The sequence below is a fragment of the Panthera leo genome, chromosome A1 (assembly GCF_018350215.1).
Source record: "Panthera leo isolate Ple1 chromosome A1, P.leo_Ple1_pat1.1, whole genome shotgun sequence".
Classification (NCBI taxonomy): domain Eukaryota; kingdom Metazoa; phylum Chordata; class Mammalia; order Carnivora; family Felidae; genus Panthera; species Panthera leo.
In genome coordinates, this window is record NC_056679.1 from 174282304 (window position 1) to 174426068 (window position 143765).

Below are 143765 nucleotides of genomic sequence, written 5' to 3' on the forward strand. Positions count from 1 at the left end.
GAGCCCGGCCTTTGGGTTTCAGTCCCAGCCGTGCCGGTGGTTTGCAGGGTGGTTTTGTGCAATTATCTACCTGTCTGGGTCTCATTTTGCTCATCCGTCAAATGGTGCCAGAAGCAGCTTTATCTCAAGGCTGTGGGGAGGATAAAAAATGTTAAATCCACAGGGAAGCTCCTTGTTAACAGCATCCTATAGAGGGAGACCTACAATTTATTGTCAAAACCAGATGTTACGTGTTGATTTGTTATGATTCCAGATCCACTTGTTCATGGCTTAAGTGGAGTTGTTTTGTTCGGGGGGTGAATTTGTTTACCCTGGGGAAGCGGCGTCATCAAAACGGTTGTGCCCCTGAGCGTTTATCCGTAGGAACATACGGGGTTGACATTAGGACTAACGGACAGTGAAACCTTAAGTACCGGGAATCTGTGAGGACGTACCGAGAGCCATCAAGTCCGGGCAAACCTACTCTTTGCTGATCTAAATAGCTCTTCGAAGACCTTGGGACATCAGTTCCTGCCATGGCAAGGCCACTCTTTGCCAGTGGTGGTGAAAACCATACAGTGGCCCCCGTGAAGGAGATCATCTTGCTTGCCAACACTGGGGTCTTTGTTCCACTAAAGCCTTGTGCCCCAGCAACAGCCGGCTTTCAATTCACGCTGGCAGCTGGACGTCAGCTGTTGGTTGGCTAAGCCAGCTCTTCCAAGAACTACGTCTTAGAAAGCTATACCTCGACCACACCTGGGCTTTCTTTCTTTCATCTCCCCTTTGCCTGGGAAAATGGTGTAATTAACCTATCAGGGGAATATGGTATTTCTCCATTGGTTTATTAAGAGACATTATCCCGTATGCTATTGATTGTGAAATAGTATCATACATTATAATTCCCACAGTGAACCCGTGTTAAGTAAATTATTGGCAAAGATGCTCTCAGTCTCTGAGCATGATTTGGACAAAATACCAGGGAGACTGGGACCGGGAGGGGGTGTTATGCAAAATGACACCTCGTCAACCCAAATGAGGGGTCACCCTCCTTCCCAGTGTGCAAACTGTGACTTCGGCTTCCCCAAGAACAGAAGAGCAATGCTTCAGGAGAAGGAGCCTGGAAGTGTTTCATCAGGTCACTAACTTAGCCTTCTTGGCACCTGACTTTGAGTACCCGGCTCTGTCTCATCCGCTCACCGGTCTCAGGGGGCACTGCATAAAATCATACTGTTTTAGGTGTGTGTGTGTGTGTGTGTGTGTGTGTGTGTGTGTGTGTTTTGCATGCTGTTTCAGTGCAATTGAGCAGAGATCGAGATGATGGACGCCAGGAGTCTTATTGTGTGTTGGAGTCCCATTTCTGCCTCTTACAGGCTGTGTGATCTTGGGTACGATACGTAACCTCTCTATGCCTCAGTTTTGTTCCCCGCAAAATGGGGATGTTAATCCCCACGCTTATGAGTTGTGTGAGGATTGGGTGCTGAGCACAGCCCCCTAGCACCCAGAAGCCCTTGATAACTGGCAGTTCCCCTCCTTCCCTTTGCGTGAACCGGGGGGCGGGTGTGAGTGCTGGAAATTGACAGTGAAATTGGATTGCGTGGCTGTGTCAGAATATGTGACCAGGACAGAAGCAACGGGCACTCTGCTCCACATGCCCATGGCCCCCCCAGCGGGAGCCCACTCAGAACAATACCTTGCACTGGCCTTTCTGCCTTCACTTTCCCCAGTCTCCACTGTACCTCCTGGCCTCACCTATAAATAAACCACCACCCCAAGACCTGTTCTTTAAAGAACCCAAAGCGAGAAGGTAGCTGGTACCTGTTATAGTCTGCATGCTTATGGGCCCTCCAAATTCATACGCTGAAATCCTAACTCCCAAGGTGATGGTACTAGGAGGCGGGGCCTTTGGGAAGTGATTCTGTCCTAAGAGTGCAGCCCTCATGATCGGGATAATGTCCCTCATGAAGGAGACTTCAGAGAGAGTCCCTTGCCCCTTCCACTGTGTGTGGATACGATGTGAGGATGGCTACGAAGGACAAAGCACGCTCTCTCTAGACACCAAAGCTACCCGCACCTTGATCTTGGGGTCCAGAACAATGAGAAATAAATTTCTATTGTTTATAAGCCACCCAGTCGACAATATTGTTATAACGGCTCCAACAGACTGAGACAATAGCTAACATACACTAAGTGCTGGCTGTGTGCCCAGCGCTGTGCTGAGCACTTTGCAGGCACCCTTTTGTGCAATCCTTGTAAAAATGTTACGAGATAAGTATTATTATTACGCCCCTTTTACAGATGAGAAAACTGAGGCGCAAAGAGGTGAGTGATTTCCCCAGGTTCTTACGGTGACTTAGTAATTTTCCAAGACAACGTACCTGGGCCAGAAGCCAGGTTTGCACTGGTTGATTTAGAGGGGTGGAAAAAATGTTTCCCTCTTCCCTTCTAGGTTCTTTGGCTGATCTAATAATTAAATTGACATAAGACAGATTAACGGGAGAAAAGCAAATTTAATGTGTACATACAGGAGCCCCATAAAAATGTGAGACCCAGAGGCAATCAGGCAACGGAGGCTTATATACCTTGTGCGTGTGTGTGTGTGTGTGTGTGTGTGTGTGTGTGACAGGGCGGGAGGATTTGCTGGCAGCAGAGGAAGGACAAGGAGGTCGACAGAAGTGGTACAAGGTACCAAGGGCAGCAGAGAGGGCATTCCTGCGGCTCAGGCCTCCCCACCCATCTGGGGGTGCTTCTGCCACAGCTGTTTGTCCAAGGTGGCACCTAGGCCAAAAGACATGCCGCGGTGGCGACACTCAGAGCGGGAGCTGCCCAGCCCCAGACTGTGCATGCGGTGGTGGTATAGAGCTCACTGCTCCGGGCGCAGGCGTAGGATCAGAGCTCGCGTGTGCGAGCACCAGCACACTGTCAGGTTGCTGCTGTTGGTAAAATGCTTCCCATACAACTCACAGACGCCCCCAGGCCTGCAGCTCTTGCCCCCTGGCTCTGGCATCTTCTTGGGGGGACATCTGGCTCTTTGCAGGTTCATTTCTCTGTTCCACGGTGGTAGCTCCCCAGTTGGTCCCCCTGGGGCCTACCTGAGCCCCACCATCAGGAGGAGCCCCAGGTTCCTGGACCCCCGCTGTGATCGAGGCTCCAGTGCCTCCCCCCACCCCCACCTGCTGCATGGGAGTGTGCTGGCTTCAGAGGGGCAGTGGCAGAGGCCTGTTCCAAGGTGGCCCTGCAGGGCTCTGAGTCTGCAGCTGCCCGTGGGTCTTGGGCAGTTGAGCTTGGTGCTTCTTGGTACAAATATGGGGACATCAATCACAGGCGTAGGGCCACTCGTAGGGCCTGTATGCAATCACATGTGCACTTGAGGGAGCTGAGGGTCTTTGCATAGATGGGGCAGGTGGGGTTCTGCTCACTCGGGGGCCTGTGACCTCAGCTTCTGACTTCACCTTTGCCAAGACAGCGGTGGCCACCTCTGCCAGGCCCGGCAGCCGGGCCTCCGGGGCCTCAGGTCCTGTCTGGTGGAAGGACAATCCTTGGTCCCACAGGGCACATGCAGCAGCTTCCAGGCCCCTGTGAACTGTCTCTGGCAGCTGAGGCAGCTCAAGGCTTTGGGATTTTTGCATTCTAAGTCCTGGCAGGGGTCGGACGTCTACGAAGCTGACAGTCCGGCTTCTTGTGTTCCGTGAAAGCAGTGATGGTCTCCAAAGGAAAGGCCAACAGGCGGCGGCTGAGGTCAACAGATCTAGGTGTTTGTCAGTCCAGGGCTGGTGGTGGCGAGGGCGGTGGATCAGTGGCATCGACAGCACCCGCTCATTCTGCGCGCTGAGGTCACCTGTGCACCCAATGGAGTGGCAGGGTTCGCTCCGGGACCGTCCTGGTGCAGGCACTTCCTTTCCGGCAGAAGCCTCCAGCCCTGGCGCCTGTAGGGGAGGCGCATCTGGCCTGGGCTTCACTGGATGACAAGGCCCGGCCTTTGCATCTCAACGTCTGTGCTGGAGGCTGGCGGCTGGGGCCCGGTCTTCTTGGCAGGGCGTGCAACTGGCCTTGTGGCGGGAGGGACATAGGGAGAGGGCCAGGCGGGCTGGCCGCTGGAGGTGTCCTGGGCCAGGTGCCCTCAGACCGAGGGGTTCAGGTGAGTTAGCAGCTTGGGGCTTCCAAGGGGAGAAGAACAACTCACAGGGAGATAAGCGCAGATGTATGGTAATCAAACGTTTGCCCTGCCATACAGATAAGTCTTTCAGATAAAAAGGTTTCTTTGGCAATAACTCTCCTTCTGACACAGGACCTTTATCTAAATTCTTTCAGGCACTAGGGAGAGGTAAAAGTTTCCCTGAGTCGGGTGGGTCCTGATTGCCTTCGGCTCAAAATAATCCCTGTGTCAAAGTGGCACATTTCAGGGTGGCCTGCTCTGCTCCCTTTCGATTCTGTTCCGCTATGTCTGTTTCATTCGTTTGATGTGAGCGATCCCTGCAGGGAGTTTGAAGGATTCCTCCTCGTGGGCGGTAGTGGGCGGATATCTAGGAGGATATCTAGGCAACACAGATGTATGGGTCAGGCGTTACGGATGGAATGAGGATTCCGACCAGTAGAAGAGTTTAGCGGACCCTTAGCGGGAGGCTGTCAATGTGTTCTGATGGTACTACTAGAGGGGTACAGGAGTTGGTTCCCCACCAGAGGCGTTCTCGGTCCTCTTGACTCATGGTGAGGGGCTGGTCCTCCCTGGGGCAGGGAACTCTGTGCTTCTGTGGTGAGGCAGGCGCCGTGCGGGGACCCCCCCCGCCCCGCCATGTCATTCACTGGGTGCATTTCTGGTGCGAGGGGTCAACAGACCTCGGCCTTCCTCGAACCTGCAGCCTCCATCCAGCTCAGGTCTTTTGGCTTGTGAGGCCCTGCCGAAGCTGGGGAAGCTGAGCCTTGCTCATGCTCCACACGCACGGGGTGCCTTCCTTCTGACTCAAGTCAGACTCAAGTCTCCGTGGGGGCCATTCTGACACAGGCACGCTGAGGAGAAGCCTTTAATTTTAGCTCCTGCTGATGAATGTCTGACCCGAGTCCCAGGAAACTTCATTCCAAAATTAGATTCCAAGAACTGAAGTGTGGTGTTTTCAGTTTGGAGGAAATGAAAGTTTAGAAAACCTGAGGCTGGGAGGCCATAGAAATGAGACTGCCCAGTCGTGGCCCAGGGACCTGCCCTCCAGAGGCGCAGACTCAAACACCCGGCCTGGCCTCGTACTGGCTGAAGGCCTCCGGGCCAGCTGTATAATCTCTCTGCTCCTCAGTTTCCTCACCCAGAGAATGGGGATCATATCAGCCCCTGCTTCATACATTGCCGTGGGTACTAAACGGCAACGCGCACAGATCACTTAGCACGGTGCCTGGGGCATAATAAATGCTCAATAATCATAGCAGAGCAGAGGGCTCAGGGGGCATAAGGCCCATGAAAGATGAGGGCAAGGGGACGACTCAGGGAGACCCTCAGACGGTGGTACAGCTCTGACATTTGGCCAGGGCAGCATGCAGTTGTAGAGCAAAGATTGTTCTTAGAAGACTCGCACTGGACAGAAATGGCCGGGCCCGAGTGCCCCTGCCACGCCCAGCCACTGGCGGGTACTTCCCAGAAAGAGCGTGGCCTCAGCTAGAGCTGGTCCTGAGCGCTGTCTCCCAGCAAGAGGCTGGCGGCCAGACGCACGTCTTGGAACTAAAAGGCAACTTTCCTGAAGGAAAATGGGAGCATCTCTCTTGCTGCCACTGGCAATCTCCTCATAAACACAACCGGCTCCTCACTGAGCTCTGGTGTGCAGGCTCCTGAGAAAGACTGTCATTCTTCGGGCCTCTCTCCAGCTTTTGGAAACCACTCCCCCTTCCATGGGGACTGACTTCTCCTCAGGACCCACCTTCCTTCCCCACCGCAGTGGCTTTCCTCAAGTCCTATCCTGTTTAGCACCAAGGCTCGGAGAGCCTGGGGACTAGGGGACAGCCAGGGGTGGTCTTGGGGCTCCAGCTCCCCTAGTGCAGGCCCAAGTGTGGGTGTCATCCACATCTGCTCCCTTTTTTTTTAAATTTTTTTTTAATGTTTATTTATTTTTGAGACAGAGAGAGACAGAGCATGAACAGGGGAGGGTCAGAGAGAGAGGGAGACACAGAATCCGAAGCAGGCTCCAGGCTCCGAGATGTCAGCACAGAGCCCGACGCAGGGCTCAAACTCACGGACCGTGAGATCATGACCTGAGCCGAAGTCAGACGCTTAACCGACTGAGCCACCCAGGCTCCCCCACATCTGCTCCCTTTGACATCTCCCCACCTATGGGTGGACACACCCATCTATGATCTCGCTGGTCCAGCAGCTAAGTGGGGATCCAGCTTTGTCTCCTCTGCCACTGCTCCGATCGAGGGGCAGGGGCCAAGCCTCCTCCCCAGCTGACGCTACTCTTGGCCAGGTGACCTGCTTTGATCAATGGGATACCAGTAAACACTGGGTAAACAGAGGCTTCGTAAGTGCTTGGGGGACGGGGACCTTTTCCTCTTGGAGCGCCGTCCTGAGGCCCATGCAAGGAAGCCAGTCTAGCCTATTGGAAGATGAGAGGCCGTAAGGAGGGGCACCAAGGTGTTCCAGCCATCAGCCAGCCTAAACTACCAGGCAGGGGCCATCTTAGACCTTCCGGCAACCAACGCAGCTACATGAGGGAGGCCAGGTGAACCAGCCGAAGATCACCCAGCCAACCCACAGAATCAGGCAAAGTAACAAACCCTCACTGTTTTAAGACACCGCTTGGAATGTTTATTACGTAGCAATAGATAGCTGATACACAGGTACCCATATAAACACCGCCCGAGGAGAGAAGCGAATTCTCTGAAACCTTACAAGTCCCCAGGAAGGAGACACGTGGTCCCTAGCCGCCTAATTTGTAGAGGTTGCCCCTCACACCTAGGGTCACGCGAGGGATCAGAGGGGGCAGAATTTGCTCCCAGACTGTGCCTTCCGCATTTGGGAATGGGACATGGGCCCATCCCTGAGTCACATAGATAATGTCTGCTCTCTTAGACAGCAAAGACTCAGAGGAGCCCTGAAATTGTCACACATCAGGGCTTGCTGGAGGATCATGCCCCTCTCTAGTTTCTGTGGCAGGGGAGCCGAGGGGGGAGACTTCTTTTGAATGCATGAGGGGCTTATGCTTTCAAAGTCAGCCAAGGTGTGTGTGAGGGTGTGCTTGACTTGTTAATTAATCAGTGCATTCAGCAGCCACTTATTGAGGTTCAACTATATGCCATCCACTCTGAAAATTTTCTCAGAAGGAAAAGACACCTACTTTGACCCCAATATAAACCAAAAAGCACAGACTAAAACGTTTCAGCTGAGACGTGTTTGAAAATTAAAGTTATTTTATTTTTTCTACTTATGAAAGTAATGTTTACTCGTTGCAAAATATTTAGAAAAAAAGCATATAACAGAAATAAATATCACTTGTGAGTCTCTGTCACAGGTAACATTTTGGTATTCTTGGTTTCACCTGGATTTTAAGAGGGGCCATTTTGGTTGGGCTCTGAAGGATGAGTAGGAGTTTTCTGGGCCTATCAAAGATGGAAAGGCCATTCCAGAGATAATGGCATGTCCATGTGGAAGTACGTGGACGTGGTTTGTGAAAGCTGATGGGAAAGGGACAGGAAGGCCAGAGGGAAAATGCCGACTTGGACAGGCTGGCAGGGCCTCAACAGTCAGATCCAGGAACCAGAACTTTGTCAAAGGGCTTCAGGAGAGGGTGAGCCTGTTCAGACAGTGTGAAGGATGAACTGGAAGGGGGAACCCCGGCAGCAGGTGCCCATGAAGGCTCTGGTCCAAGTGGAAGAGACGATGGTCTGAAACAGGGTTGTAGTGATGGGGACTGCAGAAGATTCGCAACCTCAAGGAGTAAGAAACAAACCCAAAGACAGGTACCTTTTGATTGTTTCTTTGCACAAAGACCATTACTTCCTCTGTTGGGGAAGATGTGAAGAAAGGGGTCCTGTTGCTACAGTGGAAATTGGCATCACCTTTTTGGAGGACGGTCTGTTTACTGGCCATGTGATTTGGGGCAAGGGAGCCAACCTCTGTAGGCCTCAAGGTCACTGCCTGAGAAATGAGGACAATAAGAGGATCTGTCTTATGGACTTGATAAAAGCCTTCAATGAAATAGTGAGTAAAATGTGCTTATAATGCCTGGCACTTCAAAGTCAATGCTAAATGTAGTCAGTTTCTATCCTTATCGTCACCGCCATCACCATCAAAATTTGAAAAGGTCACAGCCTACGACCCAGCTAATCTCACTTCTAGGAACTTCTCTTAAAGAGACAACAGTGTTTGGGGAATAGAAAACTACATACAGGAATATTCACCACAGCATTTTTTTAAAATAGAAAAACCACGGAAATAATGGCACTGTCGATTGATTGGGGAAGGGTAAGTAAATTCTAGGAATTATTATTTCGAACTTCTGTAAAACTCCTAACAAGAATGAGGAAGATCTACCTTTGTCACCTGGAAAGATGTCTATAGTGGGGGCACCTGGCTGGCTCAGTCAGAAGACCAGGTGATTCTTTTTGGTCTTTGGGTTGTGAGTTTGAGCCCAATATTGGGTGTAGAGATTACTTAAAGAAAGAAAAAAATTTTTAAAAGTAAGAAAAATACCCACGGTATATTTTTAAGGGGAAAGAATGAGGTTGCATGTAATTTAATATGTATACTAAGATTTCTTTGATTTTTATTTTTAAGTTTTGAGAGAAGAGAGAGCACGACCAGAGGAGGGGCAGAGGGAGAGAGAGAGGATCCCAAGCAGTCTCCACGCGCAGCACAAAGCCCGACCCAGGGCTCAATCCCATGACCCTGGGATCATGACCTGAGCCAACCAGGCGCCCTCTAAAATTTCATTTTTATAGACAAAGCCAAACCACACCCATTACAGGTGAGCGTGCATGTTTGCATCCGCACATACGCGGTCTGGATAAACACAGACCACGTTATTCTGCAGCTTTCCCTCGGAGATGCAGTGTTGGGAGCTGGGACTGGGAAACGAGAAGAGGGAAGCTCTCACTTGATCCATTTCCGTGTTCTCTTAGTCTGTTCTTCTAAGCATGTATTATTTTTGCCGTGCAACTTAAAGAGCTCTTTAGGCCGGAGAGGTTGAGGCTCGACGGAAGGCAGGGGGAGGGGGAGGAGAGCAACGTGGAGCCAGGGCGGTTGCTGGGATGGGAATGAACAGAGAAGCAGGTGCGTGCCCAGAACTGAGCACCTGCAGGGCTCCAGAAGCTTCATTTTTTTTTTTTTCGAAAGGCGAGCTCCATTCCTACTAGAGTCTCTTCAGAGACGTGCTGTCCACAACCCACACATTGCCGTCTTGGGGCCATCTACTGTTTGCATGCAACGCTCTTCTGGGGTCCTTTGCACAGGCTGTTCCGAACCGAGTCTTAGTGGTGGGGTTTGGGGTCAGAGGCTGGCTCCGTCCCCTCCTTCGGGTGGCAGGCAGGCTGAGGGGAGGGCGGGCCCGGGCAGGACATGAGGGGCACCTGCTGTACTGGCTCAGTTCTGCCTCTGCCACGTATTAGCTGGCAGCTGTTGGGCCGGGGCCTGAAATGTCACACTTGCATCTGTGAAGTGGTTATTTCACAGCGTGTCCTGAGATTCAGTGAGGTGGTGAAAAGGCAAAATAATTGTGCAGTGAACGTTAGCCATCTCTGTACATGGGGGCTCACTGGTGTTTGGGTGGATTTAAAGGATAACACACGTCCGTCTGCAGCGTTAGCTCAGCGGAGGACATTCATACACTGCGGTGCCTTAAAAGCCCCACTGAGCACCCCCAAAGTCATTAAATTATTTGCAAGTAATGGGGTGCCTGGGTGACTCAGTTAAGCATCTGACCTCGGCTCAGGTCATGATCTCACGATTTGTGAGTTAGAGTCCCGCATCGGGCTCTGCACTGACAGTGTGGAGCCTGCTTGGGATTCTCTCTCTCTCTCTCTCTCTCTCTCTGCCTCTCCTCAACTGTCTCTCTCTCAAAATAAGTAAACTTAAAAAAAATATTTGAAAGTACCCTCGATCTCCAGAACAGTGGTTCTCAACCCTGGCATGACCTGGGGAGCCTAAAATGCCAGTCCCCAGGCCACCCCCAGATACTGATGCAATTGGTTTGGATAACACCTGAGGCATGGGAACTGGGGAATGTTCCTCAGGTGGTTTTGGAAACCGGGCGTGAGAAACCCTACTCAGATGGGGCGCCCTCTTAATACCCAGCTGACTTTTACGGATGCATCTCCCCATGGCTGCCTCTCTCTGTGCCCAAACCCTCTCTTTCCTACTCTCAACTCGCCGACTTAGAGCTGTGGTCCACCCTTCTCTGTCCTCTGCCTCTCCTTCCTCCCTCCACTTTATTTATTTATTTATTTATTAAAAAAAATTTTTTTTTTAATGTTTATTTATTTTTGAGACAGAGAGAGACAGAGCCTGAACGGGGGAGGGTCAGAGAGAGAGGGAGACACAGAATCAGAAGCAGGCTCCAGGCTCTGAGCGGTCAGCACAGAGCCCGATGCGGGGCTCGAACTCACGGACCGTGAGATCATGACCTGAGCCGAAGTCGGACGCTAAACCGACTGATCCACCCAGGCGCCCCCCTCCCTCCACTTTATATTGTCAGCCTCTACCTGCAGCTTGGGATTCCTTCGTGTTTTTCCTCCACTGTCCAGATTTTGCCCTTGCAAAATGGGCACTCATTCTTCTGGCCAGAGGGAAACATCTGCTGTGTTCCTGTGCTTCCTGCATCTGTCCCCACCTGCACCCACCCCAGACAGCGCCAGCTGATGGGACTCTGCCCGGGAATGGGATCCCGGCACCACCCCACCCCTTGCATTCTGAACCAACATTATTATTCGATCTGTGCCAGGAGGTTGCATCCTTTAGCATTTCAATACAGTAGCCGGTTTAGCCTCTATTTTTAGCTTTTTATTATGTTTTTTTTTTTTTTAAAGAAAAACTGTTCTCTGTGTTACCATCTTTCCTGGAGATTGCACATGATTAAAATACATTTCATTATAAACGGGAATTAGAGGGCAGAACGTGTTCTTGATTGCAATCACACACGATGAAATGATTTCCTGGCCACTGGAAGCTAGCTGGGATGACCCCCCTGGACTACTAATGTTTGCCAAGCTGACACCGTGGCCATACTGGAAATGGCATTTGTCTGGTTTTTCCATTCGAATGCTATTGCAGAAAAAATAAAAAGACCAGGGAAGAAAAGTCATGATTTGGGGTTCTCCGTTTACCTCTTTTTTAAAAAAATTTTTTTAACATTTATTTATTTTTGAGAAAGAGAGAGACAGGAGTATAAGCAGGAGAGGGGGAGAGAGAGAGAGGGAGAGAGAGAGAGACACACACACAGAATTGGAAGCAGGATCCAGGCTCTGAGCTGTCAGCACAGAGCCCAACATGGGGCTCTAACCCATGAACTGTGAGATCATGACCTGAGCCGAAGTCAGAGGCTTATCCAACTTAGCCACCCAGGCGCGCCAAGCGTTTACCTCTTTTAAGCTTTGCAAGACCAAAGAGTGGGTTTTACTGTCTCCATTTTACAGATGAGAAAACTAAGGCTCCGAGAGGGGAACTGGCTTTTCCCATATCATGAAAATAGCAAGTGCCAGAGCTAGGATTTGACTACTGTTTCTCCCCTGCACAAAACCCCTCAGAATGAGCCCAGGCTTTCAGGATGAACATGATGCTCCTTCTCTGGGCACTGAAGGGATCTCACCACTCTACCCACCCCCCATCCCCCACCCAGGAGCTGGCATCTTCCTGAGAGCACTGGCCCTTGCACAGGGTATTTAGCCACCCTTTCTCCGCTCTCCAGGTCCTCCCATTGACTGTTCCCTCCAACCAGAAGCCCCCATTTTCTTCATCTCCCCTTTCTCTTCCCCATCAGTAATTCCTCCTCATCCTTCTGATGTCAGATGATGTACCATTCCCTAAAGTCCCCGCCCCCCATTCCCAGCTCCCCTCCCGGAGCTTTCAGGGTTCATGCTCCTGGTGTCACTGGCCTGTGTCACAGCGCCGATGGCCCTGAGGGTACGCCCTGGGTCGGTCTACCATTGTTCTGTGTTCTGCCCCACCCCCACCCGCATCAGGTGCTTCAACGGATAGATCCTTCCCTGCCTGTCCTACACCAAACCTGGCCATCTTTCCAGCTTGCCGCAGCTGGAGAGATCGTCTTTCTCAAAGCGTCCTCTCCTCTCTTCCCGAGTTGGCCTCGGAAATTCAGAGGTGCAAGTTCTCCTGCCACCACAGTCCCTTGCCTTGGGACACCTGCGGTCAGCTGCGGGGAGCGTGGGGGGGGGGGGGGGGGGGGGGGGCTCAGCCGCGCGATCTCGCAGGCAATGCTGCGCCCTAGCGGCGCCTCTTAGCGCTGCAGCTCCCTCCCACCGGAGCTCGGAAACCAGGGGAGCCCGCTTGGGACTGGCAATGATCCTATGAGGCAGATAAAGCCAAGGCATTATTCAGCAGCCTGAACTTGGCGTTCTTCTGCTTATAAAAGGAATACAGATGCATTCCAGAAAGTATGTGACACGGAAAACTATAAAGAAAACAAAGATTGCCTGTAAACCCAGAGACACCAACTGTTCACCATTTTGGTGTATATGCTTCTAATACGTCTTTTATACATATCCGTGCATTTATTATTAGAAAATTGGGGTTATCCTACACAGAGGTTTTAAAAAATAGTATTTAATGTGTCCTGAATTCCGGAGCAGAAGTCTGAAAACTCAGAAGAGCATAAAGGAGAAAATTTAAAAATCACTTATAATCCCATCATCCAGAGATTGACTTTCTTCTCGACTTATTTATATTAGCGACAATGGACTGTTATTAATCCATTTATCTATCTATCTTGCAAGAATTCCAATCAGAAAATTTTTTTAAAAAGTTCCCAAGGGAGGGGCACCTGGGTGGCTCAGGCGGTTCAACGTCGGACTTCGGCTCTGGTCATGATCTGAGTTCGAGCCTCACATCACATTGGGCTGGCTGCTGTCAGCGAGGAACGGGTTTCAGATCTTCTGTCCCCTTCTCTCTGCCCCTCCTGTACTTGTGCTCTCTCAAAAATAAATGAAACCTTAAAAAAAAAAATGAAAATTTCCCAAGGGAAAACGTATTCTTATATTTTAGATTACCCCACAGTAGAGTAACTTTCTTTTTTTTCCTGCCTAGTAATTTCTCTGGAAATACCCCTCAACCTCCCCCTTCCTCCAACCTCCGCCTGACCTTGCGTCCATATGGCTCCTGTGGGAGTAGGCGGGCCTTCCAAGAACCTGAGTGTGCTCATCTGTGGGATTAATTCTTAGAAGAGGAATTGCTTAAAACAGGGCATGTGCTTTTGTAAGTTTTCATAGATACCGCGAACTGTCTTGCAGGGAAATCATAGCAGGTTGCACACCCACTGGCGGTCATGGGAGTGCCTGTTTCTCAGCAGGATCCCCCACAGAGTGTTGTCAAACTTTCAGCCCCTGTGATCTGCACTTGAAGCTTAGCTACAAAGTGCTGAGGGCGTGCGCCCCGCGCCAGGCACCCGGCTAGTGTTGTCTCTTTATTAACACTCCCCGAATTCTCACAAGTAGCCCGTGAGGGAAGCGGTGTTATTTTCTTGCTACAGAGGACACTGAGGTTCAGATTGCTTAGCCTGCCTCAAATCACGGAACGGGGCTGAATTCGACCTCAGCCTTTCATCCTAACAACCCCGCGGTGGTTCATTAACGTTGGATGCATCAGAATCACATGGGGGAGGCTTGTTCAAAGCTGGCTGTGCCCCACCTTCAGAGTTTCTGATTCAGTACTTATGGAAAGGGCCTGAGAACACGCATTTCTAGTTCCCAGTGTTGCCGCTGCTGGTCCAGGGAATGCATTTTAAGAACCGTCGCTCCCGATTCTTATTTTAATCTGGGACTTTATCTGGAAATGACCTCGCAGACCTACATGTTCCACAAACCTTGTGTGTGTGTGTGTGTGTGTGTGTGTGTGTGTATGTCTATGGGAATGTGAATAATCTTTCATAGTTCTTTGAATGAACCAAGTTAGGTTTGTGGCCAGTCATCCCACTTCTCCAAGTCTGTTTTCCCACCTTTGAATGGAGATGAAAGCTTTGGGGGAATTATAAGGAGTGATATACGCAAAAAAAAAAAAAAAAAAAAAAAAAAGGCACAACCACTTGGAATATCATAAAATGCTATTCCAAAGTCCGTTATAATTATTCCTATTAATGGAGAAGCTGTGAAATACAGTGGGAACTACTTGAGTTTGACAGGCCTGGATTGAGATGGTGGTTGGGCCACTGTGACACTAGACAAGTTAGTGCACTTTGCTGAGCCTCAAATTCTGTTTTCTTAAAAAGTTTATTTTGAGAGAGAGAGCACGCGCGCATGTGTGCATGAGCGGGAAAGGGGCAGAGAGAGAGGGAGAGAGAATCCCAAACAGGCTCTATTCTGTCAGCACAGTGCATGGGGCTTGATCCCACGACCCCGAGTTCATGACCTGAGCCCAAATCAAGAGTCGGACGCTTACCCGGCTGAGCCACTCAGGTACTCCTTCTCTTTAAAGAGATGGGGATATGATGGGCTCCTTGAGGGTTAAATGTGCATCGTCCCAAGTGTTCTTTCTGCTCCAGAGGCTTTAGGGGCAGTGATGTCCTCAGTGACAAAGGAATGCTCCTGTAACAGTGGTTGCAGCTTGGTTGCTGACAGCCATTTCCCCTCTCAATTTCCAGGGACGGTGTTTGTTTCAGGCTCTAGCCCCAGAAAATCGTACTCCACTCCTGACACATCCTGGTGATGACACAAAATGGATTCTTTTCTGCAAGGAAATGGGAGGCCGCTTTTTCAGATTCCTGGAAAGAGTCCAGTTTGAACCCAATGATCACACGGATCCTTGCCTGGTACCGTTGTTCTAGGTGCTGGAGATATGGCAGTGGACAAAACAGAAATCCCTGCCCTCATAAGCTTATTGATATTGGTTTCCTAAGTACGTCAACACTGAGCCTTGAACTTTCTTGGAATCTGGTGGGGGGCAAAATATGCCAATTCATGGAAAATTGTAGGTTGATCTGAAATTGACGCAAGGACACTCAGATCTCCGGGAACACCAAGAGGTTCGGCTACAGCCAGAACTTGTCAAGCTGTCCCTGGGGCTCCTGTTATCCTGCAGGTTCTGGTTTGGGAGGTCTGGAGTGGGACCTGAGAAGTTTCCTTCCTTCCTTCCTTCCTTCCTTCCTTCCTTCCTTCCTTCCTTCCTCTCTCCCTCCCTTCCTAATGTTTATTTTTGAGAAAGCGAGAGAGAGAGAGAGAGAGAATGTGTGTGTGGGGGGGGGGGGAGAGGAAGAGAGAAAGGGAGGAGGCACAAAATCCAAAGCAGGGTCCAGGCTCCGAGTTGGTAGCACAGAGCCCGACGTGGGGATTGAACTCGTGAACCAAGGGGTCATAACCTGAGAAGTCAGACGCTTAACCGAGCCACCCAGGCGCCCCGAGAACTTGCATTTCTAACACACTTGGATATTCTGGTCTATGGACCACACTTTGAATATCTACATTTTAAGTGACATCTTATATTTATCACAACAAACATGACCTTATTTTTCTTCAGCTTTCAGTAAAATTCTGCATATGCAAAAAACAAAAACAAAAACAAACCTAATTTTGAGTATTCCAGTGGTTTACTTTTTCAGACAGGGCTGGAAGTCTGGGTGTCTGATCTTGGCTGCCACCGCAGTTTTCTAGTGACCAGGAGCAGCCCTGGGCATGCGTTTCGCCATTGGAAGCCCCGCTTTTCTCATCTGCGAGCACAGACTTTTCCTACCTTGGTCTCGTTTAGGCAAAACCTTGTTAGACATTTTACAGGACGGATCCAAGTGTCTCCGTTTGACCATTTTAACCTGGGAATTGTAGTCAGGCTGTGGGTTATCTCTGGGAAGGTTGCTGGGGTTCTAAAATCTTACCATTAATACCGAGGAACTGGTATTCTCTGTATCTCTAGAACTCATAAATGTACCACGGGCAGCCATTCACTGAATGTTTACGAGGTGCCCGGCGATATGTGAATTGCCGTACAGGGATGGTCTTGCTCATGTTTACAACTCTATGAAGTAGCTTCAATTATTTTCTCCACATAACCAAAGCGAACAAAGAAAACTGAAGGTCACAGAGAACGTCAGCTGCCCAAACACATCGATTGCCACCGTGGGTACAACCAAGATTCTACCAGCTGTGACTTCTGCACCCACGTTCTTGAGTATGATTAATCTAAGTGATGGACAGAGGGATGGTAGCAAAACAGATGCAGAGACGTGAACGACAAGGTTACAATGCGCAATCTTTTATTAAGTCTGTTAATAAGGCACTCCCCAATCTTGGGTTAACTTAGGTTTTCTCTCTGAAGGACAGAAAATGCTAGTCCCACATTAGCAGCTGACAAACAGTATGAAAGCAAATTCACCTCACCAACCATGTGCAGTGGGACATCCCCCCCCCACCCCCCCGTGCTCATAACAGACGTTCCTGGAATGACACCACGGGGCGGGGGGCAGAGGGTGGGTGCCCGGGGCACATGGTGTTCGAGAAGGTGGAAGACTGGTAGCCCCAAACAGGAAAACGTTTCCTGCCAAAGGCACCACAGAAAACTGTTTCCTCATTAGGAGTTCCTGATGGTAACCAGATGTTAAGTCTGAACGAAAGTACCATCGACTGTTAACACAAAAACTGCATCACCCTTCACATACAAAAAAGAGAGAGAATTTATTTTCATTCTGAGTTTATTTAACATTTCATCCAGTTGAACGGAAATAATACATTGACTCCAACACTGGCAAAGACACCGTGCTAATACTGAAGTAATAAGATCTGCCAGTCAGTAACACGTACAATCATAATTATCACGTGACTAGAAATATGAACAACTATTTACCTTTATAAGCTCATTGCACTTCATGTGGACTTTTCTCCAGAAAAGATATTTCTAAGAGATCAGCGAAATTGCCAATCTTGGTTCATTTGTTCCTTTTTACAAACCATGATTAAATGATACAGTTAATATTTCTATATAAAAGCATCAGGGGTTGGAAGCCTCAGTAAGTGTTTAAAAAGACACATCTCCATGTTCATGATCCCTTCTACAACAGTGCTTTGGTCCTACCTTCTGGTGTGTATAAAATTTTGGTTAGTTCATCAAGCGTCAAGCCAGCTGCTAGCTGATTTCTCAATGAAGGTTAGGATTCTGAAAGGGACCTAACAGTTAATGGGGGAGGGGGCGGTGAGAATTCTGAGATTAGCTGGGGCAGGTGGGGTGGGCGTCAAGCGCTTAGTTAGGTTAAAAACCACCCTTTCAGCACCTCATGGAGATCTGCCTTCAATTTCAGGCTCTTACCGCTATTTAAAGAGAAGCATCTACAGCAACAAAATACATCAGAATGTCATGGGGAACCAATTTGCCTCAAATGGTTTAAGACAGAAAATCTCAAAGAGAAAATTCTGGTGGCACAAAGGAAGGCTCGAGGTGCCCCCAAGCTTCAGATCCATAATCCTTTCAGAGAAAAAGAGAAACACGGACACAAGGCACACCATTTTTTCTTTATGAGGAAATACAGACTGGTCACATCGTCGGGAAAAACCTGTCGAAACTAGCTTCTACATTTTTCCCCCCACTTACAAGTCTCTGAATTACAAGTGAACTGAGTGGTCTTCACTCAACAGAACAACCACCTAGCATATGCCTGGAGCATCTACAGACGTGAAACATAACCTGTTACGTTAAAAATAGGTGAAGCTACTACAGATGATGTAAACAGTGGTCCATGGATTCGTTATTTTCAAACAGGGTAGAATGCAATAGACAAATTCAAGGAAAATTCATTTAGTCACTGATTCACATACACAACATTTCTGCATCTTTCTGAAAGCCAAGGAGATCTAGATGAATGACCAACACATGTAGCTAGCTGGAGCTGGGCTCTCACTTCTAAAGAATCAAACGAACCAGATCCAACCCAGTCACACAGCACTGGTATTGAATATACTTCCAAAATCCGACACGTGTAACATTTCTGTGATTTGATTACTTGGTGTAAATAACCGAATCTAAGGTCAACAAGTGCGAGGTAAGATGAACTTCGTAAGAATGTAAAACAGAATAAATTTAGAAGTCAACCAAAGAAATCCCCCAGCAATGTGAATGCATATAATCGTGGCTGGCAGGAACAGCTCACGACACTTGTCTATTACCGTGCCTTTTGGGAAGTACATGGGGGAGCTTTCAATCCTACAAATCCAAAAGACATGTCACTTAGTTGGGGTTGCCCACTGCCCAAACTGGAAGTAAACTTCCCATAATGTTTATGAGTCCAGTTTTTTCCAGCTTAGCCTCAGAGCTTTGTTTTCCCAAATCACTGCTGAGTGATTTGAAACAACAACAGGATAAACATTCAGTATTTCAAACAGATTTCCTTTTCGCTCACTGATAATCAGTAAGTATTTATTGAGTATATACTGAACATCTACTCTATGCCTAACAGTGCTTTTTAAAACTCTGGGGGAGGGCTGGTATATTGTCTTTGAAAAACAATTACTATAAAAGCCACAGGAAGGGTATTTTTGCAAATTACACCGTGATTCAAATGTAAGGGAGCCAACGGGTGTCGGGTGCCAGGCCCACACCAGGTGCTGTGCTGTAGGTGGCAGCTTGACTCTAAAAGGCTAATGTGGATCTTTAAAAGGTTTCTGCCACTGGGAGAAACCAGGTTGAACAGGCTTCTCCTCACCAGGTCTGCAGTAGGCGGGACAAGCTGTAGAGTTTCTTCCCCTATTTTATAATCCCTTGTTAAAGTACACGCGCCGTAATTCAGGATAGGTCTCTCGGATCTTGGCTTGCAGCTCAGCCTCCAAGCTCGTCACAGACATGGAACTGGGATAACGGAGAAATGACAGGATTATTACACGGGCAGAGCAGGGAACTAGAATCTGCAGACGGCAGAGAAGGGACCTTTCCGTGCCACCCCTCACCCCCCCACCCCGCCATGACTGGTATTGTAAAACAGGGTTCTGTTTGAAAAATGCTTCCTGGGCCCTGAAAGTGAGTGTCCAGTTCCTTTTAGACAATTAGTTGTTGCTAAAAATCCAAGAAATACACTTAAGAACCCAACAATTCTTAGTTTTTTTAATGTTTATTTATGTTTTGAGAGAGAGAGAGGGAGAGAGTGAGTCCTGGAGGGGCAGAGAGAGAAAGAGAGAGAGACAGAGACAGAGAGAGAGAGAGAGACAGAGAAAGAGAGAGAGAGAGAGAGAGAGAGAGAGAGAGAGAGAGAGAGAGAATCCCAAGAAGACTCCATGCCTTCAGCGTAGAGCCCAATGTGGGGCTAGATCCCATGAACCATGAGATCAATACCTGAGCCAAAATCAAGAGTCAGATGCCTAACTGACTGAGCCACACAGGAGCCCTAAGAACCCAACAATCATTAAAGCTTACAAACTTCTTCGCTGGGAAAAATAAGCAACACCACTTCCAGACCCTGCTGATATTGGGAAACGTGGTAATATGCCACTGCCCAAAAAGAACAATCTAATGTTCACCATTAATAAAAAAGACATGTATTTAGTGGATTTTTTTTAATGTTTATTTATTTTTGAGAGACAGAGAGCATGATCAGGGGAAAAGCAGAGAGAGAGGGAGACACAGAATCTGAAGCAGACTCCAGGCTCTGAGCTGTCAGCACAGAGCGAGATGCAGGGCTCGAACTCACGAACCGTGAGGTCATGACCTGAGCTGAAGTCGGACGCTTCATGGACTGAGCCACCCAGGCGTCCCGATTTAGTGGAATTTGTAACACTAACAATTCACTGGCACTAATATGCTTTTGTCCATTGTATAATAACACATGCTTATTGCAAAACTTTTAGAAAACACTAAAATGGGGGCGACTGGGTGGCTCAGTCAGTTGAACATTCGACTTCAGCTCAGGACATGATCTCAGTTCGTGAGTTCGAGCCCTGAATCAGGTTCGCTGCTGTTAGTATAGAGCCTGCTTTGGATCCTCTGTCCCCCTTCTCTCTCTGCCCCTTCCCTGCTCATGTTCTTTCTCTCAAAAATAAATAAACATTACAAAAAAAGAAAATACTAAAAATTGCAAGAGAAAAACATCACTCACAGTCACACACCACTGAGAGATGACCTCTGTTAGTCTTTGATGAATTTTAAAAAAGTACTTGAATGTATTATATGCATATATATATATTAAAGCTTTTTTTTGTTATAAATGCGTATTTATTATACAAAAGTACGAAGAAAAACTGTCCAGAATACTTACTACAGAAAACCTGGTAATATTTTGATATGTAATTAATCTTTTACCTTTAAATGTTTATTTCTTTATTTTGAGAGAGAGAAAGAGAAAGCATGCGCTGGTGAGGTACAGAGAGAGGGAGAGAGAGTCCCAAGCAGGTTCCGAGCTGTCAGAGCAGAGCCTGACCCGGGACTCGATCTCACGAACTGTAACCGAGCTGAAATCAAGAGTCAACGTTTAACCAACTGAGCCACCCAGTCGCAAAAATAAATAAACATTTATAAATAAATAATAAATAAATAAATAAATACTGGAGTAATATGTTTCTTGGCAGCTGAGTAAACTCCACCTATAAAACCACCTGGTTCTTGTGTTTACTTTGTAGGAAGAAGTTTAAATAATCCTTCTGCTTCCTTAATGGTGACATGCCAATTCAGACTTTCTAATGTTTTAGCATTGTTAACATTTTCTAGGAACCTGCCCGTGTGCCTGTTTCCAAATCTACTGGTGTAATGATGTCGATAATATTCATTTACCTTTTTAGACTCTGCGAGGTCTCTAGTTATACCTCTTTTTCGTTCACAACACGATTTGTTCCGACTGGCGTCACAAGATGACCATCCATTACTATTTCCAAAGAACCAACTTTTGACCTTTTGTTTCTGGGCCTACCTCCTTCCTTTCTCTTTCCCCGGAGTTTATTCTTTTTGTTCCTTTTTGAACTTCAGTTGGACATTTAGCGCATTGATTTTCAGGCATTCTTCCTTTCTAATATAAACATTTAAAGCCAATCATTTCTCTCAGAGCAACGTTTTTGCTGCTTCCCACAAATTTTGATACGGAGGGTTTTTATTACTTCTCATTTATATAGTAGAATGGGTAACTGTGACATATTTATACAACGGACTATTATATAGCAGTCAGGTAAATGAACTCAGCTACATGCAATAATGCGGAGGAATCTTAGCTGTAGGACATTGAATAAAAAAAGAACGAACACCAAAAGACTATACATAGTAATGACACCCTTGTCTAAAAAGTTCCCAAAGAGGCAAAACTAAACATTAGTAATACATATATGTGTGTGTATATATATTATATATATAAAGTAAAAAATTTTAAGGGGCGCCTGGGTGGCTCAGTCAGTTGAGCAGCCGATTTCGGCTCAGGTCATGATCTCATGGTTCATGGGTCCACAGGCCCCGCGTCAGGCTCTGTGCTGACAGCTCGGAGCCTGGAGCCCGCTTTGGATTCTGTGTCTCCCTCTCTCTCTGCCCCTCCCCTGCTTGTGCTCGGTCTCTAAGATAAACATTAAAAAAAATTATTTTTTTTAAATAAATAAAAAATAAAAAATTTTAAATGCAATTGTATGATAACTATGAAGTTCTGCATAATGGTTAAATCTGCAGAGGAGGCAGGGAAGAACCTACAAAAAGATGTAACTGACCGGTGATCTTTTTATTCATGAGTGGGCAGTGGGTGCACGGATGTTCATTGTATCATTAAAGTAAACAAAATAAAATAGGGTCATGCTGGGACCAATAAGAACAGTGTGTAAAGAACCAAGGAATAGGAGTAATCCTATTCTATGGAACTTATGAGCAAGAAACAAAAAGAAAAATAAGCAAATGTAGAAGCAAAAAAAACCCAGAGTGATAAGCTTCATTTTTAGATAGGGGAACACAAAAGAGTGCCCTTGGTCTCCCAAATGTGGAAACCACGTACTCTCCAAGGACAGGTGACCTCATGGCACCAGTAGTTACAGAAAAACTTTGAAGGTCCATACCTAGAATTTAAATCAATCATAACAACAAATGTTAGAACAAATACAGTGTTTTTTCTCATAACACTTAAACAAAACCAAGGTCTATGTAAGGAGCTCCTTTATGGATTTTCAAATCCTTTGATCTCACAATTACAAAAGCTATATTTATTAAGGGTTTACTTTGTATCAGGTGCTCTCCTCAGCATTTGACATACACTATTTCTGAGTCACCGAGTACAAGGTCAACTGTTGGGACACTGGTATATACTAGAGAAATAAATTTTTCTTGCGTTAAGCCCTGAGATTCTGGGGTTTGCACAAGTAAATAGGTATGATTAGCCCTCTTAGGAGATGGAAAAAAAATGCATCTGCCCTGGGCTTAGAGAAGAGGTTCTAAAGGTCTTGCCCTCTCCCAGGGGAGGGCAGGGCTCTAGGCATCAAAGTGGTACAAGGCCCCCTCTCCTGGAGATTTAGTGCCCTATTTAGTACTAGTAGGAGCCAAAGACAGAAATGAAAGAGCAGGTGAAAAGTGGAGTTCTCTCTCAGGTGGAGGGGACCTGATACAGTTAGTTCCAGAACACTTCATCATGCTTTGAAAGCCTAGGGCACTAAAGACCGTACGTTTGAAGCCTGTCGGCCCGTGAAGGTGCCACGAAGGCAGCAGCAGCCTGGTAATCCTCAGACAAAAGCCAAACAACAAAACGCTGCTCTCTGTGCTTTCATGTTAGACCAGGAGGAGGCTGAAGACCTAGATTTATCCGATGCCGATTTAATGCCCGTCAGTCCCGTTCTTACATCAAAAGCAGGACTGAAGGGTGGCCTGGGATGAAGGCACACGATAAGGCATTTGAGGCGAAAAGCCAAGTAGGAAGAAGGGAAGCCAATATACCAATCACTGAGACTAAGTGTGTGTAGCTGCTGTCCCTGGGGCGGATCTCAAATTCTAGTGCGTCTGTGTTCCAGCTGCATTTGCTAACGGACTGGGCGGCCAGGAGCCATATCTAAAGTTTTCTAAAAGCACACTTGTACCAGGAGTTAACGTGATTCTTACAAAAGAATAAAGCATTTTCAAATGTGGTGGTAGAGCTGGATCAAGAGTTTTGAAATTAAGCAGATGTGTATTTGATTTCTGCCTCTGTCTTGTCCTTTGAGGGACGTGGCTTCATTCATCTTTGTGAATCTCAACGTCCATACAAATGAAATGGGACAGCAGCACCTGCGTCTTCAAATGGTTTTTAGGATTAAAGCTGGTGATCACTCCGAAGAAAAGCAAATACATACCTTTTCTGAGGAAACAGAGCACAACACAGCGGCGTAGCAAACACCAAACTTAGAAAAACGGAAAAGAAAAAGACAAGTCAGAGCCTTTCCAATGGCAACTTTCAGATCCTTTGTCTGTCTCACTTTTATAACGATCCTTCAAATATTACATTTCCTCCCCAAAAATACGTCCTGTTTGTGTAATTTTATCACCAGGGACTGTCAAAATAAGTTTCAAAAAAATCAGAGAAATATCCAGAACTTAAAAAAGAATCACACAGAGTCCCAAATGTTGTAGGTTTCCCTTTGCTTCTATCCAATTGTTGGGACCATAAGTTCCCTAAGTTCCGGGATCTGTTCTGGGTCTCACTTTCAAAACCTGTGTCTCACATTATCTACCCATTGCTTTGCCTTTCTTATGCTGTATATTTACCTCCATAAAGGAAATTAAGTATGTAAAAGTGATTCCACTCACCAAAAGCCAACTAATCCAACTTGAATAGGCGCACTCATCCACGGGAACCTCTGTGTGGAGAAATAAATTACTTTGAATGCTTTTTATACAGGCTCTTCGAGACAATTTCTCCTGATTAGCGGGAAGGAAACTCTCCACACTACAAGACCCAGATTAGTGAAATGTGGGGGGAACAATGCAGCAGGCACGTTAGTTCTCACTTCCTGCAGCCTCCTTGATCTGTCAGTAAATGCCCATGCAGAGATCAAGTGGCTTCTCATTTTTTTCTCTTGCACATATAATCTGAGAGATGCGTGGCTCTAAACAGGTGGAGAAATCATTACCATTTAATTGTAATTCACCTCTTGGCTGGGGAGGCTATACAGCCTGGTGTCAAGGTTGGAAGACAAACTAACCTGTACTCAAACCTCTGCCCTGCCAGTTCGCTCCTGACAGTGGGGGAAAGACAGGCAGAGCCCAAGCGCTCCAAGCTTCTGGTTTTCTCGTCTGCAAAACGAGGATCACAGCGGGCTTCCCAACAGTGAATGAGAGAAGATATGTCAGGTATTGGTCATAAGGCACCTAGAACGGTGCCTGGAACGTAGCAGAAACCCAACATTTCCCTCCTCCCCTGCATCTTCCCTTTCTTGCTTTTAGTTGCTGTCAATATGGTTAAAACTATTGCTGGCACAGAAAACTTGTGCTTTTCTCTTTTTTTTTTTTTAAATGGAAACGAAGGAGTTGGTTGGTCTTTCAGAGAATAAGCAGTTAGCTTTTTAGTTTTCAAAAAGGAGTGGTACCAAAAAACACAATATAAAGAACGGTGGGGTATATGGTTATAGAAACAAGGCCACTGAAACGTCTGCAACCAAGTTGTGAACTGGTCGTTATGAAATCAGCCAACTTAGTGAAGAGTCAACACAAGCTGTTAAAAAAATCATGACCCCCAAGATGCTTGCAGGAGAGGCATACCCTCGTCCCCGAGAAGACTCCTCTGGAGAACAGGTACATCACGCAGGGTAGTGCGGGGGGGAGAGAGGCATGGACTAGAGAGGAAGGGAGAAATGTCATCAAGAGAGGACACACCCACCCCTCCAAGGACAGTAAGAAAAGGACACACGGTATCTTGGGCAACTGGCTTGGAGTGATGATGGATTTTCATCAGGAGATGTAAATCCTCGCCCTGGCACTGCCCAGACTTGTGACGTCTGCGCTGGGTGACAGGAAGGCAAGCTCAGCAAGGAGATTTTGTGAAGGATGAACTTGAGCCCCTGAGAGCGGCCTTCTTATTTCAAGTGGACTCTTGTCTGAAGGGAAGGGGGCTAACCTGTTAAACCAGGGAGCAGCTGCAAGTAATCTCCAAGGACGTGTGCAAGTGAGAGGCCGACTGTGCCTCATGCCAATGGTTTCCATGGAAAGGCTCTCAGTAGTGACAAGGATCCGGGAGAACTCTGACTTCATCCAACCTGGATGTCATCCTCTCTCCTGACTCCTCTCCAGCAGCCTGTCCGCTCAACTCATCCCCACTTTTTAAACAGCACTTAGCCTGAGACTCAGGGAGCTGTGGATGTTTGGTCTTCCCTCATATGCTCCCACACCTCGAACTGTGCCAACAGAGGCTATCTTAAATAATAGTTTCAATGAATTAGAGACACTACCCATCAATTTAAAAGGTATATATTCATGAGGCCAATGTGCAAAAAGTTAATATGACTCTAAAATCTTCCCTCCGCCAGGATCGTGATCTTTTCCCCAACAGCTTTACTGACTTATGGTAAAACGCACAGATTTGATGTGTAAAGTTTTGATACATGTATTTGGCTGAGAAGCCATCACGACGATCAAGATAATGAACATATCCTTCCATACCTAATGCTTTCCTTGTGCCTTGTGCCCTTGGCAATTTCTCTTTCTGAAACCCCGCACCCCATTCCCTGGCAACTTCTGATCTCTTGTCACTATATGTATCAGTTTATATTTTCCAGCATTTTATGCACAGAATATATTCTTTTGTGTAATCATTTTGAGGTTCATTCAGGTTGTTGCACGTTATCAATAGTTCATTACGTTTGCTTGCTGAGTTAGGTATTCTATTGCATGGATACAGCACAACTTGATAATCTATTCTCTTGCTGATGACCATCTGGGTTGTTTCTGGTTTTTGGAGATTGCAAATAAAAATAAAGCTGCTGTGACTTTTATAGACACATGCTTTCATTTCTCCGAGGTAAACACCTAGGAGTGACATGGCTGGGTCAGGTGGTAAACATCTGTTTCACTTTTTAAGAAACTACCAAACTATTTTCCAAAGTGGTTGTACTGTTTTTCATTCCCACTAGCAGGATATGAGAGTTCCAGTTTCTCCACATTGCCACCGACATTGGCTATGGTCAGTCTTTTTGACTTTAGCCACTCCTGGAGGTGTTTAGTGGTAGCTCATGTAGTTTTTACGTGAATTTCCCCAGTAACTAAAGATACCGAGCATGTATATGTATATAAACACATATATACATGTATAAATATGTATATATGTATATATTTGGGGAAATGTCTGTTCAAACCTTTTGCTCATTTTTTTAAATTGGGTTGTTTTCTTGAACGAGTGTTGAAGGCTCTTTATATCTTCTGTATAGAAGTCCTTTATCAGATACAAGCTTGCATAGATTTTCTCCCAGTCTGTTTGCCTTTTCAAAACTATAAAGTTTTCAAAAAACAGAACTTTATCATTTTGATGAAGTCCAGTTTATCAATTTGTCTTTTATGGACTGTGCCTTTGCTGCTGTGTCTAAGAAATCTTGGCCAAACCCTCAGTCTCAAAGATGGCCTCTTCTATATTTTGCCAGAAATTTTACAGTTGTAGATTTTTACGTTTAGAGTCTATGAACCATGGGGAGTTAATTTTTATATATGGTACAGTCAATTCCCTATACATAGCCCACAACCTGGCCATCTGGAAGTTTCCCAATAAGCCATGCTGTGTGTCCTCTCTGAGCTTCTGTGGACCATGTATCCTTGGCCACCATTCAAGTCTCTGCCCACCTCCTGCATTTGGGGGAGACATTTCTAATCCCTCTGTGCTGCATTCTGTAATCACCAAGTGTTGGAACCACTGCCTTGTGCCTCTTCCTGTCACTGTGCTTTCTGGCTGTTGAGAGCAGGGCTCTGTCTCTATGACTCAATTACCCAGCACATTCCTTGGATTGTAACAGGGCATTCAGCAAAGGGCTGCTGAGTAAATACACGAGTGAACGAACAAATAAATGCTACACTCACACTTAATTAACAGAAAATCCTGAAAATACACTGAGTAGACAGAGCTGTCTACCTTTGTTAAAAGGAATAAGGAAGAAGCAGAACTAAGGGATGAGGAACTATTATCTCATCTAAACCATAGTAACTTTATTTATTCCTAATGAAAGTGCCAGCAAGGTAAAGAGACCACAGGAGTTATTCTTCAAGAATACCATTCTTCAAAGTGCCAGATTTTAGGCAGTGAACTTTCTGATTTATTGCAAAGGTTTCTGTGAGTCACCTGCCCACAGATGATGCTTTTTTCTAGCTAGCACTCCACTTGGAAAAAGATAAGGCGTGGGGGGAGGGATGAGTCATACCGAATGCTCCCCAAGCTCACCATTAAAAAAGCCAAGAATGTCCAATTTGTTTCATGTTGGCAGAGGAGTTTGGTCATGTCCAAGGTAAAAGCCCAGGCAAGTGCATCCTTACAGAGGGGCACATGCGGCCGCTAGAGCTGTGGGAACAATCAGGGGGCCAGGCGAGGCAGACATCACCCACATGGACGTTACGAGCTGCTGAAAAATGATCTCTGAAACCTCTGTGAAAGGAGCATGGTAAAGCTTGCCTTTCAAGATGCACATGAAAGCGCTCCGAAGATGGAAATGTATGGCTATTAACACAAGCCACCTCTGCCTATGTTTTAGTAGCAGCTACACTATCCCTTCAGTCCCATGGGAACTCTCTACTGCGCAAAATGCAGGACTTCAGCCTAACAGCAACCCTGCACTCTTTCGGGGAGTGGAATGTGTGCATGAATAGCCCAACATTTAGCCACTGCTTTTTCAAAGCGACGTCCTCCCCTGGGGTCTGAAGGGGTGCAGCCACAACCAGACCCCCGGTAGCTAGCGAGACCCTGGGACTGATCCACGAGCTACTCTGACCGCCTCTCCCAACCTCACCCCGGGGATCTGCAACCAGCGGCCTCTGCCAGCTCCAGGTGAGGGGCGGAGGGGTGGAGGGGCAGAGGGGCGGAGGGGCAGGCTGGGGAGCGGGGCAGGCAGAGGGCTTCTCCGTGAAGGATGTGTGGGTGGCACACCTCCAAATTATTATTAAGTACATGGTATCGAGCGAAGCTAAAAACTGCAAACTGAGATGGGGGAGGAGAACAAAATATGTATTCATTTATTAACGTGAAAAAGCCTAAAAGAGAGTGGCAATGGGGGGTTAACTGCCTGGATCATTTGCTGCTTCTTTCATGTAGAAAATGCTGTTAGGCCGAAACAAGAAAATGATGCATTATGCACAACTACGTCCCCTGTCCAGTGTTTGTCACTCAGAGTAACTACAGCAACTTTTCCAACAATGCCGAGACCCCAGGAGTGCCAAGGCACGACTGAACTGGGAGAATGATGTACCAGCCTCATTTCCATGCGTTTTCTCCAGTGATCTAACTTTTCAGCATTAACGTAGCTTCCAATGCAGACTTTCCTTGAGAATTTCTGGGATCCCTAGCCATGATCGGGATACGCGTCAGCAGCCACAGGGCACCACGTGCCCCCAGGCTGCAGCCAGACTCTGCAGAATCGAGTCCCACCCGCGGTGGACGCAGCGAGACCCGGAGCCTCTGCTCCAGAGCCAGGCTGCCGAGATTCTTCTGCTGGCTGGCCTTTGAGAGACAGAGAGAAGAGGACGGGAGGGCTTCGGCAGTGGGGATGCCGTCACTGAAGGTGGCCTCCCAACAGCTTTCACAGCCACCTGCAGATTCATGACAATCATAACCTTGTGACACGATCGGCAGAATGAGCCACACTGATGACCCGTCTCTTACGAAAGCGTCACTTTTATCGTCAGACGAACTATATAAGATGACAGCTTCCAGGTCTTGTAACCAACCTAGAAATCTGGTCTTGCTTTAAAAACCTGATTGTTTCTTCAGTTCAGCAGGAGTGGGGGGTTAGATTTATTTTGATCCTCCATTGCTCCTGAAGTTGGCATGCCAAGACCTTAGGAGCCAAAAAGGCTGCCTGGGCCGACGTATGCCCTTCAGAAACAGTGGGATTCTAATGCCTTCCCAGAGCAAGAGCCGGCAGAGAAGAACACAGGGCATCAATTCAACGTCTGCAAAGTTAGGCATGTACTGTATGGGCCACTCACTACTAGCACCCTGAAGTGCTTTTTCCTTCAAAGCCGAAATCACTTCCCATAAGTAAAGCAGGGATCGACAGAGAAAGGAGCACTGCATTAGTTTTTTTCAGATTTTCTGAAAAGCACTGAGATGTCAAAGCTGATGAATTCCAGATGTGTATATAATCTGGTAGTTTTAGGATACAGTCACTGTTCAAGTACATAAACTAATCCGTTAGCAGCTTTTAAGAGTCCATCTTCTCTAAGCTTTGCACCAGAAGGAGAGATGGGCAAAATTTTTTCATTAATTCTTTTTTTTTTTTTTTTAATTTTTTTTTTTAACATTTATTTATTTTTGAGACAGAGAGAGACAGAGCATGAACGGGGGAGGGTCAGAGAGAGAGGGAGACACAGAATCTGAAACAGGCTCCAGGCTCTGAGCCGTCAGCACAGAGCCCGACGCGGGGCTCGAACTCACGGACCGTGAGATCATGACCTGAGCTGAAGTCAGACGCTTAACCGACCAAGCCACCCAGGCGCCCCTCATTAATTCTTAAAATAACAGCTTACTGAAGTAGGTAAAATGTCACGTGAATCCACAATGACATTTTGGTCTATACCGATAGCTTTACTGCTTAAATACATACATGCATATAGATATAGATATAGATATAGATATAGATATAGATAGGTATCTATATATCTATATGGAACTGTTTTGTATCTGGGGACAGTTCAATGGCTACAGGGCCACCATAACATGCTATTGCACAATTCATACTGATGTGCAAGACTGCTGTGGGAGGGTGCTCAGGGAATACAACTCTTTCATGTGCCCACAGCACCCAAGAAAGAATACGAGAGAAGGTGCTGGAGAGAGGGTCCCCTTTCCCTAACATGGGGTTGACGCAGGGACGGGCCACAGCCTGGGTACATGGGTCAAATGAGGCACTCGACGTTACTATCTCCTCACGGCATACTTTCTGGTTTCCTTCTCTAAGAACATTAATTGTATTGCAAGTGTTTATGAAGTGTTCACTTAGCGGTGACTGTAGCTTTCCTCCTGGGGCCCATTAGAATTCTCCTAATCGTGAGATTAGGATTAGGAAACCATTCAGGAAGTGTTTGGCCTGCGAACTAGGTCCTTTTTCAAAGCTTTATAGTGTCTCTTCGATGTTACATTTCTGTTTCTAAGACCCAAAACGATTCACCCCAAGACAGCTGCGGTCTTCCCCACAAGACACCTGTTCCTTCAGCGAGGAGCCTGCCTCCTTTCTCCTGGTAGATCTAACAAAGCCACTTTCCAAACCGCATGAGCCACATGAGTCACCCGATTCTACCATATCCCAATTGTTAAAGCACTGGAAAATGAAGATGATGCGTGAACACTATTGCTTTAAACCGCGGATGCTACAAACAGCAGTGTAGGAGCATCGAGAGTCCTCGGTCACAGTTTCATCCCGTGACGTTTTCAGACCTTGAAGGGAGGTGGCTGAGAGACTAATGAATTACTAGCTATGATCACCAAAGAAAAATACACGGGGCGCTATATTCAGGGTTCAACAAAGCTACTACTCCAAACGACGTTTCCATTTCCGGTAGTCGGCACAGTGACCTATCAACACATCACTCCAAATTCACACCACGTCTTCATTATCACCTAGCTAGGCATCCCAGTGATGACGAGGATGAGTGTCTCACTCATCCCGAGGGTGTGACCTCTCGAGAAGTGAGCAGCCACCTTCCATTTACGAAAGCTTTTTCAAATATCTGAGATCACAAGTAAAATGTCCCTCGAAACATCTTTTTAGTTACGCGAGTGCCCAAGTGCCAACGGCCTTCAAACTCTTTACTCGCTGTGTAGGAAACATTCTGCACAGTTTGAAATCCGAAAGGGTTGAGGCAGAGATAGAAGCGGGGCTTACCTTTAGGAAGGCTTTCTTCTCCAAAGTGTTCATGATAAATGGAGGGATGGCTGCGAGTAAAGACAGATCCACCTAAGTCTTAATATTTATTTTCAGCTTATGTTTTTTTCAACAATTTCACAAAACGCTTATGTCACTTTTAGGCTATTTTCGCTGGCAGAGTGCAATTATTTGCAGTAATTCTTTAAAATACTTTAGTATTTAAAAAAGATTTTAAAACTAATGTGATGGTCTTTACCAGCCAGAAAATTTTATAATCTTGAAGGGAACTTTAGATTTTACTTTAAGTATGCAACAGCACACACATCAGGAACTTTCCTCTCCTGTGTTAACAAAACACATGCAACCTCCCCCAGGCATCCATCCCACGTGGGGGGAGAAAAAAGAGAAAAAAGAAAAAAAGATTCCTGCCTTGAGTGACCCTAGAAAAGTTACCTAACTTCTCTGAGCCTCAGCTTTCTGTTTTCCTCATTGATAAAGCGGAGAAAATTCTATCAAACTGGCTGGGACGGTCAGATACAATGATGCACATAAAACTTCGGGGAGTGGTAGTTCATTTATTATTTACTCACAATTTCCATCAGACTAAACTGTCACGTCAACCACTTCAATATGGCAATTACCTCTATAGATTTCACTGGGAAAGAAAGATTGTGTTTCTCCTCTGGGGACTAAATAATGTTTAAAATAACCAAGCCTCTAGAAATAGAAAGATCTGTTGGGCTGGCTGAACTCCAAAGGCGAACCTTGTATTTCAAAATGAGAAAGAACAAAACTAAAATCAAACACAGATACGGGACAGAAGCAGGAGTTGCAAGCTTGATTTTGGCAAATCTGGAAATCCGGGCTCAGCAGGTGCATTGGGGAGGGCGCCGCAGCCCCTCGTAGGTTGGGGACGGTGTGTTGGTGCCAGACTCGGGGGGACTCTTGGCCTGTTTCAGGACTGTGGTTTCCACAGTGCACCCACCTCCAGAGCAGACACTGCTGTCTCATGAGGGTCCACGAGGGTGCCTTTGTTGAATGAATTAATGGTGGCGAAATCGGATAATCCCAATTACCTGGGATGCCACTACCATGTTCCTCAGAGTTTTCCTTCAGGCCCTTTTCTTCAACTTTTGCTGCCTACTCCTACTTATCCCCTGATGAGATTCACAATGACAAAATGAACTTAAAGACAACAAAATATACTAGCGGGACAACCTGACAGCAGTTGATTAAGTAAGTAGGCTTCCCCCGAGAGCCCGGTTAATAGCCAAGTGCTTTCTGCATTCAGTTTAGATGATGAAATTAATCATACGAGTTTCCACTTGTTTCTATAAACAGCACTAGACCTTCCAGACCATCTGGTTTCTGAGTAAGTCTGAGAATCTTCTCTCGGCCTTGGGTCTGAGGGTAGCTCTAGAAAGCCCTAGGAGGGGCCCAGAGTTTCTCAGGGGAACTAAACACAGTGCAGATTTTGGCTGGCGCTTGTGCTGACTCCAAGCCCTGCGAACAAAACTGAGTAGAAGCTTGGTGCACATCTTAAGAGCTGCTCTAACCAACCCGACTTGGTGTGTGTTCTAAAGGGTCTCCAACTGATACAAATCAACCTCCAGCAGAAATTATTCTGATTCAAGAACTTTTCGAAGTTTCTTTTTAAGAGTGATGAAAATCAAATTCTTTGCCTCCAGGTTCTCATAACCCATACTGTCACCACCCAGGTCCACACCTGTCCCCAACACTGGTCTGCTGTGGTGGGCCAGCTTCCTGGCCAGTCTCCCCAACCATCCCACCACCACTGCTGGCTCCCTCTGGCCTCCACAGGGCACCCACAGTGCCAGGTGTCGTGCAGCAAAAGCCTAAGAAAGATGACCCCACGCCCCTGCCCAAACTGCCTCGTGGCCACTCAGACTACAGTCAGGCCTCGCTGACTGACAGCTACTAACCCATGCCCGGGGCTGCCATGAGAATCCTGGAGACGACCACCTGTGTGATGGCTTGTTTTGCAGCATTGGCCGACTCGCCCAAGCGGTTCCCATTCTCGTCTGTGACGGGAATGCCGACTTTGAGTTCCCTGCCGAGCAAAACACATGCAAAGAGGTTCACAGACGCCCTCTCGTGAAAAGGCTGGAAACAGCACTGTCCTGTGGAAGATCAAGTCCCCACTTAATCCAACTAGCCACTCAGGTGTCATTTTTGGCACTAAGGGGCCTGTTTTCAAATACCACAAACAAGTTGTATGACGGGCACAAGAGTAAAATAACACTAGCGAACTCCATTACAGAAAGTGTCTCATTTTTAGGAACAATAGGACTCAAAGGGCAAGTATGCTAACTTAAAGATAAAGCTAACTCCTATGCTCACGTGCAAACCTGAGCAACTCTCCAAATGAGAGACACATACATGATATGTGCCATCAGTGACCTAACTGCCTAGACTGACGCAGGACTCACTAGTACGTGGCACTGCTGGATATTTAACTCTAGTTACTAACACTAAAAGTACACCTCCTATTTGTTACCCTTCCTCGTTATCCATTCCAAGCTGCTTTTCCTTGTCCTTTCTTCTCTCCTAGTTTTTTGCCAGGGCTATAAAATACTTTCAAAAATAGACATGAATATTATTTTAAAGCCAAGAAGACGGTTCTGGGCTGTGGCCGGGGAGAACCTATTTTAGAGAATACACTTTCAGTGCAGAGACCTTCTCTGCCTAGCCCTAGCACAAACATTACGTGAGCTTAAGATCCACATTTTAAACGTTTTACTACACAGAAGCAGAAAGAATATTCTATCCCCCCACATGCCCACAGCCTACTTTAGTAACTAGCAGGTCATGGCTAAGCTTGCTTCATTAATGGACCCATCTCCGCGCCCGTGACGGATTATGCTGAAGCAAACCCCACGTCTCCCATAGTCTCCCGTAATTCTGTCTGCAAAGATTAACATGAACTTGTAATAAAAGTTCCGACAAAACTAATTATCCCAAGCGGCTCCACTGTCAAGCACCAGTCCTTTCGACGACTGCACGTGGATCTTACCTTTGCCTCATTAACGGGATATTAATACAATTAGCAGCAGCTACCGCAGCAAAGGGAACAAAACGTCCTATGAGTGGTGAGACGTGCTGCAGAAAAGAGAATTCCAAAAGCATTACCTTACTTTGCCCGGATGATAAATGCACTTATTTCTCCCTGAAAACTGCTAAAAACCCAGAGCCTTCTTTGCACGGATGCTCAGGCCAGGAGTACTTTCAAAACTCGTGGCCTGGTGGTGTCCGTCTATTTCCCGCATGGGCGCACTTCCGGGACATGTGACAGCTTAGCCTGGCTGACGGACTGGGGGGCTTTGGAGTCGCAGAGCTGGAGTCCACGTACTGGCATCCCTACCTCTCCGGAGGTGTGGGCGCAGGCACGTTCTTCTGCACACAGCCTCTAGCGGGCAGTTAGGGTCAGGGGACATTGGGCACAGTGCCAGGGACAGACCAGGGGCTTGGCAGACGGTGTGGGTGACGGCACTTCCCAAGCTCATTGGAAGACACAACTGGACCTGAACTATTCTGGGAAATAACTGAGAGGCTTGGAGCCAGGCAGGTGAGAAGAAATTCAGAAGCTCTGCTACAGAAATGAGAATCTGGGTACCTTGGTCAATGCATTGAGTCCCAGAGCTGTTGCTACGGCTCCAGTTGTGGCAGAAACATAAGCTGTTCCCAATTCACTGAAAACAAAGAGAAAGAACGGTGCGTGAGAAAGGAGGGCACGTCAGGAAACTTGGGCTCGCCGTTTTCTGAAGAAATGAGGGGAAGATGTGAAAAAGCGTGACTGAGAGCGGAGAGCCCCCAAAACAACACCTGTTATCGGTCTACACATAGCAACGCCGAAGAGGAGCAGGCAGACCCCGGAGAAGGGGCACCCCTCACACACAAGCCGCCTGCCACGTACGACGAGCGGCCACAGGGAGCCGGTTCCAGGGTGGGACGCAGGGGCTGTGCGTGCACGACGCCACAGCGCGGGGAGGAGGGAGGAGCAGCCGGGTCTGCGTGTTGGCAGCACGGCTACTCAAGCGAAAGATACTTCCCCAATATAAACATACACACTGAAAGCAAACCTGCGCTGCTGTCGTTCTTAAAACGATAGAACCTGTCGTATGGAACTACTGAAGGTCCCGTCCTCGACAGTCAGCCAAGCACAGCGCTTTTCTCTCACTTTAAAAGAAATTTTAGTTCAAAGGGTTGGAAGAAACGAAGGTGTGATAAACACTGCTGGTGGCAGATTTCCACAGCCTTTGTTCCATTTGGGGAAAGAAGACCGTGTGGACCGTCAAAAGCCATTTGAAGTGATGCGACGAAAAAGAAAACACTCTGAAGTGTTGTACGAGTTGAGCTAAAAGCTGTGGTTAGCTAATCACTTCAGGACATTGAAACAGTTGTTTACAGGACTGGCTCTGTAGATGATTTATTTTAAAGACAAATCCTGGGGCACCTGGATGGCTCAGTCGGTTAAGCATCCGACTTCAGCTCAGGTGATGATCTCACGGTTCGTGAGTTCGAGCCCCACGTCGGGCTCTGGGCTGACAGCTTGGAGCCTGGAGCCTGCTTCGGATTCTGCATCTCCCTCGCTCTCTGCCCCTCCCCCCGCTCATGCTCTGTCTCTCTCTAAAATAAATAATAAAAACATCAGTAAAACCCCAGAAAGACAAATCCTGTATGAGAGTCCCCCTGATTTCTGCAGAGATCGCACTACTGAGCCTGCTACTTTGGACACTGCTGTCTGGCCACAGGCTCAGGGTAGGTGGGGGCTGTCTAAACTTGCCACAGGCGTTCTGCAGGGGGAGCTCGAGGGTATGGGAGACAAACCCACCTACCAGCACCACTAACAGCACGAGCCCTGAGAAGGGAGGAGAAGAAACACTATTGAAAACCATGCCCCGTGATATTCCGAACAGTATCAACAATTCGTACGGCACTGAATCAAGGGCACGCTGGAGAAGTCAGGGAACAGTTAACTCTTACAGTCTTACTTTACAGTGAGGGGAGCGTCTCCACTTCTGTTGGTGTAATTGACCACGGCATTGAAGGACTGGTTAATCCACTGCCAGAACAGCACCGCCGGCGTGGTCCTAAAACAGAGCGATCCATCACATACCGGCCATCGCCTGTGACCTAGCCGCTGTGCAGAACAGAAAATGTGAACACCAGTAACCAGAGGGGAGATGGACTGCGGAAGGAGGACGCTAGGGCAGAGACCGTGCATTCTGGGTCGAGGGCTTCGGACCTGTACGGCAGGGCAGATGCTCGCCCTCTGGTTCTCAGCTCCCCCGTTCTTTAGATACGAGTAACACCAAGCTCAAAGGGTTACAGTGAGGAGCAAGTTATCTTCCTTACATTTTATCTTAAATCTGTAAAGAGCCTGGCATACATACAGTAGGCACTCAACAAATGTCAGGTTCCTTCTCTTGGGGAAAAAAGAAGCCATTTGTAGGCAAAGTAGCCCTAATGCCTCCTAACCAACCACATGCACAAGCCTAAGTGTCCACGTCTACAGCTGCACCTACACTGTGGGTCACATGAACGGATTCAAAAGAGAATCTGCTTAGAGCGTTTTTTAATTTTCTTTCCTCCATCTCATTTTCTTTTGGGTCTCAGATTTAGGGAACCATTCAGTCTCCTTTTGAACAACGAAGAGAATACTATTTATTTAGCACAGGGAAAAGTTAAAACAACCCCCTAGAGTTACAACATCTATACGAAGTGGAACTCAACGTGAAATGACATTTCTTTCAATAAAACTATTCACATACAAAACTGTACTTGAAGCTTCTGTGATGTAAAACGAACTGCTGTCACATTTCCAGAACTTACCTATAAAACGTCATCATACAACCTGTGATGGTCATGTTCATTGGAACCTGAGCTGACATTCTGCCTATCAAAATCATCTTTTCACCAGTGTCAGGATGAAAAGCTGAATCATAGATGTATTTTGCTCTCCATAACTCATTTTCTGTGAGACCAGGAGGAACAATTCCTTGCCTAGGGAAACAAGAAATAACAAGGGAAATTTCATCTTAATTATCTCACCAGTGCTCTAGAGATGTGTAGCTAGAAAGTTCTTGAGTTTCCGCTTACCTGAAACAACCGTGCCTGCAAGTTACTAAGTGAAATTTTAGTAACACAAAAGACAGTAAACACAATGTACATTTCACACCCGTATATCTCAAATCATCTGTAATTTTGAAAAACAAAAACTTACCTTATATCTTGAAGTACTCAACTCTGAAATATCCTTTGTTTTAAATGACGTATTTAAAAACGTATCTTGAGGGGCGCCTGGGTGGCTCAGTCGGTTAAGCGTCCGACTCTTGATCTTGGCTCAGGTCATGATCTCACAGTTTGCGAGTTCAAACCCCATGTCGGGCCCTGCACTGACAGCACAGAGCCTGCTTGGGATTCTGTCTCTCCCTTCCCTGTTCTCCCCGCTCTCTGTCTCTCTCTCTCTCAAAATAAATAAGTAAAACTTTTAATAAAATTAAATAAATAAATAATAAAAATGTATCTTGAACTTTGCAAACTCTAAAATATTTTTAGCCAACTAGACAAAAGCCGTGGTGATCAAGAACATTAATTTATTTTTATTTATTTATTTTTTAAATGTTTTTTTATTTATTTTTGAGACAGAGCATGAGCAGAGGAGGGGCAGAGAGAGAGGGAGACACAGAATCTGAAGCAGGCTCCAGGCTCTGAGCTGTCGGCACAGAGCCCGACATGGGGTCCGACCCCACAAACCGCGAGATCGTGACCTGAGCCGAAGTCGGACTCTTAACCGACTGAGCCACCCAGGCGCCCCATTAATTTATTTATTTATTTTTTTTTTTAATTTTTTTTCAACGTTTTTTATTTATTTTTGGGACAGAGAGAGACAGAGCATGAACGGGGGAGGGGCAGAGAGAGAGGGAGACACAGAATCGGAAACAGGCTCCAGGCTCCGAGCCATCAGCACAGAGCCTGACGCGGGGCTCGAACTCACAGACCGCGAGATCGTGACCTGGCTGAAGTCGGACGCTCAACCGACTGCGCCACCCAGGCGCCCCCCCATTAATTTATTTTTAAACCTACAGTTCGAAACCCTAGGTTAGAAAGGCTCATTGTCTTGTTATCAAAGAAACGCATGTTCATTGCTAAACATTTAGAAAACACAGAAATTCATTACTGCAATGAAAACCACTCAAGCCTGTAACTACTCATTCCCACCGACACTGTTGTGGTAAATGTGCTGCCAGTGTCTTGCAGGACCTGAATACGCCACTTAGGACCTTTATAAAACACCACACCCACTGCTTTATGACCACCTTTTTAAAACGAGAAATATTTTGTAAACATTTCTCTGGCTCTTCCTTCTTCTATATCATCTATACTGGGTTGAATTCATATCCACCCAGAACCTCAGAATGTGACCCTATTCAGAATCAGGGTCTCTGCAGATGTAACAAATAAAATGAGGTCATGCTGAATTAGGGTGGGCCCTAAATCCAACGACTGGGGCCCTGAGAAGAGCCATGTGCAGACAAAGACGGCGGTCCCGTGGTGGCAGAGGCAGAGACTGGAATCATGTAGCTCCAAGTCAAGGAACATCAAGGAACGCCTCGGGCCACCAGAAGCCGCATGAGGGGAAGAAAGATTCTCCCCTAGATCCTTCTCAGGGAGAGGGAGATGGCTCTCCCCACACCTTGACTTCAGACTTCTAGCTTCCAGAACTGCAACAGAATAAATACATTTCTGTTGTTTTAAGCCACTCAGCTTGTGGTAGTTGGTTACAGCCGCCTGCCTTAGGAAACTAACGCATCATCCTTTCAAATGCTACAGCATTCCACTGAATCTCAGATAGCAGATTATCCCAATCCCTTATTGTTGGACATTTTAATTGCTTCTAATCTTTTCATTTGTAAAGGATGAGGAAGTTAATCTTCTTATAAATAAGTCTTTTCTGCATCCAAGATTATTTAGAAACGAATACATTTGCTGTGGCAAAAGTTATATGAAATATTGAGACTCTAAATATGCCTTTTATCCTTTTCTTTACTTGACTGTTTTTTTTATTATCAGTGGCAGCAGCAACCTCACTGTTTAAGCAACTCACATGTACACTTAACACACTGTGGTTGATCTGGTTAGTTGTGTTACCGGCTGCCCAGAACATGTTTATCTTTATGTGGTCAGGTAGGAACAAATACCTAGAAAGGCCTGACCCACTGCAAGGTTGTACAAACATTCACCTCTACGTCCTATACTTTCAACATTGTTTTGCTGTTGTTGTTGTCACTGAAGTTTTTAGTTTATTTGGAATTTATCTTCAGTTATGAAAATGTGAAATTTGCTTAATTTTGCTTTCCCCCTGGCTGGTCTACTGTGCTAACACCAAGATTTAAATGTTACAGTCATCATCTGCTGACATCCTGTGAATGCCAGGCTTGGTTTTGGGGCTTTCTGTGCAGTTCCCACTATCTACACCTTGTGGGGCCGATCCCCACCCTTTTACAGACAGTCCATTTTATGCCTGGTAAGAAGGCAGAGGTCTCTCCTACCATGACTCCTCATTTCCCTTTTCAAAAGCCCCTGAATTATACTCATTATTCTTCCAGACAATGCTTAGAATTATTCTGTCAGTTTTGGGGGCGCCTTGGTGGCTGAGTGGGTTGAGCGTCTGACTTTGGCTCAGGTCATGATCTCACAGATCGCGAGTTTAAGCCCTGTGTCGGGCTCTGTGCCGACAGCTCAGAGCCTGGAGCCTACTTCGGATTCTGTCTCCCTCTCTCTCTGCCCCTCCCCCACTTGGGCACACACGCATGTGCGATCTCTCTTTCTCTCTCTCAAAAAAATTAATAACTATTAAAAAAAATTAAAGAGAGAACTATTTTGTCATTTTTCAATATTGATTTATTTATTTTAGAGAGAAAGAGTGGGGGGAAGGGGCTGAGAGAGAGGGTGAGAGAAAAACCCAAGCAGGGTCCATGCTGTCAGCACAGAGCCTGATGTGGGACTTCATCCCATGAACTGTGAGATCATGACCTGAGCCGAAACCAAGAGCTGGGATGCTCAGCCGAATGAGCCACCCAGGGGCCCCTATTTTGCCAATTTTATATGTGAACACAATTGTATTTGGATTGAAACTCTGTCCAGACTGACTGCATGTTTCTCCAGTTACTCAAAGGCCTCTCTTAATGACCCTCCATGGTCGTCTAACTGCTTCACACCTCCGGGCAAGTATATGCCCAGATGTTTCATATACAGGTATATACGTGTTTTGGTCTTAGGAATGATATTAAAAAATATTGTCTTATTATTGCTGGTGTACGGCAAACTATTGACTCTTTGGGTGTAGCCCACTCATCATATTCTCTTATTTGTTCCACTAGCTTTTTAGTTGATTGGTAAGAATATTGAAAGGAAGGAAGGAAGGAAGGAAGGAAGGAAGAGGGAGAGAGAGAGGGAGGGAGGAAGGGAGTGTGGGAAGGAAGAAGGGAGAGAGTGAGGGAGGAAGGGAAAAAAAGAAATTGTCTCATGTTTTTAGATCTCTACATCTTTCTTTTTTTAAGTTTATTATTTTTTTAAATGTTTGTTTATTTTGGAGAGAGAGAAAGAGCATAAGTGGGGAGGGGCAGAGAGGGAGACACAGAATCTGAAGCAGGCTCCAGGCTCTGAGCTGTCAGCACAGAGCCTGATGCGGGGCTCAAACTCACGGACCCCGAGATCATGACCTGAACCAAAGTCGGACACTCAACCGACTGAGTCACCCAGGTGCCCTTTAAGTTTATTTATTGAAGCAATCTCTGCATCCAACACAGGGCTTGAACTCAGGACCCTGAGATTAAGAATCACATGCTCCACTGACTGACCTGGCCAGGTGCCCCTCTCCTTCCTTTTTTATGTTTACTGAATTAGTTAGAGCTTCTAGAAAAATACTATACAATAGTGAAGATACAAGCATCCCTGACTTGCCCCTGACTTTAGAGAGAATGCCTTCTAGGGCAGGATTTTTAGGAGTGTTCTCCTGGATGTAAAAAGGGCCCATGTTCAAGTTTGAGAAAAAGGATTCAACAGCTTTCTTTAGTCCAAGACTTTGTGGAATACTTAAAAAGTCAATGGGATAGGACATCCTCAAGAATGGCATGCAGGGGCATGCCTGGCTGGCTCCATAGGTGGAACGTGCAACACTTGATCTGGGGGTTGTAAGCTTGAGCCCCATGTTGGGTTTGGAGATTACTTAAAATCTTAAAAAACAAAAAAAATGGGATGTAAACTTATTCAAATTTGACTATGGAAGCCACCTTGTCTCTCCCTCTCTGGGTGTCTCTCTCCTTCTCTTGGTCTCTGGTGTTGGGGGGAAATATTCCACAGGATTGCTTTTCTGCAGAACTGTCTGGGAAGTTCAGTTCTCCTGTTTCATCATTTAGTGCGATGCTGGCTGCTACTGTGGAATGTGTGTTTTTTACCATATTAAAGACACACTGTACCTTATTCCCAGCTGAGAAATTACTTTCTGAGAAACACATGGATAATTTCACCTTCTTTTGGGCATCTATCAAGATGTGACTTTCCTGCTTTGGGTGTGATAGATTATAGTGATAGATGCCCTAAAGTAGATCATCTTTTTTATTCCTGGAATAAACCCTACCTGTTCAGGTTTTAACGTAAGTCTGGATTTGATGTGCCAGGATTTTATTTCGGAGTTTTGCCTTATGAATTTGTAAGATGGGCCACTGCTTTCTTTCAGCACACTTCTGTCATTTACAGTACCAGGGTTGCACATGAATTGGGAAGCATCTCCTTTTTTTCAGGAAATTATATCAGCTTTATTAAGGTATAATTTAAACGCAATAAAAGTCACCCATTTTAAATGTACGATTTGATGAGTTTTGGAAAATGTACACAGTGGTGTGGCCACCTCCAGAATCATGGTATGGAATGTTTTCATCTCCCCAAAAGTTCCTTCCGTTCCTTTCTGCCACTTCCTGGCAACCCCCAGTCAGCTTCCACCTTTTCCTCTGTATCAGAACTGGCAAACTACAGCCCATGGCCTGCTTCTGAATGGTTTGTGTGCTAAGAGTGGTTTGTACGTTTTTAGACGGTTGTTAAAAAAAAAAAAAAAAGGCAGCGTGCTTGGGAGGCCCAGTCAGTTAAGCATCTGACTCGTGGTTTCGTTTCAGGTCGTGATCTCGTGGTTTCGTGAGTTCAAGCCCCACATCAGGCTCTGTGCTGACGAGCAGAACATGTTTGGGATTCTCTCTCTTTCCCTCTCTCTCTGTCCCTCCTCACTCATGCTCTGTCCCTCCCTCTCAAAATAAATAAATAAACATTAAAAAAAAAAAAAAGCAAAACAACACAGAAGAATATGCAAGAGAGAATATGCAGACCGTATGGCCTGCAAAGCTGAAAATATTTACCACCTGGCCCTCTGTGGGAAAGGTGGGCCACCCCACGCCCTTCACCGCTGGAAGAGCACCCCGGTTCGCTCCCCACGTCTTTGTTTCTACTCTCTCACCGAGCCAGCTCCGATGATCATTAATGCCCTGCCACTGCCGGGAAGCTTCATCATGCTCTTACAAAGAACTGTTAGCTTCTTTGCAATGTGTTTATGCCTTTTCAACTCGTCTTTTCCTCTCCACCTCTCCTCTTTTTATGGCGCTTGTTCCAGATTCATAGAACACCTGCTTTTCTGAATTCCTGACTGTGCTTCTGCTGTCCTCCCTGCCTTGTTCTTCAGTAGTTTTGTATATGCTTCCAGGACTGCTGTCCGGCTATTCTCTCTTTACGCGCAAGCACATACGAAGATCCGGCCAGCCTCAGAGCTGGTCACAGAGTTTACAGGCTGCCCTTGGTTCCTTCCCCAACCACCCATGTGACCAACCATCAAACTCCTGCCTTGTGTATGTGGCTTGTGGCCCGAGTGCCCACTGCTCCGATTCTCAGCTTCCGGCGGACTCTCCCCGAGAGCAGGAGTCTGTAAACTACTGTTTCTGGCTTGCCTGCCTCACTAGCTAAGAGTGGCTTTTAAGTTTTTAAAAGGATTGTTTAAGAAACAACAACAACGCAAACGCCAAACTAAGAAAAACAGGCGACAGAAACCCTTTGTGGCCCACAAAGCCCGAGATATTCTTATGTGGTCTTCGATGGAGACAGGTGTGACCACTGCCTTACTAGAGCATCTGTCTTCTCTGACCTCATGACCGACTCTTTGAGTTGATGAACTGCAGCCCAAACCTACAAACCTGCCACCAGCATCTTTCCATCTGAGCTCCTGCCTGTGCAGTTTATTCACTGAGATTCCAGCTCAGAAGCAACCAACCTACCCTAATTCTTAACAACTTGTTTTCTACACGATGTTGTCTCCATCTGGAGATAGAAAGATACACAGGGGGCTACAGATGCTGGGGTGTACTTAAGAGGAGGAGGCAGAGCGCTGGGAGAGGGGACCTCACAGATTGGTACTTAGGAGCTGGAGGGATGGCTGTCTCATTTCCAGGTTACTCTGAACCCTGGATATCTGCATTCAGGCTCAGCATAAAACAGGATAAACTGTGTGTTCCTATTTCCTCCTTTTTGGTTAAAAAGAAAGTTGTAAAATCACTAAGTGAAGGTTTAGAGATAATAGGTCACATGACAACCTATTACTATAGTCACCAAAAAGCATAGCCGTTAACGTTACCTGTAATCATGCACCACTCTTCTAGCATTCTCTAGTTGTTCGTTGCTTAACAGAATATTCCTGGGGTCTGTCACAGTGAAGAAATGATTGGCTCGTCCAACAAAGGTGCTTTGATCCCATCGAGGTTCCTTGATGTTAATGTTTGCTGGAAGTTCTCCAGACATCGTCCTGGACTCTGCGGAGGGTCAAAAAGACAAGTCTAGTCAAGGCTTACAATGTTCCAACACGTTTTACAAACTTAGAGTCACATCAGCCTTCAGGCAAAGATTTATGTACATTCCTATTTACAAAAATAACTTGGCTATAACTGGCAGAAGGACCATCTACATCCAAAGCTTACTTTGTCCATAAATCCCACCTGATCTTAACCAAATTTCACTAATTTCCCACATATTTCTCTTTATAAACACACAGTATCTCATCACTCCTTAACTTCTGGAAGCCTAGAAATACTCTAGAAAAAATAGAAATATAAAAAGTTAAAATTAACATCAGCAGTAACAGGGTCTGAAGTTTGAAACCCCTTTTCTCAAACTACTACTGTACTCTGGTCTATTAAATTTGTTGTTTCTACCAGTAGAAGTGACTAATTATGCAAAAAAGGGTTAAGTAAATGCCAAACATCCTACAATTAGAACAAGATTCAGATTCAGGCAGGCTTGTTGAGCATATAAGCCACCAATCAAAAATGCAAGTTATGTTCTTCAATCTAACATAGTGGAAAAAGTACAGTGGCACAATCCCATGAATAAGAGTAACACTGTAGCATTTAGTGTAGTTTATGGCTAAGGACCATTACTATTTTCCCAAAAGTAAATAATTTCTTTCTCTGAGTGATACACTTATTTTTAAAACTGCACTGTATTATTAAAATGCATGCTTATAGTAGTATTCTGAATAATGTAAGCTTATTGTAGAAAATACAGAAGAAACAAAACCTCTGCTAATTTAGCCACACTGAAATAAACATCTTTAATGTTTGGGTAATTCCTTGCAGGCATTTTTTAATACATATTATCATATAAATAACAAAGTAAAGTTGATATCATACTCTGTATTTTAATTTCCTGATTTTTTTTGTTTTGTGCTTATTTCATGTGCATTTCCCACAGCACTAAATATTCGTTTTGGGTATATAACAACACCTTTAATGTTTAAGTTATTTCCAGTTTTTCACCATGATAAATCATGTTGTATCCTTGTCTCTGATCTCTTCAAAGCTGGTGATCTCCTTAGGCTTGATCTCTGCATGACATTAGCAGATTGAAGGACTGGATCACTATGAAGGCTTCAAACCATTGCTTTTGTATTCCTGTCTCCCTCCCCTACATTTCTAATACCAGTTCGAATAGCAGCTTTCTTTTCCAGGTGCTTCACAAGTTCTTAGGTACGGTAAGATGCCAGGTGCAGACTCTAGGCACTCTGGTCACCGGGCTTTATCAAACTCTCAATACGTATCACAGCCCACCGGATCAAAAGCGAACGTGTTAGGACAACAGACGTGAGAAATCTAGTGCGTGTGACATAGCTGGTCAGGAAGAGTGAGAAGGTAAAAATCAGGTCTGCTGTTCATAAAGCCAGCTGGACTAGCAAACACGGATGAAGCCAACTGCAAAGTTAATGGGAAACCATACTTCTCCCAAGGTCACGATGCAGCTGTAAAGTGTCATAACACTGTCCTTCTTGGAGTGACCACTGCTTTCTTATCTCACCCAGACACCTTGTTTTCTATAATCACAAACTGTTAGAAACTTTGCTATTGGAAATCCAACAGAAAGAATGAAACATTCCACTCTTCACAAAGAAAAGGAGCCTGCTAGTATCCAAAATCTATAAAGACCTCACCAAACCGAAAAAGACCTCACCACACCCGAAAAACAAACAATCCGGTGAAGAAATGGGCAAAAGACATGAATAGACACTTCTTTAAAGACATCAAGATGGCCACCAGGCACATGAAAAGATGCTCAACGTCACTCCTCAGCAGGGAAATACAAATCAAAACCACACTGAGATATCACCTCACGTCGGTCAGAGTGGCTAAAATGAACAAATCAGGAGACTACAGATGCTGGCGAGGATGTGGAGAAACGGGAACCCTCTTGCACTGTTGGTGGGAATGCAAACTGGTGCAGCAGCTCTGGAAAACAGTATGGAGGTTCCTCAAAAGATTAAAAAATAGCACTGCTAGGAATTTACCCAAGGGATACAGGAGTGCTGATGCATAGGGGCACTTGTACCCCAATGTTTATAGCAGCACTTTCAACAATAGCCAGATTATGGAAAGAGCCTAAATGTCCATCAACTGATGAATGGATAAAGAAATTGTGGTTTATATACACAACGGAATACTACTTGGCAATGAAAAAGAATGAAATATGGCTTTTTGGAGCAACATGGATGAAACTGAAGAGTGTCATGCTAAGTGAAATAAATCATACAGAGAAAGACAGATACCATATGTTTTCACTCTTATGTGGATCCTGAGAAACTTAACAGAAGACCATGGGGGTGGGGAAGGGGAAAAAAAAAGTTAGAGAGGGAGGGAGGCAAACCATCAGAGACTCTTAAAAACTGAGAATAAACTGAGGGTTGATGGGGGGTGGGAGGGAGGGGGAGGGTGGGTGACGGGCATTGAGGAGGGCACCTGTTGGGATGAGCACTGGGTGTTGTATGGAAACCGATTTGACAATAAACTTCATATTAAAAAAAAGGAAAGAAAAGAAAAGGAGCCTGGATTTCCAGCCTAGGTGTGGAGTTTATCACAGAGTTTCTGGACACGACATTCCACAAATTTTTAACTCTGTAATTTCCAAGGAAACAGGGCAGTGGGACCACTTCAGGGTCTAGACCTTAACACGCAGCCCTGGTTGAAGCCAATCAAAATACTGTTTCACTGAACTTCATCTAAAGTCCACTGTTCTCCAAGATGCTCTATAAGATTTATCTCCTCCTTTGTTGGTTCCTCTGGTGTGTGGTCTCCCTCAATGCAAGAAGCCAATGAACGTGACTTTGTTGACTACAGCTTTGTCCCTGCTGGGTTTTGGCTGACTGGGCTATGGTAAGAGAAAACGTCTTAAATTTCAAACTAGAACACATCAAAATCAAGGGCTATGTAGTACACATCAAAGAGTTGTGCCACTGTTAAGAGAAATGTCTAAATTATGAATTCGAATACATCAAATGTGTTACTTACAAAACATACAAAAAGCAAAACAAAAACTCCAATTCACACCCAGGAGAGCAGTAGCTTCCAGACTTGTCTGCTGAGACACCTTCGTGCCCCGCAGGGAGTGCAGGGGATTCAGCAGGTGGGGCTACGCAGAGGATGTTGACAAGGAGTGACGAGCATGAGGAAAAGCAGGACAGGGTGGTGTCCTAGAAACCAGGTCGAGTGAATCCCTTGGTAGTCCAGCTGGCCAAAATGAAGAACACCTTGGTAGATGGTTACTCCCATTTTGGGAATGTGAAGACGGGAGAATACAGCCCCCTGAGGAGCCAGTCTAGGGGGAGGGGAACACAGCAGAACTCTGCCCGTTCTAAAAACTCTCAGCAATGGTGGCTGGAAGTAGGGTGAGATGGTACACACACGTTAAGTGTTCCTCCTTAGGGAACGGTTTGTCCCCACAAAGGCAATTACTATCTCCTGTCTAGAGATTCTGACCCAGTAGGCCTAGCAGAAGGCCAGGCATGAGATTTTTTTTTTTTTTTACATTTATTTGTTTTTGAGAGACAGAGAGACACAGAGCACAAGTTGGGGAGGGGCAGAAAGAGAAGGAGACACAGAATCCGAAGCAGGCTCCAGGCTCTGAGCTGTCAGCACAGAGCCCGACGCGGGGCTCGGACCCATGAACCGTGAGACCATGCTCTGAGCCGAAGTTGGACGCTTAACCGACTGAACTACCCAGGGGCCCCTGACCTGCCATTTTTAACCGCACCACACAGATGAGGAGACGGAGGCCCAGAGGCTGCAAATAACTTGCCCGGGTTGTGTGACTGGTGCTGGTGGCTGAAGACAAGCTGGACAGCCCAAAGCAGGACTGCACTCCTGGGCATTGGTCTGCCAGCTCTCTCTACTCTACTCTACCACTCTCATTTAGCTATTTTTCCCCTCAAAGTACATCAATTAATGCCTGCACAGAACTGGTATCTTTGAGGCCCTCCTTTTTTGTTTAAATACTAACGTGTCTACGGACACTATGAAGTTCTGCACAACAAGGACCCTGTGGTGACCTTAGAACATGTGAGCAAGAAGAAAGCTGTGGAGGTCTTCTTTGCCTAAAGGAGGAGTCCTTCTTTAGGCAAAGGAAAAGGGGAGAGATGGAAGAAAGGAACCCCAACACGTCTGGAGTTTCTATTACATGCAAGGAACTGGGCTAGATGCTAGCCTAAGAGTGCCAGCTCCTGCTACACGCCGTGGCAGAAGAGTCTACCTCAGCTCTCCTGACAGCGTGCTCAACGAGGAGGAAAGCAAGATTCTGAGATGCTACTCACAACTAATCCTCACCTACCCAGCAAGGGAGCCAGGAGGCTGATCTTCAGACTCCCGGCCAAGCCCACCAAAACCCCAACCCTGAAAGCTTTTAGTGATGGGCCCTGTAAGGACCTGTGGTAGGCAGAATGATGCCCCTCCCCAACATGTGCACGTCTTAGCCGCACGCACGGTCACCTTCTGTGACCAAGGGACTCTGCTGCTGTGACTAAGGCAGGGCTCTTGACACTGGGAACCACTGGGGCTTACTCAGGTGGGTCTGATACGATCACAAGAGCCCCCACGAGACCAAGAGGAGGGCAGGTGAGGCAGAGCCGGAAGAACAGATGTGAGACGAGCAGAGACTAGGGTGACCTGAGGCGGTGAGCCAAGGAACATGGGCAGCTTCTGGAAGCTGCAAAAGTCAAAGAGCCTCCAGAAGTAACACAGACTCATTTTAGACCACCGGACTCCAGAACTATCAAATAACGTGCTGGTTTACAAATATTAGTTTTGTCGTGGTCTGTTATAGTGGCGAAAGGAAACTAATACAGCACCGTTCTCCCTGCTTAGAAAGGATTTCAAATAGCACTGTACATTGGCATAAGACATACCAATTAGCCTTGATAACCTGTCTCTGCCTCCCATGCATTTCAAAAACATGAAGCCTCATCAGGAATGTCATATTAACACGCTTACCAAGACAGCTGGTCTCAAACCAGGTAAATTTTTAATTATTAACTGTGATGCCCATGTTTCAATTAGACAAGCTTTTTCACACACGAACCTTCAAGCACATCCACTTTCTCAACTTTAAACAAATCAACCAGTATCTAGAATCAGGAGTTCCACTTTCAGGTTTTTTGGTGGTTTTTTTTTTTTTTTCTTTTCAAAAATGTATTTCCTATTCCACATTAAAAACCAGTAGGGCCATGGGGCACCTGGGTGGCTCAGTCGGTTAAGCGTCTGACTTCAGCTCAGGCCATGATCTCACAGTCCGTGAGTTCGAGTCCCATGTCAGCTCTGCACGGACAGCTCAGAGCCTGGAGTTTGTTTCAGATCCTGTGTCTCCCTCTTTCTCTGCCCCTCCCCTGCTCATGCTCTGTTTCTCTCTCAAAAATAAAATAAAAACATAAAAAAAGGGGGGGGGGCCAGGAGTGGTCCCGCCACTGCCCTGGAGTACTTGTCTCCCCTCCTGTCCACGCCCGGGCCTGGGTGCTCTGACTGCAGACCAGACGGCAGCACTTTGTGCACCGAGCCAGGGTGCTGGGAGCTGCAGGCTGAGGTGGCACTGAGGCGCTGCTGGGGACCCCTCTCATCATTACCCCAGGCACGCTCCATTTTGTACCTGGAGCTGGCTAAGGGAGGGGGCTGAGACCCATCTGGGCCTCTGATCACACAGCCATCTCCAGGGTGAATGAGCCAGCGTGGCCTCTGCCACCACGCGGGGGTCTCTGAGGCATGCCCCCTTTCTGCCTGCTTGCTGGGCCATGACTGGGCCTGACCGCTTGGTCAAACCACCATGTCTTGGGTGCCCACTGACTGGCAGATGGCACTGGCCCCCACATACTGGGTACTGACCAGCTGTTTGCGCTGGAGGGTTGGGGGTGCCCCCCTTGGGCACCTCTGTAGGGAGGAAGCTGAGTCCCCAGGGGTGGGAGGAGAAGGAATGAGCTTGGTTTCCTCACAGTCTGGTTCACCCATAAAATGAGCAGTCATCTGAAGGTCTGGGGTCCCTGGGCTAGCTCCCTCACCCTGACTGGCTTGAAACTGGTCCAAGATCAGACACCTTTTTAGAGAGATGTTCTCAAACACAGCTGAGCACATGGTTCTGACAGTTTTTCATGAACAACGGATGCTGACAGTTTTATGACAGATACTCATCAACCAGGAATTTCTGCAGAGAACACCGGAGGAAGTCATCATGATGTACAACCTTGTGATACTGGTGGCAGGAGGAATGATCAAGAAGCCAAAATGGTTCAGAAGAAAGTTTCAGAGAACAAGATGCAGATCTCTGGACTGCCAAAGCAGCACGGATAAGGAAAAATGCAATACCTTAAAGGGATGCCTGCACGGGACGCCAAAGAATGTGTTCAAGAATGCGTGAGTTTACCAGCTCTATCGCACCTGAAGTGAATGAAAGAGTCATCTCGAGAATCAGAAGACAGCAGTGGGGAGGATGTCCCCTTCGCACGTCTACCTGAGGCCTTCACAGTTACGTAGAACTGCTGAAATACCTTCAGAAATGATGCCACGGAGAGAGAGACACGACTGTGGAACATCACAGCCACGGAGGCAGTAAGTGAAGACCTCCCCCAGCAGGAACTTACGAGCCAGTTCCCGGCCAGTGTGACAACTGCACATGCCCAACAGCAAAATGTTAGGGTTTACACAACACCATCTTGGCACACTTCTGATGTTCAACAGACTCAGCTTGCACGATCTGAAATGATGGAATAGGGGTTGCTGAGGAGGGAAGGAGGCTGTGAAGAGTCCAGAACAGAGATATTACGAGGAAACGGCTGGTGAAGGTGACCTCTTTATATGTTTAAGTAGCTGCAAGGAGCTTCCTGAAGCCTGACCAAATGAGGTATGAATTCTTACTCAACAATCTTTCCCATGAGGGGTGCCTGGGTGGCTCAGTCAGTTGAGTGTCTGACTCTTGACTTCAGCTCAGGTCATGATCCCAGGGGGTTGTGGGATTGAGCCCCGCGTCGGGCTCTGCACAAAGCATAGAGCCTGCTTAAGATTCTCTCTCTCTCTCTCTCTCTCTCTCTCTCTCTCCTTCTGCCCCTCTCCTCAGCTCATGTGCTGTCTCTCTCTCTTAAAAAATACATACATACAGGGGCACCTGGGTGGCTTAGTCGGTTAAGCATCCGACTCTTGGTTTCGGCTCAGGTCATGATCTCACAGTTTGTGAGTTTGAGCCCCACACCTGACTCTGTGCAGGAGGTGTGGAGCCTGCTTGGGATCCTCCCTCTCTCCCTCTCTCTCTGCCTCTCCCCCACTTGTGCTCTCTTTGTCTCTCTCAAAATAAATTAAATAAGCAATTAATTAAAAGATAAATTAATTAAAAAAAATATATATAGACATACTTTATAAGTTTTCTGTGGATGACTGACATCACTTTGCAATTAAAAGAAAGCCAAAGCTTTATCACTTAAAGACAAAATCACTTGGAATGAACTCAGGATGTGGCTATCTGGCACCATTAATAATTAGAGAATTAGACTGAATTTAAATGACATTGCCAAAGAGATCATTTTACAAATTGTATATGTTGATTCATTAATTAACCCATGAGAGGGGACAGAAATAATCTCTTAGGAGGAAAACTGTCAGAACTCAAACCCTTGGCTAAGGGTTTGCATAAACATAGTATCGGGGAGCCTCATCAAAATACATTTCTCCAAGCCTTTTTATTCATTAATTCACGAACAAAATTACTTGATATATTCAGTATCCACTGAAGGCCTCCCTTGTACCCAACACCGGCTTGGTCTTGGGTTTGGAAAGACCCAATACATACTGTGAACGGTAGTTGAAAAACAAACATATTTTAATGATCACAACCTAAATTTCCCCCCAAAAACCTGCAGACATCCTTCGTACATAGAGCTTATTATGCATGGACATCGCCCAACTCTGCCGATAAACTCTTTAACAGAGTTACCAGATCACAAACCTTGCTGAGTGACTCTGGTCTCCAAATCTGTACATAATTCTCAAGAATATCCGTTATATGGAGTAAGCCTGCTCTGAGGTACACAATGACTAAGTCACAGAATCCATAAGCTTTTAAAGCCAGAGTGGCATGACCAAGTTCCTCTACTCATAACACAGGACTACATTATCTATCATAGGCCTACTGGCAATGTTAATGAACTCTGTCTCCTTCCAAGTCATTATTCAAATTACATCACAATCTTCACGAACAATTATGGGAGGGCATTTCTGTTAGATGTCACACAGTCAGTGCACAGCTATACAAAGGCGAAAACCACCACCACCCCCCCACCCCCGGGTCCTAGAACCAGGACCACCTTCTACTACAGATAAGCCTTCACGGCTGCTGAAGTCTGCACCAATTGGGCAACGGTGATCCGTTTGGTTCCCATCCGTCTGGTTGTACTTAACCAACTGTCTTATAACTTGGGGGATCCCTGAATGGAAGGTATAGTGGTTAGGAGACTGTGTTTGTGGAGGCAGCAGATCTGAGTTCAAATCCCAGCTCCACCAATGACTCTGCGACCTTGTATGCATTAGCCCACTGTTCCTAGTTTCTGGATCTTTATGGATGAAACTGGAATACTACCTAATAACCACCACTAATATTTAACAACCATCTGTTCTAAGAGCTTTCCTTAGATTACCAACTCTTCTAACCCTCACAACAGTTCAGTTTCCTGAGCTAACTTGCTCAAGTACGTAGGGGCGTTGGAACGTTAACCTAAGTCCTCTGGCTCCTCCAGAACCCCTGCTCCTGGGAGAAGGGGTTGTAACCAGGATAGCATTTCCCCGGAGATTCCGATTCAGTAGAGCTGTGGATGGGGCCTCGGAAATAGATTTTTAAGAAGTACAGCAGGGGAATCCTATGATTAGGTAAGTTTGGGAAACACCATGGGAAGAAGATAAAAATAATAAATAAATAATGACCAAATGCCCTCCCAGTTAAGGGAAGATGCTTACCCTTTTGCAGGGCCAGTGTAGACATTTAGATGACTCCCTGGCCGTTAATACTGGTTGCTGGGTCTGTTCTTTCTGACTGGTTCCTGATGAGAGTAGCTTCCTGCCCTATGGCCTGGTCCTGCGAGCACTTGCCCTGACAGTGTATGGAATCAGAACAGGACTGGACCAAATGCACTCTGGACTAGAGTCCTGATTCTGTCACTTCCTTTGTAGGCATGTCACTGGGTGACTCACTTCACATCTCTGAGCCTTAATATTATCATCTATAAAATGGAGATAAGAGGTGGCTCATAGAGCAAGCTGAGGTACACAAGAGAGCTTTAAACCTTTATTAATTGCAAAATGCTAAATAAAGGTAGGAAACATTTCTAACAAGCCAGTTTCCTGTGAGTGGATGTCCTCACTGGCTGAAGTCCTGCCCATAAATACAGTCACTGGCAATGGTGGTGGTGATGGGGTTGGGGGAGAAATGGACTGGAGCTTGGCTGCCTGAAGATGATGATCGAAAATGTCTATCAAAAATAACTTCCCTCCAAGATAAACTTTGTTTCAAACTTTTAGCTACATGCCAAGAAAATGCTTAAATATTGGAAAAAATTTTCTTGCCAAAACTTTGCAGGAAACAAGTTAGCAGAGAATATGCTTTTTATCAGGGACTTAGTAACAAAGACCTTTAACCCTGGCTAAAGATTAACGATGGAAATTATTAAACTGTACCCTTGCTGTTGATTAAAACAACTGCAGTTTGAAAGAGGTAAGAAAGCCTAGTTGCCCTGGTTTAGTTAGGGCCAGGCAGGTGTGAAACACCCCATCAAAGTCACTGTCTGGGCGATGTGACTGAGTGCCCACTATGCCAGATGCTAGGCTTTCTGGGATTATTCGATGCCAAACCCTCATTTCTGTTCTCCAAGAAAACGTCCCCAGTTTTGTAGAGTTGCTCAGAAAAATCAAGTTCCACACCCAAGATGGCACAACCTGGAATCCGTGCTTCTGTCTGACTTTCCACCACATTTCTGACCCCGAGGGGCCCACAGGTGATGTGCCTGCCAGGGGCAATCACCCTAACTCAAGAAGCCTACACAGCACATTTACTAATTTGTTTGGGCTGGTCGTCCAGGTACAGGGTTCCTTTCTCGAGGGTGTGGCCACACAGGAGATCAAATAACAGACCAGAAAGTTGAATCCTGTGCAAAGAACTAGATTCCTTCAGAGCGCATTTCCACTCATCAATGGCTTTCTGTTGCACACTCTCCTCTATTCCAGGGGGCTTTTCTAGAACCGAGGGAAGACATGGAGAATTAACGCCTTCTGCCTATCTCCCTGTCAGCACCCTCCCAGCCCCCTACTTCCCACCCCACAAGGCAGATCCCACTCTTGGATTAACTTTAAAACATCCCAGTGACAATACAATCATCAGTCATATTCCAGCAGTCAAGATCAACTTTGGGTATGGGTTTCTTAATCAATTTCTTAGGATGGGGTGAAATTCTCATCCATTTTCTTTCTTTTTTTTAATGCTATTGGTTTCTACTTGAGATGGTGGCATCAGCCTATACAAATGTTAACATACTATTTTAGACATATTCAGTTGAATATTTTACCACCCACTTTAAAGAATCAAATCATGGGGGCGCCTGGGTGGCTCAGTCGGTTAAACGTCCGACTTCAGCTCAGGTCGTGATCTCGCAGTCCGTGGGTTCGAGCCCCGCGTCGGGCTCTGTGCTGACAGCTTGGAGCCTGGAGCCCGTTTCGGATTCTGTGTCTCCCTCTCTCTCTGCCCCTTTCCCCGTTCATGCTCTGTCTCTCTCTGCCTTTCAAAAATGAATAAATGTTAAAAAAAATTAAAAAAAAAAAGAATCAAATCATGTTATAGATACTGTACCTGAAAATATGTGACAAAGTAACAGTTAACTAAAATGTCAATAACTTTGAACTTTGTATAACTATATACAGGTTTGATACTTACTTTCATTTTTCACTTTCCAGATAAGTCAGCATTTTTTTTTTTGATTACTGCTACCGATGTCTTACCTTTAACCTCATACAAAAGGTCAGTTCCACCCATGATTATACTCCAACTAAATACATCTGACCACTGCCTGCATAGGAGGATGGACGTAGATGCCATCCATATTTTTATTCTAAGGCACTGGAGAGCAAAGAAGTTGGATGATGGACCGATTCGTAAGGTCACTGCTGCTCTGGTCGTCCTCTAAGATTTCTGCCCAGGAAGCGAAGAGGGGGAGGGATGTTTCCTCCCTGTTGGCATCTTCCTACATCCATCTGCATGAGATTTCATGAGACTTCTACAGAGCATTAAGAGCATTCTAAATATATGACCACCTCTGAAGTCCAGCCAGACTTTGCTTTGCTATGCAGGTTCCTCTCTGACAACTACACCAGATACTGTCCCTTTTCTGAAGGCCCACGGGGCTTAAAAGCCTGCACCCTCAATCTAACCCTTGAGGGCATACTTAGAGCAATTATACGTACTACTAAGACAGGATCTGATAGATCTTCCCTTCCAAACACTGTCATTTTTGCAAGCTGGACACCTGCAGTCCTAGGGAGAAAGGACCGGCTAGAGGCCCCAGAACTTCTTGGTAGAGCCTCCAAGCATCTTTTCAGAGATCGCCCCCCAATCCTGTATACCTTGTATGTCAAGTCTGACTCCAGCACCGTAAGAGTCGCAGAGCCTCCTTATTTACCTGCATACCCACCTCCCACCTATTGCAATGCCTGGAAGCAGCTCAGTGAACCGGGGATGGACCAAGGGAAGAGAAAAGCAAGAGGCACTTGAGTCAAAATCTAGAAGGCGAGGCAGAAGAGAGATTATGAGTTTGAGAGAAGTACAAACAAAATGCAGTGGGGGTTCAGAAGGCAGCTGTCCATGAGGTGGTTAAGTGCTTACGCTCCGAAGTTACTCGGAGGTAGGCGTTGTCATTCAGGCACCCAACGCATATTCATTGAGGGTCTACCTGGTACAGGAGATTGCTGGATGTAGGTAGGGACAGATAGGTGAGCACGACAAACAGGCCCTGATCACAAGATGAGAGAAGAAAACGAGCAAGTAAACACAGTTACTTCCAACTGGTGACAAATGCGATTGAAGAAAACCCACAGGGGTAACCTAACAAAGAATGGATGCGTGAGGGGTCAATTTTAGACAACACAGTCATGGGCAAGTAACACTTAAGCTGATGGCCAACTGTGCGACCTTGTGCTGGTTACTTAACCTCTCTGAGTACCAGCTTCCTCATCTGGATCATGGACACCACCAAGCACCTCACGGGGCTGAAAGAATGTAAAAGTAAATGGACCGAAAGAAATCACTGCACAAGCTTAGCAGATACCGTGGTTGTCATTCCGGGGAGGTTGGAGACCCGTGACACGTGGGAAAGATCAAGAGGGCATGGAGATGCAAGGTGGGGCCAGGACCACTCGCTCCCCTCTTGCCTGCAAGATCGCGAGTTCTAGGGCAGGGGCCGGGTGGTCTCTAACCCGATCAAGGAGCCCTGCTCTGCGCCGGGAGGAGAAACCAAGAGCTAAGAGTGTTGGGGACATGAGGGTAGGGTCGGTAACACCCGGTCACCAGGCAATCACTCGCGCCCGTAGCGCGGTGGCCTGTCCCCGCGGCAGCCATTTTGGGTGTCCTCACCGCGGGGAGTCTGGTCACGCGGCCGAGCACAGCGTGGCAGGGCGTGTGCGGGTGTGGATGGGTGAGCCCCTTCCCGTCCGGGGCAAGACCGCACTCCACCGCCGGGGCTCAGGGGGCCTCGGGGACAGGTCGGGCTGCTGCAGGTGGGGGGCGGCCAGACAGCGGGAGGGCAGGGGTCCCCAAGGTGCCGGGACCCCTGGCCCGGGAGTCCCCGGCACGGCGCGGGGGTTCCCGACCTCCGGCCCGGAGGGGGAGGGGGGTCTCCGCGCAACCCGCCTGCCGGCCCGCGCCCCTCCGCCCCTGCCCGCGCCCCTCCGCCGGGCTCCCCGCGCGCTTCCCACCCACCCCGGCTCGGCCCGACGCCCGCAACTCACCGCTCCCCGCCACCCGCCGCCCGCGCCGCTGGCACTCCCCGCTCAGCGCTGCCCGCGCCGCCACCGGAAGCGATTCTCCCGCCAGGGCGGCCCCGCGCGCCGCCGCCGCCCCGCGCGCGCCCTCGGAGCGCGTCCCCGTGCGGAGCCAGGCGGCCGCGTGGAGCCCCGGACCCGCCCCCGACTCGCCGCGCCGTCCGCCTGGCCTCGCGCTGCGCCCCGCGCGCTCCCTCGTGCCCGCGCTCTCGCTTCTGGCCCCTCCCCGCTCTCGGGCCCCGCGGTGAAGTCCCAACTTGGGCCTCCAGGCGGTCGGGGGCCCTCTCTGCTCAGGCCGGTGCCAGCGCTTTCCATTTGGGCTTGCCCAGTGGAAATTGGGCAAATCATTTCTTCAAGGCCAGCGTCTGGTATAGAGTTCGCAGCCGCTCATTCAGTCGCTCATCCATTCATTTAAACCCGGGTTCCCCCGAGTGTGGAGTGCCACAAGGCCATTTTAGGTGGTACAGGTGCCACGGTCTGACTTACTTCTTTGAAAAGACTCGCTCTGGCTACGGTATGGAGAATAGGCTGCAGGACATGGAGACAGAAAGAGGTCAGTAGGGTGGCTACCCTGGTTAGCCAGGGAAATACGATGGCGGCTTGGACCAGGTTGATACAAGCGAGGCGGTGAGAATTATTGGGTTCTGGGTATATCTTGGGGTTAGATGAAATGCAGTATATGGTGAATTACATCATGTTCACGGAGAGGAAGACTCCATTTTTTAAGTCCTAAATTCTTCCCCCAAATAACCTATAAATATAATGCAATCCCAAACAAAATCCTGACAAATCCAGTGCGTATAAGAGTGTGTACGCACAGCTAGGTAAGATGACTATAAAATGTATAGAGAAAAACAAAGAACCAGAAATAGCCAAAACAATTTTGAAGAAAAAGAGGAGGGGGGAGTGATTCATGCTATAAATACAGAGAGGTAGTATGTCTGTGTAACAAATAGCTTAGTGCAGCCAAACAGCAATACCTTACATGGACCCTGCACGTATAGAAATGTGCTCTGAGCTGGCATCCCAAGTGAGGGGTGTAGGTTAAATATTCACTAAATAATACTGGGGCAATTGAATCTTTACTTGTACCATACACAAAACTCAGCTCCAGGTGGATTAAAGACCCAAGTATGAGAAACAAACCTCTCAAGTTTTTAGCAGACAATAGAGGAGGGTATGTTTATGACCCTGGGAGAAGGAGTCATTCTTAAGTAAACACAAAAAGTACAAAATAGAAAGGCAAGATTGAAAAGTTAAACCTTATTAAAACTCAAAAATTCATGTTCACCAGTGATACCATAAAAAGTGAAAAGTTCACAGACTGGGAGGAAATATTTTCAATGCATGGGTATGGTAAAGAATACCTATCCAGAAAATATTTTTTAAAAATTTACAAACTAATAAGAAGAAACCACCCAATGGAAAGACATACGAAAATCATGGCTATGCAACTCACAGAGAAGGAAAAAGAAATCGTCCCGATGCATAAGTAAAGATTTTCAAGCTGGTCAGTAATTTATTTGGGCACTCAGCACGGGTTTCACAAAATTTTTGGTAGCACTCCTTATCCTCAGAATTCCTACGAATGTTGAAGCCGTTTATGTTCCTTACCAAACCCTGTGCAAGTGTTTGGCTCAAAAAGATGGAAAAAAAGAAAAGAAAAGAAAAGAAATCGTTCCTTCACAGGGCTTATTGGCAAGGAGACAGAGATGTAAACAAGTAATTACAAGAAATGATTACAATTCAATATAAGAATTGCAACAGTATAATGCGGGCTGTATAGCTAAGTGCTGAGAGCTTGGAGGAGGGACTGACTAGCTTGCCTGCAGAATGGGGTTGCAAGAGAGTTAGAGTAGATACAGAGCCTATCAGTTATCTGTTGCCACAGTGATGTTCCAGCATAGCCACGAAACCTCAGGAGTATACAACAATGAACATTTATTTTTGTGCCTGAGTCTATGTTGACTGGAAGTTGTGCTGATAGGAGCTGGGCTCAGCAAGGCTTACTCATGTCTGGTCAGCTGTGGGCTGTCAGTGGCTTTGTGGATCTTAGCAGGGCTCTTTTACGTGTCTGGGGACTCAGCTGGGACAATTGGACCGACAAGGGGGTGGAGGGACAGAGATAGATATAGAAGAAGGAAACTCAGTGCTTCTTGAGGCCAAGGCTTAGGAGTGACACATCTTCAGGATGCCTGGGTGGCTCGATAGGTTAAGAGTCTGACTCTTGATTTTGGCTCAGGTCGTATCACAGGTCATGAGTTCGAGCCCCGTATTAGGCTCTTCACTGACAGCCCACAACCTTCTTGGGATTCTCTCTCTCCCTCTTTCTCTCTCTCTCTCAAATAAATAAATAAACATTAAAGAAAAAAAAGAGAACTGACATGCCTTCACTTCCAATTCATTCCCCTTGTTTCATTTGATCCTAGTCAGATCATCAATCTCTTATCTTCTCATACCTACCACGTTCTGGGTACGAGACCCAAGCTGGACCAAACAGAATCCTGTCCTGTGTTTATATGTAGACTCGTCGCCCTCCCTCACCCCTCTTGGAGTTACAGAGCTGGGAGAACATGGATAAGGGGCTACTGGTCAGGGCGGACTTTCTGCCAATCTACAGAAGAGAAACTAAGCTGAAAGATGCAAGGGAGACAGAGTTCAGATGACATCATTTCAGGCCTTGGAAAGCTACTCACATACACTCTTTTCTTTTTCTTTTCTTTTTTAAATCACAAAGTTCTTTCAAGTTAGATTTCCATTCCTGATTGATTTGGGGGAAGGGGACTCCCAGAGATGGTGACATCTGAGCTGAGTGCAACCAGATTTGAAAAAGTAGGAAAAGGAGGCAGAGGAAGGAAGTAGAAAGGAGCTGAGGATGCAGAAATAAAAAGTGTCCATTGTTTCAAATAAACGGCCTTTGGAAACAGCTTCCATGGAAACTAAGATCGTAGTTTTCAGTTTTGTTGATAAGGAAGCTGAGTGCTTGGGAATTCTTGCGAGGCTTGCATCAACAAAGGTTGCAAAACCCTTGCATTTTAATGTGGACTTTGAACTGTTCAAGGCATGGCAAAAATAAAACAATGCTTAAGTCAGCAAAGAAGGGGGTGCATTTCTGAGCATAGTAAAAGTTCAGTGAGCTGGAGAGAGATCTTGCTGAGTATCTCACAAGATGACGTTTTCCTCACGGTAGAACAGGGAATTTGGTGAGAATCTTTTTTTTTTTTTTTTCCTTTTATGTTAACATGCTAGTGAAAACTTTAAGCTCCAGATTATATCGGCAAAGTTATTTATGATGATCAACTAAATACATAATCGTATGAATGTGAAGAGAATGGAAAAGTTCTTGTACACACTCCGTGCTATTCCCCAACGCTCTCCCTGACAGACTTTTTTTAGTAAGTTTCCTTCCAGTATTTCCTTTTCTTTTCTGACCCACCAAACTTCGGTTCATCCCGTGCTTCGGCTTCTGTTTTCTGTACATATAACAGAAGCATGTGGCCCAGTGCTTAAGAACACAGGCTCTGGACGCAGACCAACCTGACTTCTGGTTCCATCTCTGCCCTGATTGGTTACGAGACCCAAAACCAGTGGGGACCTTAGCTTCTCTGTCTCTAAAAACTTCGCGGTGCTGCTCTGAAAATGACCTGAGCTGATCCTCTCCTGAGAAGGAAGGACCTGGAGGCTGTGTGTCCAGCAACTCAGCAGAGCCTTATCGAAGGGAGGAAGGGCAATAATAGTAGTTGTGTGCCCACTGTGAGCCAGGCACAGAGCAGTCCTTTTCACAATGCTCTTCTCTAGTTGGCACAGAAACCCTGAGGGGTGAACTACTTGTAGCGGTCAGGGTTCACGAGTCAGTCAGAACCAAGAGGATACATCTCTGTTTCTTTCTTTCTGCCCCCCCTTCCTTCCTCCTTCCCTCCCTCCCTCCCTCTTTCTTCTTTCTTTCTCTTTTCTTTCTTTCTTTCTTTCTTTCTTTCTTTCTTTCTCTTCCTTCTCTCTTTTTTTCTTTCTTTCCTTCCTTCTTTCTTTCTCTTTTTTTTCTTTCTTTCTCTTCCTTTCTTTCCTTCCTTCATTCTCTCTCTTTTTCTTTCTCCTTCCTTCCTTCTTTTCTTTCTTTCTTTCTTTCTTTCTTTCTTTCTTTCTTTCTTTCTTCCCTTCCTTCTTTCTCTCTTTTTCTCTTTCTTTATCTTCCTTCCTTCTCTCACTTTCTTTTTCTTTCTTTCCTTCCTTCTTTCTTTCTCTTTCTTCCTTCCTTCCTTCCTCCTTCCCTCCCTCCCTCCCTCCCTCTTTCTTCTTTCTTTCTTTCTTTTTCTCTTCCTTCTCTCTCTTTTTTTCTTTCTTTCTTTCCTTCCTTCTTTCTTTCTCTTTTTTTCTTTCTTTCTCTTTCTTCCTTCCTTTCTTTCCTTCCTTCTCTCTCTCTTTTTTTCTCTTTCCTTCCTTCCTTCTTTCTTTCTTCCCTTCCTTCCTTCTTTCTCTTTCTTTTTCTCTTTCTTTCTCTTCCTTCTCTCTCTTTCTTTTTCTTTCTTTCTTTCCTTCCTTCTTTCTTTCTCTTTTTTCCTTTCTTCCTTCCTTTCTTTCCTTCCTTCCTTCTTTCTCTCTCTCTTTTTCTTTCTCTTTCCTTCCTTCTTTCTCTTTCTTTCTTTTTCTTTTCTTTTCTTTCTTCCCTTCCTTCCTTCTTTCTCTCTCTTTTTCTTTCTTTTCTTTCTTTCTTTCTTTCTTTCTCTTCCTTCCTTCCTTCTCTCTTTTTTTTTCTTTCCTTCTTTCTTTCTCTTTTTTTTCTTTCTTTCTCTTCCTTCCTTTCTTTCCTTCCTTCATTCTCTCTTTTTCTTTCTCTTTCTTTCTTTCTTTCTTTCTTTCTTCCCTTCCTTCCTTCTTTCTCTCTCTTTTTCTCTTTCTTTCTCTTCCTTCCTTCTCTCTCTTTCTTTTTCTTTCTTTCTTTCCTTCCTTCTTTCTTTCTCTTTCTTCTTTCCTTCCTTCCTCCTTCCCTCCCTCCCTCCCTCCCTCTTTCTTCTTTCTTTCTTTCTTTCTTTCTTTTTCTCTTCCTTCCTTCTCTCTTTTTTTCTTTCTTTCCTTCCTTCTTTCTTTCTCTTTTTTTCTTTCTCTCTTTCTTCCTTCCTTTCTTTCCTTCCTTCTCTTTCTCTTTTTTTCTCTTTCCTTCCTTCCTTCTTTCTTTCTTCCCTTCCTTCCTTCTTTCTGTCTCTTTCTTTTTCTCTTTCTTTCTCTTCCTTCTCTCTTTTTCTTTCTTTCTTTCCTTCCTTCTTTCTTTCTCTCTTTTTCTTTCTCTTTCCTTCCTTCTTTCTTTCTCTTTCTTTTCTTTTCTTTTCTTTTCTTTCCTTTTCTTTCTTCCCTTTCTTCCTTCTTTGTCTTTCTTTTTCTTTCTTTTCTTTCTTTCTCTCTTTCTCTCTTTCTTTCTTTCTTCCTTTCTTTCCTTCCTTCCTTCTTTCTTTCTCTCTCTGTCTCTTTTTCTTTCTTTTCTTTCTTTCTTTCTTTCTTTCTTTCTTTCTTTCTTTCTTTCTTATGAGAGTTTCTGATAAGGAATTAGCTCACACAGCTGGGGGGAGCAGGCAAGTCTGACGTCTGTAGGGCAGGACAGCCCCAGACAGGAGTTGATGCTGCAGTCTTGAGAGACGGAACTTCTCTAGGGAAATCAGTCTTTGCTCTCAAGGCCTTCAACAGATTGGATGAGGCATACCCTCATTGTGAGGGTCATCTTCTTTATGTAAAGTCACCTGCTTGTAGGTGTTAATCACATCTACAAAGCACCTTTGCAGCAGTATCTCGAATTGTGTTTTGTGGAATAACTGGGTCTATAGCCTAACCTAGTTGACACTTAAAACTAAACCTCGTACTCCTCTTGACCTGATTTTACAACTCCACTTCCACTCGTGCCTCTAATAATCCATTCTCTGGTCTTTTGAAAAAGTGAATCAGATCATGTCATCTCTTGTTTTAAAATCCTCAGGATCTCTCAATTTTACTAACCATAAAATATGAACTCTTCACCATGGCCTGTGGGCCCTCATGCTCTGTCTTGTCCTATTTGTCCAGTGAGACCATATGCGATCCTTCCCCTTGTCCGTGTTAATATTGCCAAACTTTCTGAACCCTGAATAGGCCAACTTATTCCTACCTCAGGACATTTGCATATGCTGTTCTCACTGCCTAGAATGCTTTCAGGTCAAATGTTTCCTCCTCAGAGAAGCCTTCCTTGGCCATCTGAGTAGCCTCTCCTACGCACACTGGAGCTCATCGTTCTTTTCCTTCCTTTCCTGTATGGTCACTATCCAAAATGACCTTGTTTATTTGTTGACGTGTTTCTTCTCTGTGTCATCTACCATCAGAGCAAGTGTTTTATCTGCTGTATTCTCCACTGAATCACTCCAGAAATTTCCCTCATGCCCTTTCTTAGTACATTCCTACTCCAAATGTAACACTATCTTGATTTCTCTTACCTACTTTCCATGATTTCCATCACTTGTTTCTAACTGGTTTTGTCTGTTCTGAAACTTCATCCAAATGGAATTATACAGCAAATGCTTGTGTGTGTGTGTGTGTGTGTGTGTGTGTGTGTGGCTTCTTTCACTCAATATGTTTTTGGGATTTACCCGTGTTGTTGGATTTAGTTGTAGCTAGTTTTTTCTCATTGTGTAGAGTTCTGTTTTATAAGAATTTACGACAGTCTTGGGGGAATAGACATTTACAGTGTTTCCAGTTTAGGGTCATGAAGAAAGTTGCTATGAACATTCATATGATTAACTTCTTATGGATATAAGAACAGATTTTTTTTTTTTTTTTTTTTTTTTTTTTTGCATTTAGTTCTCAATGTGCTTTGACCCATAAGCTCTGCCTCCGGGGTGATATTTCCAAGATATGAAGCTCATGTTACACTGCAGCTGAAAGCCTGTTCTTGTCCTCCAGTTAAGTTCAACATCCTTGGTATGGCATTCAAGGCTTTTTGACACTGACCTCAACCTCCAATCAGTTTCACCTCCTGCCTTACACCTGCTACAGGCACATCTTCCAGCTCACTGTTTCCAGAATGCCCCAAGCTGTTCTCCTCCTGCTGCCTTTGCATACACTTCGGCCGGAATAACTGTCTCCCAGAGAGTCTTGATACATGGACAAACTGTTACACGTCCTTCAAAGCCCAGCTCGAAAGACACCTCCTCCAGGAAGCTGCCCATCATCTGCCAGGCACTTTATTGTACTTGCCATTGGGTGCTTTAGTGTTAATCTCTGGCATTTATCATGCTTTGGTTTTAATATTGTGAAATCACTTATTTCATCACATATATTTCTGTAATCGCGGTCTGTTTCCTCTTCTTGTCTGTGAGCTGCTGGAAGGCAGACAAGGAGCTCGGAGTTGTGAAGTGACATACCTAAGGCCACGCAGCTGCCGTGACACTAGGTCAGGTGCTCTTAACACTACAGCACACGGCGGAGTGCGGGCCAGTCACCACGCATGAGGCTGAGACCGGCGGCTGGAGCTCAAAGGCCCTCGAGGGTCAGCTGGGTCGTGAAGGCAGCAGCGACTATGTAGCTGAGCCCAGGGAACATGGCAGAGTCTGCCCAATCCGGCAAATTATTGCCATGGAAATATGGGCTTTGGGGGGGCTCCCTGTCTGAGAAGCCAAAAATCTGTAAAAGCTGTAGAATTTCCTAATTGTTGAATGTTGACAACTAAGTTCTTATTTTATTTATTTTTAATTTTTTAACAATTTTGTTTAAATCCAAGTTAACATAGAATGTAATAATGATTTCAGGAGTAGAATTCAGTGATTCATCACTAACATGTAACACCCACTGCTCATCACAGGTGCCCTCCTTAATGCCTATCATTAAGCCTTTACATTAAGCCTTTAGCCCTTTGGCCCTTCCCCCCCCCCCCCCCCGCCTCCCCTCCCGCAACCCTCCGTTTGTTCTCTGTATTTAAGAGTCTCTTATGGTTTGTCTCCCTCTTTGTTTTTATCTTATTTTTCCTTCCCTTCCCCTATGTTCACCTGTTTTGTTGCTTAAACTCCACATTCGAGTGGAATCATATGATACTTATCTTTTTCTGTCTAATTTATTTCCCTTAGCGTAATACACTCTAGTTCCATCCGTGTTGTTGCAAATGGCAAGGTTTCATTCTTTTTCATCACCGAGTAGTATTCCATTTTATATGCACACCACATCTTCTTTATCCATTCATCAGCTGAGGAGCATTTGGGCTCTTTCCATAATTTGGCTCTTGTTGATAAGCACTGCCATAAACATTGGGGTGAATGTGCCTCTTTGAATCACATTTTTGTAACTTGGATAAATGCCTAGTAGTTCAATTGCCAGGTCATAGGGTAGTTCTATTTTTAATTTTTTTAAGGAACCTCCATGCTGTTTTCCGGAGTGGCTGTGCCATTTTGCGTTCCCACCGAAAGTGCAAAAGCGTTCCCCTTTCTCTGCATCCTCACCAGCATCTGTTGTTGCCTGGGTTGTTCATTTTAGCCATTCTGACAGGTGTGAGGTGGTATTTCATTGTGGTGTCGATTTGTATTTCCCTGATGACGAGTGATGTTGAGCATCTTTTCATGTGTCTGTCAGCCATCTGGATGACAACTAAGTTGTTATTTTAAATACAAGGTAAGACAATCAGCAGACATCTGTGGGCTGGATTAAGGCCTCTGTTCACTAATTTGCTCCTTGCACACAGAGCCTTATGGTACTAAGCCTACCATCTGATTTTTCTTACCAGTAGGATGCTAATCTTTAGAAGGCTAAAAACAAAAATGATCACTGACTGCCTGTGGCCCAAGCACAGATTCCCCTGTAAACCAAGCGAAATCTTCTGGTTCTCCCTGACATCCCATTCGTTTATTGGTCCGCTTGCCACATTCTCTGATGCTGCACTGGGTCGGGGCACAGGAAGGTGCTCTGGGCACCAGGACGAGTTAGACAGTCTTGCCGGTAAGATGCTTCGGGTCCAGTGAGCCAGTGAGCACAACGCAGGCAGGGCCAGGTGGTCTAAGCAGCCGACCTAGAGCCCAGAGGGGGGAACAACTGGCCTGTTCTGGGTACACGTCAGGGAAGGGCTCCCGCAGAGGTGATAGGCGAACCAGGGCTTAAGCGACAAGGAAGAGAAAGTGAAGGGGTTTGAAAGGCTGTTCTCTGCAGAGGGAATAGTATGTGCAACAGTGTAGAGGCCCAACCCGTTGGGTGTGGATGAGAAATCTGCAGCTCATGTGGGCAGTGCTGTGCATGGGGTGGGCCTGGGGTGGCCGATCTCAACGAGCAGGGGTGGGTGGAGGAGGGGCAGGCCTAGCCCTCTCCCCACCCCCGATGGGGGGTGTGTAGCTAGGTGACATGCGGGAATTCTGCCTGGGAGACAGGTTGAGGTCAAAGCTGGAGGGAGTGGGGTCCCCGAGTGGCTCAGTCGGTTGGGCGTCTGACTCTTGGTTTTGGCGCAGGTCATCATCTTATGGTTCATGGGTTCGAGTCCCGCATTGGGCTCTGCACTGACAGCACAGAACCTGCTTGGGATTCTTTGTCTCCCTTTCTATCTCTGCCCCTCCCCTTCTTGTGGGCTCTCTCTCTCTCTCAAAATAAATAAATAAAACATTACAAAAAGAAGAAACAAAGCTGGAGGGAGTATCCTCATGGGGTTGCTTTACTGAAGAGGTTAGGAGAGAGTGGGGTCAGGGCCAGAAGTCAGGGACCAGGAGTCGTCAGCAAAGCAGAGAGGCCTGAGTAGCGAAGTGGACAAGTGGGGAACCAAGGGCATTTCTCCAGGCAGAGTACAGGCAGCATGAGATTTCACCCATGTTGTTTTGCCCAAGTCCTATGAGGGACCTTTTAAAACAATGACTTTCAACCCCGGCTCCAGCTTAAAATCACCTGGGAGCTTTGGAAAATTCTCATTTTTTCCCCTATTCCTCGGACAAAGGATCTTAAAAGGTGGGGCCTGAAATCTAGATTTTTTTAAAAAAATGTTAATGTTTATTTTTGAGAGAGAGAGAGAGAGAGAGAGCACAAGCAGGGGAGGGGCAGAGAGAGAGGGAGACACAGAATCCGAAGCATGCTCCAGGCTCTGAGCTGTCAGCACAGAGCCCAATGTGGGGCTTGAGCTCAAGAACCTGAAGATCTGGGCCGAAGTCAGATGCTTAACTGACTGCGCCACCCAGGCGCCTCTGAAATCTGGATGTTAAAGCTTCAAAGTGCAGCCAGGGATGGAAGCTGTTGCTCTTAACAGGATGAACCAAACACCAAAGAACCAACAAAGTCGTCCTTCAATTGATTCAAAGCGGCCCTCCATTCTGGAGACACAGGGGGTCTGCCTCAGGATGTAAAGTGGTAACTGTAAAGACTTGACCTGCTGTTCCCCCCTCCCACCCCCCCATTAATAAGGCTGGATTGTGGTCAGCAGGCGAACAAGCCTTAGACTCCTGCTCCTCAAATGCACAGACAATCATCCTAAGAGCATTCCTGTTTGGGGGTAAAAGCCCAGCGTGTCTCACATACAGAGCATCTGAAAAACACATCATGAATTGGCTCTTTGTTTAAAAATAAAGCAACACTAAATATCTCTTGGAAGCCAATTGTGTCTTTAAATAGGTCCTGGAGGCTAAACATAATGTTGATTATTCTGAGAAAGCTGACTCACTCCATTATGAGTTTTAAGGGACTGCTTCATTAGTCAAATTAATCTTAACATAATAGGGCAGAAGTGAGGAAGAAATAACACTTCACATTTCTTTTTGCTCTGGTGAAGTACGTGCTGTTCCATTTCTTTAACTCTTCAATGAAGAATCCATATCCTGCTTACTCTTTAGATCCGATCCATTCATTTGTCCGACATCTACTTACTGAGCACCTGTTCTGTGCCGGAGCTAGACAGGCACCCGTTGAGACTGAGCCCCTCCCTTTGTGCAGTTTACTTTCCCACTGGGGAGATGGGCACTGAGCCAATACATATGGGATTTCAGGAAGTGAATAGTGGAATGAAGAAAGCTGGTTAAGAGGACAAAGCAAGGTGAGGGGCGCCTGGGTGGCTCAGTCGGTTAAGTGACCGACTCTTTGATTTTGGCTCAGGTCATGATCTCACGGTTCACGGGTTCGAGCCCCACGTTGGGCTCTGCACTGATGGCATGGAGCCTGCTCCGGATTCTCTCTCTTCTCTCTCCCTCTCTGCCCCTCCCCACTCATTCCCCCCCCCCAAAAAAAAATAAATAAACATTAAAAACAAGAGATCAAAGCAAGGTGAGGATGGGGTTGGAAATTCAGAGGGGATGTTCAAGGAAGGCTTCTCTTTGGAGGTGATGTTGGAGCAGAAACCTGAATGAAGGGAGAGAAGGAGCCATGCAGAGTTCAGGGGAGGAGCATTCCAGACAGGTGAGGGCAAGTGAAATAGCCTTAAGACTGAACTGAATGTAGAGGCTGCAAAAATACCTTTGAGTCGATATGTGAATTTCTGAGAAGAATATTGATGAGGCAGACTCAGGGCTCCAGCTGGCACATACAGTGCCTCTGTAGGAATTATAAAAAGTCACCCTCTTTGGCAAATGAGTTGCAAAAAGCCACTCCTACCTGTGATTGAAGGAACCCCAGGTCAGCTGGCTTATAAGCAGAGCCCCTGCTGGATTCTAGCTCCTCCTCATTCTCTTGAGTGGGGAGGCATATTTGTGCAGTGCACAGACTATACGACTGCACATAGCAGCCCTCACTGGGATTCATTTAAAACCGACTAACCTAAGTCGCAGGAAAATGGCAAGACGGAATACTTTTTTTCTGGTTATTTTTTCTGGGTTTTAAAACTCTCCCCGAGAAGCCTGAAACAGTTGCAGTAGAATAATATTTTGAGAGTTTAGCTGGTTAGCTGATTAACTGATCTCTATCCCCAACACTCTTTGCTGTCTCCCTCACTTCTCTCCGAATGACCAGGCTGTTCTGCATTAATTTCCTCAGTGGAAAGTTGCCACAGGGCAGAAAGGAAGTTTTTAGACTCTGATCTTCAGTAAACCTGAGCTCTTAGGTAATGCAAAGAGGTTGAGTTGGAGACACTCTGTTTGGATTAAATATACGCTTACATTTATTCACTTTATCCCCATTCTCTGCTTTTCATTTTCCTTCCCTTGGTAGGCAACAGTTCTAACATGTTACTATGTATCCCGGTAGAAAGTGTAATGTTGTTTTGGCCGCATGGTTTTTAAATGATACAAATAGTGAAATCGTGCTCTGCTGGACACCTCCTTTGGTGTCTTGCTTTGTAACTCAACACCAAGTTTGGGGGATCTGTTTACATCGTTTTGTCTGCGCCTCGTTTGTTTCTTCTACCTGCGGATAAATTCTGTGGTGTAGAGCCACTCGCTATATTTTACTTATCCAGCACCCATTGCGAATACCCAGGGTGCCCTCCACGTCTCAGTGCCGTAAACAAATCTGTGATGAATATCTTCTCATGTGTCCAGTGATAGTCTTGCTTAATAAAGACTCTGGGAACGCTCTCAGGGGGAAGGTTTCTGTGCATACAGACATGCTCAATGTGGATGAGCACTGCCAGAGGACCCTTCCGAACGGCGGCAATATTGAAACACGCCGGCGGTGTGCAAAAGGGCTCCTGGTTCTCCACCTCTCACCAAGAACTGACGTCATTCTTCTCTCTGATCTTTGCCCCTCCAGTGAGAACAAAGCACCGTGTCGTTGTTTTACTTTGTATTTCTTTAGCTGTTGATGAATTTGAAGATCTTCGTATCCATTTATTAACACTTGCTTGGGCATATTCTCTGCCTATTTTTTTCAAACAATTTCAAAAGCTTCCTGCTTTTGTTACTGTGCAGATATTCAGTGTCTGTTACAAACACGACAAGTGCCTTCTCCCAGTCCATCATCTTTCTCTTAACTCTGTGGACAGTGTGGTTTTCTGAGCAGAAATGTTTAATGTCAATGTAATTAAATCCATCAACGTGTTACCTTATGTTTTGAGCTTTTGAGGTCTTGATTTAGAAGGTCTCCCCAGATATCCTCCACTATCTAATTCTTAAGTTGTGTAGTTTTATGCTTCACATGTAGGTCTTTAATCCATCTAGGATCTACTTTTGTATGTAGTGTGAGGTAGGGATTCAACTTTATTTTTCTATACATCCTTTGTATCATATAGGTGTGTGTGTGTGTGTGTGTGTGTGTGTGTGTGTGTGTGTGTGTGAACCCTTGAGTCTGTTTACTTCATCCTACTGCTCGGAATCCTTCAGTGGCTTCCTGTCACACATGGAATAAAATCCAACCTTCTCACTTGGCTCTTGAGGTCCTTATGCTCAGGCCCAGATGTCTCCCTAGCTTCATCTCTCACCACTCTTCTCCACTCCAGATGCTCAGGCATTGTTTCCTCAAATGTGCCAAGTTCTTTCTCACCTCAAGGTATGCGCACGGGCTATTTTGTCCTTTCTGGAAAGCAATCCTGTCCCACTCTTTACCTAGCAGAATCCTTCATTCAGGTCTCAGGTCCTCTGTTACTTCCTCAAAGGAGTCTTCACGGACCCACACTCTGGTAAGAAGGTGTGTGAGTTAGGATAGGTTGTGTTATGCTGCACTAACAGATCGCCCCCAGATCTCAGTGACTTATAGCCACAGCATGTCCATCAAGGGTCAGCTTGATCCACAATGGCTTCACTCTGGGACAGACTGATGGACAGCCTCTACCTGGGACATTGCTGGACTTAGGGAAAAGAGAACAGAGATGATGAACCATGAGCTGGATTAAAGGAATCCGTCTGACAAAAATGCATGTCGCTTCTAGCCACATTCTAGTGCTCAAAGTCATATGGACACATGCACAACAGGGTGTGGATGCTTAATGTTCCTATATGGAGGGTACCATGAGTTCTATGGACAAGCCTGAAGTCAGTGAGCTGGAGAAGTAGAATCTTCTCCCAGGAAAGGGTAGGAATTATTTTGAACGATAATATAATCTACCAAAAAGGTTGTTCCCAGCCTATATTCTTATTTCCTCCTTTTTTTTTTAAGTTTGTTTATTTTGAGAGAGAGAAAGAACCTGAGCAGGCGAGGGGCAGACAGAGAGGGAGGGCGAGAATCCAAAGCAGGCTCCACGATATCAGTGCAGAGCCTGACCCAGGGCTTGAACTCAGGAACCATGAGATCGTGACTTGAGCCGAAATCGAGTCAGACGCTTAGCCGACTGAGCCCCCCCCCCCCACCCCGCCAGTGCCCTCTTATTTCTTCTTTTTTCTTTCTTTCATGGCAAGTTATAGTTGTCAGTTTTAAACACATCCACACTTATTTAAAAACTGTGAGGGGGTTCATGGAAGGTTTTCGATAAATCATTATGGAATGAAAGAACACATAAATATGAAAAAACACAGAAAAAGCCCACGCTTTTCAATCAGATGGAGTTAGGTGGGAAGCCCAGACCTGTCTCTTATTAGTATGTCGTCTGAGGCAAATTGACAAATATTACTGAGCTTTCGGTTTTTTCTTATTTAAAATAAAGACAGTAAAACTTCCACCGGGGCTGTCCCATAGATGGCGCTAAAGACATCAGTTTCTTCCTACATTGTTGCTTTAGTATTAAGAATTTAGTATTAAGTATTTAGTATTAAGAATTTATCATTCTTCTGGTGTGTGTTTCATTTTAGCCCACCTGAGCATGAACACGACCCACCGTTATTATACTGCAGCAAATACAAAAGAACCTTTTTATACTGCTTTGACTCAGAAACATCATTGATTTGGCATTGGCTGTGCTTTGCAATAATTTGACCCAAGTGGATCTTCGTGATCTATGGCTTTGCCACTGTGTCTCACATTCTCTAGTTACCCTGCTAACTCTGGCTTTAAAAAAGCAATGACATCTGGGGCGCCTGGGTGGCTCAGTCGGTGGAGCGTCAGACTTCGGCTCAGGTCGTGATCTTGCAGTTCAAGAGTTCGAGCCCCACATCGGGCTCTGTGCCGACAGCTCAGAGCCTGGAGCCTGCTTCAGATTCTGTGTCTTCCTTTCTCTGCCCCTTCCCTGTTCATGCTCTGTCTCTCTCTGTCTCTCAAAAATGAATAGACGTTAAAAATTAAAAAAGAAAAAGAAAAAAAAAAAAAGAAATGACATCTGGTAAAGAAAAATGCAGTTTAAAAACCTTCCAGGAATGATAGATGCCAATTTGAACAGTGTTTCCTATGATGGCCAATGATTACGAAAGGCCTTGTGTGAATGAAGGTGTATTACACTGGCAAGACCCCGAGCTCAGGCATCACCAAAGAGACTTTTATAGATACTTGAGGCCCCTTGCATGGTCATTAAACAGAAAACTGAGTTAGATTCTTGTAAATATTTCCTTCCTCCAACCTTATCTAAATGTGTTTCCCCAAAGGCTGTACTGTTTAGGATTTCTTCCCCTGAGTAGAGCTGTGGGCAGCTATTTTTTTGTTCCTTTACCTTTAATTAGGAGGGATTCCTCTGCAAGCCTGAAGATAAAATTCCTCTTGCTAGGATTAAATCCAACAGGGTGATGCCTAAAGAAATATAAGACCTAATAAAATAATGCATTAGGGGGCACCTGGGTGGCTCAGTCAGTTGGGTGTCCGACTTTGGCTCAGTCATGATCTCGCAGTCTGTGAGTTCGAGCCCCGCGTCGGGCTCTGGGCTGATGGCTCGGAGCCTGGAGCCTGCTTCTGATTCTGTGTCTCCCTCTCTCTGGCCCTCCCCCGCTCACGCTTTGTCTCACTCTCTCTCTCAGAAATAAAATAAACATTTAAAAAAAAAATAAAATAATACATTAGGAAGTAATAGATTTTTTAAGGGGCAAAGGGTGAATAATATTTGCTGTGATATCTGGTAGCCTCAGGTAACAACATGGAGGGAACAATGAAAGATTCTGCTCATCCCTGCCAATCCCAGTTCACAAGGTGGCTCTGACGATTAAAGCTATATATAACCCATGACTTAAAAACTGGTGTCCTAGGCATATGATTGGGAGGCTGGCTGTGGGAACCAAGTGAGAGACGGTGAGACCTGAATTAGAAGAGTATTTGCAGAAGTAGAGAAAAGGGGGCAGATGTCTCCGTGAATCCCAGAAGAACGGGCAGAGGTGTATGACTTTGAACATCCAAAGTCATATACGAGATGAGAAAAGACAACAGGTAACGCATAGGTTTCTGTTGTGGTACCTGGGAGGGCAGAGGTGTCTTTGACCAAGAAAGGAATCACGAGAAGAGCAGCAAATCTTGAAGGAAGATGACGAATTTAACAAAGGACACAGCTGTATGACCTGGCGGAGATGTTGAGTAGACAGTGTGCAACACAAGAGCTTCCAAGAGGTGGGCGGCCAAACACTGGGGCTACACAACGTATGGGCAGTACGGAAAGGAAACCCGTTCCCGAGGCCCCCAGGATTCTGGCTGCAAGGTTATTGGCCGTTCTCCCAGCCCTTCTCAAAGTTCCTTATCTCTTCCAAACCGGAGCCACTGAGACATATGGGGGCTTCTGCGTCACGAACGCAAGACCTATTGGATATGCTTGAGACTCCCCCTCCCCATAAGCCTCTGAATAAAAACATATTGGCCTTAAAAATGCTTTTGGGTTTCCAAAGAAGGGGTGGGAGCTTTTTACATGTCTTCCGATCGTCCGACTTCATCTTTCATTTCTTCTCTTCTCTCCCCGACCATCACTTTCTCCAAGTCTTTGCACATATCGTTCCCTCGGCCAAACATACCTTTCCCTCCTTCTTCACCTAGATGATTGCTGCCTTTATTTTGCCATGAGATGGAGTGTTGTCTTCTCTGGGAAGTCTCCCTTGGGCCCAATCCAGCCTCCAAAAGCTGGGGTGGGAGCTTCTACTCTTTGGAGAAGCAGTCAATCAGTTAAAAATCCCAGTGTCCAAAAGTGGGGATTTAGTGAACGTTGGCTCCAAGAGTTCCAGGTGGAGGTGGCTGGGGCAAGTCAAAGGATCACTGGAAGCAGGTGGGTACGCTCCGTTGTTCACGGAATCTACTGAATGTGATTGTTGGAGGGAATGGCGGCGTTAAATGAAATAAGTCAGTGGGAGGACCCACCACTATAGAGAATATACAGGCTCTTCTGTTAATTAGGAAGATTCAGGCACTTCCTGTATCTACTATTTCTCCTTGTGGGCCAGGCAAGTAACACTGGTGTTTCTCGTTGATTTGAATCCAAATAAAACACAAGATGCGAGTTTTGTTGGTTTTTTGCTCTTTTGTTTCTCTCATCAGATAGAGCTCCCTGTTGTAAGTAACAGAAATGCACTGTGGCTGACCTCAATGAAAACAGATTCCCTGGAAAGTTAGCACTGGACAGAGGGCAAGGTGGCAGGACAAGCCTGGGAGTGGATGGGGAACAAAGCGTTCTCCGGGGGCAAGAGTCACACAAAGTCTCACAGCAGACGGTCAGGGTGATCCCGATGGGATGGGTGACTGCCAAATGCTTGCAGCCTCTCTGTCCTCCTGCTTGCGAGTCAAGTCTCAGGGAGGAAGCATCCTCGGGTCATTGCCCACCCTTTCTGCTACAGAGGGTCAACCGACCTTATCGCACCAGGAGAACGTGATCAATAGAGAACAGGAAACTCCCTGCTACAAATCTCGATGCTTCTACCAGAAGAAGGGGGACCGGTTGCTGAGCTGCCAAAACCCAACAAATGACATTTGACCAACAGCATGTACTAAGACAGAATGGAAAGTGAGGTGACATTTCCTGATCTCCGCCTGCCTACCTACCTGGCATTTCTTGGCCGGGATCCCATTTAATCTCAACAACCTTGTACGGCAAATAGTAGTGTTTGCATTTTCGGGGCGGGGTGAGCAAAGGAGGTCAGAAAGGTGAAGGCTCTTAGACTAAGTTCCCACAGCTAGATACGAATGGAGCCAAGATTCAGGGCCAGGCCTGTCTGACTCCTTGTCCCTTCTTCTGCAGTCCATGCTGTTTTCTTGCAGAGTTGGGACACCTGAAGCTGGGGGGTAAGACTGACTGGTGATTATGTCCTGAGGAGGGGACGTAATGTAACCAATGGCAGAGGTAGGCTGGGAGACGGGCCTCAGCTTACGAAGTTTGTTCTGAAGGATTCTCTGGGCCTTTCCAATCATACGTTGTTTCATGGACCCAACAGACAAATCATCAGCTTTTGTTCTCCACAGAGCATCGATTTACTGCCTTAAGAGCCTGCTGAGGCATTTTCTCTGCAAAGCGTCTCCCCTGGGCTTCGTGTTTTCTGTAAATGGCCTAAAGAAGTATCTTTAAGGTGACTTAAATAGATTCTATATTTACACAGTATAAACAATTTTCTCAAATTAGGCTGTCTTTCATCTTAACTCAGTTTATGATTTTGCCAGCAAGAGCATTAATTTTTTTTTTCAACGAAACTGAGACTCCTAGCAAGGCTATATTGTGTTGTGTGAAATGTATCTATCATTTATCACAGAAGTATAAACTCTGTGAGGATAAGAATGTTTGTTTTGTTTGCTTCTGTATTCCCAGCACCTAGAAAAGTGCTTAGCCAATAATAGACACTCAATAAACATTTATGGAATGTGTGACGGCATTTGTAAACATTCCGTCTTTTCTCAGAGAGTTGACTCTGTCCACAGCCCCAGAAGACCATGCTTGGCCAAACTGATTCCTTGTCTCCCTCAAGACTGAGGGATTTAGGCAAGGGGAAGGGAAAATTCTGTAGCTACAGTAACAAGTGAGCCAGGGCTAGATTTAGTGCTTGTGGCAGCCCAGAGCAGTGGGCCAGTAGCAGTCTTAGGGTGCAAAAAAACACAGGAAAAAAAAATCAGTATTGTTTAACAAGTCTCCACTGCCAATCCCAGTTTCCCTTGCCGATTTCTTTGCTTTTTTAGATTTGAAATCTAAAATGTCAACACTTCTATTCTTTTGGGATGAGCACTGGGTGTTGTATGGAAACCAATGGGACAATAAATTTCATATATTAAAAAAAATAAAAACAAAGGCACTTTTGCTAAAAATAAAATAAATAAATAAATAAATAAATAAATAAATAAAATAAAATGTCAACGCTTCTATTTCCAAACAAGATGGCATAACCGGGCCTGGATCGATCCCGCCAACTGAAGCAGCCGATAAAATGGGCAGAATCTACAAAACAAAACAATGGTTTTCAAGACAGCAGACAGCAGGCGACAAAGGACAGGGACCCCAGAGAGACCGGAAACAAATAAGGCCCGCCCGACAACCACCCTTGCTTACTGACTCGGGATTTCCGGGCCATGGTGTGGGGTGGGGGTGGGGGGACACAGGTGGAGTCTGGTGGACTCCTTGAGTTGGAGAGACAGAATTGCAAGTCCAGGAGCACCAAGGCATCTAGAGGATCTAGAGGTCGTAGAACAGAGTACTGGAGAGGAGAGACATGCAGAGAAAGAGACAGAGAGAGAGAGAGAACTCCAGATTCCTTCAGAGTCCTTTTGAGCGTTCGGCAGAGCACCCATCAGTGCATGATATGAGGAAATGGGAGTGTGATGATTATAAGGGACAGTATCTGGAACTCATACAGGGCCAGGAACAGTACTCGTTCCCACCAACCAGACTGGAAAATCTCAAAATTCTCAAGGTGTTTGGTAGAGTTCACAAAAGAATCTGGCCTCAGTCATGTCAAAGAATTAGCCCTGGACTAAATTCTGCTCTGGTTCTATCAAAGAGCCTTAAAAGCGATACCTGAAAGGATCAAACTGTTCTTAAGTATAAATGGGTTCTGGAGCAAAGCTCAAGGATATTTGTAGGAGTGTTAAAAGACCTAGCTAGCACCCAGACCAGATAAAATTCACAATATGTAGCATCCAATCAAAAATTGCCAAGCGTGAAAAGAATCAGAAAATTACAACCCATAATGAGGGGAGAAAGCAATCGATTGAACTGACATACAAGTTGGAATTAGCAAACAGGGACGTGAAAATAATTAGAGCTGTATTTCATAGAGTCAGAAAGTTAAGTGGGGGCATGCAAAATGTAAAAAAGACACAAAAGGAACTAATAGAAATGAAAACTACAAAATGTGAATGAAAAATACTCTAGATGAGATTAACAACAGTTTAGACGTCAAAGGAAAAAAAATATAGTGAACTTAAAGATACGGCAATAGAAACTATCCAAAATGAAACACTAAGGGAAATGAGTAAATAAAAGAGAATAGCATCAGTACTGAGTTGTACGTCAACCTCATATATACGTCCAATATATACGTAATTGAAGAACCCGAAAAAGAGAAAAAAAAAGGGAGGGGGGAAGACAGAAAAAAAAATATTTGAAGAACTAATAGCCCCCAAATTTCCAAATGACACAAGAACTATAACCAGAACAAAAACATCTCTCAAAAACGAAGGATGTCATCCTGCAAGTGGGAAAGATGATACCAGAGGAAAGGAGGAGTCTACGCAAAAGAATATGAAGAACATCAGAAATGATATACAGGTATTTTCTCCCTACTATTTAAATCCCTGAATGACATAATTGGCTGGTTAAAGACAAATGATGGTGTACTGCGGGGTTTATATCATGTGTAGAAGTAAAATGTATGCTAATTGGGGCACCTGGGTGGCTCAGTCGGTTGAGCATCCCACTTCAGCTCGGGTCATGATCTCATAGTCCGTGAGTTCGAGCCCCGCGTCGGGCTCTGTGCTGACAGCTCAGAGCCTGGAGGCTGTTTCGGATTCTGTGTCTCCCTCTCTCTCTGCCCCTTCCCCGCTCATGCTCTGTCTCTGTCTCTCAAAAAAGAATAAACGTTAAAAAAAAAATTTAAATGTATGCCAATGGCATAAAGACTGCCGGGGAGACATGGAAGAATATTACCTTAGGAGTCTTAACTGTACATGAAATGACATCGTATCACTTGAAGACAGGCTTTAGACAGGATACATGATGTAAGATATAGATATGTACCCTCTGTGGTATGATACAAAATACGTATCGTATATATTCATATACACCAGTGCCTTATATAGATACATAATATATATCATGTAAATTGCATCATAAAACTCTTACCATATATATGATGTCAACTCTAAAGCAACGGTGAAAATAACAAAAAATGGTAGAGCATAAGGCAATGCAGGAGGTAAAATAGAATCTTAAAAACTATTCAGTTAAGCTTTAAAAAAAATTTTTTTTAATGTTTCTTTATTTTTGAGACAGAGAGAAACAGAGCATGAATGGGGGAGGGTCAGAGAGAGAGGGAGACCCAGAATCCGAAGCAGGCTCCAGGCTCAGAGCTGTCAGCACAGAGCCCAATGTGGGACTCGAACTCACAAATTGTGACATCATGACCCTAGCTGAAGCCAAGAGTCGGATGCTTAAGTGACTGAACCACCCAGGTTCCCCTCTAACATAATTCTTTTTTAAAAACTATTTTAGTGCTTATTTATTTTAGAGAGAGAAGGACAGAATGCAAGCAGGGGAGGGGCAGGGAGAGAGGGAGACAGAATCCGAAGCGGGTTCCAAGCTCTCAGCACAGAGCCGCATTCGGGGCTCGAACTCATGGACCGTGAGATCATGGCCTGAGCTGAAGTCGGATGCTTCACCGACTGAGCCACCCAGGCACCCCAGTTAAGCTTTAAGAAGGCAGAAGAAGAAGAGGAAAAAGGGGACCATGAACATAATGCAGCAACAGCACAAAATAGCGTGCTGAACTGCATCTCAACCATTATGCAAAGTAATATGTGTTGATTTAAAAATTTTTAATAATGTCGATTTTTGAATTCCGTAATAACTACAGGAGAAGAAAATTTGACATGGGATTAGAAGTTTCAGAGATGCTATATTTCTGGTCGAAAACAAGCATTCTGGTTACTTAGTCAAGGGCAGCCAAGCTTTATTATACTTTTTTCATTGACATTATAAACAATCCTTTTTGGTACAAAACCAGCTTTAGTAATCCTAAAGCCTCCCAAATTTATCATTTGTTATACCTGACGGTTCAGTTGTTTCATTTATTCTTTTATGAGCTTAAGACACCCCCGTGATAACATGCCCTTTGTATTGATTTACTTTTACAAACTCTAAATAAAAACTTGTTTAAAAGCATCATTTTCACTTCCTCCTTCCTGCAGTGCGTAAATCGCAGCAGAGCTTAAAAGACATGCCAATTTGGGAAATAAAGGTGCTTTGTGTTTGGGTTTACATTCTCAGCATGATCTAGTGCTAATACCTGCTTGCATTTATATTCCTGTTCTTGATGTCTGTGGGGGAGATTTTTATAGAACAAAACGGAAGCCTTTGTTTCACCTTAGCTTCAAGAGAGAAAAAATGGAAGAAAGTCCAAATCTCTAGCCAAACTGTAAGTTCCTCTGAAATTCACCCTCTGCAAAGTGAAAAAAAAAACCATGAGATTTAAGCTACATCTTACTCCTTCCTGTTCCCTCGGCAATCGTATTCAAAAATCAGTGAACTAAGTCTGCTGGAAGGAGAGCTCAGGTATTTTGTCTTGGAATCCTAAGAAATGGTTCAACCCTCTTGTTTTCCTGATGACAAGAAGTAAAATCACCCCCTTGGGAATTCTTTCCTTCTGTAGCTGAGTTCCTGAGTTTTTTTGTGTGTATTATGGGTAAGGAGGAGATTTGATGGTCTGACACTGAAAATGGCAGACATTTACTTGTAGACGAGAAATACCTCTCAACCACCCCAGCAGTATTGTAGGTTGATTTGATCACCTAGACCTGTTGGGTGAATGCACTGAGAGAAAATGACAAAGGTCAGCGTGGGCTAGTTTGGAAAGAATTTAAGGGATTTTTCAAGCAAAGAAAGAGAGATTTTTGTTTTTCTCTTTCTGGAGCAGCTGCCTAGCTTGGGAGAAGCGAGGGCAGGAAGGAGTATGTTATGAATGTCATTTGTTTCGAACAAGCTTTTGGGTGGTAGGTAAATTTCATATCAAATATTCCATATCAAATACCATGGAACTGGTATTTCATTAAATGTGATGCCACCTGAAACCTGTCACCACCGGGCTTTATTTAGATGAGACACCCCCCCCCCCCCCCCCCCCCCCCCCGTGTTTCCTTGTGGTTGTTGTCCTTATTTTAATTTTAAAAAGCAATGGGCCTTGCTGGGGCTATAGGCTCCGGAGGGCTTCAGCATCGGAGGCACTTCTCAAGGGCTATCACTAGACAGAAATTTCCCCCCTCAGATTGGCCTTATCCTGACCCCTGTTACCTCTATCTTGGTAGTATGTTCTTTTGGGGGGGTCTTCCCATATGGAAAATGCCAGAGATGCTCTCCCTCCCCTAGTCCAATCCCATCTACCCCTTATCATGGGAAAAAGACCCCACTCTTTCCAATGTTCCAGGGCTCATGCTGAATTTCTCCTACTCATGTATTTCCAGGTAGAATGTATTGAAAGCATTTCAGGATGGGGCGGTTAGAATGGGAGAGTTAAATGTTCAAGCTCACACGGCCACTTGCATCAGCAGCCTATCCTGTAATTTGGACTTAGTAGTAAAAGGGAAAGGAAGAGGAAATGAAGTCAACAAGGGACTTGGGGGAATGATTGCTTTAAGGAAAACGATCTGGAAGTATTATGTTAAGCATGGCTTAAGTCTCTACAAGAATGTGGTTTTGGGAGCATGTATGTGGCTAAATTGTCTGTGACCTGGGCTCGAGGCTCATGGTGTCCCTGTGTGCGACAGCGAGGCTGAGGGTGGGAGCACAGAGGTGGGGGCGGAAACACCCCAAGGTCTGTATCAGGAACACAGTCCTTTCATTTAAAGCCAAGGTGCAGGTTGTACTGATTACTTGAATGGAATTATTAGGTTCTGGATTTTTGCAGAGAAAATTGTAGCTTCCGATGTGGTGCCGGGTTCTCACAGTGGAGCTAAGGCTATTGGTTTCCTAATGAGCCCTCAGGGATTTCTGCCCTGGAGGACTGAGCAGCAACTAGGCTCAGGACCAAGCCCTCTGTAAATACCATCTCATTTAATACTTAGAACCATCCTGCTCTGTCCTCACCGTTTTAAAGAGGAAGAGTCCAAGCTTGGGGAAAAAAGAGAGCCCACACAGCCAGCAGTGGCAGGGTAAGGGCTGGAGGCCAGACAGTCTGGCATGCAAACCCCCTGCACAGGAAGGCGTGACGATAGCGCCATTTATGTACGATTAGCTCGAAGTCTGACCTGTGAGGCATAGTCCAGGGCAGCTGGGAAGAAGCTGGGGAGATCCTTCTCCGCTAGGCCCTCTTGCCTCCATCCTGTGCCCTATTTTAGACCTGTGGGTAATTACTTATTTAGCTTGTTGGCTCCGGCACTCGACCCGGAGCTCCCCGGTATACCGGCAGTGACGCATAAGTGAAAAGAACACGCAGGCGGGAGTCAGGCAGCCAGCACCTTCCCTAGCCCTGTGACTTTGAACACCTTTCTGAACCCCATTTTCCATTTGGGCAAAGGGGAGGTGAGCGGGCCTATGAGGAGGGATTGTTTTAAGGGGTGAACAACAGAAGGCGGGCGCCCGGGACACAGAGGCTGCTCAGCCAATGCCAGTTCTCTCTGGTCTCCTTGAGAATAAGGCTTGCATCTTGCTAACCCTATCTATCGCCCCTGCTCTTGGCACCTAATGAATGCTCAGGAGAGTATATCCATTCAGTGAATGCAGCTCCAGCAAAAGGAATTTTTCACCCTTATGAATTTTTAGGGGTGTCTCAAGCCCAATGAACCCTGAGTGAGGGATATTGCGCATCCCCTTTTCCAGATTCCGGCAGTGCTGGTCGAGGAAGTGCGGGTCCCGCGCGAATCAGGGAGGGAGCCGGGGCGGGTGAGGTCTGTACCTGCGAGGGCGCAGCCGGGCCTTGGGTTGCCGCCGCCGCCGCCGCCGCCGGCAGAGGGCGCCCCGGGCCCGCTGAGCTCGTGGCGCTGGGGCTGGGGCGCTCGCCCCGCGCGGGGCGCAGGCTGCAGTCCGGCGTTGACCGCAGCCCGCGACGCGCCCGCCGCCCGGGCGGAGCTTGAAGTGAGCGCCCTCGGGGCGCAGCGGCGCGCGCCTCCCAGGCGCGCCGCTGCGCGGAACCCTCTCGGAACGGTGAGTGCAGGCGCCGGCGGGGCACCCCTCACCCTGGTTGGGGGACACTTGGAGACGCAGGTCGGACGGACGCGGGCTGTTGCAGGGTTTGGTATGCGTGGGAGAGTGGGCAGGGTCCCTGCCTGCGTCCGTCTTTGGGAAGGGCTTGGGGTCGTGCCCGGTGGGTGTCCGGCCGAGCTGCGCTTTTTGGAGACTCGGGCTTACTTGAGGTTCTAACACGGGGATCTCTCTCGCGGGCCCTGCCGCATGCTGTTCGGGGGTCCAGGGGTCCGGGGGTTGGCGGGTAACCCAGGGCGTGCGAGCGCTCACCTGGGCGTTCCCCACCCCGTTTCGCCCGCGACATCACTCAGGGAACCACGTGCAGGCTGTCGCCCGCAACTCTGCCTGTCAAGCGAAGCCCGCCCCCAGGGCAGGGGAGGGGACGCGGGGGCGAGGTGGGCTGTGCCCCGCGGGAACCCGGCTGGCCCGTGCGCCCTCCGGTGCCAGCTCGGCTCTCTTCGCCTGATGTTCCCACGGGCTCCCGGGAGGTAGCGGACAGTGCGGTGGAGAGGCGCAGAGCCCTGCCTCGAGGGGCCGGAGGCCACCCAAGGGGCGCCCGGGCGCTCGGCCCCGGGGGAAAGGCAGCGAGGAAGAGAAGCTGCCCAAGTGACTAGTCTTGGAGGTGCCCTCTCTCGAGGAGGAGCTGAACGCCCGGGAGCCCTTTTCCCGGGTGTCATTGGCTTGAGCAATCTCTGGCCGCTGGAGAGGTAGGGCAGCGCCGGCTCTGGGGGACCTGGCCCGGGATCATTTTCCTAACCTGCCCCGCGATTTTTGCGCATCAGAAGCCAAACCCGGGCTGCGCGCGCCGGGCAGGACTCCGGCGCGCCTCCTGGGCGTTGTGGTGCTGCGGCGCCTAGCGAAGCCCGCTTTCGGAGCTCCGGGGGCTTTTTGGAGACACAACCTCGAGGCAAGGTAGGTGGCTCGCCCGGCGTTGAATTGGGGTTGATGTGGGTAAAGCTGCGATCTGCTCAAGGCTTGGCGAACGACCTTTGCCTTCTTTTTGCTTTCTAGGGCGGATGGAGGGCTGCTGTGGAGCCAGGGACTTGGAGGAGTGAGGCGTGTATTTTCAGCTGCACCTCAGAGAGGGGAGAATTCTGTCACCACCAGAGAGGCAACCGCCCCAAAATGTGACCACGATTGACTAGATCCGCAGAGGCCTGGGAATCTCCGGATTGATAGCCTAGAATATGCTAAAAAGCCAGTGCTTTCCACTGGGAACTGAAGGGTCAGCTGGTGAATGCAACAGTGACCTGCAGCAAGGGAGTCAGAAGACAGTTCTAGAGAGCAGGGAGGACCTTCCAAGGGGCTGACGTGGGTGGCCAAGGGTAGGCTCCTGCCCCGCGATAGTTGCAGCCCTCTGATGGGATGCTGGTGAGGTCCTGCGGCCCCGGGAGCCGGTGGGGCTGTGCGAGGGGCCGCCCAGTGGGTGAGAACTGCAGGTTTGACTGACCTCTCATCCCTGCTTAGGAACTGGAGGGTGTCAGAGCCCCCCGTGTGCACCCCCTCAGCAAGATGAGGACTCTGAACACCTCTACCATGGACGGGGCTGGGCTGGTGGTGGAGAGAGACTTCTCCTTCCGCATCCTTACAGCCTGCTTCCTGTCTCTGCTCATCCTGTCCACGCTCCTGGGGAACACGCTGGTCTGTGCGGCTGTCATCAGATTCCGACACCTGCGGTCCAAGGTGACCAACTTCTTTGTCATCTCCTTGGCCGTATCGGATCTCTTGGTGGCTGTTCTGGTCATGCCCTGGAAAGCAGTGGCGGAGATCGCTGGCTTCTGGCCCTTTGGGTCCTTCTGTAACATCTGGGTGGCCTTTGACATCATGTGCTCCACTGCGTCCATCCTCAACCTCTGTGTGATCAGCGTGGACAGGTATTGGGCCATCTCTAGCCCCTTCCGGTATGAGAGGAAGATGACCCCCAAAGCAGCCTTCATTCTGATCGGTGTGGCATGGACCTTGTCGGTACTAATCTCCTTCATCCCAGTGCAACTCAGCTGGCACAAGGCCAAACCCACAAGCCCCTCCGATGGGAATGCCACTTCCCTAGGTGAGACCATGGACAACTGTGATTCCAGCTTAAGCAGGACATACGCCATTTCGTCCTCCCTGATAAGCTTCTATATCCCCGTGGCCATCATGATTGTCACCTACACCAGGATCTATAGGATCGCCCAGAAACAAATACGGCGCATCTCAGCCCTGGAGAGGGCAGCCGTCCATGCCAAGAATTGCCAGACCACTACAGGTAACGGAAACCCCGCGGAGTGTTCTCAACCAGAAAGCTCCTTTAAGATGTCCTTCAAAAGAGAGACTAAAGTTCTGAAGACCCTGTCGGTGATCATGGGGGTGTTTGTGTGCTGCTGGCTGCCTTTCTTCATCTTGAACTGCATGGTGCCCTTCTGTGGGTCTGGGGAGACCAAGCCCTTCTGCATCGATTCCATCACCTTCGACGTGTTTGTGTGGTTTGGGTGGGCTAATTCCTCCTTGAACCCCATCATTTATGCCTTTAATGCTGATTTTCGCAAGGCATTTTCAACTCTCTTAGGATGCTACAGACTTTGCCCTACCACGAATAATGCCATAGAGACGGTTAGCATCAATAACAATGGGGCTGTGGTGTTTTCCAGCCATCACGAGCCTCGAGGCTCCATTTCCAAGGACTGCAATCTGGTTTATCTGATCCCACATGCGGTGGGCTCCTCCCAGGACCTGAAGAAAGAGGAGGCGTGTGGAATGGCCAGACCCTTGGAGAAGCTGTCCCCGGCCCTGTCTGTCATATTGGACTATGACACTGATGTCTCTCTAGAGAAGATCCAGCCCATCACACAAAATGGACAGCATCCGACCTGAGCTCTGAGATGAATCCTGCCAGACAGGCTCACCCCAAAAGCCGGAGGAGACTTTCGGTGGCTTGTTCTTAGGAAACTAAGGTGCGGTGAGGCCCTGAGACGTCAGGCAAGCCCCCCTCTGCTGCTTTCCCTCAACACACAACTAACCACGTTTTAAAATACATTCCAGTGTGTTTTCTGTGTTGTTCGTAGCGAATCAAAGAGGGACATATGTGAAGTGAACGTTCACAGGGACATGTCTTTGGCTCCAAAGTTATTTTCAGAAACTGATTCTTATCTTAGGACTTAAAATATAGGGCAAAGAATCAACAGTGAACGGCATCGATTTAGAAAATTAATCCTTTCCAGGACGGAAGGAAATGAGAAGGGTTGAGTTTGCTGTGTACAAACAGGTGCTAACAGATGTCCAAGCAAAGTTTTCCGATTGTAAAGGTAGGTGCATGCCTTCATAAATTATTTCTGAAACATAATTAAGCCTTACAGTAGGAATGGGATTTTTTTTTTCTCCAGACTTGAGAGATGCTTTGTTGATACTGGTTTTATTTATTTATTGTATTATGTGGGTATTTTTAATTTATTACAATAAATCTATATTTATCATATGTCATAGGATAAACTTATGAGTTATCTGAGACCTTGTTCGTCCATCTAAGTAGTACCTTATTGGCCAGTGAAATAAACACACAAACTCTCTGAGATGCTAAATGCCCGTGTATCACTTCCAGCAACACAGCAAAGACTGATAGGAAATGAAGTTGTGATAATTCCTTAAAGTTCATGGGCATAAATAAATAAGAGGGGAGAACTGACAAATGCCATGGATGTTTTTCTGGAAAGATTCTGAAAAACTTAAAAAGGCATAGCTACTACTGTGTTCAGATGTTTTTTAATGACAGAGACTTTCGCAGGAGAATGATTTGCAGTTCTGTAAATATCTTTAATAAAAGCCAGCTTAAGAAGAACCTGACTTGAAACTCATGAGCTTAGGTGGTAATAAAAAGTATGTGCCACTTTGTATTTATGTAAAATAATTGGCCCTCTGTGTCTTTTCTCATTTCCATGTCAGATAGCTTTTCCGAACCAAACAAATTGCTGTCCTGGTTAAACATGTGTAGTGAAGACAGTAGGTTTCCTTAACTCTTGCGTGACAACAGTCGCACCAATGGACAAAGGTCAAATCCTGCATTTCCGTCTAACCAGGTCAAAGCGCACCACTCAGTGGGGTGACTTTTTGTAGTGCTTTAATCTGAAATTAGAATTGATTTTTTTTTTCCTAGTCTAGATGTTAATAGTGTACTAACTAACGAATAGTGCCTCATTATCATCCTCGAGTTAGACACTTCTCTGGGTGGAAAAAACAGGAGACCCCTTCTGGGTGGGTGTGTTAAGTGCCCCAAAGCCATCAGTATCTCTTGACAAATGCTAGCTCCTTCTCTGTGCTTCAGAATCAAGTTCCTATCTCATCATCTCAACTGTATAAAGTATCAGTATAGAGTCTCTCTTGCCAGATACTCATTCACGTGGGGCGTTTCAAGAGGATTTCTTTGAAATGTTTACAAAGTATTGTTGACAAGCAATTTACTTAACATTTAGATGAAATGGGTCACAAGAAATAAATTGACTGAAAAGTATCTCCTGCATCAGGTCCGTGTTATTTATGCATTGTGAATGTTTCTTCCTTTTATTGCCTGTATGCTTTCTTACATATAATAAAATTATTTTGTGAACTCAAATCAACCCTGAATGGGCTGTGTCATGTTTGTTAAATGTATTTTAAAAACTAGGCTCCTTCAGACCTACAAGTAAGAAAACATGAGCATTTTTGAGGATAGCCTTACTTTTGTTTTTCTTTTTAATGGAAATTTCTCCTGTTACGTATGTCACATGTTGCCTTTGAATATTTAAACAGGAAATGTTTTTGATTTCGACTATATACTCTCGGGGTGTTTTTTTTTTTTCTGTCATAAAACATTTTTTAAAAAGAAACTCTCCTCACGTGAGGGATTACTCTACTTTTCGTTTCACAGGTTTGAAAGCTTTCTAAAATCTCTGCTTTTTTCTTTCGAAGAGCCCAGAGATGTTAAGTAACATAAAAATCACAGAAAAAACTGTGGCTCGCTGTGGGTTACGTGGACCCTCAGCTTATGTGGCAGCCACTGTATTTCTGGGTAGTGCTTGTTTTAAGAGTAAAACATAACAAGAATTTCTTTCTGGAGGAAATACACAGGTTGTGATGTTGGGCTTATCAAAATACCTTACAGGGCATATCCCTCAATCCTGCTTAACCTGCTTAGTTTTTTTTCATCCGGAAGAAGGAGAACGCCTGAACAGCAGGGGAATGTAGAAATTAAGGGTTAAGTTTATAATTTGGAACATCACACAACAGATGGTCTCTTTTTAAATTCCATATTTGCCTTCCCCAGGCTTTGGCATATAATGAACATATCTAGAATAAACACCATGAAGCATGATGCCTCTTCTCTCTGCTTCCTGGCTTTCTGGATATCTTTATTCTTTGCAGTTTGATTCTGTTCCTTAATGAATAGTCTGGCAGCACCAGCTGTGACACTCAGGGTTGTCGTTGTCCAACCACTGGAACACGGCACAAAAGCCATCACTGTTTATTTCCTCGGCAGAGCGAAAAAGACACGACATGTCTAGAAATGGTATTAAAGAACTGTAAAGTTCAGTACACCGTGGATGAGACGGTACTTTGGGTTCCTGGCACGCAGGATTGATGGAAGTATCTTATGATGCATTGGTTCCCCTGGCAGAATCAGAGAATTTCCTGTACAACCATAAAAGTGAAATCACCTGATGATTTTCATTTCATTTTTAGCTTAAGGCTTAGTAATGCTAACCGTACGTGAAATACTTTAGCAAGATAGAGGCAGTTGAGAAAAGGCGTGCTTTCTCCCTTTCTTTCTAAAAGAAGATGCCTTTCCTGGTCACATAGAGGCAGGACTTTTGCTGGTGATGGAACAACAGGAAGTCTTATGGAAGGGGGACTGAGCACGGGGCTCCAGTGGGTGTGTGGCAAAGTCACTGGTTTCTCTTGGGACCTACGCAGGCACAGTCTCCGAGGCTTCCTTGCCCTGATTTATTACCCAGGAGGAACAAAACCTGTGCATCAGCTTCTTCAGTGGAGGGATCAACCCCCGAAAGCAAATCGATATGTAATCCAACTTCAGGGACTTTCTGAATTCTCCACTCTCGGGGGGGCTCCGACGTGACTCCCGCCCCAGCTTGTTCCAGTAGCATTTCACCTCGATCATTCCACCCCCTTGGAGCCAGTTCATGGACAGGGGCCTGGAATGCAGAAAACACAGGCTTTGCTTCTGACAGACAAGGGTTCACCTTGCAGCTACCACTTACAAGCTGTGTGACAGTAAACAGCTGTCTGTACCTCTCTGAGCCTGTTCACCCATTTTTGGCATGGAAATAAATACGCAGGCTCTCGTGAGGGTTTAAATGAAGCTAGTAATGTCCATAAGGGTCCAGAGCAGTGAAATGTTGGGCTCACTGGTTCTTTACGGGATCTCTAATTTGAAGGAGTTGATGATGACATTTATTGCATTGGTAATAATGGACCTGCTTTTCATTTGTCTTCTTGCATGTTTGCTCGAAGCAAATGGAAATGTACTTGTGGTTTGGGATTTTCCCAGACACTATTCTAGTTTGCTGTGGTTCTCTGGTATTCCAGAAGCAGGCAGCTGTTAATATCTGCGTGGTTAAGAGAACTGCCTTAATTTATCATGAGATACTGACTTAAGAAACCTTTATCCATGATGTTTCAGTCTATGAGACCGACTTACCTTGCAAAATTTGTTACAGAAATAATGAGCTGATGGCTGGTTGCCTCTGGGCTGTTAAAACTAGGACCTGGTCCTCTGCAGGATCTGGTTACTGTGGTCATTTGAAGGAACGAACCCAGTGGATCACGAGATTGTAGCATTATATAGATTAGATGCACCTCTGTGGATTTCTTTGAGATTTCCTGGATGGAAACCTGATATCATTTATTTTTATAGAGGATTGAGGGATGGCGAGTATTATAGCACAGAGAACCCCCCTGAGATTTTGTTACCAGGCCAATCTAGCCATCTTGCCTTCTGTCATGTTAAGTAACTTCCATGTGATGTATAGAATTAAAAAAAAAAAAAGCAGCATTTGGACTTTAGACTGTTACATCATTCAAGATTTGGGAGTTGTAATTTAAATAGTATTAGAAGCTCAAGAATAATCTCTGGTTTAAAAGGGTTTAACTTTTTAATCACTATGCGACCATGTACAAAACCACTTAAATTCTTTTTTCGTGCTCATGGAAGAGATATCCTACTAGCTCTCAAAACTGGTAAACGTTTTTAGCCACCAACGAGGAATTTCCCTGAATTCTGTCCGCAGAAGTGACCCCACCTAGCAGAAATGCTAGCAAAGTGGCAGGTGGTAGTGGGACCTAGGAGGACTGAATTGAGGGGCAGAGGTTTTTTTTTTTATTTCATTTAAAAAAATTTTAGGGGTGCCTGGGTGGCTCAGTCCATTAAGCGACCCACTCTTGATTTCAGCTCAGATCATGATCTCACGGTTCATGAGTTCGAGCCCCACATCTGGCTCTGCACTGACAGCTTGGAGCCTGCTTGGGATTCTCTCTCTCTCCCTCTCTCTTTTTCTCTCTCTCCCTCTCTGTCCCTCCCATGTGCACCCTCTCTCTCTCAAAATAAATAAATAAATAATTTTTTAAAAAGATAAGTAGTTTGGATAAACCACAGCCCTTGAAAATAAGTGTTTTCATCTCTGTGATAACGGGGTTCGAAGAGATGATTTCTGAGATATGATTTTGGCTTGACAATACTAGATGTGAGATCCATCATGGACAAAACAGGGGTCTGGTGGGTTTCCCATGACGCATTTCCCAAACCTCCATTCTCTTGGCCATTAGAGTGATATTTATAAAATGTAAATAAGACTGTGTTATGCCCTTGCTGAATATTTTTCAATGACTCCCAATTACTTGCAGGCAAAAACAGTCATGCAAAGCCCGTCGTGGTCACGCCCCTGGTGGCCTCTGATCCCTCATCTATTGCCATTACCCCACTAACACTGTTCCTACAGACATTCCAGACTTTGTATACAGTCTGTGTCGTGTGCAAAGTCCTTTCTTGTCTTTTATGCCTTTGCACAGGCTGTTCCTTCTGCCCAGAACACCCTTCCCTGCTGCTTTTGTCTGCCTGATCCTACCAATCTTTTAAGACACAGTGGGACACACTTGCAGAAGGCCTTCTTTGCCACCTTCTTCTTGCCTCTACTTCTCTTATTTCTTTCCAAGGGCTTACCTTGCTGTAATGAAATAATCTCCTTGCTTCCCTATCTTTCTCCCTAGATGATGAGCATTTTGAGAGCAAAAGCTGTTTGATTTTCTTTCCCTTTCTCTAAATATTTCTAAGCACCCAGCTCACTGTCTGGCTTACAGGATTTGCCCAGTAAGCCTTTGTTGAATGAAAGAATGAACACATCCAAACAGGATATTGGAGCCACACGTTTAGTGAAATTTATTTCGGTGGGGGGGTTGGTACAGACATGTAGGTCTGCCAGTCTCTCTCTAATGTCTTTGGTCTCTCATCTCCATGTGGTCTTTGAGGCTTGCAATTCCCTGATGTCTGACATGACACGTGCACACACACACACACACACACACACACACACACACACAGAGTGTTTTGTATGTAATTGATGCTACTTGCTATCAGTAACATTTTTTGAGCGCTGTCTGTGATTCAGGTCATGTGCCAGATGCTAGAAATGAACCCGACGCCATCCCAATCTTTGAGGAGTTAGAAGTAGAGACAGATAGCCAAATAAGCCATCACCAAAGAATGTTTTAAAAGTAAAATGCATGAAGAAAGAAAATGGCTTTTTCCAGGCGGTGCCCATAGCTTCATTCTATTGAGTGCCGGTAACCATCTGCCCGTATCATGCCAAGCACTGTCCATTCATCGTCTCATTCTGTCCTCACAGCCATCCTGTGAGGTGGGCACCAGTATCGTCGTCCCCACTTTACAGGGCAAAATAACAAGTATTCAGAGAGGGCATGCAATGTGTCGAAGGTCACACAGCTAGTAAACTTTTTTTTTAATGTTTATTTTTGAGACAGGGAGAGACAGAGCATGAGTGGGGGAGGGGCAGAGAGGGAGACACAGAATCCCAAGCAGCTCCAGGCTCTGAGCTGTCCACACAGAGCCCGACGCGGGGCTTGAACTCGCAGACGGCAAGATCATGACCTGAGCCGAAGTTGGAAGCTCAACCGACTGAGCCACCCAGGCGCCCCACACAGCTAGTAAATGAAGGGGCAGGATTGAATCTGGGCCCCACAGGCTGTCAAATTCATTGCTTTGGGGTGGTCTCCACCCTCTGCAGGAGCCCCCCTCCAGTGCATCTGGAGGGTTAACCAGGTGGTCTGGTGATAATTGTCGGGCATGCATACAAACCCCTCCTTCACATCCTCCCTGCAGCCCTATGTACCTGTTTACGGCTCTCAAATAGACTCTGATGGCACCCCTTTGCTCTTCCTACAATGGGGACACCCTTTCTCCTGTCGTCTTCATCCGTTGGAGCCTCATCTCAGGTGTCAGCCTGACTGGGAATCCTTCTCTGGCCTTCCATCCCCAGGCTGGTGTCCTGCAACGGGGCACGCATTCTGTCGTGTGCTGTCGTGTCTCCTGTTTCTCAGGGCAGCTCCCGGAGGCACAGACTGTGTCCTTTTCAACCCTCTATTCTCAGTGCCCAGCACAGCCTGGCACACAGGAGGCGTCTGAGTTAATATACTTTTTCAGTGAATGAATAACTTTATGAAAAGGCTTAGGTAACTGCTTATCCACACACCTTAATTTTTACTTAAGGGCTGAGCCTGCTGAAGTTATAAGGGCTGATCTCTACTGAGTTAGGTTTCTCCGTCAAGGACACAAGCGCAGAAAAATAATTGGAACGGTCTTTAAACGGCAAGCTCGGACTCTCTCTCGCATCGATGTGCACAGATAGTGGGTGACCAGCCCTTTCACACGGGAGAGGAAATGTCAACCAAATGTCACCAATGTGTTCTGAGATTATCTAGCCGCATGCATGCTGTTTTGAGACTCAGTTTTTAGGTCAGATGTATTTAGCATCATAAACATGTTGACTGTAATTTAGATAATGTCCAGTCCCATTTGTAAGATGCTGCTTTAACACACATTGGTGTTGGCTGTTTAACTGGGGGGGGGGGCGGGGCGGGCAGGAGAGAGCGCCACGTTAATTCTGCCAAAAACAGCTGTGGGTTTTTCCTAGCTTGATGGTGGGGTCACCATAAAATAGCGCTTCGGTTACAGGGGAAGATTAAAGAGAATCTGCTCTGAGAGGGGACCAGGGGCAATAAGGTGACAGTTGGTCTAAAAAGCTTGGCGGTAATACTTTCAAGGCAAAAGCAAATTTTAATGGCATTTTGAGTAAGAATCCATTGCACCCATATTGAAATTAAAGCCTCCTTGTTGGCTCATGCAATTTAGAATGTCGCGCCGGGACGAGGCTCCATCAGCCGGGTAGCAGAACCTCTGGGCTGGGCTGGCCAACAGGCAGTTTCCTGCTCTGCTCACAGGAGTGTGAACTGATCTGGCTGATGGGAAGGGGAAGCTGGTAATAGCAACCAAACTTACAACATGCACACGGTGTGATCTAACAGTTCCACTTCTGGGAGCCTGGCTTACATCCATCCTCACCTACGTGCTCAGGGATGCCCGTGTGAAGGGCGCACCCCTGCTTGTAAGAACCTGCCAAAGGCAACCTAAGGGTCCCGTGAGAGGGGAACGCATAACGAAGATGTAGGATGTCCGTGGGGCGTGGTAATTAAAAAGAAAGTGGATCCATATGCACTGTGACAGAAGGGTTTTCACGAAGGGGAGAAGCAAGTTACGAAATTACATGGATGATACGATCCCTCGTATTTATTTATTTATTTATTTTAACGTTTATTTTATTTTTGAGACAGAGAGAGACAGAGCATGAACGGGGGAGGGGCAGAGAGAGAGGGAGACACAGAATCGGAAGCAGGCTCCAGGCTCTGAGCCATCAGCCCAGAGCCCGACTCGGGGCTCGAACTCACGGTCCGTGAGATCGTGACCTGAGCTGAAGTCGGACGCTTAACCGACTGAGCCACCCAGGCGCCCCGATCCCTCGTATTTAAAACAATACAGGGATTCTATGTTTCTTATGTAACGTCATAGAAAAAGATGTGGGAAAATGCCCACCCTGGTAAAAACAGTAGTATCTCTAGGGAGAAGAGTGAGCTTTGGGGACAGCTTTCAATGTTTTCACTTTGTATATTTCTTGGTTTTTATAAGAAGCGTGTGTTTAGGCGTATTAGGCCCGCAGTTAAACGATGTTTGAAAGACACAGGCTGAACTGATGTGAGGCGTGTTGAGTTCTAGTTGTGGCTGCGGGGGGCAGAAGGGGAGGCTTGGGGGCGTCCTGGAAAGAATGACCGGTCATTGACCACCTTATGTGCTCATGTGTGAACATTTCTGGATAGATCGGCAGGGCCTGATCTGGCTGAGGCTGGGTGAGGCTCTGGACTGATTCGTGGATGCTCAGGGCCCCGGGCAGGGTGGGAGCTCCTGAACTGCCAGCTCCAAAGCCCCTTCCCTCCCCTCAATCCCCGGACACGACCCTCCTCCACTACACGGGGGTCTTTTCCACACAAATCTCCTTTTTTACTGAGCTTCCCCGGAGCTCAAATTTGGAATAATTTTGTTGATCAAACGCATCTCATTTAGAAAATGATAGGATGTGTGGACTTTCGATTGGAAAAACAGAAAGCATTTTCTCTGTTCGGCTTTTGGGAAATGATGAAACCCCGGCTTGGGGGTCACGAGTGAGAGCCCATCTGAAGTCCTGGGAGCTGACAAAAAGCAACCCTTTCCAGAGCCTGGGCTGTTTTAAACCTTTGCAGACCCTACGCTACTCTTTCATGTGTTGTCCTGTCACGCATCACATCAAATGTATAAAGTAGCTCTCATGTCCTCTTAAATGTAATTTTTTTAAATGTGGTTTTGAAATTATTCACAATTTTCCATCTTGGAGTTATTTTGTCATATTTTGAACCAATGCGTCCCCCCCCACCGCCCCAGTCTCAAACATTTCTGGACCCCTGGCAGGGCAAGAGAGGCCACTGCAGCTGAAGTCTCTTGCTCTCCAGCTGAGTTATCGGCACACAAGCGTTTTAGGGCCTCTTCTAAAACACGGTCTACAAGGTTAATACAAACCACTTCAGATTATTTTGAAACTGAAAAACATCCCATCGTTTGTTCTCAGGCTTAACCTTTTGGGAGACTGTCAAATTCTATTTTTCTCATCGTTGACATAGATATTAAATGTTTTAGTGATATTTTTACGTTAAATGCTCCCACAGGCTCATTTTAGATGTTTCCAGAGAATAGATAGGAAGGCTTCAGGTGGTAAATTCAAAGTTTGAGGATAAAAACGTTTAGTGCAGGTTTGAAGGAAAAGACAGCCTTCCTTAGTGGATCTTGTATTCTAAGAGGAGGAAGAAATTGAAGTGTGAGAACTCAGAGTCAATAACCTAGAAGAGAAAAAAACAGCAAGTCAGGTGCGCAGGGGAGGCCGAGGCTAGATATTGATCAGGGACAGTGGCTAATGTTCAAATGTGGACAGTGGCCGTTAAATAAGTTATTTCAGGCACAAGGTTTGTATGGGAGAGGGTCTTTGGGGACCTCGTACGAGGATCAGTTCATGTTAATGGCTGATTTCCTTGGGGAGACTGAGGTTACTTGTCACATGACCTCTGCTCTGACTTCCTCTGGCTTCACAGTAAGGAGCAGTGAGGGGTAGGTGGTCAGCTTTATTTCTCTTGTTTTTCTGCCCGGGAATTTTCCAAATTCCAGAGAAGGGGGTAGGGGGAGGAAGGAGGGAAGGGACGGAGGAGGAGGAGGAGGAGGAGGAGGAGGAGGAGGAGGAGGAGGAGGAGGGGAGAGCTGGCAGAGCACCAAGTTTGAGATTTGTCAAGACAAATCTCATCTCACTTTTTAAAACTGACTTTTTACTGACATCTCACTTTTTAAAAACTCAAAACTGGGGGCGCCTGGGTGGCTCATTCTATTAAGCATCTGACTTTGGCTCAGGTCATGGTCTCACGGCCTCATGAGTTGGAGCCCCACATCAGGCTCTCTGCTGCCAGCATGGAGCTGGCCTCAGATCCTCTGTCCCCCCACCCCTCTCCTGCTCACACTCTCTCACTCTCTCTCAAAAATAAACATTAAAAAAAAGAGAGAAATCCTGAAAAAACGTTATTTTAAAATAGCTTTCGACTTATAGAGAAATTGCAGATAGCACAGAGAGTTCCCAGGTACCCCACCCCTGTTTTCCTATTGTTAATGTCTCACATTAGTATGGTTACAATGAATGAGCTAATACTGATGTTTTCTCACTTACTAAAGTCCGTGACTTACTCCGATTTCTTTAGTTTTTAACTATGTCCGTTTTCTCTTCCACAACCCCAGCTAGGATACCATGTTACATGTGGTCACTGTGTCTTCTTAGGCTCCTCTTGGATGTGACAGCCTCTCACACTTCCCCTGTGTTTGATGGCCTGGCAGTTTTGAGGGGCATTGGCTAAGTATTTTATAGACTGTCCCTTGGTCGGAAACAGCCTGTTTTTCTCTCTTCCTTTCCGAAGGCACTTAGGTCAGCCCTTTTTGTTCTCCACCCCCTTCCATGAGGTTATTTCATACGTTACACTCCAGTTACATTCTTATGTTACAGTCTGCATTTCATCCTGGAATCCTCTGACCTCATGTTTGATTTTTTTTTTTTTTTTTAATTTCCATACACTGGGAGCATCTGGCTGGCTTAGTGGGAGGAGCACGGGACTCTTGATCTCAGGATCATCAGGTCGAGACCCGTATTGGGTGAGGAAATTACTAAAAAAATAAGTAAAAACACTTAAAAATTTTTCTATACATTAAGATGTGTTCTTGGTGCTGTTCGAAGGGATTTGAAAATGGCATCATGGCTTGTATCTGGCATCATAGTACCATACACAATCGTTGTTTTATTTTTCCTTTTTTTTTACATTTTTTAATATATAATTTATGATCAAATTGGTTTGCATACAACACCCAGTGCTCATCCTAACAGGTGTCACAATAGTTTTAATGCCCTTACAGTTATCTCCTCTATGCTTTACTTATCCAAGCCTCCCCCTGCCAAGCTGTTGGTAACCACTAACCTGTTTCTCTCTAGGTTCACCTTTTCTAGAATATCATATAAATGGAATCATACAGTATATGGCCGTTTCAGACGGGCTTCTTTCATTTGCTGAAAGATCCTTGGTTGCTTCTAGTTTGGGGAAATTATGAAAAAAAGGTGCTATAAATTTTTGCATGGAAGTTTATGTGTAGATGTAAGTTTTCAGATCAGTTGGATAAATACCTCGGGATGCAATTGCTCATAAAATTCATAGAATGAGCTAGGAAATATTTTCTCTCCTTCTGTTTTCTGGAAGAACATGTAGGGAATTGGCATTACTTCTCCTTTAAATATTTAATGGAATTTAGTAGTGAAACCATCTGGGCCTAGTGCTTTCTTTTTTGGAAGGTTACTAACTATTGATGTGATTTCTTTAACAGATAAAGGGATTGTCAGGCTGTGTGAGTTTGCGTCTTTCCAGAAATCGGTCCATTTCATCTCAGTTATCAAATTTGGGGCATGGAATTGTTCATTTATTATGCTTTCAATGTCTGTGGAATCAGTCGTGATGAACTTTCATTTCTCAGATTGCGATTTGTGTCTTCTCTCCTTTTTTCTTGGTTTATCCATTTTTTGTCAATTTTATTGGCCCTTTCAAGAATTGCCTTTTGGGTTTGTTGATTTTCTTTAAAGCTTTTCTGTTTTCAATGTCATTGACATTGATTTCTGCTCTCTATTTGTTATTGTTTCTTTCCTTTCGTTTACTTTAGGCTCATGTTACTTATGGTTCTCTAGTTTCTTAAGGTGGAAGCTTAGGATATTGATTTGAGATCTTTTGTTTCTTTGTTTTTTTTTTTTTCTTCTTCTTCTGGAATATGCATTTAATGTTATACATTTCCCCAGGAGAACTGTGTTTGCTGCATCCCACACATTTTGGTAATTGTACTTTCTTTTTAATTTTTTTTAGCGTTTATGTATTTTTGAGACAGAAACGGAGCACGAATGGGGGAGGGGCAAAGAGAGAGGGAGAATCTGAAACAGGGTCCAGGCTCTGAGCTGTCAGCACAGGGCCCGACGCAGGGCTCGAACTCACGGACCGCAAGATCATGACCTGAGCCGAAGTCAGCCGCTTAACCGACTGAGCCACCCAGGTGCCCCTTGATAATTGTATTTTCATTTTCATCTAGTTTGAAATACATTTAACTATGCTTGAGCCTTCATTGACCGATGCATTCTTTAGAAATGTGCTGTTCAATTTACAGATATCTGGGAGCTATCTTTTTGTTCTTGCTTTCTAGTGTAATTGTATTGTGGTCCGAGAGCATACTTTGTATGTTTCTATTCTTGAACAATTTTTAAAGAGGTGTTCTGGTCTATGGGCTAGGAAATAGTCTATCTTCGTGAATGTTCCATGTGAGTTTGAGAAGAATGTGTACTCTGCTCTTGTCTGATGAAGGATTCTGTACGTTCTACACATACAAATAGGCTAAGTGGCATAAACAGACTCAGAACCAGGTCTGTCTGTCCAAGTGCAGTAAGTTCATGTTATGTTGCACCTATAAGTCAAGTTTTGCCCTGGAGATTTTTCAGGTTATTATTATTATTATTATTTTTTTAGTTTATTATTTGTTTTGAGAGAGAGAGAGAGAGAGAGAGAGAGAGAGAGCATGGGTGGGGCAGAGAGAGACAGAGAAAGAGAGAAAAGAGAGAAAGACAGCCTGACACGGGGCTTGAACTCACAAACCATGAGATCATGACCTGAGCTGAAATCAAGAGCCAGACGCCTAACCAGCTGAGTCCCCCAAGATGCCCCTTTTTCTCAGGCTATTTGCAAATTTGTCAAAAACGTTAGGACTGATGGCATTGCAGAGGAACAAATTGAGGCACATGAAATGAAAATCACTTGCTTGAGATCTTTCTGCTCCTAGGTGCCACGTCCCAGGACTGACAGCAGCACTGCTGTGCTTTCTACCAAACGCCGTCGCCCCAGTTGCTCTGGTTCTGGGATGATTGATTAATTGGAGTTTTATGGAGGAAGAACTCATCCTCTTTTTCAATCTAGCTGATTTAATCAGTGTAGGTGGCAGCAAGACTTACACAGGTGAAAAGAAAAAGTCATCTTTAACATGAACAAAAGGAATGTGGGAGGAACCAGGCAAGAATGGATTAGTAACAGGGTATGGGGCTAAAGAATGTGACATTTGAAGTCAAGGGCAATTAGAAAAGAAGTTTTAGTTCCAAAGAAAATTAAGTATTCTGAGGAAGAGGGAAGAGAACTGAAGTTTATTGGTGTCTATGTGTCGGGCACTGCTCTGGGCACCTTTGCGTCCATCTCCTCCCATAACGATCAGAACAAGCCTATGAAAGGTACCCACAGCCTGTAGAGTCTCCCTCCCACTGCATAATAATGCTTTCCAGGGAAGAAGGGGAGGATCTCGGAAAACGAGGTGGTGGAAAATTTGGAAAAGAATACAGGATGGTGATTGGGCATCTCAGATTGGGGGACATGTGCCATTATCAGTCTTTCAGAAAACAGGGATCAAGAGAACGGCCATTCCAACAACCAATTATCACGGGGCAGGATGTAGATGGGCCGGGTCTGGGGGAGGGAGGGACTTCTTCTAGACCAGACAGGGGCGTGCGCAGAGGCCAAGCCGGGGTTCTGGTGGTGGGATGAGCCCCTTGGCCTTGTGAAGAACCAAACATTGGACCCAATGATCTGACTCACCTGCTTCTTTGTGTAAACTCCCCTAAGAATTTAGAGGAGGACTGGTGCTAGGCAGAGCACATGGTGTGATACTTGGGTTTTTCTAACACAGACTTCTTGGATCATGGATAATGCATGGAAATGTGCACACATGTGGTATGTGTAGAGAGAAATGAGTCCCCAAGAAGCTTTGCTCAGGACGGTAGAGGATTGTTGCTACCATCTAGCTGACTCATAACACTTGGGAAGAGAGGAAGAGCCCCATTCTCGCTTCCCTCCTTCTTGTGCATCTGGAGAAGCAGTAGAGGCCCAGCAGTGGGGACGCCTGTCCCAGGCAGAGATGGCCCTGATGTCAGGAAGCCTGTGTCAGATTTACAGTAGTGTGGCCCCATCAGCTACAAAAGCTAGACAGCCACAGTTAGGCCAACTGTTAAGCCAAGCAGGGATTTTTGTTTTCTGACCTTTTGAGGATGGCTACCAGACCTGTCTCCTGAGGCTGAACTGACTTCCTGCTGGGTCATCCTGGGAGGGAGGAAAGATACTCCCTGAGAAGTAGGATGGGAGGTTGGCCCAGTTTCACCTGAATATTGGGAAAAGTATGTATGTCTCAAGCTAGTGAAGTGGGATGTGTCAGCTGTAGATCGAACTAGTCAATTTGCCTTGGATGAGGATTGATAAGTGTCTCATGAGTAAATCCTTCGCTGTTGGGGTGTAGTAGACGTAGAAGGTAAATGTATTCTGGATACTGAAAATAAAAGGTGTACGTTTTGTGTTAAGACCTGTCAGAATCCTTTTATGCCCCTCTAGCACCCAGTACAGAATTCAGTCTGCACTTCAACCTGGTATTATTATAAAGATTTTGGCAGTTTCAGCAGGAGGAGGCAAAGAGAATAATCTCCGTAAATGTTTGTTGATGGGTGGGTGACTGGGTCGATGGATGGATATATGGATGGGGGGGGTGGTGAGTGGATGGGTGGGTGGGTGGATAGATAGATCTATGGATGGGGGTTGAGTGGATGAGTGGGTGGATATATGGATGGGGGTTGAGTGGTTGGATGAGTGGGTGGATAGATGGATACATGGATGGGGGTGAGTGGATGGATGGGTGGGTGAGTGGCTAGACTGATGCAGGGAACCATGTTACTAGAATGCTGAGACTCAGGCAATAGCAGAATTGAACAAGACCAAACTCTTGTGTGTCTGGTTGTCAGCAGCCTCTCACTACTGTCCTATGGTGATGGCCCTTCTGAATTTCTACTTGTGGGACACGATTCAGCTAGAGCATGAATCTTGCAGGCAAATGTGGGTACAGAGCCCAGCGGCTAAAAAATGAATTAAGCTGGGCTAAATTCAACTTTTCCTGAGGCTTCCCCAGCCATAGTCACTTTGTTGCTCTGAGCCTCAGTTTCCCCATCCTCCAGAAGAGGACAAGAACCCCTCAACCACAGGATGGATGTGAGGCTTTGATAAGGCAGTAGTAATAATTACTCTGGATACTTACAGAGAGGCTCTCACTGTGTGCCGGGAACTGTTTCAAGTGCTCGACATGTCCTGCCTGGCAATGATCCGATGAGGTAGGTACTGTGCGCCCTCATTTTACAGAGGAGACACTGAGGCATAGAGAGGCTAAGAGACTTGGCCAAGGCCTCCAGCCAGTAAGGCAGATGTGGGCTTCAAACCCAGACAGGCGGGTTCCTGAGCGTGCACATTTAGCCCTTTTGCTATGCATCCTCCCAAACGTGTGCAGTGCTGAGCACAGCCCCTGGCATGTGGTGAGTCTGAAGGAAGGGGTAATCCCTTTCTTCTTGGTTCATTAGTTGCTCTGAAATGGCAGTGGTGGCTTGTCCCCCATGGCCAGCGCTGACAGGAGACTCGAGAGGCAGCCGGTGAATCTGTCTTGGCCAGCCAGGCAAAGCCCCTCAACCATGACTTTTCTTTTTTCTGCTTTTAGCTTGATCCTTAAAAAGTGAAAGGCGTAGATTTCAAGATCATTATGAATACAATCAATATGCCTCACCTCAGTCCAGGCCTTGTTAAGGAGCAAGGAACACATCGCTTCCAAAAGCATTTTAAGACAATTCTGGATGGGGTGCCTGGGTGGCTCGGTCGGTTAAGCATCCGACTTCGGCTCAGGTCATGATCTCATGGCCCGTGAGTTCGAGCCCCTCCTCGGGCTCTGTGCTGACAGCTCGGAGCCTGGAGCCTGTTTCAGATTCTGTGTCTCCCTCTCTCTCTGCCCCTCCCCTGTTCATGCTCTGCCTCTCTCTGTCTCAAAAATAAATAAACGTTAAAAAAAAAAAATTTAAAGACAGTTCTGTGAACTCTTCTGCAATTTGGGCGCAAAGGCACTTTCGAACAAAGTCATAAGGAAATTTCTTTTTCAAGCGTGTCAAGGGTTACATTCAATAGCAGTAGTCAGTAATAGTATATCTTGTGTGTGTGTGGGAGAGATACATGGGGCAGTGGTCAACTTTAGATTCTCTGCTACTGTAAGTTCAGCGGATATATTATAATGAGATTAGTCATTCAGAATCGGAAATAAAAGATGCATATCAATCCAGGCGGGAATGAAGCTCCTAGGGAGGAAGCGGGCAGGGTATCCGAATGGTTAGGACCATTGTCTTAGAAGGCTGGATACAAACCTTGCTTCCTCGCTGTGTGACCCTAGGCTAGTCACTGCCCCTCTCCAAACCCTACCCTCTCCTGGAACATGGCAATGGTTTTGTGGGGCGTTGCTGTGGTGATCAAACAGGATACCGTTACGTTACTATGAATCAGAAATGCTGGAAAAACAGAAGGAATAGCAGTCATTTCTGGAAGGCATCGGTGTCCGGAGTCAGGTTAGATCCAGTTTGAGTTCCTGCTCCGGCACTCTCTTGCTGAGCCTTGGTTTTCTCATCCTCAAAAGCCAGATGGTGATACTCACAGAACAGTGTATTTTTTTTTTTTTTTAAAGATTCAATGAGATTAATAAAATGCATAAAACGTTTGGCACAGTACACGGTGCACAGGAAATGCTCGGTAAGTGTTAGCAGTTATAAATGGATTATGACCGCTGCCTCAGAAAGGATGCAGTGCAAGGAAAGAAAGAAAAAAGAGATTCAAACTTTGATCGCTCCCCTGAGTGTTCTATTTATTTCCTCCTGTGTGTGTGTGTGTACACGCACGCACGCGCCTTAGCATGGTAAATGACACCGATGACATGGTGAGAACCGGATGTGTCCCAGAATCATTTGCAACAACTGAAAACACCAGGAAGCAAGTTCCCCTTCTGGAGGCCACGCCCACTCTCGGCCACCTCCGTTTCAGCCTGCCTGCTAGATGGACCGTGACTCTGCTGTAATCTGTCACTCTACCAGTGTAAGTTGTGCTGCCGGCCCCTGCAGTTCCCACTGGCTGCGTGTCCTTGTAGACTGGCTCTGCAGGGGATGTCAGAGAGCCACTGGACGCACCTCTTTCTTCCACTCAAGGGACAGTCACTAGAATGCGCATCTCACCCAGAGTAGGCATATCATCCTCACGCGCGTCTGCCTGCCTGACTCCCGGCTCCTAATGGTCTGTAGCTGCCACCCCACGATCACCCCCACTGTTTACACACCCCTGTCTGATCATGGCCACTCCCCAGCCCGACCCCTTTCACAGGATCCCCGTCACTCTCCAGGGAGAGTCCCGGCGGCGGCACAGTTAACAGACTTTTTCTGAGTTGTCCTCAACTTGCCTCTTCAGCCCCAGTCCTGCAGGCCCTGTCAGCTGTAATTATCTGTGCAGGCGTTTATGTATCCCACTCCCTAAAAAAGACCAATTTAGACTTAGATGAAATAAACAATTTTCCAGGGAAGTGTGATTTTTCAAATCTTATCTTAGAAGAGATTAAAGTCTAAATAAACTGAATATAAAGTTTTGAAAGAGCTACTATCCCTTCCATGGGGGTGTGGGGAGGAAAGCTATGAAGTTTCTAGAGGAATTTTTACCAAACTATTCAAGAACAGATACTCCTTAGGGGGTGGATCTGGTAGACACCACATTCATCAATGATCAAAGTTAGCACGACTTGTTAACAGACGAACATTCATGTGTCTTCAGATACCACACACTAAAAAGGACATAACCGCCCCTCCGTGGCATTTCTCACACAAAATGCGTAACTTGAATCTAGTCACGAGGAAGCATCGGACAAACTCCGGTGGAGGATATTACACAAAAGAAATAGCCTGCACGCGTCAAAATGTCAGGCTTGTCGAGGACAAAGACTGAGGAATTGCTCCAGATTAAAGGGGACTCAAGAGAGGTGACAGCTAAGTGCATGTGTGATGCTGGGCTGGCACTAACTAGAAAACAGTATTTCTATGAAAGACACTTGAGAAAACTGATAAAACTTGAATAAGGCCTGTGGATTAGATGTTAGCACTGTATCAGTGTTAATTTCCTGGTTTTGACGATTGTATCGTGATCGTTGTAAGGATATATCTTTGTGTTTAGAAAACACACACCGAAGTATCCAGGGCTAGAGGGATATATCTATAATTTACTCTCAAAAGATTCAGGAAAAAAAATGATATATGCATTTCGGGAATCTGGGCTTATGGTAAAGTCATACTCTTTTTTGTTTTTGTTTTTTTTACAATTTTTCTATAAATCTGTAATTCTTTAAAACAGAAGGCTACATAAATAATGGATCGTTCCGATTTTATTTGAGCTAATCTAGAGCAAAGAAAAAGGAAAAGAATCACGTTTTCCATTTTTTTACGCAATAACATTAGTAAATATGATAAAAATTGAGACAAAAAGAAAACTACAATGGCACTTGTGAATAATAATACAAAATTCTGAAGTATTAGAAGCCATATGCAACATCTAGTTAAAAGTGAAAGACTTAAAAAAAAAAAGACCTCTCAGAAATGAAAGAAAACATAAACAATATGATAGGACCAAGTAGAGTTTATTTCAGGAATTCAAGGGTGAGTTCATATCAGAAATTGACTGAAATTTAATGACTTAAAGAGAAAAATCAGGGAGTGCCTGGGTGGCTCAGGTGGTTAAGCAGGTCATGACTTCGGCTCAGGTCGGTGATCTCACAGTTTGTGAGTTCAAGCCCCGAGATGGGCTCTCTGCTGTCAGCACCAGAGCCTGCTTCGGACCCTTGTCCCCACTTCTCTCTGCCCCTCCCCTGCTCACACGCTCTCTCTCTCTTTCTGTCAAAGATAAATACACATTAAAAAAAAAAAAACCCTTTCAAGAAAAAAATCACGTGATCACCTCTCTGCTGAAAGGCCTTTGCCGCAATCCAATGCTTAATAATAAAATAGGAATTCACCAATTCTTCCTTAACGTGATAAAAATATATTTATCTCAGTTCCCAAGCCAGGATTATGCTGAATGGGGTAATGCTTCCAGCATGCCAACGTAAGTGAAAGGGAAGGCTACCCTTCACCGCGTGTTGATTACACACTTGATGCTCTCCATGCAAGACTTAATTTGTCTCCATTTTAGTGAATTAATTTCTGTTCTTTATTATTTCCTTTCTTCTATTTCATTTGGGTTTAATGTGCCCTTCTTTTTCTAACTTCTTGTGACGGATTCTTAGAGGAGGGTCTCCCAGACTTTCTTCTGTTTAAATATAGGCATTGAAAGCTACGTATTTGCTTCTGAGCACGGTTTGAGCTGTGGCTCACGACCAAGTAATATTTTCCTTAGCATTTAGCTCAAGGTGGTTTCTTATTTCAATATGCTGTAGAGCGAAATAAAATGCCCAAGATATATTTGTGTAAGTTTTGATTTCGTGGTTTTTTTTTTTTAATTTTTTTTTTTAACTTTTATTTATTTTTCAGACAGAGAGAGACACAGCATGAACAGGGGAGGGGCAGAGAGAGAGGGAAACACAGAATCGGAAGCAGGCTCCAGGCTCTGAGCCATCAGCCCAGAGCCCGACGCGGGGCTCGAACCCGCGAACCGCGAGATCGTGACCTGAGCCGAAGTCAGACGCTTAACCGACTGAGCCACCCAGGCGTCCCCATTTTTTTTTTTTTTTTAACTTTTATTTATTTTTCAGACAGAGAGAGACACAGCATGAACAGGGGAGGGGCAGTGATTTCGTGTTTTAAGCAAACAATTTCCACTGCCAATTGCTTTGAATAAGGTAGGAAACTTGAACACCTCTCTGTCAGTAAAAGAATAAACAAAGCGCAAACTAGGGCCACTTGTAAAGTGTTGTTGGAACACAGCCCCACCGTCTGTTTACCGATTGTCCCTGGCTACTTCTGTGCGATGGACTAGGATGAGTAGTGACAGAAGCCATGTGGCCTGCAAAGTCTAAAATACTTACTATCTGGCTCTCTATACAGTTCACGAACTCCTGCTGTAGATCAGGAGCTACTTAGGGCAAAGGTCAGGTCTCCTGGAGCCCTGTCCCCAGGCTAATGGCTAATAATCTAATGACTAATGACTAGTAATGGCTAATGCCTAGTAATCAGTGAGTGTTGGGGGATGAGGGGTGGGCCTGCACGGTGGGAAAAACAGCAAGTCGTTGACTTGCCCACAAAAGTGCAGGCCGCAGCTCAAGTTCAAATCCAGCCAAGCTCCCCTCTTGCTCCTTTCTGCCACGCAGTATTTTGATAAGGCGTGACCTTTTCTCACGTGGCTCAGCTGATTTAAAAATGAATTATCTAAGTACTGCTACCCTCTGGGAAGCCTGAGTGGTGCTGGGGAGAAAAAAAAAAAGTCCCCGGCTTAATGTTGATTTTCAGAAAGTGGAAGCATTTGCTTCATAATGAAAAATTCCAGTGCTGTAGACGCATCTGGGGACCTTCCAATGCTGGCTTTAGTTGCGATCTTGTTATGAAGCACTCATTACCGGGTTTTTTTAGACCTATAAACTTTACAGCGCCATGAATCACAAAATAGCAGCTAATAGGAGCTGAGCACTTGCTGTATTGTGGGTATTATCTAGTGGCTGATATGCATTAGAAGAATATTACGAGGTAGTTCTGGTTCACCCCCATTTTACGATTTGGAAAACTGAGGCTCCGAGAGGGAAGGGACTTGGTCAACGTGGCTGCCCAGTGGGGGAGCAGGGTTTGACAAGCTTTGTTAGGCTGCAAATCCAATGTTCTCCCTATTCAATCAGGAGATTAATAGTGATAATAATAATGGAGTCGCCGTGTTTTTCGGAAGCCAGATTCCAAAGACCAGGTTCCTTTTGAATGAAGAAAGAGCGTAAGGAAGTTTCCCCAAACTAGGAAATGAGATTCCCAGGTTTTAATGACGTTAAAGGGAAATGGGGTTGCTTTCAGGATAGAACTCATGCACGAGAGTCCCCCTTGAAGCTCTGGTCTTCACGCCATCTGTCCAGTCCACATGTCACCTGGCTGTCTTGCTTGCCTCCCTGTCTGTTCTGTCTGCTTGCCCAGCATAGCCTGATCATTACCCTGACTCTCCCAAGCTCCCTCCCAGTTATCTTTCCACTCCCTCCTTCCCTTCTATTCCCAGGGCTACTGCCCAAGCTCAGGAACTAACCCCGCTCTCCACCCCCACCACCCGAAGCACTTTGAAAGTTCTATCCCGTAGAAAGCCATCAATTCCTTGGGGCGCCTGGGTGGTTCAGTTGGTTAAGCGTCCGACTTCAGCTCAGGGCACGATCTCGCGGTCCGTGAGTTCGAGCCCTGCGTCGGGCTCTGGGCTGACGGCTCAGAGCCTGGAGCCTGCTTCCGATTCTGTGTCTCCCTCTCTCTCTGACCCTCCCCCATTCATGCTCTGTCTCTCTCTGTCTCAAAAATAAACTTAAAAAAAAAAAAAGCCATCAATTCCACTCTCTGTCATCACTTTACTTTGATCACATACTGCTCTGCCTTCCAGAAACCATTCCCTCTTCTGTTGACAGCAGCTGAATGTCCTTTTGGAGAGCCGCACCCCTCCCACTCTTTCCCATGGTGTTCAGGGGGCTCTGACACAGGCCCAAACTCTGGGGGTGAGCCATGGCCCAGGCCTGTTTGGACATCCCTGCCCCCCACGCCCACCTACAGGGATGGGTTCAGAGATCGGCGCAGGACTCAAGACATACTAATGGGACTCAGTTCTGAGACTTCCTCTGCCGCTGCTGGAACACAGTTGTTTTGTTCACTGAACTTGCTAGAAGGATCAATGATGTAAATCTGAATCTGAATAAAGTCAGCCTGGAAGAAAACGGAACTGAGAAGCAGGAAAAGCCCCCAGATCCAGCTATTCTCAAAGATAATATGCTCCCTGGACTCCCAATTACCAGAGCCAATAAATTCCCTGAACTCCGTTTGAATGGGGTTTCCATCCATTTATAAGTTGTGACTAATAAGTAAATTGGATGATACAATCTTCTCTCTCTCTATTTCAGTTTCTGCAGCAAGAACAAAAATGATGATTCTTTGCCCACTGAATTGAGACGCTGAAACTCGAAGCTTAAAACCAAAACAACTTTGCAGAATTACTTCGTCGAAATTCACGTTCTACATACTACATAAATGTATAAAACGCCTATTCTTTTACGTGTTGACCCAGTCGTATACATATTTCTATATTCATGGAGTTACATATTTATGTATATGGTCAAGTATTGAGGTATTAATGTAGTCGGTTTCCTTGCTGTTTTCCTCCTGCCTTTCTTTCCTCCATTGGGTGCCAGCTATGTGCCAAGCATGTGTTAGGCTTAGCCAGATGAGTCAGTGTGATTCTGTCCACAAGGAGCCCTTCATCTGGTGTGGAAATACAGACCAGAAATCCGCAGGTTGCAGGGGGTGCTGTGATAGAGCAGGGTGGAGGGCAGGTGTCTGAACTACCCTGGGGTGATGGTGGAGAAAGGGAAGGCCAGGCTGTTCAGAGGAGAAGTTTTTGTTTGTTGGTTTGTTTGTTTGTTTAAAGGATGAGGAGGTGAAATCCAGTTACTGGGAACAGCATGTGCCAAAGCAAGACATGACTGAATAAAGACCAAGTCCCTGAAGGTAGCTGGAGTCACCCTCTGGGTCATAGCAGTTACCATGTGACCCCTGCCAGCAATATCCCCAAGCCCACTTCCGGAGCTGCAAAGACACTGGAAGATTTGCTCTCACAGTTCACTGTTACCAAAATGATGCTCTGATTGCAACATCAGATTCTGAAAGTGTCCACCTCCAAAGGTGCCCATTCACCGAAACACGGTCTAGGAATCTATTCCTGACACGTAGATGCTTCACAAATATTTGTTGAGTGAGGAAAGCTGAGGATAACATTCAGAAAATTGTTCTAAAATTAAACTTCATTAAAATTCATACCTCGCAGCTAATAACTCCTTTATAGTCACCCTACCTTTCTTTCTTACCTGAAATGTACAGCTGAGAGATTTTAAAGGGGTCACGGATAGTTATTCAGGTCTTAAACTCCTCTGCTGAGTATCTCATCATTGTGACAGATGAACAATGTTACATAAAATAAGAAAGAAGGGGAAGAAACCGTCTACGGACTTATTAAACATGAGCGTGTGCCAATCTAGGGATATTATCTTTTTAAAAGTGATTTGTACCTGCAATGTGGGGCTCTAACTCACAACCCTGAGTTGGAGAGTTGCCTGCTTCACTGACTGAGCCAGCCAGAGACCCCTGTTATTTTAATTTCCCAGAGGCGAGGAGTGTTCTCGATTTGCAGACAGAGAGATAGAAGGAGCTCAGGGACTCAGCTGTGAAGGGGCAGGGCTCGCTTAATCTCTGATTTTACTCCAGAGCCCCTTTCTCTAAACCTTGGGAAGGAAAATTTCACTCAAATTCTCCAAATAGGGGCACTTACAAATAGGCTCAGTGTTTGGCTCGGATCACCTTTATTCATGGTTTGTTCTGGTTTTATTCACTTCCTCAAGTTGATGTGTACCTTGGGGCACAAACTTTAGCTTTCTCAGATACCTTCCACTGTTTCTTTCTTTCTCTCTTGGTTGACACCTCCCCTGTGCTGGGCCACCTCTCTACTTGTGAATTTGGGTGTGATATCACGTCGCAGGGTGTGGAACCTAGGGACGTGGCTTTCTAAGCAGCCACCCAGGGGCCCGATGAGGCGTTGGGAAGTGCGTGAAAAAGGCTTCTTCACCTGATTGGTTCTAGGCTTCAGCAGAAGACGTTAGAACCTTGCAGTAACTGGTCATAGTAGCATAAGACCATGAGGCGTCAGAAGGTTGCAGAAGGCTGCAGACAGCAGACATTGGTCTGCAGTGACTCTCGCATGTGGAGTGAATTTACAGATCCCAAAAAGTTACTGGGAACAAACAGTCAGCAAGACCAGCAACAATACCTTGGGCCAGGGAAGGCCAGCAGTTTGGGCAATTTAAAAAATTTTAGGTTGGAGGATCCCGTTAAGTCACTCAGCCTTACCTGATGATTGAGGGTGACAGGGACAGTGTCAGTTCCAAGGAGTTTGTAAGGTTTTTGTTAAGGCTTGTATGATTTGTCCTGTGCAGCAGGTGCCTTGATCACCAGAGACTCTGGAATGTATGCCCCAAGTGGGAAACATATTCTCTAACACTTTAAAAAAATTTTTTTAATGTTTATTTATTTTTGAGACAGAGAGAGACAGAGCATGAACAGGGGAAGGGCAGAGAGAGAGGGAGACACAGAATCTGAAACAGGATCCAGGCTCTGAGCGGTCAGCACAGAGCCCGACGCAGGGCTCGAACTCATGAGCTGTGAGATCATGACCCAAGTCGAAGTCAGATGCTTAACCTACTGAACCACCCAGGTGCCCCTCTCTAACACTTTTTTTTGCCACCGTCATGGCAGGGGAAAGTTTCAACCCATCCGGAAAACATATGTGCAATCACAGGAACATATTAACAATCCATACTAGGTGGCAACCGAATGAAGTCAAGCTACAGGTGTTCAAAGATCCACAGGGAGGTCCTGACGCCTCTGGAGACAAAAATAGTTTTTCCAGGATCACGGACCTGACAGGTCAGACATTGCCGATAGACCTTTTCTGAAGTTTTACAGCTGGCTCCCTACCCATGTCTACTCACAACCCGAGTCATCTGAAATGCACTGTGGCTGGTGAAGGAACGCGAAAACTGGTAATTTCTCAGATTCAGGAGCATGCTGTTGTCCCGTTGCCAGGATTTCAGGATGACAAAGGTCTGGCAATGAGGGGACGTTTTTGCAGAAGCAGAACGAACTCCATCCACATGTGCCACAATCTTTATGGACTTCCTTGATGTTGCCTTTGTATAAAAGTCAGCTGGGACACTTTCTGGATTCTTGGGGTCAGTCTGTTTAGTGTGTGCCTCGATTTTGATGACAGCAATTTCAGAAGCTAAGCGAGTAATAATTACAAGTGATGACTTTGTACCAGGACATATCAGATTTTCAAGACTTTCACATAATTTTTAGAACACTTCTACGTCTATACAAACATAACAAAAGAGATCACAGAATCGTTGTCTTCTAAGCAGATCCCTTAAAAGTACAGAAACTTTCACAATCTGTTATCAGAAGGAGACCAAAAGTCCAAAAAAGAAAACAAATAGGAATGCCTGGGTGGCTCAGTTGGCTAAGCGCCAACTTCGGCTCAGGTCATGATCTCGCAGTTCGTGAGTTCGAGCCCCGCGTCGGGCTCTATGCTGACAGCTCAGAGCCTGGAGCAGCTTTGGATTCTGTGTCTCCCTCTCTCTCTGCTCCTTACCCACTCATGCTCTGTCTCTCTCTGTCTCTGTCTCTCAAAAATAAATAAACATTAAAAAAAATTTTTAAAAACCCAAATAACTTTGTCCTTTTAACAGAGAGAAAACTAAATTCTAATTCTGCACTAGCTTACTTTTGATATTAAAATGTATTCATTCCAACCTTACTCCTGACCAGGCATAAAATTATTTTCCAAAGATTTCTTTTTTCACAAACTCACTACAACTTTCTTTTTCCTCAAAAAAATTGCATCTCCATTCCTCATACCTTCTTTCCTGGAAGCACACATCCTACTTTTCTTGCATATGGAAGCATTTTCTTCATCATTTTTAGTAGCTTTAACCACAGACATTAATTACAATTCTTAACCCTGGGAAATTTTAACTCCTAGTGAAATCCAAGTAGTAAACAACTGTGAACTATTATGTGGGCATTCTTTAGGTTGGCGAGTATATGAACACATTTCATAATTTCTAAAAACGTGCTTTTTTTTTTTATAGTTTATTTGCTTATTTTGAGAGAGACAGAGACAGCACAGTCAGGAAGGGGGAGAGAGAGAGAGATGGAGACAGAGAAGCCAAAGCAAGCTGACAGCGTGGAGCCTGATGTGGGGCTCGAACTCTCTCAAAACCGTGAGATCATGACCTGAGCCGAAACCAAGAGTCAGATGCTTAACCAACTGAGCCACCCTGGCGCCCTTAGAAACATGCTTTTTAATAGCATAGTCTTTTAAGAAAGCATACACATACACGAAATTTTATCAACAGACCCAAATTTATCTTTGGTCTTTCTGTAATAAGGAAGCCAAAATTAGATAAACCTATGTTCAGTAATTAATGATTCATTATTGTATCTTATTTGGAAATGATCTGGATGGTTAATGAATTTAACAACTCTTGACTTCACCTAAATCAGTAAAACTTTAAGGTTTTAGATTACCAAAAAAAATGGGAAACTATTTAAAATTTTACCTAAAACTTTTAAAAATTTTATTTATATCTATTCAATTTACTTGTTCTTAACAATTAGGCTGAGATTACCCATAAAAACTTCATGAGACATCAAACAAAGCCAGTCATTGTTCCAAGCTATTTTTAAAAACATTTTGTAACAGGGGTGTCTGAGTGGCTCAGTCGGTTGAGCATCCAACTCTTGATTTCAGTTCAGGCCTTGATCTCAGGGTTATGGGATCGAGCCCCAAGTCTGGCTGATCATGGAGCCTACTTGAGATTCTCTCTCTCTCCCCATCTGCCCCTCTCCCCCTACTTGTGCTCTATCTCTCTAAAATAAAATTAAAAAAAAAAAATTAAAGACATTTTGTAACAGAGATAACACTGACTGGATGGACTTCAAGTAGACCCAGGCGGAAAAAGTTTTAATTTTAATGCTGAAACTCTAAAGACATGTCTGTTTTAATTAAACCAGCAACCTTAAGTTAGCTTTGATAGTATGTTCCCAGATCAGGTGAACTTCAAAAACATTTGTGTTAATTTCTGTCTTTCTGAGAGTTTTACGATGCCCATCCTTACAAGCACATGCTTTCAAGCCAACTAATACAGCTCTTTTACAAATCAATTTTCATCAGAGGCAGAAAAAAATATCTCACATTTACAACATGTATGGTGCAAAGACATCAAAGACAGATGCAGAGACTTTATAGTTACGAATATTTGTGGAGAAGATACTCTTAAGGAGGCCTTGCTAGGGTTTGGGCACATGAGCCCTTTTGGCAGTTTGTATTTTTAAAAGGCCTATTCCCCCCCCCACCCCCCCCCACCCCCTACCCCCCCACCCCCGCCTCCACTTTTTTTTTTTTTTTTTTAACTTCAGTTTTAGGAGGTTGTTGGGCCATGTTTACGTTTCAAAGACACGATAAGATTTATAACCTCAAGGGACAAAGAAAGATGCAAGTTTCTCCAAGAGGGACTTTGGTTTTCTGAAGCTGAGAATTTACAAGGCTTTTGAGATAAACAAGGATAGTTTGGGGATTGGTAAAGGAATAGGGGAACTTTGAATTGCCTCTGGAGCTGCCTTTTGTTTACGGTCCTGTAAAGGCCATTCAGCTAGAGGATAGTTTAGAATGAGTATTCAAACAAAAGAAACAGTAAGAATTAGGCAGTCTTGTAACCTTTCTTATTAGGTACTGATGTGGGGAACAAAGGCAGGAGGACTGATGTGGGGAACAAAGGCAGGAGGACATGTAGGTAAAATTAAATTTCCTTAAAATCTGCAGCCCGTTGGCAAATACTTGAGGCAGGCGGAGTATGACATTTTTCCAGGAACTCCCAACTGTCTTAATGTTAATGCTTTGCTGGAGGGAAAAACAACCTTAGCTCGACAGCAGCCAAGCCTCCAGGATCCTGTGAGTCTTTTCTAGCATCTGAAAGTCCTTTTGGAAACCTCCCTTGCCTTTACCTCCATCACCAACCCCCCAATATATAATCAGTTACTCTGACCTTGGGTCCTGTCCCTGTGCTTTAATATAACCACCTTTTGAATTGAAGATGTCTCAAGAGTTCTTTCTTGGCCATTGGCGCTGAACCGTAAAAAAAAAAAACACAACAATTTTTTTTTTTTAATTTTAGATAGAGAATGAGCGTGGGCGGGAAGAGAGGCAGAGGAAGAGAGAGAGAGAGAGAGAGAGAGAGAGAGAATCCCAAGCAAGCTCTGTGCCATCCTGTCCGTGCAGAGCCCCATGTGGGGCTGGAAGCCACGAACTGTGAGATCATGACCTGAGCTGAAATCAAGAGTTGGACGCTTAACCAACTGAGCCACCCAGGCGCCCCTGGAATGAAACTTTCAATGAAGTTATTTTGGGAATTTTGAAACCTTTGCTTTTAAGTGCATTTCTTAAATGATCTGATCTAATTGGAACGTTCCTCCTACTGGCCATTGTAATCCTAGGTTGTGATGTCTCTGAGATCTAGTAGTGGTTTGGTGGGACCCTGGCCACAGCCGGAGTTCAACTCACATTTCTGTCCAGCCACATCTAGTCCCAAATAGGATGCAACTCTCACATTTCTGTCTGGCCTTATTTTGCAGCCCTCAACTCGATGGTTACCAAGCCAAGTTCCTACGGTCACAAAACAAGCTTCTAGATTTTTACGGTTTCTGGGACTATAGTTCTGACATATAAAATAAGCAGGTGTGCTGGAAGACGGAATGCTTAACTCTCAGATTTTAAGGATCCCATTCCATTATTATTTATTTATTCATTCGTTATTTTTCTTTTAGCTAAGCCTTTACCTCCTGTGCACATGGACGGAAACCAGCAGTGCCGAGGAAGCAGACTGTGGACACTAGGACAACCGGAGAAGTAGGGACGGGGGAGAACTGAAGCAGCGAGCCCCGGAGAGTGGGGATAGTGGATTGATTTCCAGCAAGTGGAGAAGTGCACCTGCCCCCAGGCGTTCCCAACACGGAGTGCTAGGACCCAACCAAGGGCTGGCTTTTGGAAGCTGCTGCAGGCTGGCCAACAGGAGGCGCTGGGGCCACCAGTAATTGTCCATGTGGGCTAAACCTGTAGATGCCATTAAGGGACACTGGGGACTGGAAATGGGGGAAGGACTAAACAAGGAAACCCCAGTAAATGGGCACTGTGGCTGGAACTGGGGAGGGGATTCGATGTGGAATTGAGGAGGGAGCATGAGGCAAGCAGACATCCCACAAACACCCTCCCCCTTCCCCCCTCCCCCAAGGTGGGATGTGTGTGACACTCCTTAGGTGCTCCCGGATGCCCAAGAACAAAGCAAAGGGGAGAACAAATGGTTAACTGATGGAGATCACAGTCATGAGGGCCCGAGTCTCCATCAGTTTACAAATATCTTAATAAATTACAAGAAAAAGGCATTCATTTCAATAGCCTAATCTCCAGAAACCTATCGACTCTGTTTCCTGGAGCCCCAACATCACCTTCCCCTCCATAGTGATGTGGGAAACAAAGGCAAGAAGGAAATGGCAGGGAAAAGTAAATTTCCTTATAACCTGCAGCCCATTGACAAATACTTGAGGCAAATACAGAGTATAACATTTCTCTAGGAACCCCCCCTACTGTCATAATGTTAATGCATTACTAGAGGGAAAACAACCTTAGTTTGACAATAGCAATGACCCTGGCATCCTGTGAGTCCCCTTTGGTATATCAAAGTCCTCCTGGAAGCCTTCCTCAACTCCATAGTATACAACCAGTCACTGTTCACGACCCCGGTGCAGCTCTTTCTGCCCATGGGTCCTGTCCCCCTGCTTTAATAAAATCACCTTTTTTGCACCAAAGACATGTCAGGAATTCTTTCTTGGCCGTCAGCCCCGGACTCCCGATCCCTACAAAACCCCGTCAGAACTGTGGCCTGAACCAAGGGCTGTGGGACAAGGGCTGGTGCTCTGTCAGAGCCTCCTGTCAGCTCCGACAGACCTGTTCACGCCGGCCTGGAAAGCCAACTCGATCCAGAGCTTGAATGTAAAATGAGAATTCCAACCAAGAGGGACTCGCCAACTGGCCCCAGAAACACAAAGACAGTGAGCTCGGAAGGATTGGTCGGGCGCCACACCTGTGTCTCTTACTGTCCCCAAATGCCATCAGAACTGCACTTTGGATCCCAATGCCATCACCGATAGGTTTTAAAACAAAATTCAACCAAGTAAATTTGAAGATCTAACAGCTGGCTCTTCCTCTGTGGCCCTTTCATGTACTTTCCAGAAGCCCCTGCTGGTCCTCTCCCTGTAGGTCCTTTTGATGTAGTTTGAAGTGTTGGGGTTCAGAGCCGAGGGCCAAGAAAGAAGTCTCGAGAGTCTTTGGTGCAAAAAGGTGGCTTCGTTAAAGCACGAGGACAGGACCCATGGGCAGAAAGAGTTGCACTGGGGTTGTGAACAGTGACTGATTATATTGGAGGCTGGGAAGGGGTTGGGGATAGAGTAAGTCTCTAAGGTATTTTGGAAACAAGGTTTCCAGGACCTTGAGGGGTTAGCTGCTGTTAGGAACAGGTCATTTATTACTATTTAGTTAAAACTCAGTCGTGAGACCTTTCAGATGCATATCAGCGGGTCATAAGCTTGGAGTATGATTGCCAACATGTATCTTGGGGAGGTAGAGATAAAGGAAGTTTCCAAAGGACTTTTTTACATGTTAACGTAGACTTACGGGTTCCTGGGGGGTCAGGATAATGTTTAAGCTAAGGTTGCCTTTTGCCCTCAGCAAAGTGTCACTGTAGAGGCCGCTGAGCTCCCAGAGGAAGGTCACTCTGCCTGTCTCAAGGACTTGTCAGTGGGCTGTAAATCGTAAGGAAATGAATCTTTTTTCTTCTGCCTTTGTTTCCCACATCATGTTGACCCTTCTTTATTTGGAGGGATGGCTTTCAAGTCCTTCCCCACTCTCTAGGAATTCAGTCCGGCTGCTGGGGAGACTTGGTCCCTCCTAGCTGCCTTATGTGACAGGAACTAAGACAAATCAACTGCCTGCGCTCTGTCCCCTCTATGGCCTCATTTGGTTCAGAGGAAGCCACCCAGCCGTCCCTGGCCCTGACCACCCTGCAGTGAGGTCACCAGCCCATTCCTCCCTCCCTCAATTTCCCAGGCAGGAGTCAGACCCCAGACCCCTGAAGTCCCTAACGCCTCAGTCACGTCTGAGTAGCCCTGTGGAAGGAACCCCCTTACCAGGTGAGGGAGGAAATGAGACCTCCAGGCCAGCTCTCTCCACAATGAGCCTCCTGCCCAAATTCTCCAGCCTCCACTTTTCGACTCTTGCATAGCATCCAAGTAGGTAAGGGGTCCAGGACACGTTCTCAAGAATTTCCCTTGACGTCTGCCATCGTTCCCTGTTTGGGAAGGTCATGCCTGTTGTATATTGGCGCCCGGTTGAAAAGTCAATGGTAACGCCTTGTCACGTACGTACATAAAATTGTGCTAGAGAGCAGGGGTAATGTATTAGGCTGATTGAGTCTTGTCTCTGTCCCTTCCCACGAGGGGCACTGAAGAATTGGAGCTGCAATTATCTCCTGGATAATAGCCACCGGAGGATGTGTGCCCCATGATACAGGCAGTGACAACCAAAGTGTCAAGAAGGACCAAAGCGTTCGCACCTCGTTTCCTTTTCCCATTAAAAAAAAGAAGTCACAAACACAGGGGGGCCTGGGTGGCTCCGTCGGCGAAGCATCCGACTCTTGGTTTCCGCTCAGGTCGTGATCTCGCAGTTTGTGAGCGAGAGCCTCGTGTTGGACTCCGCCCGGACGGCATGGAGCCTGTTGGGATTCTCTCGCCCTCTCTCCCTGCCCTTTTCCTGCTCTCTCTTTCTCTCTCTTAAAATAAATAAACACTTTAAAGTAAGTGAATAAATAAATAAGTGAATAAATAAATAAATAAGGGGCACCTGGGTGGCTTAGTCAATTAAGGGTCCAACTCCCGGTTTCGGCTCAGGGCACGATCTCGTGGCTTCATGGATTCGAGTCCTGCATCATGCTCTGCGTTAGCAGCGAGGAGCCTGCTTGGGATTCTCTCTCTCTCTCTCTCTCTCTCTCTCTCTCTTTCTCTCTCTCCTCTCTCTCTCTCTCTGTCCCTCCCCCACCCACACTGTCTCTGCCTCTCACAAAATAAATAAACCTAAAAAAAAAAAAAACCAAACTTAAAAAAATAAATAAAAATAAAAACCCCACAAACACAAAAATCAGCTTTCTTCTTTTGAAAAGAAGACCAGTATAATTCGTAAAACATTTTAAATATGAAAAAAGAACCAAAAAAACATAATCCCTAATAATGTTATTGTAAGCTCTCGTATGTATACTTTTACATAGCTGTAATCATACTGCGTATAAATTTCACACCACGGCTTTTTTCACAGCTATCACATTATAGACATCTCTCTTACTGTGTACCCTACTGACCATAATTTTTTTTTTAATTTTTTTTAACGTTTATTTATTTTTGAGACAGAGAGAGACAGAGCATGAACAGGGGAGGGTCAGAGAGAGAAGGAGACACAGAATCTGAAACAGGCTCCAGGCTCTGAGCGGTCAGCACAGAGCTCGACGCGGGGCTCGAACTCACGGACTGTGAGATCATGACCTGAGCCGAAGTCGGACGCTTACCCGACTGAGCCACCCAGGTGCCCCGCCTACTGACCATAATTTTTTAATGACAGCATAATATTTCTTTGGATAAACTATGCTTTGCTATGCTGTGTTCTAATTCTTTGACACTTAGATGGTTTCTGTGTGTTTGTCTACTTTTATAAATCAAGTCCGTTAGGGGTCTTTACCAGCAAGTAGCAGGAGCCAAGTCTGGAATGCTTAGACAGGAAAGGGATTTACTTGATGGGTATAGACGGGCTTGCGGAACTCACAAGGGGAGTGAAGATCCCGGTGACTTAAAAGACCAGGAATTGAAGAAGTTCCGAGGTTCTGGGTGGCGAGAACTACTTGACTGTCTGGATGCAGCTCTCCTGTTAGGCTACATGTCAACTGTGGTTTCCTTGTGTTACTGCCCTGCAGAGAGAGAATGTGATTCATCTAACCTGGGTCATGTGCCCAGACCTGGCCGATCAACCAAATTACTGCTACGGGAATACTCTATCTTTGCACATACAGCTTTTTCTAGATATTTAAAAAGGTCTGTCTATTTTGAGAGAGAGAGAGAGGGAGTGTGAGCTGGGGAGGGGCAGCGAGAGAGGGTAAGAGATCCAAGCAGGCTCTGTTTTGTCAGAGCCCAATGCAAGGCTTGACCTTACCAACTGAGATCATGACCTGAGCCGAAATCAAGAGCTGGACGCTCAACCGACTGAGCCACCCAGGCGCCCCTTTTTCTAGATTTTTGAATCTTTTTTTTTTATGTGAAATGTCTCAGAGCGGAATGACAGGACAAGAGGGTAGAACTTTGGAGGTGGCTCTTGATGTACGTTGTCACATATATGGGAGTATAGGAGGAACCTTTAGAAGCCATCGGAGTGGTAGTTCGTTGAAATGGGGATTCAGGGATTATACGACGCATTACACAAAGCATTTTATTCGACCGCTGTCTGAGGCTGTATCTATTACACTGCTAACCCTTGATATAGAGCCCTGGCCCTTGTGTGTGTCCTCAGATTGGTCTTTTGTGTCGTCTTCCCTGCATGAGCATCGCTCACGATGCATGTCCAAAATTTTCGGTTTAGGATTCTGTAAAAGGGAGCAGGAACTCAGAGATCTTTGGGAAACGATCGGAACGCCTCATCCTTTCGGATTTTTGAGATTCCTACCCACTCTGATTCTTTTCACTGTTGGCTCGCCCACACCTAATTCAACATCCATACTTTTGTATGTGCGATTTGCTTTTTTTTCCCCCCCGAACCTTTCTGAAGACTTCAATTTAGTTTTCATTGAAACAGCAGGTCCCTTACTTATCCCACTCATACTTAATTGGTTTTTATTATGTTTATTTTAATTAAGTAATTAGAAAAACAGTTCAAGTGGTCCCGACAGGCTTGAGAACAAATACTACTTACTCCTGGTAAATAGACAGCTCACCTGGTGGGAGCATTAGCACACAGATGCTGGAGAGTAGCCTGCGGTGGTGAGTGATGACATCCCAGGGGGCATCAGTCCATGCTTTGTGAGGTGACTGACCTGGCTGAGTGGAGCTGTTTAGGAGAAATCCTATCGTGCCAGTTTAAATGAACCCTCTCCATAGCTTACATAAAAACACAATATCAACCCCATGAATGTGACATTGGTACAATGTGTGTGTTTCGTTCTATGTCATTTGTGGATTTGTGTGACAATGACTGCAATACAGACCCAGAGCCAGTGCGACGCCACAGGTGTCCTCCTGGTGCTTCCATTTTGTAGCCACACCTACTTCCTTCCCCTCCACTCTCCCAACTCCTGACGACAGCCCTGCTCAGCCTACATGAATACAATTTTCTCATCTGGGAAACGTTGTTCAAATGGAATCACACAGTATTTTCCCTTTTGAGATGGACTCAGCATAATGCCCTGAGATCCATCCAAGTCATTGTATTTTTCAATAATTTGCTTCTTCTTTTTCTTTCTTTCTTTCTTTCTTTCTTTCTTTTTCTTTCATTCTTTCTTTCGTTCTTTCTTTCTTTTGTTCTTTCTTTCTTTCGTTCTTTCTTTTGTTCTTTCTTTCTTTCTTTCTTTCTTTCATTCTTTCTTTCTTTTGTTCTCTCTTTTGGGAAAAAACAGATCCCATGAGAGCAGGGGAGAGGGGCAGAAGGAGAGAGAAAGATCTCAATCAGGCTCCACGCTTCGCATGGAACCCAACAGAGGGCTCAATCCCACAATCCTGGGATCATGACCTGAGCTGAAATCGAGAGTCAGCAGCTTAACCGACTGAACCACCCAGGCACCCCAATAACTCACTTCTTTTTATTATTGAGTAGTATTTCCTGGTATGGATGGACCAGTTTGTTTAACCAGTCATCAACATAAAGGCATTTTTGTTTTTTGCGGTTTTGAGCGATTACAAATAAAGCTGTTCTAACAACTGTGTGCTGGCTTTCAGGTGGACATATGTCTTCATTTTGCTGGGATAAATGTCTAAGATTCCTCGCAATTCCTTGGGTTGCTTGGTGTGTGCCAAACTACTTTCCTCAGTGGCTGTGCATTTTATAGTCTTATAAATATAAATATATTATTATTTATTTATTTATTTATATTTGTATATATAATATATATATTATTTATTTATTTATATATAATATATATATAATTATCTTATAATATATACATAATCTTATAATTATCTTATATATATATCTTATATATATAAGATATATATATCTTATATATATAATATATATATCTTATATATATATCTTATATATATCATATATATATATCTTATATATATATCATATATATATCTTATATATATATCTTATATATATATCATATATATATCTTATATATATATATCATATATATATCTTATATATATATCTTATATAAGATATATATATCTTATATAAGATATATATATATCATATATATATAAGATATATATATATAATCTTATATATATAATTATCTTATAATATATATATAATATATATATTATTTATTTATTTATTTATATATATAATATATATAATTATCTTATAAATATAAAGATACTGTCAATATCTTCAATTTTAGCTCTTCTAATAGGCATATGGTGACAGTTCATTATCTTAACTTGCGTTTCCCTGATGGCCAATGAGATAGACCATCTTTTCATGTGTTTATCTGTGTCAGGGGTTTGAGGGATTTGGGGCAGATCAAGGAAAAAGGTACGGTCGTGAGAGGTAGTAACGCACAACCAACTTCATTGGGCGGTGCTTGGACAGAGTGGCGAGAGAAGTGCCTCATAGTGGGAGTCTGTCCAGAGGCTACAGCTCGAGAGGTTGTTACTCAGAAGGGGAAGAGGGCAGGAAAGAGGAGGATCAGAGAAGAGGATTATGTGTCCAGACGGTGTTGGTCAGCAGCATGGAATGGCCTTTCTGAATCACAAAACTCCTAAGGGCCAAAGTAGCTTGGAGGTTTTACAACCGCAGGCTCCAGCTGTGGTCAACAGGTATGGTGTGAGGTTTTTCAGGGAATGCCAAGCAAGCAGGCTCTAAATGGCCAAAAATCTGCTTGTTTGGGCCATGGTTAAAGCAACCAGACTGACACAAATTTGAGTCTGGTGCCAGCAGGCTTCGAAGCTAATGGATCTCGTCCTGCACTGAAGAAATAAGCAACACAGAGGCCATCTTGGCCTTATTTATGTAACAATTCGCCATCTGTCTATTCTCTTCTAGGTAATACCTCTCCATGTCTTTGCCCGTTTTTTAACTCGATTGGCTTTTTTTTTTTTAATCTTGAATTTGGGGAGTTCTTTGTACGTTCTAGATATGAGTTCATTGTCGCATAAATGGTTTGCAAACATTTTCTTCCAGTTTGCAATCGATGGTCTCGTTGCCTTACAGTGTTTTTCACAGAGCAAAAGCTTTTCATTTTGATGAAGTCTGCTTTATTGATTTTTTTCAAAAAAAGATTTTATTATTTTTAGGCAATCTGTACACCCAGCGTGGGGCTCAAACTTACGACCCCAAGATCAAGAGTCACACGCTTCTCTGACTGAGCCAGCCAGGAATCCCACATTGACTTTTTTTTCTTTTACGGATCACATTTTGGATGTTGTATCTAAGAACTCTTCACCAAGTCCCAGGTCTCAAAGATTTTCTCCCATGTCTTTGTTTTTCTAAAAGTGTTAGAGTTCGATGTTTAACGTTTCAATCGACAGCCGATTTTGGATTGATTTTTGTATAAGGGGTGAGACTTATTTTATTTATTTTTTATTAAATATTTATTTATTTATTATTTATTAAATATTAATATTTATAATATTATAATATATATTATAATATAATATATAATATATATAATATAATATATATAATATAATATTAATATTAATATTAAAATATTATTTCTTTATTTTTGTTACGGATATCCAATTTTTTTGAAAATTTGAAAATTTGAAAATCTGGCACCATTTTTTTGAAAAGACTATGCTTTCTACATTCAATTGCTTCTCAAGGACCCTTCTCGAAATCAGTTGTCTGTACTGCGTGGGGCTATTTCTGGGTTCTGTATTCTATTCCACTGAAGCCTCCCTTTCACTTCATCCTGTTAATATTTTCTAACTTCACTTGTGATTTCTTCTTCGACCCATGGATCATTCACATGTATGCTGCTTAATTTGTAAATATGTAAGGTTGTCTCAGATATCTTTTTTTGTTATTGACTTATCACTTAATCCCATGTGGTTAGAGAATATTTCCATGTGGTTGCAGTCCCTTTAAAAATGTTAAGACTTGTTATGACCCAGGATTTCATCTAACAGTGTTTTCCATCTGCATTTGACCAGAATGTATATTCTGAAGTTGTTGGGTGTTGTCTGGGGTCTCTCCTGAATGCCCTCAGTTTTTTGTGACTTCTCTCCACTCTGGCTGGTGGGAACTCAAATGTCTCCCAACTATGTGTGGGCAATGGAAATTGTTCAGCTTATAGCTCTGTTCTTTGCACAGCCTTGTGGAGTCTCACCCTGTGCACACATACATTAGTATTCATCCAATGACAGGAAGGGGAACCCTACACAGATTGTCGAGGATGTTTCTCTGTTTAGTTCTGGTACTCTTCCAGAATTCTTTCCGGTATTCTTCCTTACAAATTCCAGTCACCTCTGTCTTCTAGTGTTTAGCAAGATTTTAGTCTCCGCTTGGGCTTCTCCTCCCTATTCTGATTGCCAGAAACTAACTCCAGACAGAAAGTCAATGCATTTGTAAAACTCGTCTGATTTGCTGCCCTACTCTTAGTTAATTTTTCACAGCACTTTTCTCCTTATTGTCCAATGTCTGAAAAGAGTTTCTTGTATTTTGTCCAGTTTTTTTAGGTGTTTATGGTGCAGGTATTGAACATTTCTTTTACACGTGAGCTTTGGACCAAGATTTTGTTTTATTATTCATTCGTCATTATTACTTTTTTTAAGTAGGCTCCATACCCAATATGGGACTTGAACTCATGACCCTGAGATTAAAGGTCGTGTATTCTACAGACTGAGCGAGCCAGGCGCCTCTGGACAAACATTTTAATGAAATGAGCAAGCAAGCCATGGAGATAAGGTGTAGGAAAGAACATACTAGGCAGAAGGAACTATGGGTCAAAGTCTCTGATGGCTGAACCATGTGTGGCTTGGGTACCATGATCCCTACTTCAGAGTGAAGAGACTAAAGATCGTAGAGGTTAGCTCTTTACCTAAGACCTTATAGGATAGGGGCAGATTCAACCCACACTTGAAAAGAACATCTGGGGGCGCCTGGGTGGCTCAGTCGGTTGAGCGTCCGACTTCAGCTCAGGTCACGATCTCGCGATCTCGCGGTCCGTGAGTTCGAGACCCGCGTCGGGCTCTGGGCTGATGGCTCAGAGCCTGGAGCCTGCTTCCGATTCTGTGTCTCCGTCTCTCTCTGCTCCTCCCCCATTCATGCTCTGTCTCTCTCTCTATCTCAAAAATAAATAAATGTTAAAAAAAAAATTAAAAAAAAAAAAAAAAAAAAAGAAAAGAGCATCTGAACTCCTTCCCCTGGGTCTCACCACCTGCCTAGAAGGCTGTTGCTTCAGTGAAGAGGAGATTTATGAGCTATGACTAACCAGTGCAACACGTTATCTCGGGAGGTGTTACGAATCGAACATACGAATTGCTCAACGCGAGCTTAGACAAATGCAAGTCTGGAAGATTTGTAATGGCTTGGGGGCACCAAGGGGATTTCCAGTGAATGTTTGTTAGTTCTGGTAACGGCATTCCACGGGCCGTTTTCCTTCACGGAGCTTCCAGCGTGTTCTCCTCCGTCGGGGAAGTGTGCTCTCTTGTCTGACGCAGCCAAGTCACTTCTCTCACTCAGTACATTTGGGAGCCGTCAAGGAGGCATGTGTGCTAACAATAGTTCCCATTACCAGAATGCCTAGTATACTCCAGATGCTTTACATACGTTATCTGAAGTCCACACAACCCTATGCAGTAAGTATTCTTGTGCTATTTTATTGAGCAAGGATGGAGAGCTTTGAGAAATAACTTACCAAGTCCTCTTTGTTTTCACTACACATTGCTCTAGTGTGGGCTAAACTTTGGGGGGGAAGGATCTAATGTGGCTGGTTTTTTTAGTCACTTGGTTAGATAGGAGTCCTTCTCTTTTCTTTCTTTTTCTTCTTTTTTTTTTTTTTTTTTGTGGTTTCCATGAGAATGCTAAAGGAGAGAAAAATAGATGGCAAGGTCAAGGAACGTTGCAGAGAGGTGTGGAAAACCCTGCAAAAAGTATACCAAATGCTATCATGGAAAACAAAAAAGGAAAAATTGGAGCTGAGCCCTAGATGTTGCCATTAGGGGCCAGGTGGGGCCTTTACCCAAGACCCAGCTCCATACCAGGGAACGAACATGTTTCTGCAGCCTAGAGCAGAAAACCAAAGCAGTATGGATTTCTTCTTCTTCATTCCAAAGAAGACCAAAAAAAAAAAAAAAGACTTTATGTCTATCCCTTACTATTTCTATGGGTGTTAAGCACCATTTGTTCAGGAACTCAAGGATAATCCAACTTTTTTGCTTTTGACTTGTGTGGGTTGAGTCTGAAGGTGGCACTTATCTCATAATACATTTCTATCCCTGACTCTCTTTGTTCTAAGAATTTCCTAGACAAATGAAATCACTTTAACAAAAACAGGTTCGGTTAATTCCTGATCATTTAACATGACTAGGTAGGCAGTTTTACATCCCTGACTCCTACTCAGACAAGTGTCACCTGCATCTGGCCCCAGAAGTGCCCCACAGATTTATGTCATTGCAGCTGTGGTCAAGACTTTTGTGTCTCTAACTTTGAGCGTGGGAAAAATGTAATCCTCTACGTTGCTGAGGATTTAAAATAAGTTCTTGGCTTTCTGGATCATGAGGCCTCCCTTATTCCTCTCTCTTTGTAGAAATTCCTCACATTGGTGCTTGGTGCCTATCAATGCTCAGGAAAATTAGACGTTTCTGTGGTTACCTTGAGGACTCGAACAAGTTCATACGTCGCCTGCTCAGTTGTTCAACACGGCCGGTCTGAAACAGACCTCCCGACTTCCACTGCCAAGGAGTTGCTCCCCAACTCTTCCCTAACCCCACTCATTCAAGGTCAAGCTCAATCCTAAAAGTCATCTCTGACCTTGACTTTTCTCTTTCCCTCTCCTCCACATCCGGTCCATCAACAAATCCTGCTGGCCTACACTCCCAGTATAGATCTTAAATCTTACCACTTGGCTTTGTGACACCATCCTCTCTCAAACAGACCAGTTCTCTCTGAACAGTTGTTCAGCGCTTAGGCTGCCATCACAAAGTACCACAGACTGCGTGGCTTAAACTACGGAAATTTATTTTTCTCATAATTCTGGAGGCTAGAAGTCTGAGATCAAGGTGTCAGCAGGGTTCTCCTGAGGCCTCCCTCCTCAGCGTGTAGATGGCCGTCTTCTCCCCGTGTCCCTACGTGGTCTTCCTCTGTGTGTGTCTGTGTCCTAACCTCCTCTTCTTGTCAGGACATCAGTCGTGCTGGATGAGGGCCCACCCTAACGACCCTTATTTTGACTGAATTACATCTGTGAAGACCCTATTTCCAAATGCATTCTGAGGTACGGCGGGTTAGGGTTTCAGCCCACGAATTTTGCGAAGATCCAATTCAGCCTTGGCACTGCACTTCTTGCTTTCATTCTTGTCTCCTAAAGTCTGGTTTCCATATTTAATCAGAGTGATCTTTAAATACGGTGAAGCAGATCTTGTCACACCTCCCTGCTTAAAACTTTCCGGTGCTTTCTTATTGCACCTATGTTTGCATTCCAGATTTCTATCTGGGCCCAGGAGGCCACCCCTACACCTCTCCAACCTCATTTGTTACGACTTCTGTTTGCTCGGCCCCTTCACCCTTCTTTCTACTTCCTAGGCGCGTCACAGTCATTCCCACCTCAGGGACTTTGCACGTGCTGTTCTTGTTGAAGTGAAACACTTCTTCCAGGTCTTCCCCAAGGCTGGTTTCTTTTTATAGCTCAGATTCATCCCCAGAGTTACTTTCGCCTTCCTCAGTGCTCCCCTCTCCTGCCTGCCCGGCCAACCCTCAGCTCCAGCACCTTCCCTGTTTATCCTTTAAACAGACCTTCATCCTGTTTGATTTCCTTCTTAGCATGATCGCTAGCTCAATTTTTCCAGGTTTTAGACCTGATATTTGTATTGTCTATCTCCTCCACAACAATGTGAACTCTAATATAAATTCAGAGTCCAGGAAATAGTATTTGTTTAATTGCTGAAGGAAAACTTCTTCAATGTGAACCTAGCACACACTCCCATGCAGTTTTTTACTTGCCAATAAACTGACATCCTTTTACCTACGCTGTTCGCAACTGACATACTCCTTCGTTCATCCAATAAACATTGATCAGATGCAGGCTCGTCGAGTAGGAAGAACCTGATCTCTGCCATAAGCAGCTGGGAAATTAAATCCTGTCTCTACTACTTACTTGCTGTGCGATCATTTTGCAAAACGTTTAAGTGTTCTGAAACTTTGTGAATCTGTAACATAGGGCTTAAAAATATACTTGTGCTTCCTTTAAGATGCATCTAAAACTAAGGTGGACTGACAGACGTACAGAGGGACGGACGGATGGAGAGAGGTGTGATAACGCAAGTCTCATTAAGATTTAGTTGTAGAATCCAGGTGGTGGGCAAATGCGTGTTTACTGTAAGATTTTTTCGATTTCTCTGCATGCTTAAAACTTTTAATAATAAAACGTTGGAGGTGAGGAAGAAAACGGGAAAAAAAACCCACCCTTGCAGGTTTGTTCTCAGAACGAAATGATATGCTATTTGTCACATACGTCCGCAAAGGGGGCGCTGCAGGGTTCGGTGAATGCAAACTGCTGTTGTCACTGTTACGTAAAAACATGCTAAGTATTGTAGGAGGATCCAAGAGGAATAAGACTCCACTTCCTCTCCCAGTGGGCGAAGGCAGATGCAAACTCTCCTAACACCATGAGGAATTGCTCTAATAAAGCCTCTGCTCAGGCAGGAGGTGCTGGATCGCAGAGGACGTTGGGTGGAGCCTTCCGGAAGCATCATGAGGGGCGCCTTGACGGATGGGGGGCTGCTGTTCAAAGTGGGGGAAAAGAAGCTTTTGTTTAGTGGTCAGACAACGTGACATCCCTCTCTAGCTTGCAATGATTAGGGCTGTCCTTTCCACAAACGGTTCCTTGAGTTTTTAAGGAACTTAAAACTCCTTAAAAAGTTAAGGAACTTCACCCTTTGGGTTTCGGATATACTATTTCATTCCCTCTTACAGCTCAACTTGAAGCCCTATCTGGGGACACAATGAACTTCTGCAATCTTGCACTCAGAGTGGAAACTCAGGTGTTAGAGAATCTACCTTTATTCCTAAGTTCCTTCTTGGAACAAAACCTGTGTTTTGTTAGGATTACATTGGTGCCTTAGCATACATACAGTCTCCTAAGAAGATAGGATGGGTCAGACCTTCCAGAACCAGGATGGCAATCAGTGGGACTGATTTTCTATGCCTTTTGCCCTCTAAACAGGAAGATCGGATTTGATCAAATCAACAGAAGTTTCTGTTTATTGTGGAGGAGTGCCTTTCTCCCAAAACACTTAGGACTTGCAAATAAATTAAATATATTCATTCTTGCAACTGGTGTTATTTCTTCCTAGGAAACTCAGGCTAAAGAAACCTCTAAATGCAGCTTAAAATTCAAGGCAGCCAAACTGGCAGCCCATAACACAGAGAAGACAGGAATCGAAATCTTTCCAAGTCATGCAGCTGTAGCCACGTTCCAGTCGTTCCTTCCCTTCCTCCCTCAACAAACTTGCACGAGTTCCAGTTGTGTGCCAGGCCTTGTGCCCGCAATCGGGGATGTAAAGATGATTTAGACACACTTCGGTTCCCCAGGAGCTCACAGGCCAGCGGGAGGTGATGAGGGAGCGTGGGGCAAGCTGAGGGCAAAATACAGGCTGCCCTCCCCACCCCCCACCCCCCGGTGGAATCTGTGTGATGATCCTTGGACACTCCTGGCTCCCCAAGAACAAAGGAAAGGGGTTTAAGTGCTTGCCACGGTGATGTGGGAAACTAAGGCAAATGAAAAATTAAATTTCCTTTCTGCCTACAGCCCGTTGACAAGTCCTTGAAACGGGCAGCGTGACCTCCCCTAGGAGCTCAGCTGCCTCCACGATGACACTTGGCTAGGGGCAAAACAGAACCTGAATTTAACATTATCCCAACCTCGAGGATCCTGTAAATCTAAGTCCTTTATCTCAACTGCCCCAGGATATATGCTGGCAATCATACTCCATGCTTATGGCACTCCCCCCCTCCCCCATATGCATCTGAAGGGTCTCGTGACTGAAGTTTTATTAAATGGTAATAAGTGGTATTTCTCTAGCAACAGCTAGCCCCTCAAGGTCCTGGAAACCTTGTTTCCAAAATCCTTAGAGACTTTACTGTATCCCTGATGCTGTCCCAGCCTGCGGGTATATAATGAGTTACCCAATTCCTGTGGGCAATTCCTGCCCACGGGTCCCGTCCCTGTGCTTTAATAAAATCGTCTTTTTGCACCAAAGACGTCTTCAAGAATTCTTTCTTGGCGTGGGCTCCGGACCACCCCACCATCACCCCGAAACTTCATCAGGAGGCACTGACGTTTGCTACTGTGATCGGGGCCAACTGAGAGACGCTGGGGTCTGGGAGCCCGGCAGGAAGAGAGGGACAGAATGAAACAGTCTTGGACACATAGATAAGCTACAAACTCCCTTCGCATGAGTCAAAAACAGAACGCCTTTGCTTTGTTCTTTTCCTTAGAAAATTGCAAACACGGAAGGCTTTGCGCTTACTTTTAAGCAAATAACGTCAAAATGCCAAACACAGCTGTAAATCCTGAAGGACTTGAAAAGAGATTTCGCTGAGGTTGTGTTGATAAAAGATGGGAAGGGAGAACTGATGAATTTAGAGCAATTATCTCAGGCCAGCACTTACAGAAAGCATTTCATTTAATCCTCAAACAGCTCTGGGGCACATCACTGGGGACGAAAATGACGCTCGAGGAGCTTGGGTGATTTTCTCAAGCCACAGGGGAGAGAGGTGGGATGTGAACCCTAATTTTAGATTCCTCAAAGCCCGTGCTCATTCTGAAGACTTGCGTCCCATTTCAAATGGGACCTGTTTTGATCAGGGAGAGATGCTGGGGGCTTCGGCAGAGAAGGGCATGGACATCTCTCCAGGGGACAGATCTATGTCCTCTGTGGCAGCTGGGGAGGTCAGGACTAAAGCGTTTGACCTTGACCATAAACCGTGGTAGCCCCTGGAGCCCGAGGGGAGGAGGTAAAAGGGCAGTCAAATGGCTACGCCTTTGGGTGGGTGCGTCTCCAAGCTGAACTGGGATTTGAAGCACCATGCACCTATTAATTTCTCTTTGGTACTTCTCTGAAGAGCCCCAGGTAAGTAGACGATGAAGGAACCACCAGTTAGTTGGAAACGCCATCTTAGTCACCTTTTGGGGTGAATAGACACGAAGGTAGGGGAATGCTGATATGGAATGGTATTATGAAAAAGGATCCAAGAGGGTTCAAATCCTGCTCTGCCAATCAGCCTCCTCCCCCTGAGAGCGTATTTATATACCTCGTACGAGAGCACGATTGGAATTAAAGTACCACCGCATTAATATCTGGGCAAGTATCTTAGTAGCTTTCTGGGACAAGATTTTCCAAACCACCTCCCCTCGGCAGATCTGGATGAGGGACCAGAATGCCCTGTGGGTCTGCAGGGGAAGAGGGAGAGCCCCGGGCCCTATGGAGGTCTGCTTCTCCACCCAGCCCCACTGATGGGAAGAGGGAGGGGGGAGGGTGGTTGACTTGCCCTAAAGAACTAGCCGTGTCTAGAGTGAAAGACACAGAGTGGAGTGAAAACCTTCAAGGTACACTCACCCTACCCAGACCTCATCTCACACTCTGACCGGCAGTTGGCTGATCTTCCTTCCCGTGGGGAGCTATGGAGGAGGTCGAGAGACCTGCCTGGCCCGGGAGGGGGGTTAGAGGCTGGTAAAGACCAGCCTTCCACTACGTAACTATCTCTTTTCTGGGTAGTGCACCCCAATCCACAGGACATGAAGGGGGCCACTGGCAGTTATGTTGGTTCCATATGGACCTGTCTTTCTGGTCATACGGACTGGGATGCACCAGCCAGGGTTCTTGTCCTACGAATATGGAATTTGCTTTGATGGGGAGTTGGTCTTACTACACAGCTAGGCTTATAATATGTGAACTTGGAGACTTTAGATGGTGTCTTCTAAATCCAAGGACCAAGTTGCACAGAGAGTAAGTTTTTCCAGGAGAAACAAACAAACAAACAAACAAATGAAGCAAATGCACAGAGAGAAGCAGGGAGCATCCTGATAGCTTACTTTGGCTCCATTCTAGATCTTTCTGAGGCTCCTGCTGCATCTCTGCCCTGGGTTTTTATGAGCTACATCTGCTTCCTGTGAATATATTTCTTTTTACTTAAGCTGAGGACTTCTGTTCCTTCTAACCACAAGAATTATGTCTAACACAGTTAGTAAATAAGCTTAAAAAAGACAAATTATTTCATGCCATGCAACTGTTCAGTGTTCCTTCTCTAACACTATTTTTATTTTCTTGAAAAACCTTGTAGCCTGGGCCCTAAAATATAACAGGACTGCATTCATCAGCAATCCCATTCCGGGTTATTTATCCTAGAGACATGAAAATCAGGTTGACACAAAAACCTATACGCAGATGTGCATAGAAGCCATCTTCATGATTTCCAAACAGTGGAAACAAAACCTGGCTTTCAACAAGTGAACGGGTAAGCAAAACGTGGCCCATCCCTGCAACGGAATACTATTCAGCGATAAAAACGAACAGGCTGTGAAACACGCACCACTTTGGGTGCATCTCAAAAGCACTGTGCTGCAGGAACGAATCCATCCTTGAAATGGGGGCACGATTTCATTCAGCATTTAGGTGGCATCATCAAAAGGACAAAACCACAGGGACAGAGAACAGATCGGGGGTTGCCAGGATGTAGCGTGAGAGAGACTATGCTGGATAGTAGGCAGGAGTTTGCCCCGCTGACGGAAGGGACCGTTCTCTAGCCTGATAGCGGTGGTGGTTATGCGAATGAACGCGTGTGTGAAAATTCACAGAAACGGGCACGGATGGAAAAAGGTCAGAGTTACTGTCTGATTATTTATTTATTTATTCATTTAGGGAGATAGAGCACAAGCAGGGGAGGGGCAGAGAGAGAAGGAGAGGCAGAATCCCAAGCAGGCTCCACACTGTCAGCGCAGAGCCTGATGTGGGGCTTGAACTCACAAGCCAGGAGATCATGACCTGAGCCAAAATCAAGAGCTGGACGCTTAAGCCACTGAGCCACTCAGATGCCCCGACTGTCTGGTGATTGAAAAGTAAGATAAAGGGACACCTGGGCGGCTCAGTTGCTTACTTGTCCAACTTCAGCTCAGGTCACGATCTCCCGGGTCGTGGGTTCGAGCCCCATGTCCGGCTCCGTGCGGACAGCTCGGAGCCTGGAGCCTGCTTCGGATTCTGCGTCTCCCTCTCTCTCTGCCCCTCCCCCACGTGCGCTCTGTCTCTGTCTCTCAAGAGTGAACAAACGTTAAAAAAAATTAAAAGTGAAATAAAAAAATACAACAGGCTACGTTCAGCTGTGTTGGCCTATTTTCTGTTCTGTGTTGGTGGCAGAAGTCATGAACATGCTGGGAAAAATCAAGCACAAATCAGGAGTCTTTGGCCTTAGATGTCATTCTTCTCTTTACCAGCTGCATAGGTACCAAGCGGCATCCACTCCTACTGAAAGAGCAGTCGTCGTTGGTGGGAGGGGGTGAGAGTTGATGTGGAGGGGACACCTGTCCCTCTCCAGCACCCCCTCTGCTGAGTCAGCCCCTCCCTTCCCCACGCCACCCGCTGCTCACGTGACTTCCCTCCATCTCTGCCTCCGGGAGCACGGTCCTCCCTCCTTGTCTCCCAAGAAAGATCGGGTATCAACTCCCTTTAAAGCAGCGATTTTCAGCCTTGACTGTCCATTACAACCATCCGGGAAGCTTTTTGTTTTGTTTTGTTTTAATGTTCGTTTACGTATCTTGGGAGAGAGTGGGCGAGCGAGAGGGCACGAGCAGGGGAGGGGCAGAGAGAGAGAGAGAGAGAGAGAGAGAGAGAGAGAGAATCTCAATGCTGTCAGCCATGAGGGGCTCAGACTCAAGAAGTGTGAGATCATGGTTGGATACTTAACCGACGGGGCCACCCGATTGCCGTTCATCTGGGAAGCTTTTTAAAATCCTGATGCTCAGGCCAGGGCCCGGAGAAAAGAGCTCAGACTCTCTGGGGAAGGGCTCAGGCAGGAGTATTTCCAAATCGGCCTCCTCCAAATGTGCAGCCAAGCCTGAGGGGCACTTGCACGGGGCTCCGGACACAGTGCTGCTCGGGCCAAGAGGGGAGGTCGGCTCCTGCCACAGTTGTCAGTTCTGGATGCTTCTGCCCGGGGGTTTCTTGCTCTTAGGTGCTTCCCTTGACGCACCATCCTGGTCGCTTTATGTTACAACCACCCTTCCCCTCCGCTTAGCCCCTCCGGACGGGTAAGTACAGTGATGGTCTGTCCGGGTCTGGATTTGCTGCTTCCTCAGGGTGCTGCCCCTTAGAAGCCAGCCAGCCAGCCGAGAGCTCTGGAGGGGAGGGGATCCGGCTTGTAGGAGCTGGGTCCCATCTCAGGGCCGCTCTGGTTTGGAGCGTTGGGAGGCAGACCTTCCCCGTTGCAGACACGGGGCGGGCGGAGGGGCTGCTCTGCCTCTGAAGTCCTGCGGCACCTTGTCCGCTCCTCCATCAAAACGCCATGCCCCACTGTATTTACTGCCTTTGTCTGTCCCCCGTCTGGTCACTTTGAGGGGAATTGCTTCAGAAGTTGACGAGGACCGTGCGATTTACCCCGTCTCTTCCAGTCCAGCAGAAGACCAGGGACGGGGCAATTCACAATACGATTTTTTAGAAATGCAATCTCCACGCTAGGCCTAATTCTCACCAGTCCCTGTCCTGGGCCCTGGACCCCCTCTTGTGCCCCTGCCTACCCACTCACGTGTGATCACAACTGCTACATGATGGTCCTGGGAGTTCCAGCTGCTTCGGCCCCTGCTGGCTTTGGATGCTGGCTGTCCGGTTATGGGCACTATGTCCTTCTTTGATGGCCTTGCTCCCCATCTCCTCCCCGGCTTCCTCCCCTTCCTCCTGCTCCTCCTAGTCTTTCTTTTCCCTATGGGGACCTTGGGACCCAGCCAGACCGACGGAGGAATTCATTTCTTGAGTGTGACCTTAACTGACTGGTAAGAACTCTGTCCTTCCCTTCCTTCTTCCCACATTCCCTACTCTCTCAGGGCTCCCCATCTGCAGGTAAATGAAAAAATTGCACTACAGCCCGCAGAGGGTCACGAGAGAGGTCTGTATCAGCATCAGAAGATGCTTCTGCAGATGTGTGTGTGTTGGGCAGGAGGAGCTCACGCTGGATGGCATTCAAGCAGGGTTCCGAAGGCTGAAGAGGTCATCAGTTGATAAGAGGGGAAGGGAGTGCCAGAAACGGGACACAGCGTACCTATTTAGAGGGGCGCCTGGCAGTTTTGTCCCTGTCTGGTTTCTTTCCGGAAGATACTCTTCCCTTCCAAATCATCACTGCCTTTGGATTTTGTCGGGGGAAGACTACCGAGAGAGATGGTTTAAAATGAAAATCTTTGTTGGGGCGCCTGGGTGGCGCAGTCGGTTAAGCGTCCGACTTCAGCCAGGTCACGATCTCGCGGTCCGTGAGTTCAAGCCCCGCGTCAGGCTCTGGGCTGATGGCTCGGAGCCTGGAGCCTGTTTCCGATTCTGTGTCTCCCTCTCTCTCTGCCCCTCCCCCGTTCATGCTCTGTCTCTCTCTGTCCCAAAAATAAATAAAAAACGTTGAAAAAAAAATTAAAAAAAAAAAAAAAGAAAATCTTTGTTACCTTCCTCCTGAGGGGTCGGTGGCCAGACAACGGCAATTTAGGCAGAAGGCTTTACCAAAACCAACATTTGGAGAACTTTGGGCAGGGAGCATTTGGGCAAAGGATAATTCACAGATTATCCACACTAACCTCTGCTTAGTCTTTGTCTTTCTTGTTGGTTTGCGAATTTTTTAAATTTATTTTTGAGAGAGAGGAAGAGAGAGAGAGAGAGAGAGAGAGAGAGACAATGAGCGGGGTAGGTGCGGAAAGAGAGGGAAACAGAGGATTCCAAGCGGGCTCTGTGCTGTCAGCAGAAATGGGAGGCTTGACCTCATAAACCGCGAGATCACGACCTGAGCCAAAGTTGCATGCTTAACAGACCGAGCCGCTCAGGTGACCCTGCATAGTCTTTGTCTTAACCCTACTATCTAAGAAGATGTACCTTGTCCTAAAAGGAAATAATCATTGGCCCTGGAGTTGGCTTGACAGGTGTGCAACCTTCCAGGTGTGTGTTGACTACGGTGGCCGCTGTTCTTTTATAACATAGCCGCGGCCAATGCCACAGTAGTAAAGCCCAAGCCCAAGCCGTGAACCCATAGCTTCCCGAGACAAAGGATGTGTACAGGGTTGAATGCACAGAACGGGTGGATGACCATCTCCAGAGAAAGGGGAGAGAGGGGTCCAGGATAAGCCCCAGACTTGCATGAGGCGGTGGGGGAGGGGGTGGGGCCAGTCACTGGTTGGGGGAATCCCTTCTCTGGGGCACGCTGATGGGAGGCTGGAGGGGGAGGCTTGGAACCAGGCCGAACCCAGGGATCTCTGAATATTAGGAAGCAGGCTCCATGACAGTTCCTTGAAGCAGGAAATGTTCTGGGCTGGGAGTTGTTGCTGGGAGCTAAGGATGTTGGAATAGCATTCTTTCGTTGCAAACAGTAGCAACCACTTTATGCCTGCTTTGGAAAGATAACACATTTTGATGTGAGACGTCAAGGATTAGCTCATTAAATTCAAAGTTTAGGATGAAAGGAATGTGTTGGAAGGCTCCCGGGGAGTTCCCCATTAGCCGTGGGGCTGCAGGGAGAGTTGGCGCTCAGCCTGAGCTCTGCTCTCTTCTCTTTCACTCGTGGCTCCATCCAGTGCCACAACGGGCCTTGTACACTCTCGTGTGGATACACCAGTCTGCGTGTCTAAGCCGTGTTTACACTTCCCACAGATGGCCACTTTTGGATACCCTGTGGGCCAGAGGTGTGAATGCCACCAGTACAGATGCCTCTTGGAAACACGGCATTAGGGAAGAGGGCCAGGCAGCCTTGGAAGTGGACTTGGGCTGTTTGGGTCCTAATCCCAGATCATGATTTCACGTCTCTAAAGCATGGTCTCGATGTGGGAGCGTAGCCCTGGGGGGTTGTGTGTTCCTCACCCCTCAGGGAGGGCTGTGGCCAGAGGACAGCTGTATAGGGCCCCCAAAGTGCAGGGCTCAGGGTAGGGGCCCCTCTTGCTCAAATCTAAGAGAATACTACTTGGAACTCCTCTGACCAATGTGGTATCCATTAGACACGTGTGGCTATGTACATTTCAATTCATTAAGATTAAGTACAATTTAAATTCACCTTCTCAGTTGCATTAGCTACATCTCAAGAACTCCAGAGCCAAGTGTAGCCCATGGCTTCCGCATTGGCCATCACAGATATGGGACTGTGCCATCATCACAGAAAGTTCTATCGGACAGCACTGGTCCCGGAGGCTCAGGGAAGTTGAGGCGATTTGTCTAGGGTCATCTAGCGAGATTGGTCTGGGGCTCAAATTTGGACTTAAGTCTGTCTGATTCTAAATACTCTGTTCATTTTCTTTCCTGGACCTTGAAAGAGCCCACTTGGCCTCTCCCAGTCTGTTCCTTAATCTGTAAAGCAAAAATTAAACCCTCAAATGGCTGTGATGAGGACTACAAGACATCACGCCTATAAAATGCCCACAACCGGGTAGATTGTCATTGGGTCTTCGTAAATTTGGTTTCCTTCTCCAGCTGGAAAACGAAACAGAAAAATGGCTTGAAAGTGGATGAAAGGCGTTCCCTGGTAAACACTTCCATGATTATACACCTACATTGGAAAGACAACTAATTTTGATGAGAGATAGAGGGTTAGCTAATTAAACTCCAAAGCTAGCATTTTTGTTTGAAAGATAAAAATAATTTCACATGAAACTGGGATTTTTTTTTTTAAAGGTGTGGGGAGTATATTCATTCTCTGATTATTTATAACCAAGAGACAGGGAAGAATCCATTAGACAGTAAAACTCCACACTTAATAGCTGGATCCGTTTTCTTATAAATGCTACTTTCGAGATTAAAAAAGGCTTGCTTTTGAAAATGTGTTCTCATAGAATATAAAGTTAAGTATCCTTGACTAACTGCGAGGGTGCTGGTCCAAGCCTTCACCCTCCTGTTCTGTGACCTCGAATTTGATCTTCTAGACTGAAAGAGAACATATGGATCCTTCATTGAGGGAAGCTTTCTAATGCCCCCAATGCTGAAGATGCTCCTTCCTTCCTTCATTCACTGATTCAAAAAATATTTATTTAGTGCCCACCACTGTGGATGAGGCCATGAGCAAAGAGGACAGAGCCTTTGCTCACAGAACTTCCATTCTAGGCTGCGAAGACAGATCATCAACAAGCAAAGAAAGACACAGTGTGTCAGGTGATGATAAATACACTAACAAAGCATGAATCCAACGTGAGGTGATAAAGCACAATGTGAAGGGGGAGATGGTGATATCTTAGATCCGGGGGATTCGAGAAGCTTCTTTGAGAAGGCACTCGAGTAGATCCCTGCAGGAAATGAGGACGTGAGTCTGGTGCAAGAATGGTCCAGGCAGGGGGCCTCGCAAAAGCAAAATCCTGAGATGGAGAAAGTCTTCACAGGTTTGAAGAACAGAAGGGCTGCCCGTGGCTAGAGCTGGGATGGACAGCTGAGCAGGCCAGAGAGGGAGAGGAGGAAGGGGTGAAGTCGGAGAGCTGACCAGGGACTAGATCACAGAGCTGCAAAGTACGGCCCGTGAGCCAAATCCAGCCCGATGGCCGAGTTTCTAAATTGTTTTATTGTCACACAACCACACCCATTGGTTTGCTCTGGTCTGTGAGTGCTTTCACACCGCAGCGAGAGATAAGTTGTTGTGACGGAGACCTTATGGCTTGCAAAACCTACAATATTTACTATCTGGCCTTTCACATGGAAAACGTTCTGTCTCCAGCTTTAGATTGTTTCTGACTAAGGCATCTTTTACTGTATCACCTTATTTTCAATCTCGCTGTGCTATGATAACATGTCACAAAACAGAATATAGCTAGGTATTTTTTCCCAAACAATGTAAGCATCTCTGTTTTGAGTGACTTCTGTTTGAATATATTTCTTTTTTTTTTTTTTTTTTTTTCAACTTTTTTTTTAATTTATTTTTGGGACAGAGAGAGACAGAGCATGAACGGGGGAGGGGCAGAGAGAGAGGGAGACACAGAATCGGAAACAGGCTCCAGGCTCCGAGCCATCAGCCCAGAGACTGACGCGGGGCTCGAACTCACGGACCGCGAGATCGTGACCTGGCTGAAGTCGGACGCTTAACCGACTGCGCCACCCAGGCGCCCCTGTTTGAATATATTTCTACCAGGTTCTCCTTCCCATTTAATCTTTCCTTCTCTCTCTCTGCTTATCTTTTTTCTTGATTACTCCATTCTTTTGTATTGATACTTGCTTTCAAGATTTTTATTTCTAGGTGATCTCTACATCGAACATGAGCCTCGAACTCCCATCCCTGAGATGGAGAATTACACATTCTACTGACTGAGCCAGCCAGGCACCCTGATCCTTCCCTCCCACCCCTCCACTTTCAGTTTGTGGATTTATTTGTAAAAGAGGGCACAAATAAAGTTGACATGTCTTGATAGGGTTCTGGATTAGCAATTTTCCTAATAAAAATGTTTCCTAATTTGAAATTTAATTCCTATTATGAGAGCTTGCTTTGTAAGCTAAAGAATGTATAGAAAGCAAAAATTCAAGACAATACCAGACTTAAGTAAGAATATAATAACTGAAGCCTGTACAAAATGTCTGAAATTGGTATCAGTTAGAAGTTATAACCTCTGCTTTAAAAGATTTTTTCAGGGGCGCCTGGGTGGCTCAGTCAGTTAAGCAGCTGACTTCGTCTCAGGTCATGATCTCAAGGTCCGTGAGTTCGAGCCCCGCGTCGGGCTCTGTGCTGACAACTCGAAGCCTGGAGCCTGTTTCGGATTCTGTGTCTCCCTCTCTCTGACCCTCCCCCATTCATGCTCTGTCTCTGTCTCAAAAATAAATAAACGTTAAAAAAAATTAAAAAAAAAAGATTTTTTTATTGTGGTATACAAATATAAGATTTAACAACTTAAAAAAAATTTATTTCTTTTAATGTTTACTTTTGAGACAGAGAGAGACAGAGCACGCGTGGGGGAGGAGCTGAGAGAGAGGGAGGGAGACCCAGAATCCGAAGCAGGCTCCAGACTCTGAGCTGTCAGCACAGAGCCCAACTCGGGGCTCGAACTCACAAACCGTGAAATCACGACCCGCGCCGAAACCAAGAGTCAGAGGCTTAACCAAGCGAGCTACCCAGGCACTCCAGAGTATTGACATTTTTAAGATTCCCTTTTCCACTTCAAGTCAAATGTACACAGGATTTATATGTCATAATGGGTTAACTTTGCAAACATTTTTCCTGGCTGAGTCATGTAATAAATCCCAGTGAAAAGATTTCCCCCGAGAGCTAATTTCTTGTTGCTTGATTGGTTTTTTTAAGTAGTTATCACCCCGTCAAGCCTGAACACCCGCTTCCTGCACCGTCTCCCTCTGCCTTGGCTTGCCACCTCCTTTTGAAACAGCACTCTCCAGCTGCTTCCTGACAAAAGGGTGCACAGGAGTGCCAGACCGTGCATTTCTGAAAATATCCTTAATCTACATTCACACCTGATCAGCAATTTGGCCAGTTCTAGAATTCTCTGCTGGAATTTATTTATTTACTTTTGGAACTTTGAAGACATTCACCATCGTTTCCTGGTTTGCAGTCGAAAAGTCCAAAGCGAGTCTTACACCTGATCTTTTGGATGTGACAATTTTCTTGCTGGAAGCTTGAGAGATATCTTTTCCCGTGATGTTTTCAAATTTCACAATCACAATCACGTGCCTTGGCGTTAGTCTATTTTTGTCCACTGCATTGGGCCCTGGGTGGGTTCTTTCAATCTGGACTCTCTTATTCACCTGGGAAATTTTCTTCACATATTTTGAATAAGACTTTCTTCCTTCTATTTCTTCTCTTTCTCTCTTTTTTTCCCTAAAGTCCTTACTATTTGAACATTGGGCTTCCTGGACTTTTTTTTTTTTTTTTTTAATTCTCTACTTCTTTGTTCTATTTTGGGGAAGGAGGGGGCAGATTTCCTCAACTCTATCTTCCAACCCTTTTACTGCGTTTCAAATTTCTGCTTTTCCCCCAGATTTTTTGTTCTCTGTTTCTTTTTATAGTATCCGATTTCCATATCTTTGCGTGTGTCTCTGAAGGTATTAACGATATAGCAAATGGCATAGGGATCTTCAGCAGCAAGGCCATTCGGCCGACTTCTGCTTGGAAAACAAAACACCTGCTGTGGGGAGTGGGTGAGCAAGAAGGGGGGTGTGCTCCGGGAGAGGGAGTCTTTTGGGAGGGAGGAGTGAGAAAGAAAGAAGAGAGAAAATGATGCAGTTGCTAAAAGTGATGGATTTTGGAGACAGTGGTGGGCAAAAAGATTTTTAAAGGAAATCTTGTTTGGTTTTGTGTCATGCAATTTCCCCTTTTTGCATGCTTGTTAAGAGATCTTGGAAATCAGACCTGCTTTGCTTTTCAAGGCTTTTGTAGCTGTGTTTTATATTTCTTTTGGATGTGACCCAGTGCCTGGGGCTGCCTTTAGGGCAACCCAATTTTTATTTGGATGACACCGGATTCCCTGGGGCAATCTGATTCACCTGGGACCTCGTTTGGGAAGTTACTCTTCTCTGCGGAGGGGGTAGAGTATTACTATCCTTGTCAGAAAGAGCAGCTTTCCAAATTAGATGGAGAATTACAGGTCCAGGCAAGCCAAGTAGCCGTTTCTAGGCCATCATTAAATAGCATAAGGCATTTGGGGCGCCTGGGTGGCTCCGTCGGTTAAGCGTCCGACTTCGGTTCAGGTCATGATCTCACGGTCCGTGAATTCGAGCCCCGCAAAGGGCTCTGTGCTGGCAGCTCAGAGCCTGGAGCCTGCTTCGGATTCTGTGCCTTCCTCTCTCTCTGCCCCTTCCCTGCTCGGGCTCTGTCTCTCTCTCTCTCTCAAAAATAAATAAACATTAAAAAAAGATAGCACGAGGCATTCTTCGGAGGCCCTCAGAAAACGCAGAGCTTTGTAAGAAGAGACTTGAAGAGGTTGTCACGAAAGGAAACCAGGAAATCCAAGGAGAAAACAAGACCCACATTGGACCTGAACCACCGTGAACAGAAACAGTCTTTTGCTTCCCGAGATATATGGTTTTACCTGTAAGATTTTGCCTGTAAGGTTTTACCAAATGCTTCAGAAGAAGAAAATGAGAGTTAGTGTCAGAACTCTTGTGATTCCTGAGCACGAAGCCCAGAACAGATGGCTGGCTGCCGGTCCAGAGCAGAGTCAGGAATTCTGGAATGGGGGTGGGGGGGGGGGGCACTGGCCTGCTGACGCTGGGCCCGGACTTATCCTGTTCACGCTCAGTTCAGTTCAGAGAAGGGTCATGCTGCTGCTCAGATCTGTTGTCTTTGTAAAGTCTCCCACTAAAGAGCTCACTGACAAAGCAGCGTGAGCAGTATAGTCCCATTTTTGAAACTTTTCGCTAGATAGACCCAGATCTACTTGCATAGAAAAAAAAGATAGAAATTGACGACGTAAACAGTGCACAGCACCGTTTGGAACAGTGAGGCTCTATGTGGTTTGAAATTTTTCTTGCCCCATGTCTGTGTTTTCCAGATGGTTTAATAAGAGATGGTTACTTTCTTTATCCAATATTAATTAATTAATTAATTAATTATTTGAGAGAGAGAGAGAGAGGTGGGGAAAAACAGAGAGAGAGAGAGGGAGACAGACAATCCCAAGCAGGTTCTGCACTGTCAGTACCGAGCCCCACATGGGGCTCAAACTCGCAAACCGTGAGCTCATGACCTGAGCTGAAATCAAGAGTCCGATGCTCAACCAACGGAGCCACCCAGGCTCCCTGATATGATTACATTTATAATAAACTAAAAAGTTAGTATTTCAGTAATGATGATAATGGCTGCGGTTACGCTCGCGGACATGTGGCAGACAGGCTCTATGTGAGGGTCCTCACAGGCATTATCCTATTTCTTCCTTAGGGCATCTGGGCATCCGGCGAAGCAGAGACCTTCCTTAATGCTCTTTCTGCAGAGGAGAAAACCCAGATGTGGTCGCACAGACCTCAGCTCCTGCTGCTAGTGAGAAGCAGCATCGGAATCTTGGTGGCTTCCAAAGCTCGTGTTTTTAAATTTTTTGTTTGTTTGTGTTTACCCTCGTGACATGTTTCCTGAGGAAATGCCCTGCGAGGAAAGATGTTCAAAGTAGACATTTTTTTCCTCCAGGGATGTTGTGCCTTCTAAAATGACAACTCTATAAGAAATACGTCGGCATGTGTGGAAGAAATTTGCATGTGTAAATAATCCTTTTAGGTTGGGCAGGTTATAAAGTATATATATATATTTTTTCTTTTGATATTTTAGTCCTAGAATAAGAAATGCAATAATAATAATAATAATAATAAAGAGATCTGTCTGAAAAGCCAGTGTTTCCTTGGCATGTCAGCAGGATGCCAAATTCCTACCATTTTAAAACAAAAATACGACAGCCTGTTCTGGCAGCCTTCACAGCCCAGAGCCATAATCTCAGGTTTGGAAAAGTGAGCGAGGAAAATGCTATTCAGGCCTTTGGACCTCTGATGCGATTATATTTCCTGTATCCCCAGGACTCTGATGGGCTTGTGTTGTCATCAGGGCTCCCCAGAGCCAAAAAAGTCCTGCCTTCCCAGTATCTGCGGCAGCTAAGCCTGGCTTTGCTGTACGATTGCCACAGAATCTTCGTTTCTGTCTGGACCACGATCACTTCTGAGCCTCAGATACAGGCATTAGAAAAACGAAGCTGGCCTTTTTTTTTTTGGAATCATTTTCTTAGAACATCAAAATTATTTTTCTGAGGGGGAGGGTATTTGGGTCTTTCTGACCAGGTCATATTTCAACCAAGAAGGGGATGCCCATGAACTTGAAAAGAGTACTTCGGTTCAATGGTCAGGAGTCCGGAGACGTTGTGCCACATCACCCCATCCTTATTGTCCTCAGAGCTTATTACCTTTTCGCTTTATCAATCCACTGTCTACACATCCCAGAGTGAAAAGAACCCTCATCAGATCAACCCTGCATTTTAGATCATTCAGTGGCTCCCCAGTCCTCCCACGACCAAGTCCCCAGTCAAGGCCCTTCCGCTTGGCCTTCTTTGCCAGCTGTGCTTGTAACAAATGGCTCTCCTCATTCAACTGCACTCCATTCACTGAAAACTGCTTGTCTCCCCTCCAATATGCCATGCATCTCGAAGTTCTCTCTTTACTCATCTTGTTTCCAGTGCCTAGAATGCTAGCCTGACTTCTTGTGCCCCTGGAAAACTCGCCGGGGTTCTATTAAATTGAGCTCAAATGCAGCTACTTCCAGGAAGCTCTTCCTGACGGTCCCTGCTTCCTTCTTCTCTGTTTCCTGTTTTCTGTTGACTTGCTTCCTCCGGTACTCCGGGCCGGGCCTCCATGTACTCTCTACATGCCTCCGGTGCAGCACTGGGCACACGGGTTTGTGATTAGGAATAAGGAGTGGTTGCCGGTATGGATTTTGAGGTCAGATGCACTTGGGTTAGGATTCCAGATGCCCCACTTGTTGACCGTGTGACTTGGGGCAGGTTATCACACCTGTCTCAGTTAGTCTCCTATCCACAAACTGGAAAATAGTAGAACCTCCCTGCAAGGTTGCGAAAGTCAAAGGAGATCATGCATGTAAAATTCAGCCATGGTACCCGGAATATTGAAACTTGCAGTGAGCAACCCCTGCTGTTCTTATTTCTATCGCTGATTGGCTCTGTGTCTGTGATTACAGGATCTTCAAGAGTAGAATCGTGGCTGGTTTGTTTCTCTAACGTAAGTGCTCAGCATGAGGCCTCGCTCAGCCAGGGGTCGGTCAGAAGACTTTCTGGATTGCTGACTGCAAAGTCCCTATGGAGGGCTGCTATCCTGGAATAATGGAAAATCAATATTCCAGTCACAAAGTGAGTTGATACAGGTACCTAGCGCCATCCCAAAGCACAGCCTGGCCTCAGATCCCAAAGGGAGCTCATATTTGCAATGCTAACTCCATTCTCCACCACCCTGCAGGCTCCTTTGCAAATTTTATGCCTCAAAGACTAGAGAAAACTTGTGCAAATTCCCAGGGACTTGGGAGAGACTCTCTTCTTGCGTCTTTCCGTCTTGGGGCCTGGGCAGGAAGGCAGGTTTGAGGGGGCCGGGCTCTGCCCTTCGTGGGCCGCAAGGTTCGGCTTCAGCCACCTATGGCTTCTTGAGCCTTGTTCTGTGAAATGTGGGTGGAACTGTGACTCCCAGGGCCGAGCTGCCTGGCAGAGGGCAGGTGCTCGATCAGTGAAACATTATGAACAGTAACGT

The 143765-nt window shown here is 45.7% G+C and overlaps 2 protein-coding genes and 1 non-coding gene across 5 annotated transcripts; 1 reads left to right on the plus strand and 2 right to left on the minus strand.

Moving 5' to 3' along the window:
• Positions 1-16772: 16772 nt before the first annotated feature.
• On the minus strand, positions 16773-57015 carry SFXN1 (sideroflexin 1). 3 transcript variants are annotated; one of them, XM_042946218.1, is made up of 11 exons: positions 56943-57015; positions 43748-43922; positions 36907-37077; positions 36066-36164; positions 34688-34763; positions 34088-34173; positions 32997-33124; positions 31072-31121; positions 23810-23859; positions 23356-23403; positions 16773-18934 (listed from the first exon to the last, which is right to left on the minus strand). In XM_042946218.1, exons 2-11 carry the CDS (start codon positions 43909-43911, stop codon positions 18838-18840), a joined length of 969 nt encoding a protein of 322 aa, XP_042802152.1. In that variant the 5' UTR covers positions 43912-43922; positions 56943-57015; the 3' UTR covers positions 16773-18837. The 3 variants fall into 3 exon arrangements, with proteins under 3 accessions (XP_042802152.1, XP_042802160.1, XP_042802147.1); XM_042946226.1 differs by lacking the exon at positions 56943-57015 and adding an exon at positions 51907-51979; XM_042946213.1 differs by lacking the exon at positions 56943-57015 and adding an exon at positions 50552-50624.
• Positions 57016-83400: 26385 nt separating this feature from the next.
• DRD1 (dopamine receptor D1) lies at positions 83401-84861 on the plus strand. The gene has a single exon (XM_042907207.1). The coding sequence runs from the start codon at positions 83521-83523 to the stop codon at positions 84859-84861; it is 1341 nt and encodes a 446-aa protein (XP_042763141.1). The 5' UTR covers positions 83401-83520.
• A 19859-nt stretch (positions 84862-104720) lies between these two features.
• TRNAR-UCG lies at positions 104721-104805 on the minus strand. Its single transcript has one exon. It is a non-coding gene; the product is annotated as a tRNA-Arg (tRNA).
• Between the last annotated feature and the right edge of the window lie 38960 nt (positions 104806-143765).

Excerpts from the sequence above, each read along its gene's own strand:
- DRD1 (XM_042907207.1), top strand. The coding sequence starts at position 83,521 with ATGAGGACTCTGAACACCTCTACCATGGACGGGGCTGGGCTGGTGGTG.
- SFXN1 (XM_042946213.1), bottom strand. The coding sequence starts at position 50,585 with ATGTGCAGTTGTCACACTGGCCGGGAACTGGCTC. Across the intron at positions 34,764-36,065 it reads GACGCTCCCCTCACTGTAAA|TGAATTGGGAACAGCTTATG; the intron begins GTAAGACTGTAA and ends CTTTGTTTTCAG. Across the intron at positions 23,404-23,809 it reads GTTGGATTAGTTGGCTTTTG|TTTGGTGTTTGCTACGCCGC; the intron begins GTGAGTGGAATC and ends CGTTTTTCTAAG.